This window comes from Hypanus sabinus, chromosome 7, assembly GCF_030144855.1.
Source record: "Hypanus sabinus isolate sHypSab1 chromosome 7, sHypSab1.hap1, whole genome shotgun sequence".
In the NCBI taxonomy this organism is placed as follows: Eukaryota; Metazoa; Chordata; class Chondrichthyes; order Myliobatiformes; family Dasyatidae; genus Hypanus; species Hypanus sabinus.
In genome coordinates this window covers 123,678,906-123,785,527 of record NC_082712.1, presented here as the reverse complement: position 1 = coordinate 123,785,527, position 106,622 = coordinate 123,678,906, and the positions used below count along the sequence as shown (strand labels likewise).

The following is a 106,622-nucleotide window of genomic DNA, read 5'->3' as shown; positions in this document are numbered from 1 at the left end:
TTGCTTTTCCAGTCATCAGAGGACTGTTTTTCAGTTTTCCTCTCAAATTTTCTTTTATCAAAGCTATCAAGTATTTTTGTTCTGCCTGCAATAATGATGACATAATGAACAAAGCACACTGCTACTTGGACACAAGGGGAAAAATATCAAATTGAACTGACAGAGAAATTATGTAAAACATGGCTGTGTATGAACTGCTTGTTGATAGTTAATATTCAGATTCACACTGAAAATTTACTGCCCCGTCAGTTAATTTCAATGTAATATAACAATATTCTATTGTTACCAATGATGGTCTACATGTCTATCAACAAGTAAACTTGTATTGCAGCATAATTACTCACAGAGTACACTGACTTTATAGTCTACTGGCCCAGTCTCAATGACATATGATGCAGATCTCGCTGTGTTGGGTCAAATTCCTAACAACATTTAAAGAGGACTTCAAGAATCAGATTCCATAAAAATATTTATTTTCACATATTGCAGTACTTTAGTACAGATAACTGAGAAAAGAACATGTAAAGGACTTTACGCAACAGAAATTTAAATTCACTATGGAAACAACTCAAACTATGATGCACACAAAATGATTGCAAGGTACTGGAAATGCAGTTCATGTATCTGGATCTTGAGGTTTATACAATGCCATCTTTCTTTCGCCTTGTGGACTCAAAATTGCCAGCACTCTCAGTCCAGAGCTGGAGCAACTTCAACTGTGTTGATTCTGAGAACAGTCTGAGGTTGCACATTTACTGCAAAAAAAAAGCAACAAATGAAAAATTTGACTTAAATGGAACATTATACAGAGAATTGAAAAAAAAAGTTGAAGAAAAAATTGGAAAGATTCTGTGCTACTCAATAGCAACATGAATTACTGTATTGGTATTAATATATTAGTTTAACAAGATAATAACATAAGAAAAATACTTAAATGAAGCAATCACGAAGAATGACACATAGATTTAAAATGGATTAAAAATGATGTTTCGGGTTGTTATACCAGAACATTGCTAAGTGCTGACATGGGCTGCCTCATTTGCTCCTCAGCAAATAGAACAATGTGCAATCATCAGTGAACACCTCCACTTCCAATCCTGTGAGGGGCAAATGTCCTTGATAAAGCAATGATTGGGGCTAAGTTTTAGGACATTGTCTTCGGCCACCTGCAGCTGAGATCTCTGCAAACCAATGATCTTAAATCATCTTCCTTTCTGCCATTTTTACCAAAGCTCCTTGTTGCCACACTTGGCCAAATGCCCAGTTACCATCAGCAACTGTGACCTCACCTACAGATTTCAGGTTGTTTTGACCATGCTTAAACCAAGGTGACAAAGTCTGGAGCTGAGCCGCTAAAATGTATGCATAGGTATATAAAATTATGAGGGGTATAGACAGGCCAAATGAAAGCAGGTCTTTTCTGGTCAGGTTGAACGAGACTAGAGCTAGAGATCATGGGTTAAGGGTGAAAGTTGAATTTTTAAGGGGAACACAGGGGGAACTTCTCTCAGAGGGTGATGAGAATGTGGAATGAAGTGCCAGCGGAAGTGGTGAATGTTGATTTCAACATTTAAGAGAAGCTTGGATAAGTATATGGATGGGAGGGGTATGTTGAGTTATGGTCCAGGTGCAAACCGATGGGATTAGGCAGAATTGTGGCGACCCATTTCCTAGCGTATCCGAACCGACTCACAATTAGATAGCCTACGGGGGTTTGCGAGCACAGAGCTTTGGAGCCTCTGCGCCATGGGGGGCCGGTTGACAGAGGCTTAAAAGTGAGGCTGAAGTTTTCGAATAAAGTTTTTTTCCTTCGACTGCAGTTACCGACTCCGTGTCGTAATTTTAGCGCTGCGTGTAGCACACCGCTACAATTGGTGACCCCGACGGTCCAAACGATTTTTGGACCAGAAATGACCGACGCCGCCTCTGTTCACGCGGTTTCGTTGAAACTGCCAGGTTTCTGGACACAGCGCCCGGACCTATGGTTCCAGCAAGCCGAAGCCCAATTCCACGTTCGCCAGATCACCTCAGAAGACACCCGCTACTACTACGTGGTGAGCTCCCTCGACCAGGACACAGCGGCCCAGGTCGCGGAGTTCGTACAGTCGCCCCCGGCAGACGGCAAGTACACGGAATTCAAAGCCCTGCTCCTCAGGACTTTCGGACTCTCACGGCGCGAGCGGGCTGCCCGTTTACTGCACCTGGATGGCTTGGGCGACAGACCTCCATCGGCTTTAATGAATGAGATGTTGTCTCTCGCCGACGAACACACACCCTGCCTCATGTTTGAGCAGACATTCCTGGAGCAGCTGCCCGAGGACATCCGCCTGCTGCTGTCCGACGCAGATTTCAGTGACCCCCGGAAGGTGGCAGCCGGGGCAGACTTGCTGTGGAACGCCAAAAAGGTGAGCGGGGCGTCCATCGCACGGATCTCCCAGCCCCGCTCCCGGCAGCAAACCAGTCCAGGCCCGGCCGCAGAGCCCGCTAACCCCCGGCCCAATGAACACTGGTGCTTCTACCACCAGCGGTGGGGTGCAGAAGCCCGCCGTTGTCGCCCGCCCTGCAAGTTCCCGGGAAACGCCAGGGCCAGCCGCCACTGATGGCTACGGCGGCTGGCCATCGGGATAGCCTCCTGTATGTGTGGGATAGAAGGTCGGGACGCCGGTTTTTGGTCGATACTGGGGCTGAGATCAGCGTTTTACCTCCGACGAGTTACGACACCCGCAGCAGGGCACCGGGTCCCCCCCTGAGGGCCGTGAATAGCAGCACAGTAAGGACCTATGGCACCCGCCAGGTGCAGCTACAGTTCGGCTCCAGCCAGTTCACGTGGGACTTCACACTGGCCGCCGTAGCCCAACCGCTTCTGGGTGCGGATTTTTTGCGGGCTCACAGCCTGCTGGTCGACCTGCCCAGGAAGAGACTGGTACACGCCAAGACCTTTCAGACGTTCTCCCTGGGTGCAGCCCAGTTGCCGGCCCCTCACCTCGGCTCCATCACGCTGTCCGACAACGACTTCACCAGGGTCCTGGCGGAGTTCCCATCGGTTCTGGCACCGCAGTTCACAGCAGCCATGCCCAGGCATGGCGTACAGCACCACATCCCGACCCAGGGACCATCCCTCCATGCCCGTGCTCGGCGGCTTCCCCCGGACAAGCTCCGACTGGCGAAGGAGGAGTTCCAGAGGATGGAGGAATTGGGGATCATCCGGCGGTCCGACAGCCCATGGGCTTCCCCCCTGCACATGGTGCCCAAAGCGACGGGGGGCTGGAGACCGTGCGGCGACTACCGCAGGCTGAACGAGGCTACCACACCGGACCGCTACCCTGTGCCGCACATTCAGGACTTTGCGGCAAACCTGCACGGCGCACGGATCTTCTCCAAGGTAGATCTCGTCCGGGGATACCATCAAATCCCGATGCATCCTGACGACGTCCCCAAAACGGCTCTCATCACCCCATTCGGCCTTTTCGAGTTCCTCCACATGCCGTTCGGCCTGAAGAATGCCGCACAGACGTTCCAGCGGTTAATGGACGCGGTGGGACGGGACCTGGACTTCGCGTTCATCTATTTGGATGACATCCTCATAGCCAGCGGCAGTCATCAGGAGCATCTGTCCCACCTCCGTCAACTCTGCGCCCGAATGAGTGAGTACGGTCTTACAATCAACCCTGCCAAATGCCAGTTTGGACTCGATACCATTGACTTCCTGGGCCACAGAATTACTAAAGACGGGGCAACCCCTCTGCCCGCTAAGGTAGATGCGGTCCGCCGCTTCCCCCGACCCACCACGATCAAAGGCCTTCAGGAATTCGTAGGTATGGTCAATTTCTACCGCCGCTTCCTCCCTTCAGCTGCCCGGATCATGCGCCCCCTGTTCGCCCTGATGTCGGGTCCGAGCAAGGACATTACCTGGGACGAGGAGTCCGCCGCCGCTTTCGTTCAAACGAAGGAAGCTTTGGCGGACGCCGCAATGCTAGTACATCCCAGAATGGACACCCCTACCGCCCTCACAGTGGACGCATCCAACACGGCAGTCGGTGGGATGCTGGAGCAGCTCATCGCAGGTCGCTGGCAACCCCTGGCGTTTTTCAGCAAACACCTGCGACCACCCGAGCTTAAGTACAGTGCATTCGACCGGGAACTGTTGGCGTTCTACCTGGCAATCCGGCATTTCAGGTACTTCCTAGAAGGTCGGCCCTTCACCGCGTTCACGGACCACAAACCGCTTACCTTTGCGTTTACGAAAGCATCCGACCCCCGGTCATCCCGCCAGCAACGCCACCTGTCCTACATCTCTGAATACACGACGGATGTCCGGCACGTCTCGGGTAAGGACAATGTCGTGGCGGATGCGCTCTCTCGCCCTACCGTTCATGCCCTTTCCCAAGGGGTAGACTTTGAGGCGCTGGCAGAGGCACAGCAGGCGGATGAGGAGATTCCGAGTTACAGGACCGCAGTCTCCGGTCTGCAGCTCCAGGACCTCCCCATGGGCCCGGGTGAGAGGACCCTACTCTGTGACGTCGCCACCGGCCAGCCCCGTCCAGTCGTCCCGACAGCATGTCGGCGCCGCGTTTTCGACTCCATTCATAACTTGGCGCATCCCTCCATCCGGACAACTGTCCGGATGGTTTCCAGCAGGTTCGTTTGGCACGGACTCTGCAAACAGGTCAGTGAATGGGCCAGAACGTGCATGCACTGCCAGACGGCCAAGGTGCAGCGGCACACCAAAGCCCCACCGCAGCAGTTCCATCCCGCCCACCGGCGTTTCGACCACATTCATGTGGATATCGTGGGCCCCCTGCCAGTGTCGCGCGGAGCGCGTTACCTCCTGACTATCGTGGACCGGTTCACAAGATGGCCAGAGGCGGTCCCGCTCACCGACACCACCTCCGAATCTTGCGCCCGAGCCCTGATTGCCACCTGGATATCTCGCTTTGGTGTACCAGCCCACATTACCTCCGACAGAGGCGCCCAGTTCACCTCCAGCCTGTGGTCAGCTATGGCCAGCCTTTTGGGGACTCAGCTGCACCACACAACTGCCTACCACCCACAGTTGAACGGGCTAGTGGAGCGTTTCCACCGTCACCTGAAGTCGGCCCTCATGGCCCGCCTGCGAGGAGCCAACTGGGCCGACGAGCTTCCGTGGGTCCTACTCGGCATCCGCACAGCGCCCAAGGACGACCTGCACGCCTCGTCGGCCGAGTTGGTATACGGCGCGCCCCTGGTCGTCCCCGGGGAGTTCCTACCAGCCCCAAGGGGGCAAGAGGAAGAACCCGCAGCAGTCCTGGGCAGACTTCGTGAGAAGCTCGGTAACCTGGCCCCCATACCCACTTCACAGCATGGGCGGCACCCGACCTGCGTAACCAAAGACCTACAGAACTGTAAGTTTGTGTTTGTACGAAGGGGCAGGCATCGGCCACCGCTGCAGCGGCCATACGAGGGGCCGTTTATGGTGCTCCGGAACAACGGGTCCACGTTCGTGCTGGACGTTGGGGGGAAGGAGGAGGTTTTCACAGTGGACCGCCTCAAACCGGCCCATGTGGACCTGGCGCAACCGGCCGAGTTTCCGGCGCCTCGGCGCAGAGGCCGACCTCCCAAGCAGGTTCTGGCCCAGACTGTGGACATTGGGGGGTGTATCGCCGGTTCTGGGGGGGGGGTTATGTGGCGACCCATTTCCTAGCGTATCCGAACCGACTCACAATTAGATAGCCTACGGGGTTTTGCGAGCACAGAGCTTTGGAGCCTCTGCGCCATGGGGGGCCGGTTGACAGAGGCTTAAAAGTGAGGCTGAAGTTTTCGAATAAAGTTTTTTTCCTTCGACTGCAGTTACCGACTCCGTGTCGTAATTTTAGCGCTGCGTGTAGCACACCGCTACAGAATAATATTTTGGCACAGACTAGATGGGCTGAAGGGCCTGTTTCTGTGCTGTAGTTCTCTATGACTCTATTATCATGCATGAATAACTGCAAAATCAAACTCTGTAGGAAGCTGCTTTGTGAAACACACAGAGCAGGTCAGATAGCCTCTAAGGATACAGATAAACAATTGACATTTTGGCCCGAGACTCTTGTTCAGGACTGTAAAGAAAGGGGGAACACAGAATAAAAGATGGAGGCAAGGGAAGGAAGATTAGCCAGGTGATAGGTGAAGCCACGTGGGTAGGAAAGGTAAAAGGCTGGAGAAGAAGGCATCTGATAGGAGAGAAGAGTGTGAAGGCCTTTGTGGAATTATCAGAGTTTTCATACTTTCAAATGCAGAAGTGATACAAGCAGGAAATCTGAATTGGACATTAACATTTGCTGTTTAACTTAGAACAAATTTAGTTACAATGCATAATTAAATCGCTTGTTCACATCACTAAAACACTGATGATCTAACTTACTTTTTGTCCTCCGGTAACGCTTCCTTCGTTTAAATCTGAAGTGTACTCTCGGCCAAGATTCTGTCTTCTCGATGACTGTTGCTTCCACTCGTACAAGGTCTCGCCTGCGAACAACAACTTGCTTTTATATAATGCCTCCAACATACGAAAACATCATCTAGGCCTTCATAAACTAAGAAATAGACACCCCATTTTGATTCTCAACATGCCATTAAATTTAAAAAAATCACATCATATATTCTATTGTTATGACTTCAATAAATTACTTTTAAAGCAGAGACACTAATTGTCAGCGATCTTGACTCAATGTTTAATTTGAAAGCAACCATGCATAGAAAGCCTCCATCAGTCATACTTGATAATTAAGCATGAAAGTGAGTTAAAATTCAAGACTTCAGATATTTGCTATCCATCATAACTTTATGGGTGCAAATAGATGGAAGAACGGTTGTCAATTTGCCCATTGCCAATGTATAAAAATTCTCCAATGAGTTGTGTTATAAACTGAAAATATTCTCCCGTCATTAAGATAATGGCTAATGCAAACTACTATCTCCCACAAACCAAAAAATCATCTCCACTTCAAAGATTACACAAGCTGCTCTGAAGTAAATCACAAGTTCATGAAAAGATAGTTCTGACTGAAGAACAAGTAATCATCATGTCCATCTGCAAAATAGTACAGACTGACCTCCATAAATTCAGAATGATTGGTACTATGTAGTGCTGGATCAATGGTTTTTGCTGAATCACAGGTGGTTAGGTTAGGATGAAATAAATAAACATTGTAATCCACCCTTCTTTGTTGACACGGCAAATTATTGGAAACTGCTTCGTACCTTTAGAAGCTCTGAGATGTAAACTAACATCTTACACCTGTGGGTTCCTGCAGCATTAGGGCAGCCAACAAGTGATACGATCTTTAGATGCTTTATAACCTGTCAGTGATTCTACATTCTCTGTAGTCAGTGTTCGGCTTCGAGTACAACAGCAACATACGGCTGTTTTGCTCGCTTTGTAGGCCTGCTTGAGACTTAAATGTTCACCAGAAACTAACTTAACAAACTCAACACCTTCTTTGCTGACAATTTTTCATCATACTTCACAAAGTTTTATGCCATGTTGCTGCTTGAAATGCTGACGCCACCCTTCACTGTAATAACACTCATAATCCAGTCCTTATTCTTCATGAAACAATTTTGCTTGTTTCTTCACCATCTCCCGACAGTTCTCCACCTTCATGGAGGTGGAGTTTAAACCACTTTATGAGAACTTCAACTAGCTGTGAACAACTTCCATCTTTCATTGTTTTTTTATGCACATCTGTTTTTTGATTCACTGTCAGCAAAGAACTTGAGCTACTTTTCATTTTGTTTCTTTATATCATAAACTGTGGAAGAGCCAATGTTATACAAGTTGCATATGCTTTTCACAGACACACCACTGTTGAGTTTTTTCAGAACTTCCACCTTATCATGTATAGATAACATATAGTGCTTGCACTTTACACAAGAGGCACTTCCTTTATTTAATGAAGACACAATGAACTTGATAAGCAATGGTTATAAAAATAAATGCAGAATAAACAGAAGAACGACTTGCTTCCTTTAAAGTTCGTGCCAACTGCTGATTCTGTTAATGGCACTACAAAAACACTGGCAATGGTATGGCACTATGATACAAGAAATTTGAAATTAAGCTGGTGAAAATTATGTTTTTTTCTTTTCCAATTTTTTTTATTAGTTTCTACATAGAATACAGAATACAAGAAAGTGTATATAAAATGTCAAAAAAGATTTTAAAAACTACCAATTACATCTGTCCACAATAACAATCTCATTACCCCATATTCATTTAAGTTACTCAAGTTATATTGAAATATACTAATTTATTACAAAAAAAAGAATCTAACCCCTACCAAGACTGAAGCTGATCATTAAGAAAAGAAGGTAAAATACCTTCTCATGTAATAAAAGTTAATAATAGCCAACATCTGAGTTTAAACAATGAATTGAAGGTTTTGAAAATAATTCAGAAAAGGTCCCCACAATGTTTGAAAGGTGGTACATAGAGCTCACATGACTAAAGATAAGCTATCACTTTTATTCAGATATTTCTCCCTACTATGACAGATGTAATAATGGAGAAGCTTCATTAATTCATATGTTTTTGACTTGTCCGAATCTTGAAAAATATTGGAAGGAAGTTCTTCAAACTTTTCCCTTACTTTTTAAAGTCAATTGTAAGCCTAACCCTCTGACGGCCCTATTCGGTATTGTTGCAGGTCAAGGTATTAAACTGAAGATTTACATATTTTGGCCTTTAGTTCTCTTATAGCTAGGAGGGCATTTTTTTTTAAATGGAAAGATGTTTTCCTCCTACTGATGCTCAATGGTTATGCGACATTATGTCGTGTTAATAGATTTAGAGAAGATTCGTTGTTCAATTTCTGAATCTTGTCAAGACTTTCAAATGTTGTGGAAAATTATGTTCAAACCAGCGGTGGAACCAGATAACTGATTGCTGGATTCAAGGTAGTCAAGCTGTGTATCAATTGTGCAATGAGAATAGCAACTACAATTTGATTACTTTTTAAATGCAATTACAATGCAAGTGAAATTGTCACAATAAAGCTGATTTTATAATTCAATCTTCCTGGTAAATTTCAAAAGCTATTGCATATGCAAAGCATAAATAAGATTACCTTTGGATGACTAGGCTATCTCGTTGATTTATAAACTAAACCTTACCCAAGAAGTGGTCTTCCAATGAGTGTGAAATTATCCCCACCAACTAACAGAACCTGTGCAAAGAAAATGATAAATTGGTGTATTATTTTCACATATTAAAAACAACATCTTGCACTTTGCTCATATTCATCAATTCATTATTGCAGTACACTGGGGAAGTACAAGTTAAAAGAATAACAGAACGCAGAATAAAATATTAGAGTTACAGAGAAAGTGCAGTGTGGATAAACGATAAGGTGAAGGTTATAATGAGATAGATTGAGATATCAGGAGTTTATCTCATTGTATAGCGGAACTGTTTAAAAGTGTTACAACTGAAATAGGAGTTGTCATGGAACCTTGGCATGTGCTTTGAGGCTTTTGTGTCTTTGGCCCAGTGGGGGGAGGGGGGAGGAAGAGAGAGAGGGGGGGGGAGTGGGGAAGAAGAGAGGGGGGAGGGGGAGGGGGAGAGAGAGAGAAAGAGAGAGAGAGAGAGAGAGAGAATGTGCAGGGTGGTTGGGGTCTTTAATTATGCTAGCTGATTTACTGAGGCAGTGAGAAGTGAGACATTCCATGCAAGGATGGCTGGATTCCGTGTTTCCACAGCTCTCTGCAGTTTCTTGTGGTCACGGTCAGAGAAGCTGCCGTACCAAGCCACGGTACATCTGAATAGGATGATACATTGATTGAAATTGGTGGGGGGGGGGGGAAGGGGGAGATCAAAGAAGGCATGCTACATTTCTTTAGTCTTCTGAAGAAGTACAGGCCCTGGTGAGGTTTCTTGGTGGTTGTTTGAGTGGTGGTTGGACCAGAACGTGCTATTGGTGACATTGGCTTCTAGGAACTTGAAGTTCTCAACTGTCTTGCTTCAGCAGTCAATGTTAACAGAATGTGTACCGCTCCCATGCCTGGCCCCCTTCCTGAAATCAATGCATAGTTCTTTGGATTTGCTGAGATTAAGGTAAAGGTTGTTGTCATGACACCATGACAACTTGTCCAACAGATCTAAGATTCCTGTGCAAATGAGAGTGGGAGCTGCAGGAAGGATGAGCAATCTAAGATCCAGCATGGCCAACCTTTCCCTACACAGGCCTTCTAATTAACCATGATTGAAAGAAGGAGCAGACCAAATGGGCTGAAAAGGCTAATTCTGCTCCTATGTTTTATAGTCTTATGTGACTAGCTGTCTGTCTCCTTCCTGTAATATGAATCAATGTCACTTTGAGATCTGGCTTGTCACGCAGAATCTGGCCATGCAGTCGTGAATGTATAGGGAGTAGAGCAGAGCAGGGAGCTAAGGACATAGTCATGTGGAACATCATTGTTGAGAATCATCATGGCGGAACTGTCACTGCCTATCCTAACTGACTGTAGTCTGTTGGTCAGGAAGTCAAGGATCCATTTGCTAAAGGAGACATTGAGTGCTAGGTCTAGGAGTTTGGAGATGAGTTTACTTGGAAAGTACTGAAGACAGAACTGTAGTCAATAAACAATAATCTAACATAAGTGCCTTTACTGTCCAGATGTTCCAGAGATGTGTTGGGCCAGTGAGATGATGTGTACCATAGACCTGTTTCAGTTGTAAACAAAGGGTTAATGCGGGGTAGCTGGAGTTAACGTGTGCCATGACTAGTCTCTTGAAGTGCTTCATGATGTTGAATCTCCAAGCCACCATGCAGTAGTCATTTAGGCATATTACCCTGGTTTTCTCAGTTATCAGAATGATAGTCATCTTGTTAAAGTAGGTGGGAACCTCAGATAGAAGCAGGAAGAGAAATACATGTCTGCAAATATCCCCGCTTAGATCTGTGATGGATCAAAGGACACAGACAGAGACACCATCAGGCCATATGTTTTCTGTGGGTCCAATCTCCAAAAAGGAAAAAAAAAATTTCACCAGTGTTATGTCACCATTTCTCATCATGTATTTGTTTCTCACATGTTAAATATCAAAGCCCCTATCTAAAATAGTAATATCTTCTAAGTGATTTGATGGACCACAAACTCCACCATGGATGGCAAGCCCAGCTGTGAGGGGAGGGTTAGACATGAGACTAGCAACTCCATTCTGTAAAAACCAAGTCTACAGAAACACCAACAGGAGCTCCAAAGACCTCATCTCTGGGAGAAGGAGGATACACCAAGCAAATGGGCTCCTACAGACAACGTTAAAGACTGGCCCAGGACAAAGGACTCAGGTGATCTACTGTTGGTGGCCTATGCCCCATTAGGGGTCATGGGCTTACAAAAAGGTCTCTTACCTTTTCTAGTCTGATCCTGTCTCCACAGTCTGCTTCAATGTGATTTTCTATCAGAATTAAGTCTTCATTGGTTACTTTCCATTGTCTACTTGCAAAGTGTACAACTGCAAACAGTCTGCCATATGCTCCTGTGGCAATCAATGCCTTTACATTTTGTATAACCTCTGCAAACAAAATACATCTAATTGACTCAACTGGCACCACAGAGACTGGAAAGGACTTTCAAAGATCTTGATTAACAACAGTCACACCAGATATATAATCGCATAATGGTCAAAATCAGTTTTATTTTTTGTTATTCAATAGGAATACATTTAAAATTTGATAGTTGATAGCATTTGATAGAGTTGAATGGCCATATTTATTTAATACAATGCAGCATTTTAATTTCAGTTCAAAATTTATATCATGGATTAAATTAATATACCATAAACCCTTGGCTTCGGTTTTTACCAATAATCAAAGATCTCTTTTTTTTCAGTTATTCCGTGGTACAAGGCAAGGTTGTCCTTTAAGTCCTTTACTGTTTGACATCGCTCTAGAACCTTTGGCTATAGCTAATCGTAAATCACCTAATATTTTTGGTATTACTCGTGGGGAGGGGACGTATAAGTTATCATTATATGCTGACGATTTGTTACTATACATATCTGACCCTGAAAGATCTATTCCTGCTATTTTGTCTTTGTTTGCTCAGTTTAGTAACTTTTCTGGTTATAAATTGAATTTAACATGAGTGAACTATTTCCATTAAATATGCAAGTTTCAATTTATAAACGTTTACCATTTAAGGTTGTTACAGATTATTTTACTTATTTAGGTATTAAAATTACTAAAAACATAAAGATTTATTTAAAGCTAACTTTTTACCCTTAATTGACCAGATTAAGCAACTTGCTACCAGGTGGTCTCCACTATCTTTGTCATTGGTTGATAGAATTAATGCTATTAAGATGATGGTATTACCCAAATTCTTATATTTACTTCAAGCATTACCAATTTTTATCCCTAAATCTTTTTTTGATATTATTGACTCCAAAATATCTTCTTATCTTTGGCAGAATAAAAATCCTAGACTAGGCAAAAAATATTTACAGAAGCCTAAGAAGGAAGGTGGTTTGGCTGCCAAACTTGAGATTTTATTATTGGGCAGTTAATATACGATATTTAATATTTTGGACACAAGAACTGACTACAGCTGCCTGCCCACAATGGGTAAATTTGGAATGTAAATCTGTACAAAACTTTTTGTTGTTTTCAATCTTAGGATCTTCACTTCCTTTATCTTTATCTAAATTGAATAAACATATAACTAATCCTATAGTCAAATACACATTGCGAATCTGGTTTCAATTTCGTAAATTTTTTGGTTTGAATAAGTTTATTCTATCATGCCCTATAGTATCTAATTATTTTTTTCGGCCTTCCTTTATGGATCAAACATTTTTTTATGATAAACAAAAGGTTTAACATGTTTTCATGATTTGTTTTTAGATGATAGCGTTATGTCCTTTGAACAGTTATCTAATAAATATAATTTACCTAAAACTCATTTTTTTAGATATTTGCAAGTTAGCAATTTTTTGTATAATGAGTTACAGTCTTTTCCGAAACTAGGTCCATTGGACATTACAGAAAGAATTTTAGCTCTGAATCCTTGTCAAAAGGGTTTAGTGGCTGTCATTTATAATATGATTATGAATATACAGCCAGATGTATCAGAAAAAATTAAGAAGGAATGGGAAGAAGAACTTCATTCTCTTATATCCATTGAGCAATGGGAGAAAATGTTACTATTAGTTAATTCGCCCTCTATTTGTGCTAAACATGCTCTAATACAATTTAAGGTTGTACATAGAGCTCATATGTTTAAGGATAAACTTGCTCGATTTTATTCTTATGTTAATTCAACCTGTGACAGATGTCATTCTGATGTTGCCTCATTAACCCATATGTTTTGGTCTTGTCCTTGTTTACAAAATTACTGGAAAGATATTTTCAGTATTATTTCAAGAGTTCTGAATATTAATATCCAACCGCATCCTTCTACTGCAATATTTGGTTTATCAATGGTGGATAATAGTTATCTATCCTCTTTATCTCGACGAATGATTGCATTTGTTACACTAATGGCTAGAAGATTTATTCTATTGAATTGGAAAGAAATTAATCCTCCAACTATATTTCAGTGGTTTTCTCAAACCATTTCTTGTTTGAGCTTAGAAAAAATTAGAAGTGTTGTTTTTGACCCTTCAGTTAAATTTGAAGAAACTTGGAGACCATTTATTCAACATTTTCATATGAGTTGAATTGTCTTTTCCTAAACCTTACTTATATTATCCTTAATTATTTGGATGGAGGTTCGGAGTTATTGGTACTACTGTATATGTACTTAACATTATTCAATGGCCCATGTTGGTTAGTGTTTTTTCTTCTCTTTTTTTTCCTGGGGTCTTTTTTTTTCTTTTTATTTCTTTGTTCATCAATGTTATGAGTTTGGGAGGTTATATATTTTTATTATTATATATCTGAATGTCTATTTAAACTATTAATTATGTACTCTCAAACACTTTGTATTCATGTTTCATTTATGTTTGTTTAAAATTAATAAAAAGATTTAAAAAGGAAAGGAATACATTTAAAATTATAATTTAGTCTAGCTCTGATGAAAAACAGACAGTACAGAATTTAAACCTTAAGTACTTTATGGAAATGATGACCAGATTCCAGAATCGTAGAAATTTGATTTAATGAAATCATGCTGCTAAGATCATTCAGGGTATGAAAGGTTACAGGAAGAAGGCTAGAAGATGGGGTTGAGAGGGAAAATGGATCAGCCATGTTGAAATGCTGGAGCAGACTCTATGAGCCAAATGGTCTAATTCTGATCCTATGTCTTAAGTTCAAGCCAGTGTATGTATTTCAAATCTTACCCAAGTGATGTTTTGCTTCTTCCATGGGATCAGGTAATTTAATCTCAGGCCATGGTGGTTTTGATAACGATGTTACTGCTTCTTTTCTGTCAAATTTGATTCCAAGTGAAATAATATTAAGTCAAACACGAGGAAATCTGCAGATGCTGGAAATTCAAACAACAACACACACAAAATGCTGGTGGAACACAGCAGGCCAGGCAGCACCTATAGGGAGAAGCGCCGTCAACGTTTCAGGCCGAGACCCTTCAATCACATTCTTTGTTATAACCACACATAAAATTGTGGTTGTGTATTGAAACTGTATTCTGAAGCTTTTAAAATGACTTTCAAATTGACAAATACATTCAAAGCTATTTTTCAATTAAAAATAGTGTGCAGTTAAATCCATATGGATAATAATTCAAATTTCACAGCTGACCTCCACAGATTCACTACTTAAATAATGCTGTTCCATAAATTTTATCTTAAAGATGTCTTATTGACGAAAAAAAAGAGAACAGTAGAACACAAGAGCAGGCCCTTTGGTCCACAATGTTGTGCCAAACTAGTTAAATGCCAAACAAAAATAATCCCTTTTATACAATATAAAAAATTCCCCAAAATAAATACTGGAAGTTAGAGTCCAGAAGATTTCTGTCTGACTCTAGTAATACCTCTGCATCCAGATAGATTCTTTCAATCTTGTTCATTCATTCCTCTCTGTTAGTTTTCAGTTACATAAGGAAAATTTATTTCTGCCCTTTGAAAAATGGTACTGGGTTTGAGATTTTTGGATCAGTTACAACCTAACTCCCGTTGTCCTGTGACAAATGTCTGTACATAGGAGAACGGTGAAACTTGTGGCAAATGACAACCATAACCACAGAGGCCATGGCTTTTGAATATGTATGCATTGTATTACTGTCATGTGAGGTCACATCTTGTTCATGTCTAGCAGGGATCAAATAAAGTAATATCTGTCAATCTTAATACTTCTGGAATGCTGGGCAGGAAAACTGAAGATGCCAGTAAGCATGTAAAAATCACTAAAAATTCTAAGTATGTTTTTTGTGCTGCTGCTTTGAAAATGAGAGGACCTATGTTGGTATGTTTCAGAGCAGGAGTTCCCAAATGGGGGATATCGTGCCCCCCCCCCAGGGGATGGTGGATGTTTCTAAGGGGGCGATAAAGGGGACGATGGGAGGTACTTGGTAGCAAGGGGGGCAGCTAAGGTACTGCAGGCTTAACTTAAGAAATGAATTACTTATTCTAAGCATTTGACCCTCAGTATCTTGTAACTGATTACAATGATCATGTAATCACCTCATCTCTTACTAACACACCGTTATTTTAGACTTTGTTCAAAGCATGTTATAGTTGTTGAAAAGCAATGTGACACTTCTGCATTTGGCATATCATGAGAAACCTGGACTGAAGAAATAATGTCATTGCCATGCCTACCCTCTACACATTATTGCCGCTCACTACTGTAGTAGTGTTAGCTGGTACGATTCCTATACTCTAAGCACACAATGACACAATTCCTGTGTGTGAATTAGGCTCCAGGCTACTTGTACATTTGAAGATAACAACAACCTCTCACTCACTGTCAGTAAGACCAAGGAACTGATTACAGACTTCAGGAGAGGGAAACCAGAGCTCCATGAGCCAGTCCTCATTGGAGGATCAGAGGTGGGAGAAATTCTTGCGTGTTGCTTTCTCAGAGTATCTGTCCAGGACCAGCACACAAGTGCAATTACGAAGAAAGCATGACAGCATCTCTGCTTCCTTAGGAGTCTGGAGACTTGGCGTGAAATCTAAAACATTGACAAACTTCTACAGATGTGTAGTAGAGAGTGTAATCACTGGCTACGTCAGGGCCAAGTATGGAAACACTTATGCAATGGTGTTTGGAATGGAAAATCCTTTGAAAGGTAGTGGATTTGACCCAGTCCATCACGGGTAAAGCCCTCCCAACCATTGTCCACATCTACATGAAACGCTGTCATAGGAAAGCAGCATCCATCAGAGATTCCCACCACCCAGGTCACGCTCTCTCCTTGCTGCTGCCATTAGGAAGAAGCTACAAGAGCCTCAGCACTCACACCATCAGTTTCAAGAACAGTCACTACCCCTCTCAACCATCAGGCTCTTGAATAAAACAGGATAACTACACTCACTTGCCCTGTCATTGAAATGTTCCCACAACCAATAACCTTGCTTTTAAAAACTCTTTATCTCATGTTATCATTATTTATTGCTATTTATTTATATTTACATATGCAGTTTGTTGTCTTCTGCACTCTGGTTAATCTCTCATTGATCATGTAATAGTTACTGTTCCATAGATTTGCCCTGTATCCCCACTAGAAAATGAATCTCAGGATTGTATATAATAACATATATGTAGTTTAATAATAAAATTTTTGTTGAACTTTGAACACTCTTGATAAAGTAAAAAAATTGGCTTTATGTTTTGTCACTTTAGGAAAACTCTCAGAAAATATGTTTGCCAAGATTTCACAACAAAACAGAAATGGTTTGCGTGCTTCATACTACTTTTCATTGCTCATTGCTGAATCTGGAAAGCTCACACAATTGGAGAACCGATCCTGCCAGCAGTAAGAAGGTTCAGAGGACTGCTTTGAATAAGTCATGAGACCAAGTAGTTAAATACAAATAGATTCAATATTCAAAGACGAATAGATGCAATGTCTGAGAATGTGGAAGACACCCTGTGCAACATAGGCAGGACAACAGAATTTGATCTGCAGTTGGATAAGTTAACTTTGCCAGGCAATGAATTTTTGCTTCTTGGTCATGTTTGCTTCATAAAAGATGAAAGCATGGTTCAAGAGTTGTAATTTGCAAAGGGGACTAGAAACAGTTACAAAGGGAGAGTTAATATTTCAGGTTGTTAAGCAATTTTTCCAAAGAGAAGGATATTTTGCTTACCAATCCTCTTGTTCGTGCAACAGATGGGAGTACTACCAATGACAAGGTGCCACCATGGGGTTATTACTTTCTTGAAAAAAGCTGTACCAAACATATTTACCATTTACGGTGAAATTCACGGACAACATTTTGTTGCAAAATACTTAAGTAATTGGCTGAACAAATCATTAAATACTGCTAACAATGTAATATATAAAATTAAGCTCCATGCTTTTAATTATTGGCTACTTTGAGAGCTTTGTATTGCGAATGATAAAGTTTGAATGTTTGCTGTTCTGACAGAAATCAGATGGCTAACAAAAGGAAACGGCCTGAGATGGTTTTATGTGCTCTTTGAAACTGTGATAACATTTTTTGAAGACTCCAATCAAGAATCTTAGACATGACATTGCTTATTTGTCAGGATTATTTGTAAAGTTTAATAAGATCAATCTTCAGTTGCAAGGAAATGATGTGAATCTTAGCAAAGTCAAAACAGTCATCTCCACATTTCTGTCCAAGTTAACCCTATTTAAATCTAACATTGACTGTCACAACCTTTTCCAATTTCTGAGTCCCTCTGAGTTGCAAGAGAAAGATACAATGCCAGATGATGATCTTCAAGTATACTGTGCCCTCCTGGGTGAGCTGCATGTCAAAGAGATTTCAGGATCTTCTCTCGATCTATATTCCAGATTGGGTAATAAATCCATTCTTGAACAATTGTAATAAGGATTTAAAAGGAACGATGGAGGAAGGACTGATCTGGCTACAAAATAACTTCTAGCAGAAGCTGAGGCTAAAAAAAATCATATCAAGACTTATGGTGGCATAAAGGAATTTCTGAATGCTATCCTGTGCTGTGGAAAAAGGTCAAGATGTTCTTTATTGCCTTTCTGACATCATATTTAGTGGAACACAGTTTTAGTGCAGTCACCCAACTTCTTTCAAAGCAATGAAAGAGACTGTAAATCACTGGACTTGGGGACTCCTCCTGAGTGGAGAAGCTGATATCCCTGCACCAAACCCATCCATCTCATTAAAAGGAGGAAAAGCAATGAAGTAGTGAATAGTTGGACTACTAATGTACACTCTAAAATTGCTGATGGAAATTGTTCTTCCTGTAATTAAATAAATAAACAATTTATTTATAGCTTTAAATAGAAATAATATTTGCAATTATTTATCACTGCTTTGAATTTACAATTCCTATTTTCTTTCACTGTGAATCGTAGATCAACCTTCCTTAGTTTTAATGTAATGGCCAGAAAGGCGGGTGGGGAGGGGTGGTGGGGATATGGTTTGACAGCCAAGCGGGTGGTAACCCAAAAAAGTTTGGGAACCACTGTTTTAGAGATTATCATTAGGAGACTCTGAGTGGTGCAAATTCTTAAGACATTATGAACTTACAACACCAATACTGCATGTCCCTCAGACTTGAATGCTGGAAAAACACCTCATAGTTCTCTTATCTGAATTTGGGCCTTGCTACATAGTTTTTTTTTTAAATTGAAAAGCAACCTAAAGCTAGTGGAGAAGGTTTCTCCTGCTGTTGCCTGTGTTATATGATTGCATGTGCTTAAGTATTGATGACATTTGACAACTTTATGTTAATTCTCAATTACCTTGGTTGGAGTGCATTATTTTGAGAACTCTGATATCTTGCTGTGAATGCCAGAGAAGACACTATGAAAAGACAGCAGTAGTTATTACATATCACATACATCACAAAAAATAGTTCTTGTAAACATTTTGAATAAACCATGATTATCCCATGTACTTCACAGTCAAAATCTCTGACAAGGCATTGCAATGTCCTAGGTCTTACTTTCTGGAAAAAAATGTAAAAATTTGCTTTGTTCATCTTTCTAATCATTCAATGATAAAGTCAAAAAGATGACCCTCGTTCTACAGGATGGAACAGGTTACTTTACATCAACATATATGAGCTTGGTACTGATACAATTCAAAACAAATCTCAGGGTTATAAATATGTGACATATATGTACTTCAAGAATTCTGTACATTAAAATCCAGGATTGTGTGTATAAGACAAGCTGTTGTACAGTTTGTAAACAACATGGAATCATTGGCTTTCTGGCGAAATAGTACAAAAGGAATTTAAATCACGCCGATTCTTAATAAAACATACATCAGGTCTCAGCTGCACAACTATATTAAAGTATACAAAAACAATTTTTTAAATTTGAGGATAATTCCAATTTTGCTTGGGGAGGGTGATGGAATTGAGCAAACTTTTTAAAAAAATTCAGGTCTAAAACAAATTAGAAGACAATTTTAGTAAATGTATAGAATGGGACACATTTGACAGGTGAGGCTCAATACAAAGAAATGTATGGGAATACATTCTGGTACAAAGACCAAACTCATTCTTGTAAGGTAGTAATCTAGGCTGGGTAGGAAAACAGATTTCAAAGTACAATTATGCAAATTGTCACAGTTTAACAAAGCCAAAAGGGAAAACTACACTCAATATTTATTTCTTTGGATAGACCAAGGCACGCTTCAACACTTTCCCTCACCCCCCTCAGCTCCAATACCCCATTCCACCAACATCCATCATCTGCTAGTTGACAGCTCCACATCTCCACCTAGCACGGCGGCCCTATCACTATCCACAACCGACCATTCATTGCACTTCTGCCCCTCATTCTCCATGCCCGCCAATCCTTCCATCAGTCCCTCCATCCCTGCCCCAGCTGTTGCTTTCTATCCCCTCACTCTCCATGCCCGCTAGTCCTTCCACCCCTGACCCTATCTGCCAGTTCACCTCCCCATCATCCCCTCTCGTCTTTTCATGTCACCATCAACACATCCCACTAACCTTCCCTCATTCTACACCCAATTACCGCCTCTACCTCTCCATTACCTCCTCCCAACCTCTAGACCCTCGGAAACTTTCATCATCTCCCCCCAACCCGCCACCTCTCCATGAACCTGTCCCGACCCCTTCTCAGGACATACTGCCCTTACCAGCAGTCCGGATCCGACACCAATTCCAGTTACCGACTAACCTCGCACAATTCACTGCCGCCATCTCCGCGGCGTAAACGTCACTGGTCCGTATGGAAATAGGTCCCGCGGCTTCGGCGGAACGGTCGTTCAGGAGTGGAGTGGGGACAGGTTATCGGACGGACAGTGGCGAGGGACGGGTGAGTAGGTACTGGACAGTAGGGTGTTGTGGGTTGGTTATAGGTCAGTAGACGAAGTTCTGGATATTACTGTGTGATAATGTGCAAGGTGTAGGATGTTGGTGTTCACTTTATAATCAATTATCCTTCACTCTCTGCCTTCAGCTAGTGGGCTCACGTCTCACGCTAGGGTCTTGACCCTACTCAAGTCGGCTGGTACTTTTGTTACAGGACCTACGGTCTACTGCACTGCACTCCCAGAGACGTTACCTTCGGGAAACTATTCATCAGTCCGCGGGATCAGCGGTGGAATGGGTAGACAACTAGTTCCTGGCTGTCAGCATCTTCAAGAATCTACTCTGGGCCCAACACATTGATGCACACACTAAGAAAGCACGTCCGAGGTTCTACTTCATTGGAAGTTTGAGGAGATTTGGTATGTTACTAAATTTCTGTAGATGTACGCTGGAGAGTATTCTGACTCATTGCATCATAGCCCATATAAAACTTAAGTGTACAGGATCATAAGGGGCTACAATTGGTTGTAGACTCAGCCAGCACAGTCACGAGCAGAATCTTCTCACTATCAAGGACGTTTTCAGAAGTTGCCTTAAAGAAGGCAGTGGATATCATTAAGGACGTTCACGATCTTGACATGCCCTCTTCTTGTTATGACCGTCAGGGAGGAAGTAAAGAAGCCATCAAATTTCTGAATGGTCCATGATCCACAGCATCATTATTCCTTTTTTTTTTGCTCTATTTATCAAATTTATAATAATCTTAAGTTTTCGCACTGTACTCCCCCTGTGGAACAACAAATTTCACATTATATAAGGTAGTCATAATCAAAAATTTTTCTAAATGGAAATCTCCTCTCTTCCTTGTGGATGTTAAAAGCCCCATGGAATGGTATCAAAACACACTGATGAAAGGAGAGCAGTGGATGTAGTGTATATGGATTTCAGTAAGGCATTTGATAAGGTGCCCCATGCGAGGCTCATTCAGAAAGGAATGAGGCATGGGATCCAAGGAGACCTTGCTTTGTGGATCCAGAATTGGCTTTCCCATGGAAAGCAAAAGGTGGTTGTAGATGGTTCGTATTCTGCATAGAGGACAGTGACTTGTGGTGTTCCACAGGGATCTGTTCTGGGACTCCCTCCTCTGTGCTTTTCATAAATGACCTGGATGAGGTAGAAAGGTAAGTTTGCTGATGATACAAAGGTTGGGGGTTTGTGAATATCGTGGAGGAGTGTTGGAGGTTACAGAGTGACATCAATAGGATGCAGAACTGGGCTAAGAAGTGGCAGAATGACTTCAACCCAGATAAGTGTGAAGTGGTTCATTTTGGTAGGTCCTATTTGAAGACAGAATATGATATTAATGGTCAGACTCTTGACAGTGTAGGGGATCAGAGAGATCTTAGGATCTGTGTCCATAGGACACTTAAAGCTGCTGTGCAGGTTGACTGTGTTCTTAAGGTGTATGGTGTGTTAGCATTAATCAACTGTGGGGTTGAGTTCAAGAGATGTGAGGTAATGTTACAGCTATATAAGACCGTATGGAAATAGGTCCTGCAGCTTCAGCCGATCCCACGGAGTACTGTGTTCAGTTCTGGTCATCTCATTATAGGAAGGATATGGATACTATAGAGAGAGGGCAGAGGAGATTTACAAGGATGTTGCCTGGATTGGAGAGCATGCCTTATGAGAATAGGTTGAGTGAACTCAGCCTTTTCTCTTTGGGAAGACGGGGTATGAGAAATGACCTGATAGAGGTATACAAGATGATGAGAGGCATTGATCGTGTGGATAGCCAGAGGCTTTTTCCCAAGGCAGAAATGGCTAACATGAGGGGGTATAGTTTGAAGATGCTTGATAATAGGTGCAAAGGAGATGTCAGTGGTAAGTTTTTCACATAGAGGAGGTGGGTATATGGATTGCACTGTTAGCGAACATGGTAGAGACAGATACAATTGGGTCTTTTAAGAGACTCTTATACAGGCACATGGAGCTTAGAAAAACAGAGGACTGTGCGATAGGGAAATTCTAGACTGTTTCTGGAGTAGGTTACATGGTCAGCACAGCTTTTTGGGCCGAAGGGCCTGTAATGTACTGTAGATTTCTATGTGTCTATGAGATATTTTGAGAGCTGCAAAGTGATCCCTGATGATCTGTCTGATAATTATCACAGAATAGGGGAGGAAAGGCAACAATGTATTTCTGACTGAGTCAACAGCACACGGGTGGGGAGGGAGCAGACTTTGTTGGGGATAAATAACCTGGCATTGCCATATTATGGGATCTTTCTTACAATCTTAATTGCACCACTGTGTGCATTTTGGAAAAAACTTACTTCATTGGCTGGAAATACCTTTCAGGTGTAAAAGATGCTGAACAATCACAAGTCTTTTTCTGACTTGATAGATGTATGGTTGTATCTTTGAGACTTTATTATTTTTTTTTACATGGGTTTGTGATTGCCCTAATAAACCTTGAAATAATGAGTAGGCTATGGTGCATTTGTGGCAGAGTAAGGCAGAATGAATGAGCATTTGAAGCCTTTCATGAGTAAATGATTTGACCAAAAGGCATTGGAGCAGAATTAGGCCATTCAGTCCAGTGAGTCTGCGCTATCATTCTATCATAACTGATTTATTACCCCTGCCTTCTTCCCAAAACCTTTGATACCCTGATGAATCAAGAACTTATCAAGCCTTAAGTATGTCCAAGGATTTGGCCTCTCCAATCATCTGGTAATGACTTCTAAAGATTCACTTCCCTCCAGTGAGAGAAACAAAAATCCTTCTCAACTCTGTTCTAAAGGGATGTCCTTCTATTCTGAGGCTGTGCCCTCATGTCCTAGACTCCCCCACTATTGACAACATCCTTTCCTTGTCTCTTCAATATTTGGTAGGTTTTGTTCTTCTAAACTCCAGCGAGTACAGGCTCACAGCCATCAAATGCTCCTCCTATGTTAACCCTTAAATTTCTGGGATCATTTTTGTATGCCTCTTCTACACTACCTCCATTGCTAGCATATCCTTTCTCAGATAAGGGGCCCAAAACTGCTTGTAGTTCTCCAGATACAGTTTCATAAAGTTTTGGTGTTGAAATGAATGCTAATAATTGTATTTTCTTTCCTTACTACTTAACTCAACCTGCAAGTTAACATTTAGGGAATCCTGCACTGGACTCCCAAGTCCCATTAGTACTTTTGATATCTGAGTTTGCTCCCTGTTTAGAAAATAGTCTACCCTTACTCCTTTTACTTAAATGCACGAAGGTTTACTTCCCTAAAATGTATTCCATCTGCCCATTCTCCTAATCTGTAAATGTGCTTCTGCAGACTTCCTGCTTCTTCAACACTACCAGCTCCTCCATCTGTCTTTGTATTGTATGTGAACTTGACCCCAAAACTATAAATTCTGTCATCTGTACTTATGACTGTGAGGCAAAGTACATCTTCAATACGGTCCTCATTAGGGGATTAGTGGTGGAGAGGGTCAACAACTTTCAGTTTCTTGGTGTTATCATTTCAGTGGATCTGTCCTGGGATCAGCACGTAGGTACCACTACAAAGAAGGCACAGCAGCATCTCCACTTTCTTAGAAGTTTGCGCAGTTTCAGTATATCATCTAAAATCTTGACAGACTTCTATAGATGCACAGTGGAGAGTATCATAGAAACATAGAAAATAGGTGCAGGAGTAGGCCATTCGGCCCTTCGAGCCTGCACCGCCATTCAGTATGATCATGGCTGATCATCCAACTCAGAATCCTGTACCTGCTTTCTCTCCATACCCCCGATCCCTTTAGCCACAAGGGCCGTATCTAACTTCCTCTTAAATATAGCCAATGAACTGGCCTCAACTGTTTCCTGTGGCAGAGAATTCCACAGATTTACCACTCTCTGTGTGAAGAAGGTTTTCTTCATCTTGGTCCTAAAAGGCTTCCCCTTTATCCTTAAACTGTGATCCCTCGTTCTGGACTTCCCCAACATCGGGAACAATTTTCCTGCATCTAGCCTGTCCAATCCCTTTAGAATTTTACACGTTTCAATAAGATCCCCCCTCAATCTTCTAAATTCCAGTGAGTTTAAGCCTAGTCGATCCAGTCTTTCTTTATATGAAAGTCCTGCCATCCCAGGAATCAATCTGGTGAACCTTCTCTGTACTCCCTCTATGGCAAGGATGTCTTTCTTCAGATTAGGGGACCAAAACTGCACACAATATTCTAGGTGCGGTCTCACCAAGGCCTTGTACAACTGCAGTAGAACCTCCCTGCTCCTGTACTCAAATCCTTTTGCTATGAATGCCAACATACCATTTGCCTTTTTCTAATTGGTTTATCCTAATTGGTTGCATCACAGTCTGTTAAGGAAACACGAATCACCAAGAATGAAGATGCCTACAAAAGTGGTAGATATTGCCCAGTCCGTTAGAGGAGAAGCCCTTCACACCATTGAGCACAGTTACAAAGAGCACAGCCAGAAGAAAGCAGCATCCATAATCAACAACCCCCAGGCTGTGCCCTCTTTTCGCTGCTGCCATTGGGAAAGAGCTACAGGCGTCTTGGGTCTCGTACCACCAGGTTCAGGAACAGTTATTACTTTTCAACCATCAGGTTTCTGAACCACCATAGGTAACTTCACTCAACACTGCAGTGATTCCACAACCTATAGACTCACTTTCAAGGACTCCACATCTCATGTTCTCTGTATTATTCATTTACTTCTTTATTTATTGATATCATTACTATTACTGTTTGTTTTATTCGCAGTTTGTCTTCTTTTGTTTGTCAGTCTTTGTATGTAGTTTTTCATTGATTCTGTTGTATTGCTTTGCTCTACTATGAGTGCCTGCAAGAAAATGAATCTTGGTAGTATATGTAATTTGATAATAAATTTACTTTGAACTTTGAATGAAGATATACAGTGAAAAACAGTGGACCCAACACCAACCCTTGCGGGACATCACAAGTCACCGGCAGCCAACTAGAAAAGGCCCCTTTTAGTCCCAATCTTTGCCTTCTGGCAAGTCAGCCAATCTTCTGTCCATGCTAGTATGTGACACCAGTACAACACATTGACTGTAAAATATTTCTGTTGGTCTGCATATTATTGAGTATCTTCAAGATGAAGTTGGACAGATTCTTAAACCTTGGGAAGTCTATGGGAATGCAGAGAGAGCATGACAGTGGGGTTCAGACCAGAATTAGGTCCTCATTGATCTTGTTGATCGACAAAACAAGTTCAAGCAGCCAGTTGCCCTAACTTGATTCTGTTTCTTATGTTCTAAGTTCAAGTTCATCTGTCAAGTGACCATTAACTTTTCCTGTTGCCCAGTGAATAAGTCATTGTATTGCTTCTATGCTATTGTTCTACATTGAGCAACATGTAGAACACTTCAATATGTACTGCTCCTGATTAACTGAAGGGATGGGAAAATTAGTGGTTAGGTGGTGGTGCTGCAAATGGGTACTTTGGTGTAAACAGAATGGGGGAAGTTGGGAGTGCATATCTAGAAAGGCTGAAATACTGGCAGAGTGACCAGACCTTAAACTAGCTTTGGTAATTCTGCACTGCCTTTGAGATTAAGCCTCGTTTATATGCTGATGTTAAACTGCTCCCACTTGATGCCCTAATGCAGCTTACCTAGAAGGACTCTTGAGTTGGTCAACGTTCTTTAAGTACTGGAGATTAAGCCACTAAAAAGCCAAAAATGGAACGTGTGGCACACTTGAAATCAGGATTTGTATATTTACATTGCCTCCCACCACGTTTCACAGAGATGTTATTGTTTGAAATTCTGTTTAGAAATGTGTCCATTCCTGTTAAGAGCAGCAACTAATGTCCATTTATTATTTCCCTTGAGACAGTAATGGTCTTGAATGCTGCAGACAATGTTCCAATGATGCTGAATGATCGTGGGCTTTTCAAGCCGCATTGCAGGCACAAATATGTCATACTTGAAAATGATTCAGCAGATTTTCTTTCTTAAAGCACTTTCTTCAATCAGATGGAGACAGTCTGAATATTGATCAGCTTTCTGTTGGCTATTGCCACTGGTAGCAACCTTTAAACACCAGACATGCCATTAAATAAACTGAAATTCTGCAGATGCTGTGAAGGGGTTTGAACTGGTTTTCTCATGGTTCACAGATCTGGATTACAAGCTTGGTAACTTAGCCACTGTGAGGCCATTTCTCCAATTCCTTTGTGGAGAGATCATGATGACACTGGCCTTTGTGATAACTTTATAGCCTGCTATTATTCTGGGAGTTGGGAGAGGGATATGTAACTTTTGCAACACCCTTCACTAATGTAGTCTTCTATTAATTAATCCATTTTTGTATTTTATCAAGTATCCCTTAAAAGACAATATCCCTTGGGACAGGGAAACCTCTGAAATTCTATTGCTGTATGCATTTAATGATTTTCACTTGTTAGGTGCACAATACCTTGTGGAATTGGTATGCAGAACATCTATAGATGATGTTTCCAAAGCAGGCCGTGATGCCACTAGTCAGTGCATTCTCTACCTCGCATCTTTGACAAACTTCTGTAAGTGTGTCGTGGAAGGTATATTGATTGGCTGCATCACAGTCTAGTATGGAAACACCAATGCCTTTGAATGGAAAACTCACAAAAGGCAGTGGATTCGGCCCAATACATCATGGGTAAAGCCCTCACAACCATTGAGCACGTATACGTGAAGCACTTTCATAGGAAAGCAGCAGCCATCATCACAGATCCCCATCATCCAGTCCATGTTCTTTTCTCATTGCTGCCGTTAGATCAGATAAAAAGTACAAGAGCCTCAGGACTTGCACCACCAGGTTCAATAATAGTTACTGTCTGACAACCATCAAATACACTCAATTGCCCATCCTTTGAGATGTTCCCATAACTAATGATCTCACTTTAACAATTCTTTATCTTGTTATCTCGTTCTTGTTTTATATTGCTATTTATTTATGCTTACATCTGCACAGTTTGTTGTCTTTTGCACTAAGGTGATCTTTCATTTATCCTGTAATATTTACTCTTCTCTTGACTTGCTGAGTATGTCTGCAGGAAAATGAATCTCAGGGTTGTATATGGTGACATGCATGAACTTTTATATTAAAATTTACTTTGAACTTTATAGATGACCTGTTATTCACATTTACTGGGCGTGTTTTATTCACTTTTAGAATAAATTTTGCTACCCCCTTAAACACACACCTTTAATCCATGCATCTTGGCTTTCTGTGCGCTCCTGCCCTGTCATATCATATCTCTTTTCTGTGCATCTCTGATTTGGTTACCATTGATAAAATACTTTAAGACATTGTACTTTTGCATTAAGGATTCTCTATAAGTGCAAACCCTTGCATTAATAGCTCAACACAGATGTGGAGCACTATTTACATTACATTTTTTGTTACTGTTTTTTCTTTGCTTCATTTATAGATGTGGCATGGAATCCTTTGTGTTTAAAAATTTAGAGTTACTGCAAGAAGAAAGAGCAGCTGAAGTTGAAGAAACCAGGTATGCTTTCTCAGAACTCCCCTTTCATCTCTTTAAGCTTCATGAACTTGTGATACTCAGCCACTCTACTTCAATCATTAATAATGCCCAATAAATAAATAAATTATGATTAGCGATTAGTTTCTCTAATACTTATTAACTGATTGCTCCAGGAACCAAAAAAGGGATTCCAAATTAAGGATTTCTGATTCAAGTCAACTTGCAATGTTTAATATTCATGAGTTTATTTATCAAAGATTAGTTATTGCTTATGGCTCCTATTGTCTGTAATTTGTATAGGATTACTAAATGCTGGCAAGTACTCATACACAACTTGACGGATGTAATAAAATATTCATGATCTGTCCCTGGAAAGCTCATGCTTTTAAGTATCCTAGCAAGAGATTTCTGACAGCATTTGTATGTTGAATGGAGCTCACTAGTTATATACATGTAAAGAGACAAAGCACACAATATATTAAGGGCCTGCACCGACAAAAGGCCGCACATGTACATTGGGAACTTGGGTCCTTATTTGGATTGGGGGAAAATGATTGCAACCTTCAAAAGGCTGAAAACCAGTTTAGAATTGAGTTCATTCTCTGCTGCATGTCATTCTGTACATGGTTCTGTGATCTGTGATAGAACTTATAATGTTGCAACTTCAATTTATTCAAACATCTACTGTCCTCATCTGAGCACCTGCCAGTCCCACTTACCTATCACTCTTTACTTGTTGATCTAAGTTAATGTCTGGTTTACCACCACCTCTGATACTGAATTGACTATCATACTTTTAAGTCCCTCTGTAGCTTCACCATTCCCTTGCAGTACTTCTGATACTGAATTGACTATCTCTGTAACTTTATTCATCTCTGCAACTTCTTGAAATATCTGTTCCAACAGTCCTGCTTTCTTGTGCATCTATGATTTTTGAGCTGTGCCACTTATCAGCAGACTAGGCCATAGCTTTGGAATTTCTTCCCTTAATTCTTTCCATCTGCCAGTCTCTTCCTCCTTCCCAAAGCTTGCCTTTTATCAATTTTAAATGTATGCCTCAATGTCATACTTTATCTCAGGTGTAGCATTTTAAGATTTTTTTTCTAAGTTAGGGGGGGCTGTATAAATGCAAGTTCTTGCTGATTATTTTTATTTGTTTTTTTTTTCAGAGAATGGCGGGAAAATGTCTCTGTGAAAAAACTTCAGCAGCGAGGAGTATGTCTGCTGAAGCTTCAGGTGGCAAGCCAGAGAACTGGACTGTATGGACGCTTCATTGTCAGCTTTGAACCTAGAAAGTATGAAGCCAGTGCATCGTTGCCCAGCAATAACTTTGGTCCTGGTGTGTTTCATTTCTTTAATGTTGTTACCTGAGTTGCATCAAAAGTGTACTCCAAAAATTAATTGCTATTCCATTCACCTTTTCATAATAAAGTCCTCAAGAGTGTGAAACAAAATCTGTACAGCACAGAGCAGTCTCTTTGGTCCACCATGTCCATGTAGACAATCAAGTACTCCAGCAATGGGCCAACCAGTGCTTTAGAAAGTTGTACCATAGCCTTCCTTCTCTGATATTCTAGGTCCCTGCTAATAAAGTTAAGTATATATTGGCTTCTTCACCAACATATCTACTATGCTTCCATCTCAAAGATCCTTGGACTTGTATAGTGAGGGTCCTCTGTTCTTTTATATTCTCTAATGCTGTGCCATTCATTTTATATAACCTGCCCTTATTAGTTCTTCCGAAGTGCATAATTTTATACTTACCAGGATTACATTTCATTTTCAATTTGCTCTTCCCATCATATTGACTGATCAACATCATTTTGCAGCCTCCAATTATTCTCCATTTTAATAAATTCTGCACGCTTAACAATCATGCTTCCTATGTTCATATACAATTTTTTAAATTAAGCAACCAGTAAGGATCCCAGCTCTGATCCCTGTAGTACACAACTAGACACAAACTTTCAATAACTTAACGATACAAAATTTCTAGGTAATTTTTTTGATTATTTTTTGAGTTGTACAGTTAGCATTTATTCCCAACTACATTATTTTATGATCTTTGTAAGAAGCTTTTCTTTGCTTTTAAAGAATAAACTGGAATATTCAAAGTTGGTGACAAGCAGTTCCCACATAATTTTTTTTGTTGCTCTATATCTCCAATTAGGTTTCTGTTGTGTTTCATGCTACACTGAGATCAGGTGATCAGTGGTACAGAAATTGTTCTCATTTCCCTTTAAGGCTGCATCCTGACAAGCGGTTAGAAAGTGCAAAGAGCTCTAATGTCCATGATGTGCATTTTTTCTGGATCAATCACTTGTTACTTATGCAAACAGAAATTAGAAATGATCTAGTTTTTTTTTTTCGTTTTGCATAGTGTATTTTGAATTGTAGCATAGAATACAACTTTGTGCCAGGTGGTATAATGCTTCATTTAGCTGAAACTTGAACATTACTCAACTGAAATGAGCATTTCATTAAGTTTTATTTTGTCTTTGTTCAGGGGATATTGTAGGTTTATATGACAATCAAGGCTCCACTTCTTTGGACCAACTTGCATCTGGTGTTGTAACACGCATCACTCAAAAGTCAATCACTGTGGCTTTTGATGAATCCAGTGATCAGCTAAACTTCAACAATGACTCTTCCTATAAACTTTTAAAATTGGCTAATGATGTCACCTATAAAAGGCTGAAAAAGTAAGCATTATATATTTTATCTTAAAGTCTTATGCTTTAATAAGAACCCGATTTGATTTTTGTAGGTGTAGATTTGTTGTTAGATGCATCTGTAATATATGTCAGCTAGATACTACTGGATTTGAACTGCTTGTTGCTATTACTTCTGTCTTAATATATTTAAAAGTTCTGCATCATGAACTATTCTACTCAAGAATGGTGACCTACCACTTAAAAATACCATAAGACTTTGGGGTAGAATTAGGCTGTTTGGCCCATTGAGTCTGCTCCGCCATTCCATCATGGCTGATTAATTATTTCTCTCATTCTACTCTACTGCCTTCTGCTTGTAACCTTTGACACTGATTAATCAAGAACCTATCAACCTCTGCCTAAAATATACCCAGTGACCTGCCTTGCACAGCAATCTGTGGTAAATGAAATCCATAGATTCGCCACCCTCTGGTTAAAGAAATTCTTTCTCATCTCTGTCTAAATAGATGTCCCTCAGTTCTGACTCTGTGTGCTATGTTCCTATACTCTCTCACTATAGGAAACATCCTCCACACCCACTTTCAATATTCAATAAGTCGCAGTAAAATCCCCCTTCTTCTAAACTTAAGTGAGTACAGGCCCAGAGCTATAAAATGCTCCTCATATGTTAACGTTTTTGTTCCTAGGATCATTCTCGTGAGTCTCATCTAGACTCTCTCCAATGCCAGCACATCTTTTCGATAAGGGGCCCAAAATTGCTCACAGTACTCCAATGCCTTAGAAAGCCTCAACATTACAGAACTGTGTAAAAGTCTTAGGCACATGTAAAAAAAATCTAAAGCAAAGATGCTTTGAAAAATGATGAAATGAAAAGTTTCTAAATTTCAAAAACCATAGTATATAGAGCAGTAAACAGATAAAAAAAAACTAAATCAAATTAATATTTAGTGTGACCACCCTTTGCCTCTTAGGTACAGTCATGCAGTTTTATAAGAAAATCGTCTGGTATGTTGTGCTAAGCATCTTGGAGAACTTGCTACAGTTCTGCAAACTTTGGCTGTCTCACTTGCTTCTGTCTCTCTAGGTAATCCCAGACAGCCTCGATGGTGCTGATATCAGGACTTTGTGGAGGCCATTCCATTTGTTGCAAACTCTTTGTTCTTCTTTTCAGTGAAAGTAGTTCTTTATGACCTTGGTTGTGTGTAGGGGTTATTGTCCTGCTGCAGAATGAAGTTGGGTCTGATCAGACACCTCCCTGATGGGATTGTGTGATGGATGAAAATCTGTTTGTACTTTTCGGCATTGAGGAGTCCATTAATTCTATGGAGATCACTATCTCCATTTGCAGAAATGTAGCCCAAACTTGCAGGGAGCCTCTGCTTTGCTTTACTGTTGGCTGCAGAGTTTCAGCCATGTAGTACTCTCCAGCTCCCTTATGGACAAACTGCCTTCTGTTTGAGCCAAAAATCAGTCCAGGGCACTTGCCATAGTTCAGTCCTTGAGTTCGTGTATAGCTGAGTCACTTGGCTTTGTTTCCTCTTTGGAAGAATTGTTTTTTGGCAGGAACTTTTGCATGAAGACCACTTCTGACAAGACTTTGACTGTAGAGGAGTGTACTTGGGTTCCAGTGGTTTCTGTGAGTTCAGAGCTGATATCAGTGGTAGAATTCTTCCAATTTAGAAGGGACATCAGTTTTGTGGATCTTTTGCCTGCTGCACTTAGTTTCTGTGGCTGAACACTGTTTCTGGTCCTCAACCTTTCCTGTTTCTTTGTGCTTCTTCAGAAGAACTTGGACCACATATTTTGTGTGAGTATTGTGTGCAGTTTTGGTCACCTACCTACCAGAAAGATATAAAGAAAGTTGAAAGAGTACAAAGAAAATTTACAAGGATGTTGCTGGGTCTGGAAGAATTGAGTTATAAGAAGAGATTGAATAGGTTAGGACTGTATTCTTTAAAACTTAGAAGATTGAGAGGAGATTTGACAAGTATACAAAATTATGAGGGGTATAGATAGGGTAAATTCAAGCAGGCTTTTTCTATTGAGGTTGGGTGGGCCTACAACCAGATGTTGGGTAAGGGTGAAAGGTGAGAAGTTCAAGGGGAACATGAGGAGAAACCTCTTTGCTCAGAGGGCTGTGAGAGTGTGGAATGAGCTGCCAGTATGAGTGGTGCATGTGAGTTTGATCTCAATATTTAAAAATAGTTTGAATAGGTACATGGATAGTAGGGATGTGGAGGGCTATGGTCCTGGTGCAGATTGATGGGAGTAGGCAATTTTAAATGGATTTGGCATGGACTAGATGGGCCAAAGGTTTTGTTTCTGTGTTGTACTTCTTTATGACTCTATGACTCTGTGGTCTATTACTTAACGTGTTATTCTCTTTAACAAAATACAAATATTTCTCTAATGTTTAATTTTTTTGGAAAATGAATATTTGGAAATCTAAAAATTGCTCTTTCCTATTGTCACACTAATGCAGAAGACAAAAAATAATCATCTAAAGCAAAAGTTATGTGAACAATCAAGGGTGCTTAAGACTTGCTCAAAACTGTACATCCGTGACTTTTACATTTTGGTCATCTTGATGTGAATGCAACATTGCATTTGCTTTCCACACCATTGATTCAACCTGCAAGTTAACTTTTAGGGAATCCTGCACAAGGACTCTGCACCTCTGATTTATGAATTTTCTTCCCATTTAGAAAATAGTCCAAGCCTTTATTCTTTCTGCCAAAGTGCATATCCATGCCTTTCCCTATATTATATTCCACCTACCACTTCTTTGCCTTCCCCCAATCTGTCAAGTCCTTCCGCAGATACCCTGGTTCCTCAACGCTTCCTGCCCCTCTACCTATCTTATTGTCAAAGCCATAAAGCCATCACTTCTGTCGCCTGACACTCTCACATTTCTGGCATTCTGCTAGTGTCTTCCATAGTGAAGACTGATTAAAATGACTTATTAAGTTCCTTTGTCATTTCTTTGCCCCCCATCACTACCTCGGCATCATCATTTTTCAGTGGTCTGATATCCACTCATGTCTCTCTTTTACTCTTTACATATCTATAAAAAACTTTATTTATCCTCTTTTATGTTATTTGCTAGCTTACTTTTATATTTTCTCTTTCTTCTCTTTATAGCTCTTTAGTTGGCTTCTGTTGTTTTTTAAAAGCATCCCAATCCTCTACCTTCCTAATTTTTAAAATATATATTATATTGCTTCTCTTTTGCTTTTATGCTGTCTTTGACTTCCCTTGTCAGCCAGAGCTGCCTCATCCTCTTTTTAAAATACTTCTTTATCTTTGGGATTAATCTTTCTGTGCCTTCCAAATTTCCCCCATAAACACCAGCCATTACTGTTCTGCCATTATCCCTGCTAGTGTTCCTTTCCAGTCAACTTTGGCCAGCTGCTCTCTCATACCTCTGTAATTCCTTTTACCCTGTAATATTGATACATTCAATTTTATCACCTCCTCAACCTGCAAGGTGAATTCTATCATATTATGATCACTGCCTCCCAAGGTTTCCTTTACCTTAAGCTTCCTAATCAAATCAGTGTCATTACATAACACCCATTCTAGAATTGCCATTCCCCTAGTGGGCTCAACTACAAGTTGCTTTAAAAAGACATCTCATGAGCATTCTACAAATTCCCTGTCTTGGGATCCAGCAACAAATGGATTTTCCCAGTCTTCCTGCATATTGAAATTACCCATGATTATTGCAACATTACCCTTTTACATGTCTTATTTATCTCCCTTTGCAATTTGTAGTCCACTTGTCTATTGTTCATAGGCTTGACCCCACCCGGAAGGCAACATAGAAACTGCTTTCTACTTCTCTAATTATAGAATCCCCTATCATTCCTGTATTCCTCTTCTCTCACCCCTTCCCCTTCCCTTCTGAGCTTCAGCCAGATTCAGGGCCAGCAAGCTGCTTGTTGCAGATTCCCCACGGGCAAGTGGAACCACCTCCTCCCCCCACCCCCAAACAATATCTGAAGCGGTATTCGTATTATTGAAGGGAACAGTCACAGTGGTACTCTGCATGAGCTGCCTATTCATTTACTCTCTCCTGAAAGTCAGCCGGGTACCTGCCTCCTGCAACAGAAGGATGGCTACCTCCCTGTAACTCCTACCTATCACCTCCTTTTTCCCATATGAGCTGAAGGTCATCCAGCTGCAGCTCCAGTTCCTGAACACTGTCTGTAAGGAGCTGCGGCTTGATGTTTTGTGCAGAAATAGTTATCAGGGAGACTGGAGGTCACCCAAATTTCCCACGTCTCAAACAAGGAAAATATCACTACCTCTGGATCCATTCTCAGCACACTAGCTCTGTACTAACAGGATAAAAAAACTTAATAGAAATTTGCTTACTTAGAACCTCCACCTGTTCTTGTCCAAGCCTGTTGAGCCAAAGCTGGACCATTCCAACCACGCCCCACTCCAGAAGTGGCCGCCTTGCTTACACCTCATTTTTTTTAATTGGTTCTGTGCTGATTTCAGCTTGACAAAAACTAGAGGCTCCAAACCTTTTTTTAAACTTTGTACTGCGTCACTAATGAAGGACCTCTCATGCTTATTTCAGCCCTACAAAAGAATATAGATAGCTACTCTGTTTCTGGTCTAAAGGACCAATGTTAACATAAAGTGTGATTTTTTTCTCTTGAAACATAAAATCATTTTAGGCAATTGATTTTAATTAATTTCTTTGATGTTTTAGAGTAACGTGTAGAAAATTCTTGTTCTATTAGAGCTTTATTGCATTTGTTAAAAATTATTGTTTAATTTTAGTGCTTTAAACGCCTTAAGTCAATATCATGCTGGACCTGCTTCCAACCTCATTGATGTCCTGTTTGGTGCTTCTGGGCCAAGTTCTCCATCAGAAATTCAAAGTAAGATCAATTTCTTAAACATAATTTCTTCATTGCTTTTAAAGTCTTGGAAGGTGGAGCACTACATAATTTTACTACAAGTGCATTGAGTTTATAAAAGATGTCAAAGCAAAGGCAATACTCGTACAAAAAGAGAAGCAGTTAACATTTCCGATTTGAGACTCTGCATCAGAACTAGGAAGGAGAAAAGATAGTAGTTTCCAGATGCAGAGGTTGGGAGGGAGAACCAAAGAAACATCCCTGATAGGGTAAGACTAAATGAGTTAATACAGCAAATAAAAAAAACTACACTACATTGGTTTTGTTTTGTGATTCTGATGGCAAGGCTCAGAGTGGGAGGTAGTGCCCAGTGGCCTGATTGTACCAATGGTGAGTAAAAAACTGAGCCAAAATCACAAATGGATGACTGACAAATAGATAATTCTCATAAAATCTGAAAGAATTTTTTTTATTTTATTTAAAGATACAGTGTGGAATAGGCCCTTTCTTGAAAGCAAGACAAATATATTCCAAATAAAAAATTTTCGAATGAAAGAAGGACACTGCTGTGGCTCATAAGTGATGTCAGAGCCAAAGTAAAAGCAAAAGAGAGGGCATACAAGGAAGCCAAAGTTAGTGGGAAGATAGAGGATTGGGAAGCTTTTAAAAACTTGCAGAAGGAAACTAAGAAGGTCATTAGGAAAGAAAAGATAAATTATGAAAGGAAGCTGACAACTAATATCAAAGAAGATACTAAAAGCTTTTTTGTGTATATAAAGGATAAAAGAGAGCCGAGGGTATATATATAGGACCAATAGAAAATGATGCTGGAAATACTGTAATGGGAGTTGCAGAGATTGCAGAGGAACTGAATGCATATTTTACATCAGTCTTCACAGTGGAAGACATCTGCGTTATACCAGACATTCAAGAGTGTTAGGGAAGTGAAGTATGTGCAGTGAAAATTACGACTGAGAAGGTGCTCAGGAAGCTTAATGGTCTGAGGGTAGATGAATCTCTTGGACCTGATGGAATGCACCCTTGGGTTCTGAAGGAAGTAGCTGGAGAGATTGTGGAGATATTAGCAATGATCTTTCAAGAATTGATAGATTCTGACTTTGTACAGGATGACTGGAATATTGCAAATGTTATTTCACTATTTAAGAAGGATGTGAGGCAACAGAAAGAGAACTATAGACCTATTAGCCTGACATCAGTGGTTGGGAAGTTGTGGCAATCGATTGTTAGAGATAAGATTACGGAGTACCTGGAGGCATATGGCAAGATAGGCCAAAGCCAGCATGGTTTCCTGAAAGGAGAATCTTGCATGAAAAACCTCCTGCAATTTTTTGATGAAATTTCAGAAGGGTCGACAAAAGGAGATGCAGTAGATGTGGTACTTGGATTTTCAGAAGGCCTTTGACAAGGCACTGCACATGAGGCTGCTTAGCTTAGATAAGAGCACATGGAATTACAGGGAAGTTACTAGCATGGGTGGAGCATTGGCTGATTGGGAGAAAACAGACTGGGAATAAACGGAACCTATTCTGGCTGGCTGCCGGTTACCAGTGGAGTTCCACAGGGGTCGGTGTTGGGACCGCTGCTTTTTACAATATATACCAATGATTTGGACTATGGGATTAATGGATTTGTAGCTAAGTTCACCGATGATACAAAGATATGTGGAAAAGCGGGTAGTGTTGAGGAAACAGAGAGCCTGCAGAGAGACTTAAATAGTTTAGGGGAATGGGCTGTTACGTGGAACCAGCAGTAATAGATGTGGAACGGAGTCAGGGAATTATTGCAAAACAACAGAATTTATTAACACTCAAGCAGAAACATGTAAAAATAAACAAGCGACTAACTTAAAACGAAGCTAACAGCGCTATGCGTCTATAGCTTCCAAACAGTTAAACTTGGGAACAATTCTTAACAGAGTCTTACTGGAGCACAGTCTCAGAATGTCAGTTCAGAAAGTTTCAAGGATTCAAGGGGGAGATTGATAGGAAAGACTTTTAGTTTAGAAGTGTAGCGAAGTGACGATCTTGAAGACGGAGATTCAAAATACAGCAAAGAAGTGGGTCCCGCAGAGATACACCAAAATGGCCACTGTACCTTTCTGAAGGCGATTCGGCAGACATACAGTACCTCTGGAACACTGATCTCACAAAGCAGCCACTGTACCTTTACAGTGGAAGTGAGTTCACGATGCGGTCTGTTTTAGAGTCCACAAAAAATGAGAATTGGACCATGTAACTGACAGGAGAAGTCACTTTTCCAGGACTGGTCACCACACACCTGAGACTTTGCAGGGGTTTACCAAAGTGGGTACCAAAGGTCGACGTTTCGATTACGAAGTGTCAGTCACCTCCGAAATGCACAGCGTTATCGACTACCCACTCCCTTTTGGGTTCGATCAAAGCTTGCCCTCTATGCTCTCACTAACGACTCTGCTGTCCAACACAACGATTCTCCACCAAAGTGGGTCTCTCCCAAAGTGGGTCTCTCAAAGTGTGTCTCTGGAACAATCCGTGCGGCTGCTTTTATACTTTTGGGATAGGTCATCACGTAACACTACAAGAAACAAAGTTACAGATTTCCAGTACTTCATGTACTGTTCCAAGAATTGATACTGTGGTACATAACAGGACAAAGAAGTGGCAGATGAAATACAATGTAGGAAAGTGTATGGTCATGCACTTTGGTGGAAGAAATAAATGAGCAGACTAATGCAGAGATAAAAAGGGACTTGGGAGTCCTTGTGCAGGATACCTCTAAGGTTAACCTCCAGGTTGAGTTGGTGGTGAAAAAGGTGAATGCAATTTTGGTACTTACTTCTAGATGTGTAGAATATAAGAGCAGGGATATGATGTTATGTTGAGGCTGTATTAGGCACTTCTGAGACCACACTTGGTGTATCGTGTGCAGTTTTGGGCTCCTTATTTTAGAAAGGATATACTGACATTCGAGAGGGTTCAGAGAAGATTCATGAGAATGTTTCCAGGAATGAAAAGGTTACCGTTTGAGGAACTCTTGGGCTGTATTCCCTGGAGTTCAGGAGAATTGGGGGGGGGGGGGGGTGTGGAATCTCATAGAAACATTTGCTGGAAAGAAACTTGGATGGTTGTTTGTCTCCCAGGTGCCAGGGTCCGGGTTGTTTCTGATTGTGTCCACGATATCCTGAAGTGGGAAGGAGAACAGCCAGAGGTCGTGGTACATATTGCTAACCAAGGCATAGGTAGGAAAAGGGAGGAGGTCCTGAAAACAGATTACAGGGAGTTAGGAAGGAAGTTGAGAAGCAGGAGTGCAAAGGTAGTACTCTCGAATTACTGCCTGTGCCACGTGACAGTGAGTATAGGAATAGGATGAGGTGGAGGATAAATGTGTAGCTGAGGGATTGGAGCAGGGGGCAGGGATTCAGATTTCTGGATCATTGGGACCTCTTTTGGGGCAGGCGTGCCCTGTACAAAAAGGACGGGTTGCACTTGAATCCCATGGCGACCAATATCCTGGTGGGGAGGTTTGCTAGGGCTATTGAGGAGAGTTTGAACTAGAATGGCTGGGGGGGGTGGGGTGGGAACTGAACTGCAACGACGGAGGAAGAGGTGGTTAGCTCACAAATACAGAAAGCTTGTAGACCATGCGAGAAGGAGGGTAGGCAAGTGATAGAGAAGGGATGCGCTCAGACCAACGGTTTGAGATGTGTGTATTTTAATGCAAAGAGTAATATGAACAAAGTGGATGAGCTTAGAGCATGGATCAGAAATTGGAATTATGATGTTGTGGCCATTACAGAGGCCATGCTCAGGGGCAGGAATGGCTACTTCAAGTGCCAGGCTTTAGATGTTTCAGAAAGGACAGGGAAGGAGGCAAAAGAGGTGGGGGTGTGGCACTGTTGATCAGAGATAGTGTCATGGCTGCAGAAAAGGAGAAAGTCATGGAGGGATTGTCCACTGAGTCTCTGGGTAGAAGTTAGGAACAGGAAGGGGTCAATAACTCTACTTGGTGTTTTTTATAGACCACCCAATAGTAACAGGGACATCGAGGAGCAGATAGGGAGACAGATTCTGGAAAGGTGTAATAATAACAGGGTTGTTGTGATGGGAGATTTTAATTTCCCAAATATTGATTGGCATCTCCCTCGAGAAGGGGTTTAGATGGGGTGGTGTTTGTTAGGTGCGTTCAGGAAGGTTTCTTGACACAATATGTAGATAAGCCTACGAGAGGAGAGGCTGTACTTGATCTGGTATTTGGAAATGAACCTGGTCAGGTGTCAGATCTCTCAGTGGGAAAGCATTTTGGAGATAGTGATTACAATTCTATCTCCTTTACCATAGCATTGGAGAGGGATAGGAACAGACAAGTTAGGAAAGCATTTAATTGGATTAGGGAAAATATGAGGATATCAGGCAAGAATTTGGAAGCATAAATTGGGAACAGATGTTATCTGGGAAATGGACGGCAGAAATGTGGCAAATGTTGCGGGGATATTTGCGTGGAGTTCTGCATAGAATTCCAAGGAGACAGGGAAAGGTTGGTAGGGTATAGGAACCGTGGTGTACAAAGGCTGTTGTAAATCTAGTCAAGAAGAAAAGCAAAGCTTACCAGTGGTTCAAAAAGTTAGGTAATGATAGCGATCTAGAAGATTATAAGGCTTGCAGGAAGGAGCTTAAGAAGGAAATTATGAGAGCCAAAAGGGCCTTGAGAAGCACTTGGCGGACAGGATTCAGGAAAACCCCAAGGCATTCTACAAGTATGTGAAGAGCAAGGGGATAAGACGTGAGAGAATAGGACCAATCAAGTGTGACATTGGAAAAGTGTGTATGGAACCGGAGGAGATGGCAGAGGTACATAATGAGTACTTTGCTTCAGTATTCACAACGGAGAAGGATCATGGTGATTGTAGGGATGACTTACAGCGGACTGAAAAGTTTGAGCATGTAGATATTAGGAAAGAGGATGTGCAGGAGCTTTTGGAAAGCATCAAGTTGGATAAGTCACTGGGACTAGAGGAGATGTACCCCAGGCTACAGTAGGAGGCGAAGGATCTCAGCAAGGCATTTGATAGAAACATAGGAAACCTGCAGCACAATACAGGCCCTTCGGCCCACAAAGTTGTGCCGAACATGTCCCTACCTTAGAAATTACTAGGCTTACCCATAGCCCTCTATTTTTCCAAGCTCCATGTACCTATCCAAAAGTCTCTTAAAAGACCCTATTGTATCTGCCTCTACCACTGTTGCCGACAGCCCATTCCACGCACTCACCACTCTCTGCATAAAAACCCTACCCCTGACATCTTCTCTGTACTTACTCCCAAGCACCTTAAACCTGTGTCGTCTTGTGGCAACCCTTTCAGCCCTGGGAAAAAGCCTCTGACTATTCACACAATCAATGCCTCTCATCATGTTATACACCTCTATTAGGTCACCTCTCATCCTTCGTCGCTCCAAGGAGAAAAAGCCAAGTTCACTCAACCTATTCTCATAAGGCATGTTCCCCGATTCTGGCAACATCCTTGTAAATCTCCCCTGCACCCTTTCTATAGTTTCCACATCCTTCCCGTAGTGAGGCGACCAGAACTGAGCACAGTACTCCATGTGGGGTCTGACCAGGGTCCTATATAGCTGCGACATTAACACTCGGCTCCTAAATTCAATTCCACGATTAATGAAGGCCAATACACCGAATGCCTTCTTAACCACAGAGTCAACTTGTGCAGCTGTTTTGAGCGTCCTGTGGACTCGGATCCCAAGATCCCTCTGATCCTCCACACTGCCAAGAGTCTTACCATTAATACTATATCCTGCCATCATATTTGACCTACCCAAATGAACCACTTCACAATTATCTGGGTTAAACTCCATCTACCACTTCTCAGCCCAGTTTTGCGTCCTATCAATGTCCCCCGTAACCTCTGACAGCTGTCCACACTATCCACAACACCTCCAACCTCTGTGTCATCAGCAAACTTACTAACCCATCCCTCCACTTTTATTAAAATCACGAAGAGTAAGGGTCCCAGAACAGATCACTGAGGCACACCACTGGTCACCGACCCCCATGCTGAATATGACCGGTCTACATCCACTCTTTGTCTTCTGTGGGCAAGCCAGTTCTGGATCCACAAAGCAATGTCCCCTTGGATCTTATCTCCTTACTTTCTCAATAAGCCTTGCATGGGGTACCTTATCAAATGCTTTGCTGAAATCCATATACACTACATCTACTGCTCTTTCTTCCTTCATTATGTTTAGTCAAATCCTCAAAAAATTCATTCAGGTTTGTAAGGCACAACCTGCCCTTGACAAAGCCATGCTGACTATTCCTAATCATATTATATCTCTCCAAAACTTCATAAATCCTGCCTCTCAGGATCTTCTCCATCAACATACCAACCACTGAAGTAAGACTCACTGGTCTATAATTTCCTGGACTCTACTCCCTCTCTTGAATAAAGGAACAACATCTGCAACACTCCAATCCTCCGGAATCTCTCCCGTCCCCATTGATGATGCAAAGATCATCGCCAGAGGCTCAGCAATCTCCTCCCTCGCCTCCCACTGTAGCCTGGGGTACAGCTCATCCGGTCCCGGCAACTTACCCAACTTGATGCTTTCTGTTACATATCCTGTAACTGGATCACTTACCAGCAAAGATAGAGAGGTCCATTGAAGTCTGATGGCACTATTTTCAAACATTTTTATTTATAAAGGGGGCACAAAAGTAAGGTTAATACAAACATTCAGATAATATACGTCGTCAATACTCAATCTAAAGTGCGGGAATAGTAATAATCATCATTAAGAAATAAGCTCTATTGTTGTCTAGGGGATAATATATTGTCCGTTGGAAATATAAAAGTCACTCAGAAGTCTGCAGGCTTCAGCCTTTTGGGAATTGCTGGGTTTCACGTGTTTGAGAGAGATTGGTGAGAAAAGGAAAACTTGCCCGGGTCTTTATGAAGCAACTCCGTTGAATCGGAGCGGTGGTTCCCCGTTGTTAGTTCGAAGTCCTTTTCGGTGTTATCAGCCACCCGTTCCCCAGGCAAAGGTGAACGGAACGCACGTGGCTTTGAATGGCTTCCCGCTAGCACGGGAGCGCTGAGCGATGGTGTGTCCTTCTGGTGCGTCGCTGGGGTACCGCCTCCTGCAGTCCCCTTTTATCTTGACTTGCAGAGTTGTAGATGTCCATTAAAGTAGGGTGATGCAATCCCCACCCCCACATTGCCCGAGGGTGTCCACGTCCCTGGTAGCTGGCACGTAGCAGGGAGTTGCAATTCACACAGGTGTCTTTAAGAACAATGGTCAAAACCGTTGCATTGTCTCCCATTTCCTGGGTCCGAGACCCAAATTAATAGTGGTCTTGCGATTCTCCGGAAGGAGGGGGCTGCTCCCGCCCCTTCGGCCCCTCAGAGCTGTGGTACATTCATAACATTTCCAAAAGCTCCACCACATCCTTTTTCTTAACATCTACATGCTCAAGCTTTTCAGTCCGCTGCAATCACCGAGATCCTTTTCCATAGTGAATACTGAAGCAAAGTATTCATTAAGTACCTCTGCTATTTCCTCCAGTTCCATACACACTTTCCCACTGTCACACTTGATAGGTCCTATTCTTTCACATTTTATCCTCTTGCTCTTCACATACTTATAGAATGCCTTGAGGTTTTCCTCAAGGAAGGCCTGTCAAGGCCTTCTCATGGCCCCTTCTGGCTCTCCTAATTTCTTTTTTAAGCTCCTTCCTGTTAGCCTTATAATCTTTTAGATGTCTAACATTACCTAGCTCTGAACCTTTTGTAAACTTTTCTTTTCTTCTTGACTAGATTTATTACAGCCTTTGTACACCATGTTTCCTGTACCCTACCATAACTTACCTGTCTCATTGGAACGTACCTATGCAGAACTCCACACAAACATCTCCTGAACATTCACCACGTTTCTTCCATACCTTTTCCTGAGAATGTCTGTTCCCAATTTAAGCTTCCAATTTCCTGCCTGATAGCCTCATCATTCCCCTTACTCCAATTAAATGCTTTCCTAACTTGTCTGTTCCTATCCCTCTCCAATGCTATGGTAAAGGAGATAGAATTGTGATCACTATCTCCAAAATCCTTTCCCACTGAGAGATCTGACACCTGACCAGGTTCATTTCCCAATACCAGATCAAGTACAGTCTCTCTTCTTGTAGGCTTATCTGAATATTGTGTCAAGAAACCTTCCTGACCACATCTAACAAACTTCACCCCATCTAAACCCCTTCTCGAGGGAGATGCCAGTCGATATTTGGGAAATTAAAATCTCCCATCTCAACAACTCTGTTGTTATTACACTTTTCCAGGATCTGTTTCCCTATCTTCTCCTTGATATCCCTGTTACTATTGGGCGGCCTATAAAAAAATACCCAGTAAGGTTATTGACCCCTTCCTGTTCCTAACCACCACCCACAGACACTCTGTAGACAATCCCTCCATGACGTCCACCTTTTCTGCAGTCACGACACTGTCTTTAATCAGCAGTGTCACGCCTCCACCTCTTGCCTCCGCCCCTGTCCTTTCTGAAACATCTAAAACACGGTACTTGAAGTAACCATTCCTATCTCTGAGCTGTCTAAGTCTCTGTAATAGCCACCACATCATAGCTCCAAGTACTAATCCATGCTCTAAGCTCATCTACTTTGTTCACGATACTCCTTGCGTTAAAATAGGTGCAACTGAAATCGTTGGTCTGAGTCCCTTCTTGGTCACCTGCCTATCCTCCCTCACACACTGTCTCCAAGCTTTCTCTATTTGTGAGCCAACTACCTCTTCCCTAGTCTCTTCAGTTCGGTTCCCATGCCAAACTAGTTTCTAGTTTAAACTCTCCCCAATATTCTCAGCAAATCTCCTCACCAGGATGTTGATCCCCCGGGATTCAAGTGCATCCCGTCCTTTTTGTACAGGTCACACCTGCCCCAAAAGAGGTCCCAATTATCCAGAAATCTGAATCCCTGCCCCCGCTCCAATCCCTCAGCCACGCATTTATCCTCCACCTCATTGGATAATTTACAATGACCAATTAACCTACTAAACGGTAAGACTTACGATTATGGGAGGAAACCCGAGCACCACCTGTGTTCAATGGGGAAGGCATATGGACTTCTTACAGAGGACACCGGGATTGTACTCTGATGCCCCAAGCTGTAATAGCATTGCACTAATAGCTTTGCTACAGTGACACCCCATGCTATCTTCTACATTGTGGCAGCAGTGAGAAAAGAGCAAGGCCTGGGTGGTGTGGATGTTTAATCATGGATGCTTCTCTCTGATGACAGTGTTTCATGTAGATGTGCTCAATGGTTGGGAGGGTTTTACCCATGACGTACTGGGCCGAATCCATTACCTTTTGAAAGATTTTCCGCTCAAAGACATTGGTGTTCTCATACCAGGCCGTGTCGCAGCCAGTCAGTACACTCTCCACTACACATCTATAGAGGTTTGTCTAAGTTTTTGATGTCATGCCAAATTTTCACAGAATCCCAAGGAAATAGAGAAGCTGTCATGCTTTCTTTGCAATTACATTTACATTTTGGGTCCAGGACAGGTCCTCTGAAATAGTAACATCCATGGATTTAAAGTTACTGACTTTTTCCACCTCTGATCCACTGGTGATGACTGGCTGATGGACCTCTGATTTCCCTCTCCTGAGGTCTATAATTAGTTCTTTGGTCTTACTGACATTGAGTGAGAGGTTATTGTTATGCCACTCAGCCAAATTTTCAATCTCCCTTCTCTGTGCTGATCCATCACCTCTTTTGAAATGGCCCCCAAAAGTGGTGTCCTCAGCAAACTTGAAAATGGGTTTTGGAGCTGACTTAGCCACATAGTCATAGGTGTAAAGTAAGTAGAGCATACTGATGGACATATGGAGGATATGTTTTTGCTAATCCGAACTGACTGGAATCTGCAAGTGAGGAAATCCAGGATCCAATTGTACAAGGAGGTATTGAGGCCCAGTTCTTGGAATTTATTGATTAGATTTGAGGGGATGATGGTATTAAATCTGATCTGCTAAATGTTTTCAGTATTCATTGTTTCCGTGTCAAGTTTCTAGTGGTGGCATTTTTTGTTTCTTTTATTGTCTTTTCTTTTAAAGAATATATTTACTTTGCTGACTGTTTCTATACACTTAAAATTTGATGTTGTAAATATTGTCTGTTGTAAAGTAATATGTGTATTCTCCTTTTGAGCATTGAACTTAGCAAAGTAAACTGAAACAAAGAATTCCATTTATTATCATATTTTATGTTACTTGTAGAATGAAAATCATTCAAAATTGTGCAATTGTTTCAGTTATATTTATCCTTTGTTTTATACTGGAGTATGTGAATGAATTATTTTCTTCTGATATGAAGTGTGGCTTGATGCTTTTCTTCAGAAAGTCAGGAGCTGTACAATCCCTGTCTGGATGACTCTCAGAAAGAAGCTGTAAATTTTGCCCTGGCACAGAAGGAAGTGGCAATTATCCATGGCCCTCCTGGTACTGGGAAGACGACTACAGTTGTAGAAATAATTCTGCAAGCCGTAAAACAAGGTCTAAAGGTGCTAATATTTTATTTGAATTGTTGTATGTGAATAATTCACAAGAGTGGAATACATTTATTAGCCATCCATCACAGGAGCTCTTTTAATTATCAGGAACATGGAAAATGTAATCAGATGAATTTGGATGGTTCCAAAATGTATATATGAAGCTAAGGTACCATTTCTGGTTTCATTGATGAAGGAAGGGAGTCTTCTGCACTAGCAGCTACCTGATTGAAACTATCTGATTGAATGTAGGTTCCTCTGCAAAGAACTCCTGATGGCTATAAAGAAATAGTTTTTAAAAAATCAGCCAATCGCATTTAAAGTTTCTCACTAGCCATATTGAGCGAATGACCAAGTATAAAGCATGAAGTATAAATTAGATGTAAATTAGACTAAATGAAGCAAAGTTTGAGATAAATTATGGGATTATGTGCAAGAGAGGAAAATGGAAAAAAAATCATAGAGTCATAGAGTGCTCCAGCACAGAATCAGGTCCTTTGAAGCATCTAGTGTAAGCTAAACTGTTATTCAGCATAGTTTCATCAACCTTACACCATAGCCCTCCATACTGATCTCATCCATGTACTTATCCAAAGTTCTTTTAAATGTTGCAATCGAACACAAATCCTCTGATTCTGCTGGTGCTAGTTCCACAGTCGCATAACCCTCTGAGTGAAGTTCCCTCTCAGGTTCCCCTTAAATATTTCACCTTTCACTCCTAATCTATGACATCTAATCCTAGTCTCACAAAACCTCAGTGGAAAAAGCCGGCTTGCATTTTGCTGCATCTATAACCCTCATAATTTTGTCTACCTCGAACAGATCTCTCCTCGTTCTCCTGCACCACAGGGAATGAAGTCCTAACCTATTCAACCTTTCACTATAACTCAGATCCTCAAGTCCCCGCAACATTTTTGTAAATTTTGTCTGTACTTTTTCATTCTTATTAATGTCTTTCTTAACAAGAGCTGCACACAAGACTCTAAATTTGTCAGTGTGCCAGAAGTTCTGTTTATGACCCTATTTACCTTTGATGCCACTTTCAAGAAATTATGGATCTATACTCCCAGATCCCTTTATTCTATTGCACTCCTCAGTTCACTGTGCAAGTCCTATCCTGGTTTTTCCTCCCAAAGTGCAACATCTCACATTTGTTTGCATTGCACTCCATCTGCTATTTTTCCAGCTGGTCTAGATCTCTCTGCAAGCTCTGATGGGTTTCCTCTTGTTCTACTCCACCCCCAATCTTGGTGCTATTCACAAATTTTCTGATGCAATTTTCCACTTTATCGTCCAGATCACTGTTAACAACAATGGACCCAGCACCAATCCCTGTGGCACACCAGTCGTCACTTCAGTTCAATTTCAGTTTAGTTTTTGAAATGTCTTCCTGGTTATTAAATTCAGAACAAATGGAGATCTTGTAAAATATAAAGTTTTGTATCCTTTTAAAATTCCACCTGATTGTATTAGCCACACTTTGTGCTTGTGTGGTGGATAAATGAAGCAACTTTGCACTGTTGATTTCAGTGCTTGATCTACTGGTGAATGCTGTCACAAAGTAACCTGTGGCAGTGCAAAGTACCTCAGGCGACAATCTTTGGATTTATGTATGTAACTGAATTTGTACGTGCCAAAAGTCATTAAATTTTCTAAGTAATACTGATAGGCTTCTGCATTGATCTTTAAGGAAAATCCATTCACTAACTAAATGTCTTACTATTTTGCAAAATTAATTGCAATTTTAATTTATTTAGTAGTAGTATTTGATTTGTCAACGTTCACCAGCACAGAGGGCTATGATCAGATGAAAATATAAGGGCACTTTGGCAGAGTGACTTCCAACAGCATTTGAAAAATAGCATACAGAGTTGGATCATTGTATAAGCAATTTTACTGATTTTTAAAAGGTTTCTGAAATTTATCTCATTGTGTTCAAATTCTATACAGAACTGATTCTGAATTTGAAATGCAACAGGTTTGAAGTTATGTTTTTCCTTTGTCCATCTCTCAGTTTGGTCAAGGTTATTTTGGAAAGTAAACAGTCATTAATAGAGCAGGTAAATGCATCTTGTTTTCTGCTTTTTAAACAAGATGTAATGGGTTTAGCAGTGGGTGTTGTGTTTATTTGCTTTCTTGAACGAATATACAAAAGAGAGCCAATGTGATTAACTCTGCATGTCGTATTCACCATTCTACTTATGTAAAGCATATTATAGAAAGGGAAAGCCTAATGGAGCTGGATATCTGTCTGTTTTATTTGATTTCACAATTACAGTTATTTGCAAATGAAATAGAGAAACAAAACAAGAGCCAATGAGACTAGGAGCTTGGTTTATTTATCCAGCTTTCTATTTAATGGAAAAAATCCCACACATTAGCTGAGGACAAGGGAGGTAAAAATTTTTAAGTATCTTTTCTTGAACAGTCTTCATTGTTGAAATTAAGTGCAATAGGGCAACTTGTATTATGGTCTGGGAATAGAGGTTATTGGCTTCTGAGTTTTGGTATGCCTATGGCAAGAAACATATCGTTTGTTTATCTGAAAAAAAATGTTGTTGTTCCTGATAACATTGCACCTCATTTCATCAGTCTTGTTTGCTACTTGGTTATTATATTCTCTTAGATTTTTTTTAAATTTCCCAAGGTACTTTGCTGTGCTCCTTCCAATGTTGCTGTTGACAACCTTGTTGAACGTCTGGTACAAATAAAAGCAAAGGTTTTGCGATTAGGTCACCCTGCACGATTGCTCGAGTCCATACATCGCCACTCTCTGGATGCTGTATTAGCACACAGTGATAACACCCAAATAGTAATGGATATTAGAAAAGAAATTGATCAGGCATTTGTAAGTATCTGCACAAATTGTGTAAGTTTGTTTCAAATCTTTATTGTACAAGAAGGGCATATTTGCATCATTTTCAGGAAAGCTGAAGCATTATCATAGTACTTACATTGTAAAGTTAAAATCTTTGCTCATTTAAAAACATGACTTTACAAATTTATTTTGTTAATATAGTAAATTGTCTATGTGAGTGTGGAGAGAATAATTATCAAATTTTAATTTAAAAGGTAAAAATGAAGAAGGCACAAGACAGAGGCCAGAAAGTCCACTTTCGTGGTGAGATCAAGACTTTGAGAAAGGAGCTGAGAGCAAGGGAAGAGGCGGCTACTGTACAGATACTAAAAAAAGCCAGCGTTGTCTTGGCAACTAATACAGGTAGATTTGTATAAGGCACAAAGAGTGAGTGTGGGTTTAATAAAGGCAGCAAAGAACTATGTTTCCTTAAATAACTTGCTGTTTTCTACTATTACAAACTGGGTTAACATTACCTGTCTTAGTAATGCAGTATACGGATTTCAAAAGCTTCATTGCCTTCATCTAAATTTTCCTTCTAGAATTGCCTTGCATTTTCATTATCTTGTTGCAATTTTAGATAAATACATGCAGAAGAAACTAGGGACCCTAAACTTGGGTTTCTAAATTGAAGTATTTTCCCCCTTTTAAATAAGACAGATCTGAATTATAGCAATTTCTTAGTGTTGTTTTATGCAGCTAATCAATCTCTTTAATTAATGGAATTGTAGTTCCCAAAGTTGCAACAGGCAGGTCCTGAAAACTTGTGTCAGTAGTTTTATTTATATTTTAATGTATATAATTCTGCAAGCACCTGTAATAGACTCTGGCCCATCGAGTCTGCTCCGCCGTTCAATCGTGGGCTGATCCAATTCTTCCAGACATCCCCACTCCCCTGCCTTCTTCCCAAGTAGTTCATATTAATTGGATTTTGGAAGCTTATAGACAGAAAAACTCCCAATAATCCAGCATTTGTCCATTCGGAATGCAGTAGATTCAGATTGTTCGGCCTCTGGCTCACTAGGTGATGTTTGCACTTTTCACTCACCCACATCCTAGACCCTGTGCTCTTTCCATCCACTGGGGTTCAGTTCCTGTGCTTCCTTTCACTCATCATGTCCCACGTTCCTCAGACTTACTAATCATCCATTCACATCCAAGTCTTTAATATATATCACAAACAACAAGGGTCCCAACACCAATCCTTGTGATGCATCACTGATCACAGACTTCCCATTGTAAAAGCCCCCTTTGCCACTGGCCTCTGCTTCTTATTGCAGTTTTGGCTGTAATTAATTGGCTCACTTTGAATTCTATGAGCCCTCCTAGTCTGGTTTACCATGTTGATGTCTAATGCCCTGCCTTCATCAATCAAGTTAATGAGATATAACCTCTCCATGCACAAAACCAGGCTGACCATCTCTGAGCAGTCCCAACTGTACAGACAACTAGTCATTAGGATTTATGCCAACAATTTCACATATACTCTCGAAAGACTCACGAGCCTGTAGTTACCTGGCTTTTTAAATAAAGGAACAACATTAGTTATTTCAGATTCAGATTCAGTTTATTGTCATTTATAAACCACAAAGACAATGCAGTTAAAAAATGAGACAACATTCTCTGGAATGATATCACGAAAAAACACAAAACAGACCGCACAAGAAAAACCACATAACGTTTGGTAATCCCCAATCCAGAGTCCGGAGAGGCTGCTGCGTATCGATATCGCGCTACCGTCTTAGCACGTTCCCCGGAAAGGAACTACAAGCCCATCAGACAAAACTAAAGCTACAAGACCAACACAAAACCACATAGTTACATATAGTTATAGTTAACATATAGTTTCAACAGTGCAGACAATAACATAATTGATAAAAGACTGACAAAGACCACATAATTATAACACATAGTTTCAACAGTGCATCCTTTGTCATCCTTCTGGAACCTCATTTATGACCACGGTGGTAAAGAACAACGAGTCCGTACAGAAGACAGGAGCTAAGGATAGGGGGAATAGAATTTATCCAACAATCTATTTGATGTGGTTATTCTAATATGATAAGTACATTAGTCAGCCTAGGAACAGAGAGTCATGCTATTTACATTCTGATGAAGGTTCATTGACTTGAAACATTGATTTTGTTTACTTCTCTAAAGTGTATCTTGTCCTGCTGAGTATTTCCATTGTTTGCTGTTTTATTTTAACACAATGAATGCATTCCTTCTGGCCCCTCCAACAATTGATAATTCTTCTAAGTGACCCAGGGTTTATCGTGGCTCACACTGAATGTTAATGATGTGTATGTGGATCATTCTCACAGGAGAGGGCTTATTTGAGCATTCCGTGAAAATTAGTCATCTCTGTGCACTCCATGTGCATTGTGCTGTGAAGGAACTGTGTGAAATAAAGCCACGTTACACTCTTAAAGGCTGAAGACCCAGTTTTGCACAAGAATTCAATTGCAACAAGCAAGGACTGAATATCTGGACTCTGTTTGCTTTTTACTGGTTTCCTTTTATGTTCCCAGGTGCTTCTGATGATGGTCCATTGAAACTCTTGCCAGATGATTATTTTGATATTGTGGTGATTGATGAGTGTGCACAGGCGTTGGAAGCGAGTTGCTGGATACCATTAATGAAGGCCCCAAAATGTATCCTGTCTGGAGATCACAAACAACTTCCTCCAACCATTATTTCTAACAAGTAAGTCCATCAAATGTAGTGAGATTTTCTCCACATTTTAACCTTCAGTTTCCCACAAAAGAAACATTCTGCTTGCAGGATACTCCTGAGTATTTTCTGGACTCAGACGTTCAATCATGTATGGTTTCAGGAAAAGTAAAAGGCTTGTATGTAAAAAGATTGAGAGAAGAAGAGCTATTGAAAATTTAGTTCTGGCAAGTACAGATCAGAAATTATCTTGAAGTACAAACAAGCTGGATGAACTCAGCAGGTCGGGCAGCATCCGTTGAAATGCTCCCATTTCAACGGATGCTGGCTGACCTGCTGAGTTCATCCATCTTGTTTATACAGGTTGATTTGACCACAGAATCTGCAGTGTACTTTGTAGAAAATATCTTGAAATGCCTAATTTTGTATTTGGCTCAGAAAAAAAACATGGAATTAAACATCACAGGATATTAAAACAGGCCTAGAAATTGAATGCACAACTTCCCACTTCTCATTTGTAGTTGAAATCAGATGTTAATGGAAGTTGGTATTTTAATCAGCATCCTACACTTATTATACTAATCTCCCCCCTGGCACTTACGCTTGCAAGTTCAAGAAGTGCTACACCTGGGCACCAATGGGAATGGGGATGCCAAACAGTCCTTTCACATGAGTCAATGCTTTACCTGTAAATCTGCTGGGGTCTTATACTTTAGCTGGTGGTTCTGATGCAGTCTCCTCTACGTTGCTGAGACCTGACGTAAACTGGGGGACCACTTTGTTGAGCACTTTCGCTCCATCCATGAAAAGCAAGCGTTTCCGGTGGCGTTTCAACTCCAATCTGCATTCCTATTCCAACATGACAATCCATGGCCTCCTCTTCTGCCATGATGAGGACACTTTCAGGATGGAGGTGCAAAACCTTATATTATGTCTAGCTAGCCTCCAACTCAATGGCATTTACATCAACTTCTCCAAATTTCACTTTTTCCTCTCCCCCAGCTTCCTTTTTCTTTAGTTCCCCACTCTAGCCTCTCTCTCAGCTCTTCTCCTCACCTGCATTTCACCTCTCCCTGGTGCTGCTCCCTCTTGCTTTTCTCCCATGGTCCATTCTCCTCTCATATCAGATCCCTTCTTCTCCAGCCCTTTACCTCTCATCCATTCTCCATCCCCCTCCCATCCACCTAGCTTCACATATCACCTTCAGGCTTGTACTCCTACCACCCCCCCCCCCCCCCCAATCTTCTTATTCTGGCATCTTACCTCTTCCTTTCCAGTCGTAATGAAAGCTCTTGGCCTGAAACATTGACTTCTTATGTTTTTCCATAGAAGCTGCCGGATCTGCTGAGTTCCTCCAGCATTTTGTGTGTGTGCTCTGGATTTCCAGCATCTGCAGAATCTGTTGTGTTCACTATTCATTTACTTATATCTTCTAGTTTGCCAGCATTTTGGTTACTGAATGAAATCCAATGTGGGCTAGTTAAAAGCAATTTGTGTTAACCAACTTGAAAGGTAGTAATGAAGAGACCTAAGAAGCAGAAAGTGTCACTGTATCTATGCACTTTCAAAAGATGTTTCACAAAGCATGAGAGAATTTCGAAGTAAAAAAATCAAAGTAAATCAAATTAAGTTTATTTTACATGCATATTTATATATGTCACCATTTTCTTGCGGGCGTTCACAGTGAATACAAAGAAACACGATATAATCAATGAGAAGCTGTGCACAACAAAAACATAGAAACAACCAATGCATAATACAACAAAAAAACTATGCAAGTACAAAAAGAAGATTTAAAAATAAATAAATAACAATAAATATTGAGAGCATCAGTTGTATAGACCTTGAAGGTGAGTCCATAGATTGTGGAATAGGTTCAGTGCTGGGGTCAGTGGAGTTATCCCCACTGGTTCAAGAGCCTGATAATTGAGAGGTAATAACTGTTCCTGAATCTGGTGGTGTGGGACCTGAGGCTCCTGTACCACCTCCTTGATGGCAGCAGTGAGAACAGAGCATGGCCTGGATTGTGGGGATCCTTGGTGATGGATGCTGCTTTCTTGCAATAGCACTCCTTGTAGATGTGCTCAGTGGTGGGGAAGGCTGTACCTGTGATGGACTGGGCCTTTTCCATTACTTATTGTAGGAATTTCCATTCAAGGGCATTTGCGTTTTCATACTAGGCTGTGATGCAGCTCGTCAATATACACTCCACTACACATCTATAGAAGCTTGTCAAAGTTTAAGATGTTACACCGAATCTTCACAAACTTCTAAGGAAGTAGAGAAGCTGCTATGTTTTCTTTGTAATTGCGCTTAAATCCCTGGCCCAGGACTGATTCTCCAAAATGATAACACCAAGGAATTTAAAGATGTTGACCCTTTCCATCTCAGATCCTCTGGTGAGGACTGGTGCATAAACCCCTGGTTTCCTCCTACTGAAGTCAAAAATCGGCTCCTTGGTCTTGCTGACTGAGAGGTTGTTGTACTCAGCTGGATTTTCAGTCTCCATTCTATATGCTGATTCATCACCACCTTTGATTCAGCCTACGCCAGTAATGTCATCAACAAACTTGAAAAAGTGTACTGGAGCTGTGCTTAGCCACAGAGTCATAATTGTAGAATGAGTAGAGCAGGGGGCTAAGCACACAGCCTTGTGCACCTGTGCTGATGGAGATTGTGGAGTGGATGTTGTTGCCATTCCAAACTGATGAGGGTCTGCCAGAATAAGAAAGTTCGGGGGTGGGGTTGCGTGGGAATGAGCACAAGCTAGAAGATGATAGCTGAAGCCAGCTGAGGGAGAAGTTAGGTGGGTGGGGTAGGAGTGATGAGGTGAGAAGCTGTGAGGCAATAAGTAGAAAATGCAAAGGGCAGAAGAAGAAGGAATCTGATAGAAGAGAAGAATAGACCATGGGAGAAATGGAAGGGGGAAGGGCACATGGGTGAGGTAAAAGATAGGTGAAGAGAAGCGGTATGAGGGGAGGCAGTTAGGAAAAAAGAAGAGGGAAAGGGGAGAGGATAAAATTGCTGGAGGTTAAAGAAATCAATGTTCATGCCATCAGATTGTAAGCTACCCAGATGGAATTTGAGGTGTTCCCACCTGAGATGGAGGCCATGGACTGAAATGTTGAAATGGGGATTTGTATTTAAATGGTTCACCACTGAGAAGCCCTGCTTGTTGCAGATGAAGGGATTCAGATTTGTGGATCATTAGGACCTCTTCTGGGGCAGGTGGCGCTTGTACAAAAGGGACGGGTTGCACTTGGATCAGAAGGGGACCAATATTCTTTCGGGCAGTTGTGAGTGCTTTAACCTAATGTCACAGGAGGATGGGAACCAGGATGATAGAGCTGAGTATGAGCCAATAGGTTTACATGCAGATGATGGGTATAACATGAATCTAAGGAAGGACAAGCCAATGATTGGGTACATCATTGCAAGGGTAGACAGAGCACAGAGTTAAATTGTACCACAGAGGCAAAATTTGAAAGGGTGAAGGATGCAGGACTGAGGTGCTGTATTTAAATGTGCGTAGCATTCGGAATAAGGTAAATGAAGCCGTGGTGCAATTACAGATTGGTCGGTATGATATTATAGGCATCACTGAGTCGTGGCTGAAAGAAGGCCATAGTTACGAGCTTAACATCGAAGGATATAGTTTGTATCAAAAGGGCAGGCAGTGGTGTGGCTCTGTTGTTAAGAGATGGAATTATATCTTTAGGTAGAGGATGACTCGGGGTTAGAGAATATTGAATCTTTGTGGGTGGAGTTAAGAAATTGCAAGAGTAAAAAAACTCATGGGAATCATATATAGGCCTCCAAATAGTAGCCAAGATGTGGGATTGAAATTGCAAAGTGAGCTGGAAAAGGCATGTAATAAGGGTAATGACAACTGTTGTAATGGGAGACTTCATTATGTAAGGGGATTGGGAAAATCAGGTTGGTGTCAGATTGCAAGAGTGAGAATTTTTTGAATGCCTATGAGATGGGTTTTTTAGAGCAGCTTGTGCTTGAACCTACTTGGGGAAAGGCTATCTAAGATTGGGTGTTGTGGAATAACCCAGATCTTGTTAGGGAAATTAATGTAAAGGAGTCTTCTGGAGGCAGTGGTTATAATATGATTGAATTCAGACTGCAATTTGAAAGAGAAGCATAACTTGCATGTATCCATATCACACTGGAATAAAGGGAATTACAGAAGCATGAGAGAGGAGCTTGCCCAGTTGGATTGGAGGGGGATACTGGTGGGGATGATGGCAGAGCAGAGGTGGCTGAAGTTCCTGGGAATAGTTCACAAGGCACAGGATAGTTATGTTCCACAGAGGAAGAAGTTCTCAAATGTCAGGGGTGGGCAACCATGGCTGACAAAGTACTGCATAAAAGCCAAGACAAGGGCATATAAGGTAGTAAAAGTGTTTGGGAAGCTTTTAAAATCCAACAAAAGTAAACTAAAAAGCTATAAGAAGGGAAAAGATGAAATATGAGTGCAGACTAACTAATAATATAAAGCAGGATACCAAAAGTTTTTTCAGTTATACAAAAAGTAAAAGTGAGGTAAGAGTTGATATTGGACCACTGGAAAATGAAGCTGGTGAGGTAGTAATGGGGGACAAGAAATGGCAGATGATCTTATTGAGTACTTTGCATCTTTCTTCACTGAGAAAAACATTAGAAGTGTGCCAAAGGTCTGTAAGTGTCAGGGAGCAGGATTGAGTGCCATTGCTATTTGAAAGGGAAAAAATGCTAGGCAAACTCAAAGGTCTTAAGGTGGATAAGTCATCTCAGCCAGATGGCCTGCTTCCCAGAGTTATGAGAGAGGTTGCTGAAGAAATAATGGATGCATTGGTCATGATCTTTCAAGAATCACTTGATTCTGACATGGTCCCAGATGACTGGAAGATTGCAAATGTTACTCTACTCTTTCAGAAGAGAGGAGGGCAAAAGAAAGGAAGTTATAGGCTAGTCAGCCTAACCTTAGTGGTTGGGAAAGTGTTAGAACCTATTATCAAGGATGAGGTTATTAGGTACATGGAGACAAATAATAAAGTAAGTCAAAGTCATTATGGTTTCTGTGAAGGGAAATCTTGCCTGACAAATCTGTCGGTGTTCTTTGAGGAAGTAACAAGCAGGTTGGACAAACGAGAGGCAGTGGATGTCACTTACTTGGATTTTCAGAAGGCATTTGATAAGGTGGCACACATGAGGCAGCTTAACAAGATAAAATCCTATGGCTTTACAGGAAAGATACTGGCATGGATAGCAGAACAGCTGACAGGCAGGAGGCAGCGAGTGGGAATAAAGGGGGCCTTTTCTGGTTGGCTGCTGCTAACTAGTGGTGTTCCTCAGGGGTCAGTATTGGGATTGCTGCTTCTCACATTGTTTGTCAGTGATTTGGATAATGGAATTGATGGCTTTGTGGCAAAGTTTGCAGATGATATGAAGATAGGTGGAGGGGTAGGTAGTGCTGAGGAAGCAGTGTGATTACAGCTGAACTTAGACAAATTGGAAGAATGGTCAAAAAAGTAGCAAATGGAATACTATTGGGGAATGTAAGATAATGTATTTTGGTAAATGGAACAATAGAGAAGACTATTGTCTAAATGAGGATAAGGTTCAAATATGTGGTGCAGAGGAACTTAGGAGTTCTCGTGCAAGACTCCCAGAAGGTTAATATACAGGTCGAGTCTGTGGTAAAGAAAATCAAATAAAATGTTGGCATTTATTTCAAGGGGAATGGAATATAAAAGCAAGGAGATAATGCTGAGCTTTTATAAGACACTTGTCAGGCCGCACTTAGGGTAAGTATTGTCAACAGTTCTGGGCCCCGTATCTCAGAAAGGATGTATTGTCATTGGAGAGAGTCCAGAGGAGGTTCACGAGGATGATTCCGGGAATGAAGGGGTTAACATATGAGAAGCATTTGGCAGCTTTGGGCTTGTACTCACTGGAATTTAGAATAATGTGGGCGGTGGGGGCGGGGGGGATCTCATTGAAACCTACCAAATGTTGAAAGAAGGGTGGATGTGGAGAGGATGTTTCCACATGGTTATGGTATCCAGAACTAGAAGGCACAGCCTCAAAAGTGAGCACTGACTCTTTAGAACAGAGTAAGGAGAATTTTTTTAGCCAAAGAGTAGCAAATCTGTGGAATGCTATGCCACAGATTGCGGTGGGGTCCAAGTCTGTGCATGTATTTAAGGCAGAAGTTGATCGTTTCCTGATCGGTCCGGGCATCAAAGGATATGGCGAGAAGGTAGGTGTATGGGGTTGAATGGGATCCAGGATTAGCTGTGATGGAATGGCAGATCAGACTCAATGGGCTGAATGGCCTCATTCTGTTCCTACGTCTTATGGTCTAAGTGAATGTGTGCGATGAAGCAGTCCTCCAGTTTGCATTGGGTCTCACTGATGTAGAAGAATCCATACTAGGAGCACTGCATACAGTAGAAGACCCCGACAAACTCGCAAGCGAAATGTTGCCTCACAAGGAAGGACTGTTTGGGGCCCTGAATGGAGGCAAGGGAGGAAGTGAATGGGCAAGTGTAGCACTTCTTCCAGTTGCAGATATAAGTGCCAGGAGGGAGGTTAGTGGGGAGGGATGAATGGACAGGTGAATCACGGAGAGAGTGATCCCTGCAGAAACCGTAGAGTGGGAGGGTGGTAAAGAAGCTTTTGATGATAGGATACCATTGCAGATGACAGAAGCTACAGAGGATGATGCACTGGATGCAAAGCCTCATGGAGTGGTACATAAGAACAAGAGGAATTCTATCCCTATAATTTGAATGCAGCATCCAAGAGATGTTGGAGATTCAATGTAATTTCAAAAATAATTGGAGAAAAGGGAAAGTTGCAGGAGAAAGAGTAGATTCATGTTTATTTGTACTTCTTTGAAGATATGGCGCAGTAAAATTGGGCTAAATCTGTGTCATCTCATTTGCTGACTAATAAATGCAAGGTAACAGTCTTTTTAAAACATTAACATTTAAGATATATCTCTAAAGATACTCTGCTGGAAAGCAGCCTGATATACATGAGCTTTGATTGCCTATAATTGTTAGCTTGTGAGGAATTAAGATCCCTTGGGCTACTCAAAATTGCCTTTTATTTTAGTCAGATAGAGAGTGTAGTCTACAGAGACCTTTTTGAAAGCAATTTCTAGTCTCATCCTGTACTTGCTTAATACAGAAACTTGTATACAGTGCCTTCTGCATTTATTTTCTGATGTTAATACTCTCTAATTAGGCTTCTTTGGCCAATTCTAGACCAGTTTGAGCCATATTAGGTAGGCCAACTTAACATGAACCAAGATCAAATGTGGTGTCTTTCTGATATGCAGGCCTGAGCTTTTAACCACATTAGCTCACTCAGCCACCCAGGAGTACTTTAGAGTAATAACATTTCAGAAGATTTTTAATAGTAATTGATTGACTAAGGTTCTACAGAAGTAATGAAAACATAATGCAATGAGTATATTGTTAGGAGACTATTACGTGGGAGACATATGTATTCAGTCAATGAGCCTTACAGACATAAAGTGTAATTTCAAGTTTATACCAAGTTTTGGGGTAGTTTTGTTATCAACAAGATAGCATTGAATATTTAATTGCAGCAGTGCAAGATGCATTGCTGCATCAGGTCTTTTGCTGTACTAAGCAACACACACAAAAATGCTGGAGGAACTCAGCAGGTCAGGTGGCATCTATGGAAGGGAGTAAACAGTCAACATTGCAGGCCAAGGCCCTTCTTCAGGACTGTACTGTACTTAAGGACTTTGTTGTATTATTTACTCTACCGAGAGACCAGCACTCATAAAGGGTCTAAGGTTATGGCAATGGGCTGCTAACCAAGACAGAAAAAGTCATGCTTGTGTAATGAGGAGAATTTTTTTTTAAGCAGTGTGATGTTACTATAGAATGCCATCAGGCACTGAAAACACTTTGAAAAGCAAGGATGTAATTTTGAAAAGAATGCTGAGACTGTGATTAGATGTTACTGAATGGCAAAGCAGGAATAGTGGGCCAACTGGCCAACTCCTTCTCCTTTTAATAATATTCTGTAACATTATCTCCCAGATTCCTTTCCACTTTGCACATTACTGCACTCTAATTAGTGTAGGCCTCCGTCAGTCTTGATAGACCATGGATTTGCGCCTTGGAAAGTTTCCAGGGCGCAAGCCTGGGCAGGGTTGTATGGGAGACCGGCAGTTGCCCAAGCTGCAGGTCTCCCCTCTCCATGCCACCGATGTTGTCCAAGGGAAGGGCATTAGGACCCATACAGCTTGGCACCGGTGTCGTCGCAGAGCAATGTGTGGTTAAGTGCTTTGCTCAAAGACACACAGCCTCAGCCAGGACCTTCAGATAACTAGACGGATGCCTTAACCACTTGGCCACGTGCTGTGTATTGTACCAGCAGCTGCTATACTTAGGTGATTCACTGACCTCATTTAGAACTCCATACCCATAGCATTGCCGTTAGCAAATGAACTACAGCAATTCAAAGAGGCAGACCACCATAAAGAACATGTAAATGTGGGCATAAATGATAAATGGACATTATTAGGAATTCTATGATTAATTAATTTTGTGAAAAAATACTGCAGTGCTGTTTTTCATTTTGCCGTGTTTATGGATAGCCTTAACAGAGGTTTGCAGAAGTAAATTGCAGGACCCTTCTATGTATTAATACCTATGCCGAGTTTTGAGGGTAGAAAACGTTGCCAAATTTCATTTGTAGGAGCTTTGTGCTGGACACAAAGTTGACTGTATCGATTAGATACCCCAGTAATTTTCTGGGTTTTCTTCTTACAGATTTTCTTTTATAATAAATACAACTGCAGCTTGCTTATCTAATCATGCAGAATGTTTTTAATCCAGTACTGAATAATGATGTTCAGTCCTGCACAACATCAATCTGTTTTCAGATACTTCACAGAAGTACACATTGAATATGCAATTTGGGTGCTGTATTATGTTCAATTTGAAATGCTAATTAGTTTATATTACCTTTTATAAAGTAATAAAAGCCTAGTCAAGTTTAGTGCAGTATAATTAAATTTTGCATATAATCAGTAAGTTTGGTCAGCCAAATAATATCCTTAAAAACTCATGTGGTTAGACCTTAAGTGAATGTATTTGCCTACCATCTTCGGATTTTCTTTATAGCTTAACTATTGTTTACACATTCCCAACAGGGCTGCTGCTAATGGCTTATCACTCAGTTTGATGGAGCGGCTAATCCAGAGATATGGTGAGCGGGTTGTGAAAATGCTGACTGTACAGTATCGAATGAACAATGCTATAATGCAGTGGGCTTCCAAACAGATGTACGACGGACGACTTGTGGCTCACGAGATGGTGGCAGCACACCTGCTAAAGTAAGCACAGTGACACAATAGAAGCTGAAAAGTGCCTGAAACAATCAGTGCATTGGCAACTTTCCAAGAAGGAGAGAGAAAAACAGAGTTAATAATTCAAGGCAATGACCCGAAAGGTGCAAGAAATTTGACAGATTCACCTATTCATTACTTCAGCATTATCACAGATAATGCCTGACTCCTCTTGACTATAAATTGTCATCTTAAATCCTTCTTTGCCTTCACCATTCACTTTTTTTAGCACAGAGCTTGTGGACTTTGTCACCAGAATTGAGCCCAGCCATTCAGTTGCCTTTCTTGGCATCTTTTTTCACCCAGACCATTACACTAAATTTCTGCCCTCTCTTCCTCTCCCCCCCCATTGTAAAATCTCCTTTTCAAAGAGCTATTTTATTTTCCATCATTTCAGTCACACATTGATTGCTGTTCTTTTTAGAGTCATAGTACACTACAGTACAGAAACAGGCCCTTAGGCCCATCTAGTCGTGCCAAACTATTTAAACTGCCTAGTCCCATCCAACTGTACCCAGACCATAGCCCTTCATATACCTATCCAAACTTCTCTTAAGCATTGAAATCAAAATCACATCCACCACTTGCGTTGGCAGCTCGATCCACACCCTCACCACCCTCTGAATGAAGACGTGTCTCCTCATGTTCCCTTTAAGCATTTCACCTTTCACCCTTAACCCATGACTTCTAGTTGTAGTCTCACCCAACCTCAGAGGAAAAAGCTTGCTTGTATTTATCCTCATAATTTTGTATACTTCTATCAAATGACGCCTCGATCTTCTACATTCTAGGAATAAAGTTCTAACCTATTCATTCTTTCCTTATAACTCAGGCCCTGCAGTACTGGCAATATCCTTGCAAATTTTCTCTTTCAGTCTTATTTACATATTTCTTGCAGGTAGGTGACCAAAACTGCACTCCAAAATAGGCTTCTCCAATGTTTTATACAACTCCAACATAACATCCTAACTCCTGGACTCAGTACTTTGATCTATGAAGGCCAATGTATCAAGAGCTTTCTTTACAACCCTGTCAACCTGTGATGCCACTTTCAATGAATTGCCTGTATTCCCAAATCCCTTTGTTCTACCACACTCCTCGGCGCTTTACAGCTCACCGGGTAAGACCTACCCATGTTGATCCTCCCAAAGTACAACACCTTACACTTGTCTGCATTAAATTTCGTCTGCCATTTATAGCCCATTTTTCCAGCTGGTTCTGATCCTGTTGCAAGGTTTGATCGTCTTCCTCACTGTCCACTACGCCCCCAATCTTGGTGTCATCTGGAAATTTTCTGATCCAGTTAATCACATTATCATCCAGATCGTTGAATTAGATGGCTAACGATAACTGGCCTAGCACTGATCCCTGCGGCCTTCAGTCAGAGAGGCAACCATTTACTTACCACTCTTTGGATTCTCCTACAAGCCAATGTCTAATTCAGTTTGTTGTCTTATCTTGAATGTCAAATGACTGAACCTTGTCGACCAACCTCCCATGTGGGACTAAGTCATTTACCTCACTAAAATCCATGTAGACTGTATCCACTGCCTAGCCTTCATTAACTTTCCTGGTAACTTCCTCAAAAAACTGTAAGATTGGTTAGGCATGACTTAACATGTACAAATCCACGCTGACTATTCCTGATTAGCCCTTGTCTATCCAAATACTCATATATCTCTCCCTTAGGCTACCTTCCAATAATTTTTCCACTACTGATATCAGGCCTATAATTTTGTGGTTTATTCTTAGAGCCTTAAACAACAGAACTACATCAGCCAACCTCCAGTCCTCCGGTACCTCACCTGTTGCTAAGGATAATTTAAATGTTTCTGCCAGGGCCCCTTCAGTTTCTGCACTTGCCTCCCACAGGGTCCAATGAAACACCTTGTTGGGCCCTGGGGATTTGTCCACAGTATTTTGCCTTGACAGCAAACACCTCCTCTTCTGTAAACTGTATAGGGTTCGTGAAGTTGGTGCTACTTTGCCTCGCTTCTATAGACTCTGTGCCCATTTCCCGACTAAATACAGATACAGAAATTCCATTCTAGATCTTCCCCATCTCTTTTGGCTCCATGCATAGATTACCATTCTGATCTTCCTGAAGACCAAGTTTGTCCCTTGCAATCCTTTTGCTTTTAACAAAGCCCTTAGGTTTTTCCTTCCCCTTGTCTGCGAGAGCAACCCCATGCCTTCTTTTAGCCCTCCTGATTTCTTTCATATGCATTCTCTTGCATTTCTTATACACCTCATGTACCTCATTTGTTAATACCTGCCTATATCTGCTTTGTACCTCCTTTGTTTCTTATCCAGACCCTCTTGAAAACTAAACTCGTTATTCTTGCCTTTTATTTTGACAGGTACATACAAGCTTTGTTCTCTCAAGTTTTCACTTTTGAAGGCCTCCCACTTACCAAATACACCTTTGCAAGAAAGCAGCCTGTCCCAATCCACACTTGCCAGATCCTTTCTGATTCCATCAAAATTGGTCTTTTACCAATTTAGAATCTCAACCTGAGAACTAGATCTATCCTTTTCCATAATTACTGTGAAACTAACAGCATTATGATCACTAGTTGCAAAGCGTTCCCCTACACAAACTAATGTCACCTGCCCTGTCTCATTCCCTCCAATGAAGTGTGTTCCGTTAAGAAGAATCAGAACCAGGTTTATTATCACCGGCCTGTGACGTGAAACTTGTTAACTTAGCAACTGCAGTTCAATTCCATACATAATCTAGCAGAGAAAAAAAATGTAAATCAATTACATATATTGAATAGATTAAAAACATGCAAAAACAGAAATACTGTATATTTAAAAAAATGTGAGGTAGTGTCTAAAGATTCAATGTCCATTTAGGAATCGGGTGGCAGAGAGGAAGAAGCTGTTCCTGAATCACTGAGTGTGTGCCTTCAGGCTTCTGTACCTCCTACCTGATGGTAACAGTGAGAAAATGGCATGCCCTGGGTGCTGGAGATCCTAAATAATGGACGTTGGCTTTCTGAGATATCTCTCTCTAAAGATGTCCTGGGTACTTTGTAGGCTAGTACCCAAGATGGAGCTGACTAGATTTACAACCTTCTGCAGTTTCTTTCGGTCCTGTGAAGTAGCATCTCCATACCAGACAGTGATATTGTCTGTGAGAATGTTCTCCACGGTAAAACTATAGAAGTTTTTGAGTGTATTTGTTGACATACCAAATCTCTTCAAACTCCTATTAAACTATAGCTGCTGTCTTGCCTTCTTTAAAACTACATCGACATGTTGGGACCAGGTTAAATCCTCAGAGATCTTGATATCCAGGAACTGCTCCCAAGCTGCTCACTCTGTCCACTTCTGATCCTTTCCTGAAGTCCAAAATCAGCTCTTTCATCTTACTGACGTTGAGTGCCAGGTTGTTGCTGCAGCACCACTCCACTAGTTGGCATATCCCACTCCTGTACGCCCTCTTGACACTACCTGAGATTCTGCCGACAATGGTTGTATTGTCAGCAAATTTATAGATGGTATTTGAGCTATGCCTAGCCACACAGTCATGTGTATACAGAGAGTAGAGCAGTAGGCTAAGCACACACCCCTGAGATGCGCCAGTGTTGATCGTCAGTGAGGAGGAGATGTTTTCACCAAACCACACAGATAGTGGTCCTCGGGTTAGGAAGTGGAGGATTCAATTGTAGAGGGAGTTACAGAGGCCCAGGTTCTGCAACTTCTTAATCAAGATTGTGGGAATGATGGTATAAAATGCTGAGCTATAGTTGATGAACAGCACTCTGACATAGGTGTTTGTGTTGTCCAGGTGGTCTAAAGCCATGTGGAGAGCCATTGAAATTGCGACTGCCATTGACCTATTGTGGCGGTAGGCGAATTGCATTGGGTCCCAGTCTTTGCTGAGGCAGGAGTTCAGTCTAGTCATGACCAACCTCTCAAAGTATTTCATCACAGTCGATGTAAGTGCTACCAGGCGATAGTTATTAAGGCAGCCCACATTATTCTTCTTAGGCACTGGTATAGTTGTTGCCTTTTTGAAGCAAGTGGGAGCTTCTGACAGTTGCAGCGAGAGGTTGAAAATGTCCTTGAATACTCCTGCTAGATGGTTGGCACAGGTTTTCAGAGCCTTACTGGGTATTCCATCAGGTCCTTCTGCTTAGTGAGGGTTCACTGTCTTTAAAAACAGCCTAACGTGGGCCTCTGAGACGGAAATCACAGGGTCATCAGGTGCAGCAGGGACCTTCACAGCTGTAGCTGTGTTCTCCCTTTCAAAGCGTGCATAGAAGTCATTGAGTTCATCTGGTAGTGAAGCATCACTGACATTCATGATATTGGGTTTCGCTTTGTAGGATGTAATGTCAGACTGGCCTGGTTAAAATCTGCCAAAACAATGGGGAAGGTGTTAGGGTGCCTTTGTGCATGTTGATCCTATTACTCAGATCATCTAAAGCAGTGGTTCCCAACGTGGGGGGTAATTTGATTTTTAGGTGGGGGCAATTCGAGAATGAGTTATTAACAGTGATTTTTTTCTGGTAAGTCTGTGTGAGTATGAGTTTGTGTGTGAGTTAATACATATGTGTATATACAGTATGCATACATAAAAATACTTGTGTGTATGTACATGTGTAATTGCGTATGTACTGTATATATAGTGTATCACCATCATTACAACCATCAAATGGCTTTCATAATTAAGATAATGAATTGACTGATGTAAGAAGGAATGAATGAACAACTCCAAACGCGTAAGAAACTTGTACGAGGTCGCACCAATGCTGCTTTTTGCAGTAGCTTTCGGTTCTTGGTAGTGTGAAGGTGTGTACATTGCGTCATCTCTTTTAAACGGTGTATCTGTCTTTGTATGCTGTAGAAACGAATCGGCATTGTTTTATTTATTTATTATTATTATTATTATTATTTTAATATCACTTAATGTTCTTTTTTTTTACAATTTCTTAGTAATTTCTTCCTCAGAACTTTAACAGTCCTTTGGTTCTTTTATTTTTCTCTTTCATGAATGCCATGTTCTTTGGAAGCTTGTTTAAACCAAGTTAATGGTCTTTTAGGCTTCCTCCAGGTGAATAGGAGTTCACTTTTTGAATAATAAGAATTATATATCACCACAGGGGGCATCAGGATTTTAGAAGTGATTAGGTGGGGCATGGCCAAAAAAAGGGTTGGGAACCACTGATCTAGAGCCAGCTTGACATTGACCTGAGGTGGAATGTAAACTGCTACCAAAATGACCCTGGAGAACTCCCGTGGTAGGTAAAAAGGATGGCACTTTACTGCTAGATATTTCAGGTCTAGTGAACAGAATTGGGACAGTATTGATATATTTATGCACCAAGAAGTGTTGATCATGAGGCATACTCCTCCACCTCTGCTTTTGAGAGACTCTATAGATCTATCCTGACGGTGTATAGTAAACCTGTTGATCTGGATCATTGCATCTGCTACAGAAGGGGTTAACCAGGATTTCATGAAACAAAGGGCGCACGCAGTCCTAATGTTCCTCTGATTCAGCACCCTGGCTCTGAGAGTCAACGTTCGTCAGCAAGATAGTCAGTAATATTAATAACATTTTATATTTAAACCTGCAGGTAAAAGATGAGAACAGTGTCAAGTGGGGTAGAAAAATAACTAATGAAGAATAGTTCCTTAAGGCAAAAGAATATGGCATTAAGGCCCTTAGATAAAAAAAAATGGATTGATAACTATAAATAGTAAAAGAGGATGAATAGCAAGTGATTTGTTATCAGTGTTCAGTGAACCCACATTTGATGCTAGAAAGCTGGGAATATAATGTAAGTTATGCAAGTACTTGCGGCTAGGTCAGGCAGTTATGATGTTTCAAGGTAAATAATCCAAAAGTGCAAGGAAAAAAATAAGCTTCTTGGGCCTTTTGACCAGAGTATTAGCACTGTCTTAAGACTATTTTGTAGTAAGAACAATATTTTGTGTACTCAAAGCAATGATCGTAAAGTTTTACATGGCATATTTTATGTTAATAGTGTCTTTGAATGATAAAGCACAAAGTCGTAGCACAGAAGCCTATTTGGCTCATCGTGTATGTGAGATATTGAAATATCCCACTGTCCTGCTTATTTACCAATTACTTTGAAACATGCTTTTCAATTTTCTTTTGAAAATTACTTTTGAATCTGCTTCCTCATCCCTTTCGTGGAGTGCATTCCCGGTCACAGATACTCCCTTTGAATTAAGAAGAAAAGGTTTTCCTTGGTTCTTCAGCTGGTCAATTTTTATCTTTAGCCTCAAACCACAACTTTTTTCCTTCGTTTCCAGTCCTGAAAAAAAGTCTCAGCCCAAAACCTCAACTACTTATTCAATTCCATAGATGCTACCTGACCTGCTGGGTTCCTCCAGCATTTGGTGTTTATTGCTGTGGACTTCAAGCACCTGCAGAATTTCTCATATCAAAATAATTCATTGATTTGAAATAATTTATCAGATCTGTCTCTTTTTCTCTACCAGTTTAAAAAAAATCTGCCTACTTCCATTACTACAGATGACAAAAATCCCATTTTTAAAAAAATATACAGCACCAATAGAATCCCACCACTCCACTCTCCACCCAAACCTGTGATTTTTGTAGTACTATTCCCAGATGAGTGTTTATATGTATTTTCATGCTTAACATCATTTCATTGCCTTTTTAAGCCATGTATCTTATTTTTTCTCTTCAAACACTTTTTTCAACTTGTACTCTCCCCATTCATCTCTCTTCCAGCTTTCACCCTTTCAATAAAGATCCTTTTGCTTCTATACTCTTTTTACAAATGCATTACAGTTTATATTGCTGTCCTCTTCTATGAAATTGTAGCATCTCCTACTTTGATCTCAAATACAAGGTCTGCCATATCAAACGGTAATGCTGCAGGTTCTATTGGAGGATGACACTGGGTTTTCAGGTCAGTGGGTAAGGGTCAGTGCTAAAGTGGAAGGCACCAGACAGTTGCACAGTCACCCATATATGAGCAATATTCACCCAGGCTTGCTGCCTTTTGCCTTTCACTGCATGCTAACAGACTGTACATTATTTTTTATTGTGGAAGATTTAGGATTGAAGTTTTGTAGTATAGAAACAACTTGATGTCTACAAGGATTATTAGAGATCCCTTATGGTCATGTATTTCCAGATCTGGCCCTTTAAGCCCACCTTACAAGCAGCTTCAATTGTGAGAAGAAAGACGAGAAAATGCTTGATGCACTTAACAGCTTGAGGGACATCTGCAGAGAGAGGAAAAAAAATTAACGTTTCAAAATAATGACTTTCACCAGAATTGTAAAGTGCTTGAGATAAAGCTTTAATAATCTGAGAAAAGGAGGAAAAATAAAAATGGCAATCTCCTGCAGCAGGATTTCCCAACCTTTTTATGCCATGAACCAATACCATTAAGCGAGGGTTCCTGGACTGCTGCAACCCCTGTCCTAGGATGATAAATATAATACCTGAAATGCACACAAAAAGATGAACAGAACGTGAATGGTATTGGGATTTCCTTCAGGTATTCTGGTCTACTCGCCTTTCTCAAAGACTTATTGGCTAGTAGATTAATTTGCTATTGTAAATGGCAAGTTACCTACAGTAACAATAGTGAATCTGCAGATGCTGGAAATAAATAAAAAACACAAAATGCTGGCAGAATCAGGATGAAGGGTTTCGGCCCGAAACGTCATTATTACCTCCTCCCATAGATGCTGTCTGACCTGCTGAGTTCTGCCAGCATTTTGTGTTTGTTACCGACAATAAGTTGCCTGTAGCATAGGTGTGAGAGGGTTGCAAGCAGATAAAGGGGATTTCTCGTGGAGCAAGTATAGCCTCTTAAGTAGAATGGCCTCTTACATTGTGTGCAGATATGAATTCTAGATGACAGAAATTGTTTTGGTATTCTATGAGATAGGAACAATGAGGGCTTATTGTCACAAGTAATCATTTTGGAGGTTTAAGAAGAAGACGATGATGAGGATAGAGAAAAGTACAATGTTAGAATTGTGAAATGTAGAACAGCAGTTATTGAGATTTTAAAATAAAAGAGAATGATAGACATACTCATCAGGTAAGATAGCATCTCTGGAGAACAAAATTGAGTTAACATCACAGGGTATTGTTGTTCCATTGGAACTGGTCTGTTCTGACACAAACTGGAAAGTCTGATTGTCCAAAATGGCTGAATTCAGTGTTGAGTTCCCAGGGCTGCAGGATGTCTGGATGAAGGATGAAGTGTTGTTCTGGGTAGTGCTGTGTTTCTTCTTTTGAGACTGAATGTGATGGAAAATTAAGTGACAGGCAATCGAAAGCTCAAAGTCACACTCGTAGATGGTGCAGTGAACTAACTTAGGAGAAGTGTAAGTGAATTCACCTAGAAAGATTATGCAAAGGGAAGAAATGAAAGAATACATGGAATGCTGTGCTAGCTTTTGCATTTGATAAGGTGTTCACAGGGTTCTAATTAAGAGGACTAGGGGGAATTGTTTGGCTTTATTTAAAGTAGATTGGAATTTATTATTTACAAAACTGATGTTTCAGTATTTGAATCTTAGTTAGAGCAATCAGAGGTACCATACCACTTCAGTGGTACCATATAAGTCAATGGCATGAACATTGTCTTCTCTAACTTCTGTTAATGTCCCTCCTTCCCTTCTTACCCCATCCCTGACATATTTAGTTGTTTGCCTGTTCTCCATCTCCCTCTGGAGTCCCCCCCCCCCACCCTTTCTTTCTCCCGAGGCCTCCCAACCCATGATCCTTTCCCTTCTCCAGCTCTGTATCACTTTCGCCAATCACCTTTCCAGCTCTTAGCTTCATCCCACCCCCTCCAGTCTTCTATCATTTCTCATTTCCCCCTCCCCCCACTACTTTCAAATCTCTTATTGTCTTTCCTTTCGGTTAGTCCTGACGAAGGGTCTCGGTCCAAAACGTCAACAGTGCTTCTCCCTATAGATGCTGCCTGGCCTGCTGTGTTCCACCAGCATTTTGTATGTGTTGTTGTTTGAATTTCCAGCATCTGCAGACTTCTTTGTGTTTACCATATTTGTTTTTAGCACTGGAAAGACTTACTGATTTTGGAAAGTATAGAAGATCAAATTACAGAAAATATCCAAGGTCTGGATGTTTAACCCAATTTGTGTTCTAAGTTAGGAGATTGAATTTATATCCGTGTTTAAAATGATAAAGGGATTAGATTGGCTAGTAATTGGATTAGGAGCACTAGAATTCTGGTAGGGTAAACCAGGACAGCACAATCTTAGAAATAGAACTAGACCACTTAGCTGTGAAGCTGGAAATCATCTTGACATGCCAAGAGTACTTGAAATTAATGACTTGTTTGATCGATTGTATATGCTATTTAAATAGAAAATGTAAGAGTCATTTCTGTGCTGTATGGGATATAGGACAAAGATGGATAAATGGAGTTGTGAATAGCAACTCTGATTTAATCATGACGGAACAAGCATAAAAGGGCTGAATAATGCTCTTGTGAACACACAAATTAAATTCCACTAGAGCCATATCTGTTCTGTTTTAGGCTTAAAATCAAAGCTTGGTTTAGTTGGTTTCTGGTTTGTGAGTATTGTGCCATTTATTTTTCTAATACCCGGAACAATGGGTATTGACTGTACTTGGATTATCCTTTACAACTGATGTACTTAGAATGGATGTAACCTGCTATCTGCAATCCTGTCTTTAAAGAAAAACAGAATCCAAATCCCAATTCTACCCTAATTCAAATGAAAAAAAAACCACATTATTTGAAGTTCATTGCTGTACTATATTTTTTTCTGTGTATCTCTGCACATAGGAAAAAGTGTACGAGGTTTGTAAATTGGTTTTCATTAATGCATAACTATTAAATACTGAATTCGATCCCATGAAAATAATTATGTGACCAGGCAAGGTGAAGACCCAAGGAGGAGGAGGAAGGTGGGATAAAATGGTATTTATTTTTTCCAAGCGTCAAAGGCTAATAAAGACATAAAGTTTCACAGAAATTAATTGTGTCCTGGCAAAATGTTGCAATAGTAATTATTATAAAGGAGATCCCATCCACTCAGATGTGCACTCCAATTAATCATGTTTATTGACTTTGCTGTGTGGGCTGATTTCTCTGTTACAGCAATGCAAGTTTTTTGATGGATTGTTCTTTATTTATACACAGCAGTAGCTTTACTTTTCCATTAACTGCTGTTTTTATAATTCTCAGGGATCTGCCAGGGGTTGTTTCCACGGAAGAAACAGTGATTCCATTGCTTCTAGTTGATACCTCAGGATGTGGTCTGCCTGAAATTGATGAAGAAGATGAACAATCTAAAGGAAATAAGGGTACTGTATGATTAATTGGGATGAAGTTAGGTATACTCACAGACTTTTTTGCAATAAATGGAGATAATTTTCTTGGAACAGAAATTGCTTCACACTGCAATTTTGTTAATGCGCTCAAGCTAGAATCTCTTGTGTGCCATTTTGACTTTGAATTTGTAATTGCCCACATACTAAGTTCCTGAACTCTATTTATTACAGCACAGAACACAAGTACTTGGCCTATTAAGTCCACACTAGTTTGTTCAATGAGAAATCCATTTAATCTCACCTCCTTTCAATGGTTTTATTTTTCCCCTATTATGCTGTGATCAGTTATCTAGTTTGGAAATACTTTTCATTGGCATTGGGGTCAAGAAATATGGGACCCAGAGCAGAGGTAGTTGGCACAGTGATCGGTTGCATTCTGCAGAGCACAGCTATGGATAGTGGTGGAGGAAAATTCATTTTCAGTGGTCTTGGGGAATCTCTGCATCATTAATGGAGATGGGAGAGGTTCTGGAGAATTGGAGGGTTGAGGGTGTTGTTCCTTTATTCAAGAAAGGGAGTAGAGATAGCCCAAGAAATTATAAACCAGTGTGTCTTACTTCAGTGGTTGGTAATTTGATGGAGAAGATCCTGAGAGGCAGGATTTCTCAACATTTGGAGAGATATAATATGATTAGGAATAGTCAGCATGGCTTTGTCAAGGGCAGGTCGTTCCTTACGAGCCTGATTGAAATTTTTGAGGATGTGACTAAGCACATTGATGAAGGAAGAGCAGTAGATGTAGTGTATATAGATTTCAGCAAGGCATTTGATAAAGTACCCCATGCAAGGCTTATTGAGAAAGTAAGGAGGCATAGGAAGGCATACGGTGTATTGGTCTTCATCAATCGTGGAATTGAATTTAGGAGCCAAGAGGAAACGTTGCAGCTATATAGGACCCTGGTCAGACCCCACTTGGAGTACTGTGCTCAATTCTGGTCGCGTTAATACAGGAAGGATGTCAAAGCCATAGAAAGGGTGCAGAGGAGATTTACAAGGATGTTGCCTAGAGTAGGTTACATGGTTGGCACAACATTGTGGGCTGAAGGGCTTGTAATGTATTGTAGATTTCTACGTTCTACGCTCTATTAGGGACCATGCCTTGGATCAACAGAGGATAAGAGGTGACCTGATAGAGACGTATAAGATGATGAGAGGCATTGATCATGTGGATAGTCAGTGGCTTTTTCCCCAGGGCTGAAATGGCCAACACAAGAGGGCACAGATTTAAGGTGCTGGGGAGTAGGTACAGAGGAGACGTCAGGGATAAGTTTTTTACTCAGAGAGTGGTGAGTGCGTGGAATGGGCTGCCGGCAATGGTGGTGGAAGTGGATACGATAGGGTCTTTTAAGAAACTTTTAGATAGGTACATGGAGCTTAGAAAAGTAGAGGGGTATGGGTAACCCTAGTAATTTCTAATGTAGGAACATGTTCGGCACAACTTTATGGGCTGAAGGGCCTGTATTGTGCTGTAGGTTTTCTATGTTTCTATGATAGAGCTGACTAATGTTATGAATTTCTGCAACTTATTTCAATCTTGTGCAGAAGCAACCAGTTAGAATGCTCTCTGTGGTATATTTATAGAGGTTTTTGGGTGATTTAGTTGACAAACAAAATCTCCTCAAACTCCTAATGAAGTATAGCTGCTGCCTTGCCTTCTTTATAACTGCATCAATATGTTCTGTCCAGATGAGGTCCTTGGAGATATTGACACCCAGGAAATTGTTCACTCTCACTACTTCTGAACCCTCTTTGAGGGTTGGTTTGTGTTCCCTCATCCACCCTTCAGCTTTTTGGTCTTGCTGACGGTGAGTGCAAGCAAGGTTGTTGCTGCGACACCACTCTACTAACTCGTATGATATAGGCCTCCGTTAGTCTCGATAGACCATGGATTTGCGCCTTGGAAAGTTTCCAGGACGCAAGCCCCAGCAAGATTTTTTTATTGGAAGACCAGCAGTTGCTCAAGCTGCAAGTCTCCCCTCTCCATGCCACCGATGTTGCCCAAGGGAAGGGCATTAGAACTAACTGGTTTATCTCACTCCTGTACACCCTTCCGTCACCATCTGAAATTCTGCCAACAATGGCTGTATCATCAGCAAATTTATAGATGGCATTTGAGCTATGCCTAGCTTACACTGTCATGGGTGTAGAGAGAGTAGAGCAATCGGTTTTGATTGAGCCATTGAGTTTGTCTGCTAGAGACCTATTGTGGTAATGGGCAAATTATAGTGAATCCAGGTCCTTCCTGAGACAGGTGTTGATGTTAGCCATGGTCAACCTCTCAAAAGCATTGCATCACCGTAGGTATGAGTGCTACTGGATGATAGCTGTTGAGGCAGCTCATGCTGCTCCTCTTGGGTGCTGATATAATTGTTGCCCTTTTAAAGCGGGTGGAAACTTCCAAATGTAGCAGTGAGAGACTGAAAATGTCTTTGATCACCCCTGCCAGTTGGTTGGCACAAGTTTTCAGAGCCTTACCAGGTACTGCATCAGGTGGTGCCATCTTGTAAGGATTCGCCCTCTTGAAATACAGCCTGATAACTTCAGCCTCTGAGACTGAGATCACTGAGTCGTTGGATGCTGCAGGGATCCACATAGCTGTGGTCTTATTATCCCTTTGAAAGTGAACATAAAAGGCATTGAGCTCATCTGGTAGTGAAGCATCACTGCCATTCATGATGTTGGATTTTGCTTTGTGGGAAGTAATGACATGCAAACCCTGCCAGAGTTGACGTGCACCTCCCAGAATTGTTTCTTGGCACAAATCATACCTGGTTTTCTTATACAGACTTGGATTGCCAGACTTAAATGCCACAGATCTAGCTCTCATCAGACTATAAACCGTCTGGTTCATCCACGGCTTTTGGTTTGGGAATGTATACAGGTGGCCCCCATTTTCAAATGTTCGCTTTATGACAGCTCGCTGTTACAAAAGATCTACATTAGTACCTGTTTTCACTAACCAAAGAGGATTTTCGCTTTTACAAGAAAAAGACACCTGCTTTATATGTGTGTTTACCCCAAGAAAGACTACCATGACCATGAAGCCTTGTATGGGCAGTTGTATACGCATGTGTGTACATGCGTAAGTGTGTACGTGCGTATGTGTGTACGTGCACATGCGTGTACATGCAAACTTTTTTCCCCCTCCAAATCGATTTTGGCTCACTGTCTTCCCGATTTTGATAAGTGAAACTACACCATACATACAATATTTCTACTTTATATAGGCTTGTATATTTATCATATCATTTCTGGTTTTACTATATGTTAGTATTATTTTGGGTTTTATGTGTTATTTGGTATGATTTGGTAGGTTTTTTTTGGGTCTGGAAACGCTCAAAAAGTTTTCCCATATAAATTAATGGTAATTGTTTCTTCACTTTACAACATTCCAGCTTACAAACGGTTTCATAGGAACACTCTACCTTCGGATAGCGGGAGAAACCTGTAATAAGTTTACGTCTGCACATACTCATCCACATAGGTTTTAATTATGTCAGTGACAACTGTGGCATACTCATCCAGGCTTGAGATGACTCCCTGAACACAGCTTAGTCCACTGATTCAAAGTAGTCCTGTAAGAACTCCTGTGCTTCCCTTGACCATACCTTTGATCCTCACTACTGGAGCTGCAGTCCTTAGTCTGTGCCTGTACTTAAGGAGTAAGCCAGGTGATCAGATTTTTTGAAGTGTGGCCGTGCAATAGCACGGTATGCATTCTTGATCTTAGTGTAACAATGGTCCAGTGTTACTTCCTATGGTACTAGAGGTGATTTGTTGATAACAATTTTAGTTACTTTATCAAAATCTCCTGATTAAAATCTCCCAAAGTTATAGGGAAAGCATCATGAAATGTTGTTTAATGCCTGTTGACTACATCGTTCAGTTCATCTAGAGCCTGTTTGACATTACCTTGAAGTGAAATGTACACTACTACTAAAATGATCACTGAAATCTCCTGGAGCAAGTAAAATGGCTGGCACTTAATTACGAGGTGTTTGAATCTGGTGAGCAACATTGGAATAATGTCACTGACACAATAGTACACCACAAGGAGTTGATCGTGAACCATATACCTCCACCTTTGCCTTTGAGGGACTTGACTGGCCTATCTTGACGATGTATTGTGAACCTGTCAATTTGAATCACTGCATCTGGCACGGAAGGGGTTAACCAAGATTGCATAAAATAAAGGACACATGCGGTTCTAACATCCTTTTGATACAGCACCTTAGCGCTGAGATCGCCAATTTTATTTTCCAGAGACTCTACGTTTGCCAACAAGATAGTTGGTTTTGGGAGTTGAAAACATCATTTGTTTTAAATGCACCATTGGGCCAGCGCACCAACCCCTTTCGCTGGTGGCCACAAACTGGCCGATTTCCATCTGTTTTAAGCAGCGATAGACCGTTTGTTCGCATTAAAACTTCATCACTGACTGTACACATCATGGATGCAGTTGTGGTTCTCAGCCGTAGCAGGCTAAAATGAGAATATTTGATGATTTAATAAAAAACACAAAATGCTGGCAGAACTCAGCAGGCCAGACAGCATCTATGGGAGGAGGTAGTGACGACGTTTTGGGCCAAAACCCTTCATCAGGAGTGAAGTAACATGGGATGGTCGAGGAGGGATAAGAAGTGGGGGGAAGGGATGAAGTAGAGAGCTGGGAAGTGATAGGCTGGAGGGAAATGGGCTGGGGGAAGGTGGAGAATTATGGGAAATAAAAGAAAGAAAGGTAGGACTGGGGGGAGATTATAGTGAGGGGGGGAAGAGATAATACTATAATAACACTATATAATACTAATAACACTAGATAACACTATAATCTCACTCCAGCCCTACCTTTCTTTCTCTTTTATTTCCCATAATTCTCCACCTTCCCCCTAGCCCATTTCCCTCCAGCCTATCACTTCCCAGCTCTCTACTTCATTCCCCTCCCCTTCTTATTCCCCCTCGACCATCCCATGTTATTTCACTCCTGATGAAGGGTTTCGGCCCGAAACATCGTCACTACCTCCTCCCATAGATGCTGTCTGGCCTGCTGAGTTCTGCCAGCATTTTGTGTTTATTTATTTCCAGCATCTGCAGATTCACTCGTGTTGCTGTTATATTTGATGATTTCTATCCTATTCGATGAAAGCTGCCATTGTCCATGGCATTGGCAACCTGGAAGCATATAAGGGAGAACAGTTTACTTTGTCCTGGCTCTGAACAATTTTACTTTCTTCAAAAAGGTTTCTTCTTAATTATGTCTGTTCTGAAAAATAGCCTATCTAATCTTTCCTCATTTCTAAAATTTTATCCTGCTAATATCCTCATTGCATCTTCTGCACGCTGTCCAACACAGTCTCATCTTTCCAGCAATGTGATGACCAGAATTGTATGCAGTCCTCAGGTTCTAACTAGCTAGGTCTACTCTTCTATCAAAACTTTCCTGCTTCTGTATCCCATGTCTCAGATATTAAAACACACCAATGTCCTTTTAACCATCTTATCGACCTGTCCTGCTAGTTTTAAGCTTCTGAGGACACATTTTTCAAGGTTTCTTGTTCCTCCCAGTATCCTCACTTTTATTGTACATTCCCTTGCCTTATAGCACCTCCATAAATGCATTTCAACTCACTCTTTTAAGTTGAATTCCATTTTTCTGCTAAACTGATTAGATCATAAATACTTTCCTGCAGTCTAATGCTTCCCTCTTTAGCTTCAAGGATGCTAATACTGTAATGCTTATTGCTATTATATTTTTTCACAGCCTTATTTCTTATCAGCAACAATGACATCACAACCCCTTTGATAAGGGAGGTACAAGGTCCTTTACTCAGCAACTATTTTGTTTTTTAAAAAGTCCTTCCAAATTCAGTTTAGGAACTTTATACCTTTAAACCTGTGCCTTCTACTTCAGTTTGCACATTTAATTATCCTAATATTCCTACTTATGTGGATTCTGTCCTATCTTCCTTGGACTGCAGAGATCCACAATACCTCAGAGAGCTGTGGAGATGTATAATACCATCTAGTTATTTGCTCAGTAATCTGTAATACACTATCAATATTATGGTTGCCATTTTCTTGTTCTTCAGCACATAAGCCTTCATTCCTGACATCTAAGATTGTTTCTTAAACTATGAATGTATGCCTATTTTTTTTTTAAATCTCGCACTCTCGATTTAATCTGAGAAACCTGTAACCAGAGTCATTGACCAGTGCTTCCTAAGTAACACACATAAAATGATGGAGACCCTTCCTCGGCCAGAAACATCAACTGTTTATTCATCTCTATAAGTGCTACCTGACCTGCTGAGCTTCCCCAGCATTTTATGTGTTTTGCTTTGTATTTCCAGCATCTCCCAGAATTTCTCATTCTGTGTTTCCTGCTTCTCTTCAAACTATATTTCACACTGTATAGATGGAAAGATAATATTGTGGTGAGCTACTTTCCAGTGCACTCGAACCGGCTCACAAAATGGCGCGCGCCAGCATTGAGGACGGCCCCAAAAAGGGCACCAGGCCTTCTTCACCAGCAAGGGGAAAAGCTCGTGCGCAGGAAGAGACTGTGAATATGTGCCCCCTACAGCATTCCTGCTCGGTGGGGGGGGGGCGGAAACGGGAAGGCTCAAAAAGCGAGGCCGCGAAGTTTCAATAAATCTTTTACGCAACTGCAACTCACCCTCTGCGTGTCGTTATTCCAGCGCTGTGTGTAGCACACCGCTACAATTGGTGACCCTGATGACCCAAAAGGTACTTGGATTGAAGATGAATGACGCTGCATCTGTTCATGCAGTTTTGTTGAAACTGCCAAGCTTCTGGACGCTGCGACCTCACCTATGGTTCCAACAAGCAGAAGCCCAATTCCACATTTGGCAGATAACCTCCGATTCCACACATTACTACTACATGGTGAGCTCCTATGTAGGAAACAACCACCCAGGTTGAGGAGTTCATACAGTCGCCCCCGGAGGACGGCAAATACACAACATTCAAAGCCTTGCTCATAAGGACTTTTGGACTCTCACGGCGCGAGCGAGCTGCCCGCTTACTGCACTTGGATGGTTTGGGAGACAGGCCGCTGTTGGCATTAATGAATGAGATGCTGGCCCTGGCTGAAGGACACAAACCCTGCCTCATGTTTGAGCAAGCATTCCTAGAGCAGCTGCCCAAGGACGTCCGCCTGCTGCTGTCCGACGCGGGTATCAGTGACCCCAGGAAGGTGGCGGCCCAGGCAGATGTGCTGTGGAAAGCCAAGAAGGAGAGTGGGGTGTCCATCGCACAGATCACCAAGCCACACGCCCAACAGCAGACCAGACCATGCCCGGCAGCAGTGCCCACAAAATCCAGAGGCAGGAGTGCGAAGGCCAATGAACAATGGTGCTTCTACCACCAGCGGTGGGGCACAGAAGCCCGCCGCTGTAGCCCGCTCTGCAACTTCCCGGGAAACACCAGGGCCAGCCGCCACTGATAGCTACGGCGGCTGGCCATCAGGATAGACTCCTGTATGTCTGGGACAAATAGTCGGGACACCGTTTTTTGGTCGACACTGGAGCTGAGATCAGCATCTTACCTCTGACGAGTTACAACACCTGCAACAGAGAACAGGGACCCACCCTGAGGGCAGCAAATGACAGCAGAATATGGACCTACGGCACCTGTACGGTGCGGCTACAGTTCGGCTCCAGCCGGTTCACGTGGGACTTCACACTGGTCGCTGTGGCCCAACCACTCCTGGGGGCGGATTTTTTGAGAGCTCACAGCCTGCTGATCGACCTGCAAAGGAAGAGACTAGTCCACACCAAGACTTTTCAAACGATCTCCCTGGGTGAAGCCAAGTTGCCAGCCTGGACTCCATCACGCTGTCCGACAGTGAATTCACCTAAGTCCTGGTGGACTCCCATCAGTTCTGGTACCGCAGTTCACGGCAGCCATGCCCAGACAAGGAGTACAGCACCACATCCCGACCCAGGGACCACCCCTCCACGCCTGTGCTTGAAGGCTTTCCCTGGACGAGCTCCGACTGGCAAAGGAGGAGTTCAAGAGGATGGAGGAATTGGGGATCATACAGCAGTCCGACAGCCCATGGGCCTTCCCCCTGCACATGATGCCCAAAGAGACAGGGCTGGAGACCATGAGGCGACTACCGCAGACTGATTGAGGCTACAACACCGGATCGCTACCCTGTGCTGCACATTCAGGACTTTGCAGCAAACCTGCACAGCGCACGGATCTTCTCCAAGGTAGACCTCGTCCGGGGATACCATCAAATCCTGATGCATCCAGACGCCATTCCCTAAACAGCACTCATCACTCCGTTTAGCCTTTTCGAATTCCTCCGAATGCCATTCGGCCTAAAGAATGCTGCACAGATGTTCCAGCGGTTAATGGACGCGGTGGGACGCAACCTGGACTTCACTTTCATCTATTTGGACAACATTCTCATAGCCAGCAGAAGTCGTCAGGAGCATCTGTCCCACCTCCGTCAACTCTACGCCCGACTGAGTGAATACGGCCTGACAATTAACCCGGCCAAATGCCAGTTCAGACTTGACACCATTGACTTCCTGGGCTACAGGATTACTAAAGACGGGGTAACCCCTCTGCCTGCCAAGGTAGACACGGTCCGCCACTTCCCCCGACCCAACACACTCAAAGGCCTGCAGGAATTCATGGGTATGGTGAATTTCTACCACCGCTTCCTCCCCTCAGCAGCCCAAATCATGCGCCCCCTGTTCACCCTGATGTTGGGTAAGGGCAATGACATTACCTGGGATGAAGAGGCCGCAGCCGCTTTCGTTAAAACCTAAGAAGCCTTGGCAAATGCCCCGATGCTAGTGCACCCCAGAACAGATGTCCCTGCCGCCCTCACAGTGGACGCATCCAACACAGCAGTCGGAGGGGTGCTGGAACAACTCATCGAGGGTCGCTGGCAACCCCGGCGTTCTTCAGCAAACACCTACGACCACCCGAACTCAAATACAGTGCTTTCGACCGGGAGCTGTTGGCACTATACCTGGCAATCCGGCACTTCAGGTACTTCTTAGAAGGTAGGCCCTTCACCGCGTTCACGGACCACAAACTGCTTACCTTTGCATTCATGAAGGCGTCCGATCTCTGGTCGTCCCGCCAGCAGCGACATCTGTCCTACCTCTCCGAATACACGACGGACATCCAGCATGTCTTGGAAAAGGACAACGTCGTGGCGGATGCACTATCCAGACCTACCATCCAGGCCCTGTCCCAGGGGATGGACTATGCAGCGGAGGCGCAGCAGGCAGATGTTGAGATCCCTAGTCACAGAACTGCAGTCTCCAGTTTGCAGCTTCAAGACTTCCCCGTAGGCCCAGGTGAAAGGACCCTACTGTGTGATGTAGCTACTGGCCAACCTTGCCCCATCATCCCGGCCGCCTGGCGGTGGTGAGGTTTCGACTCCATTCACAACTTAGCGCAACCCTCCATCAGGTTCGTTTGGTACGGACTCCGCAAGCAGGTCAGTGAATGGGCCAAAACGTGCATGCAGTGCCAAACAGCCAAGGTGCAGTGGCACACCAAAGCCCCGTCTCAGCAGTTCCACTCCACCCGCCAGCGTTTCGCTCACATTCATGTGGATATTGTGGGGCCCCTGCCAGTGTTACGAGGAGTGCAGCACCTCCTGACTATCGTAGACCGGTTCACAAGATGGCCAGAGGCGGTCCCGCTCACCGACACCACCTCCGAATCTTGCGCCCGAGCACTGATTACCACCTGGGTATCTCGCTTTGGTGTGCCGGCCCACATTACCTCCAACAGAGGCGCCCAGTTCACCTCCAGCCTGTGGTCAGCTATGGCCAGCCTTTTAGGGACACAGCTACACCACACAACTGCCTACCACCCACAGTCGAACGGGCTAGTGGAGCGTTTCCACCGTCACCTGAAGTCGGCTCTCATAGCCTGCCTGAAAGGACCTAACTTGGTGGATGAACTTCCCTGAGTCCTGTTTAGAATCCGCGCAGCGCCCATAGAGGATCTGCACACCTCGTCAGCCAAGTTGGTGTACGGCGCACCCCTGGTTGTCCCAGGAGAGTTCATACCAGCCCCAAGGGGGCAAGAGGAAGAACCCGCAGCAGTCCTGGACAGACTACGCAAGAGGCTCGGTAACCTGGCCCCCATACCCACTTCGCAGCATGGACAGAGCCTGACCTGCAGCACTGTAAGTTTGTTTTTGTACGACGGGGCGGACATCGGGCACCACTACAGCGGCCCTACGAGGGGCTGTTTAAGGTGATCAGGAGCAACGGGTCCACGTTCGTGCTGGACATTGGGGGGGAACAGGAGGTTTTCACAGCGGACTGACTCAAACCGGCCCACGTGGACTTGGCGCAGCCGGTTGGAGCTCAGGCACCGCGGCGCAGAGGCAGACCTCCCAAACAGAGGCCGACTCAGACTGTGAACATTGGGGGATGTATCACCAGTTCTGGGGGTGGGGGGGGGGTTATGTGGTGACCCTCTTTCCAGCGCACTCGAACCGGCTTACAAAATGGCGCACACCGGCAGAGTGGCCGGCTCCAAAAAGGGCACCAGGTCTTCTTCACCAGCAAGGGGAAAAGCCCTTGCGCGTGAAGGGACTGTTAATATGCGCCCCCTACAGCATTCCTGCCGGGGGAGGGCGGAAATGGGAAGGCTTAAAAGCGAGGCCACGAAGTTTGAATAAATCTTTTATGCAACTGCAGCCCACCATCTGCGTGTCATTATTCCAGCACTGTGTGTAGCACACTGCTACAATATTTAACTTTCCTTTGGCTTTAAATTATTTGCCTTATTCATACTATTGCTTACATTCAGGTGGATTCCCAAGTCTACTTTACAAACTTGAGTTGCCCTGAATTCCATATCTAGCTCTTTTCTAACTTCTGGATCTTTGCTTTGATTCCCAAACTGTTGCAAGTCAGTTTAAGCAGACTTCGATGGCAGCAGGAAACAGCAGTGAAGAATCTGGTTATGATTGTGTTAAGGTGTCTAAGTCAGATTTCAATGCATTTATTTATCACTTGTACATCGAAACACGGAGTAAAATGCGTTGTTTGTGATTGGATGTGCTGGGGCAGCCCACAAGTATTGCCACGTATTCGATGCCAACAGAGCACACCCACGGTGTTCAGTAGAACAACAAAAACAAAACAAAACAAATCAGCAACAGCAAAGCAAGCCTAATTCCCACGCACTATCTAACTATAAAACACACTCACACGCACACACACAAACCCTCCAAGCTTCTAATCACTAGTCTTTGGCTTCAGCCTTCGGGTCTTGACATCTGGACTTGCTGACTTTGGTTTTTAACCATCAGGCAGCAGATCCTTTGCAAATTACAGCTTCTGTACTCTTTCCTTTCTAGCAAGTGTCCTTTCCAAGGCTGAAATTGCATTTCTTAAGCGTGATGACCTTTTCATATTAATCTGTTGACCAATTAGCTTTTCCTTGCTCTTGTATTGTTTAATATTGTTTGTTCACTTTAGGTATTAATCTTTTCAAATTTGCCATCATTATTTTTCTGCTAAACAGACCAGCCCTATGTACTTTACAGACTTGAAACTCCTCTTCCTAGCAGCAAATGATTATCTTAGACATTTCCCTTGTGATAGTAAGACCCAGTTGAACATTGATAATACAAAACGCTGCAAGTCCATTTTCCTTGCTATTTGGTGAGATAGAAGGCGGGGAAGCTGCATGGCCTTGGTCATAGCAAGGACTAGGCCTCAAGCTGAAGGCTTGCCTGTTGCAGCAGTTCTGGAGTGAAGATACTGGAGGTGGGGTACTGTGGCATCTATGCTGGGTTGGGACTTGCCCCTTCTGTCGGTGCTGCTTTTCAGTGTTTAAATGGTAGAATGACAGTCTGGATTGTGTCCATGGACGCCACATTACACCGCCTCCGGTCATCTGAGGACTGCTGAGAACTGCATGTTTTTGTCGATAACACCAATACACCATCAATTTACAAGCATGGCACTCAGGAACTTGGGCTATATATATATGTTTTTTTGTGTTACTGTATGTTATCTTTTATATGTGCCTTGTGTTATGTATTGACTGTCGGTACTGGTGGACTGGAGGACTGGTGTTTTGTGAATGATAATTAAGCTTAAACTTGAGCTTTCCATTCCTTGAAGATGCTCTTCCAATATTTGAATCTATCCAATCAAGCATGCACAAATATTGTAGTAGCAATATCCCTCTTACCACTGTGATATAGCTAATCCATCCATTCTCATCAACTTTGACTTCTCTGCAATCTTCGCTGATCTCCATTGCCTCCCTGTTAAACAGGCCCTCAGTCTTCTATTTTCTCATTTTTTCTAAACTTTCCATCGTTAAGCTCTTTCACATCTCAATTGTTTTCTCCAGCCTGCAAGATATTTATGCCACTTCATATTTAATTGTGGGCATTCCATATTTAATTATTCCAGCATTGACGGCTGGGCATTCAGCAGTAGCACCTAAGTTCTTGAATCTCCTGCCAAAGTCAACCTCTCTTTCTACATTTTGACTTTAATTCTATCCTTTTGCAGACATTTTCTCGGTTTACCTATGAAAAACTTGGAGAAGCATGGGAAAATGAACATAATGTCCGTTTTTGTTTGCAAGATTGTTCCATTAAGCTAAAATATTGGTGGATATGGGATTGTATGAATCTGTTTTGACACATGAAGAACTTCAGGTCCAATCAAGTAAAGCCATAAATATAATAAGATGAATTCTTTGATTTTAATTGTGATATCATGATTTGTGCTGCTTCTATTTTAGGTGAGGTTCAAATTGTGGTAAAGCATATTCAAGCTCTGACTGAAGCTGGCGTCTGTCCGAAGGATATTGCTGTGATAACGCCATACAATTTGCAGGTACTGTGCCTGATTTTTTCCCCTGAAGTTCTATATAGGCAATACAGGTATTTGGTACTTAATTTTTAATACTGAAATACTATTAAAGCAATCAAATTTTAAAAGTTCAGATGTTCTGATAGAGATGATAATTCCAAAGTGTAGGTATGAATTTACTGGCAGATACTACTTTGTTTATTGACTGCTGGAATGTAATTTATATCATTTGAAGATGTTGCATGTGGGGATGATGGTGCTTTGTTGGCCACTGCACATCACTTTCCTTCTGGCCACATCCCAAATGTTCCATCATGCATTGCAGATGTTGTTTGCATTTAACATCAAGTCTGCACAAAGTGATTTAGCCAGTTTTTATGTAATGTTTTTTGGTTTACAAGGAAAGTTCATGATGCCGCTGATAGAGCAGCCGCCTCATGTCTCCAGTGACCTGGGTTCTGTCTTGACCGACTAACTCTGTAGAGGTTGTAGATCCTCCTCATGGGTTTCCTCTTAATGTTCTGGTTTCTAGGAGAAGGTGCAAGGTTCAAAGTACATTTATTATCAAAGTACATATACATTAAAGAACTTTTGAGATTTGTTTCCTAACAGGCAGCCATGAAACAAAGAAGCCTAGAAAAACATTTAATAAAAACGACTGTCAAACATCCAAGTGTAGAGAAAAAAACACACAAGTCAAACAAACAAACAAACAATAAACGCAAGCAAATAGCATTCTGAATTGAAGTCCGCAAAGAGAGTCCTCAGATCAGTGCAGTGCGGAGGAGCGAGCTAAACCAGTCCATTCCTCACCTTGGGTCCCAACGTCCTGACGTTTTCAATCTGGCCCGGCACCCAAATCCAAACATCGGGATCAGTCGCTTTGATGTGCTCTGGGGCCTGGACCCCACCAACTCGATTCGGCCCAGCACTTAAATTGATCAAACCACAGATCTTCCTTGCTCAAGGTAAAGGATCCTGCTGTCTCACCTCGCCTCAATTCTGCCCCATTGAAATGCCTCCATGGCCAAACTGAAGTTACAGACTTAGTTGTTAGTTGTTTTCCTTGTTTCATTAGATGGTAGCCAGAAGTTGCTGAGATTAAGCAGCACCATCTTAAACTGGAAGATCAGGTTTCCAGAATGCTTTCTGCTTTGAAAGCTCTAGTAACCTCATTCCAAGTTGGCATTTCTGACTCTTCGTAGTTCTGGAAAAAGTACATTTAAGAGTCTGTGCACCAGTTTATTCAGGTGAATTTTAAGGGCTTTCCTTTGTCTAAGCCAATCTTCCTAGTTCCGTGTATAAGAGTATAAGAATTCCGTGTATACTGCATAGATTGCATGATTTCCTTTAAGTATCATGCAAGTGCTCAGTTTAGCAGAATTTGTTTACATTTCTGGTAAGTTGAGAATGTTGTAGCAGAGATATAACTTGAGAAGGGGATAGTGGGATAGAAGTAAGATAAATTAGGATGAATCTTGGCACAAGGTATAGAAGCTGTAGTTTAATTTAGTTGTGTTTATTGTTTGTTGAAAATTAAATTTCTTGTTAAACAGGTACAACTCCTGAGAAAAGAACTCTCCAGCAAGTACCCAGAGCTGGAAATTAAGTCTGTAGATGGGTTTCAAGGAAGAGAAAAAGAGGCTGTTGTTTTATCCCTCGTGAGATCCAACAGAAGAGGTATGTACTGAGGCTCGTGTAGTATGAGGCATGTGTCTCTCGTTCAGTAAGTCAGGTAATGTTTTGAATCAGTGACCTTTGAGCACATTGAAATGTTGCTTGAATTCATTTATTGACATTTGAGTTTTTTTTGTTTGGAATCGTAAATACAATGTGTGTACCTCCCTATGCGAAATAAGATTTTTAAAACCTATATTTTGGAGCCTTTTGTGACCGCATGTCATAAATACTTTCTAATTAATTGCTCTTGTAGTTATTCTGTAAAGTATTAACAGTGCCCACCAATAAATATTACTATTGTTGAGAGAGGAAAATGGGAGGAGCATAGAATAGCACCCACACACCATGGCCACATATGACTTCCAACTCACTGCTTTAGTACTGGATGTTTATCCTCAACCAAAGATAGTCAGAGACATTGCTCATTTAGTCATTATTTGCAAAATAACAAAATGTCCTCATGTTATTGAGATCCAATCTCACTTGTGAGGTTGAAAGAGAGAGATGTATAGTACATCCTGTTGAAAGATTGCAAAGGTGAACAAATAATGTAGTTTGAGAACTAGGTGGTAGAGTATTCAGGAGAAAAAGTATAAGTATTCATAGCAAGAAGTGAGCTGCCTTGTATCCTTGTGCAGTGGGAGGAGATGCTTGCAGGAGTGACGAAAGACCTAGCAATTACACATAAAGTGAGATTTGGAGAGGAATCTCAGTCCTGCTGAGGTAATTAAATTGAACAGATTTATTTGCTGAACCAAATGCACACCTCCAGGTTCTTTGCATGAATTCCATGTGACTTCCTATTACCATGACCAGTTTGTTGATGACCTCCTGCACTCAACAGCTTTTATCCTGTCAAGCTCCAGTAATTATTGCATTATAGGCAACCCTCTTAATGTGCTCCTAAATTTGTCCAGGTGTTGACATATGCCACAAGAACCTAGGACTGGGGTTGTTGGATTTTGTCATGCCCTGTTGTTAAATGTGCTTTGCATAGCTGTTCTTAATGTTAGTTTCCCAAATAATGTCTATTTATTTTGTTAAATCCCTATTCACTGCCTTTCTAAATGACAATGTATGCTGGCCTCTGGAACTTCTTCCAATATCTTGCCCATCACTGGGATTGGAGTGACTAACCTTTAATTACTTTGAAGCAATAATAGCATTTTAGCATCCAAACAAAATGGAAGATGGACATCAGATCCACCAGTTTGTCTCTTGTTACTTCTAATAGCCTGAAATTGTTCAATTTAGGTATTGGTTTACTTTCTCTGCTAACCTTTGTAATATTTTCCCACAGTATGTTTATCTCATCCATTATGTCATACGCCTCCTACTGATGTGAGAGCAATATTGGCTCCGCGCACTGGTTACTTATTTTGTATTTTCCAACTCTATGTATTTATAAATCCTTCTGTAGTGTTTTTTTTCCAAGACCTATTATTTTCCTTTATTTTGTTCATCCTTTTATTGGAATTGGTTTATTATTGTTACAAGTAGAGTGAAAAGCTTGTGTTGCATATTGTTCGTACAGATGAAATCATAACACAGTGCATTGAGGTAGAACAAGGTAAAACAATAACAATAAAGATCAAAGTGTAAAAGCTTCAGAGAAAGTGCATTGCAGGTAAACAACAACGTGCAAGATCATTACAAGGTTGATAGTGATGTTCATTTTATCGTAAAAGAAACCTATTTAGGAGTGTGATAACTGGGATTAAAAGTAGTATTTGAGCTTAGTGGTACATGCTTTTAGGCTATTGTATAATTGGCCCGATCGGAGAGGGGAGATGACAGAATGTTCAGAGTGTGTCTGTTCTCTTTGATAATTGCTTACTGCAGTACTTAGCTCTTGACATAAAACAAATTTTTCATTTTCTGTTGCATGCGTGCCTCCACATCTGAGGTCTTGTACTTTATGTGTAAACATGTTTCCATTTTTGCCTGCTGAAGAAAACTGATTTGGTAGCTTTGTGACTGAAATGGCCACCTGATTTAACCATGAGAACAGAAGTATTAGCTTTTGTGTGGATAGATGCAAAGAAAAGATAAAGTACTTGAAGACTGCTGTTAATAACTTCATTTCATTATTTAGCATGTTTCCCGCTATACAGTAATAACTGTTGAAGAATTTATATTAAATCAAAATATTGGCAGTCATTGAATAGCTCAAAAAGTACATTTACAGTGTTGAGATCTGTAATGGTGAAATAAATGTCTCATGGCAATTCATAATCTTGCCATATTGGTGAATATTGATGCCAGTAGCTTCCTTAAAGTTGTTATAGTCGGGGTGGGGGGGAGGGTGTAATTGGGTATAAGCTTCCATTACCCATTAAATGCACCCAATGGTGTGCATCCCAAATAACCTCTGACAACCAAGTCCAGCTCCTGGCCTTCACAGGTAGCTTAGGTACTAAGCCCAGCGGAAACATTTCTACTGACGGAAGAGCAAAGGTGGGTTAACTGGCTCCTTAAAGCTAGTTGCTTCAGGCAGATGGGGTTCATCAGACGTGGTTGGCAACTCATCTAGGATAAGGGTACCCACTCACAGCCAAGACATCAGGAGTTAACACCAAGGAAATATTCGGAACTGGAGTCCATAAGGTAGTGCTACGTTGAGTTCAATGTTGAAGTCCTGAGACACTGCTGGTGCCACAATGTATTGGTCTCTGCTGTTCCTTTGGGTTATCAGCTGTGTAGAGAGGAGGAGCCTGCTACATGGGCAACAGCTTGCTCTCCACATTGTACTGCCTTAGCTTGCATACTGGCCGGCATATCATGTAGAGAGCTAGAATGCATCATCCATGGTCCAATATTTTCTATTTTTGTGATAGACAGGCAAGCCTGCCCCATGCATCTGTGGTGTACTTTGTATCACGATACCCATGCTGTTTGTCTTGTCTGAAAGCCATTTCATAACAGATGAAAATAATAAGGGAATTTTGGAGAAATGATCTGGAACATCCCTTCCACTTCCTTGACCCTTTAGGTCACAGTAGTTTGGGAGAACATCCTGCTTCTATGCACACCGTGCACGAAGAAGATTGCACATGATATATCTGGAAGAGATGGGACATGAACAATAATGTCAGAAAGTTCATAAATCCTACTCTTACATGTGTTTACTACTTCCGGCATAATGGTCTTTGTCTTGTTACCAAAAGATCAGCTGAATTCCTGTGCCTCAGAATGAATCTAATGCACGATGAACCTTCAGTTAGTTTGCTACAAACTTATATTTTGATAATAATGGTAAATTCCAGTGTATTATTTCCAGCCCCCAGCACGGGGTAGTAAATCAGGATTATTCATTTCTCCAGAGATCAGCTCTCATTACACAGTATTGATTATTATAGATTCACTGGCAAAACTGAATAGTAAGCAAGCAAGACCCAGGGCTGCTAGCCAGAGGAAAAATAGCTTGTGGGAAGAAATAAAAGTTTTTATAAAATGGTTTGTATTGGAATTGTGAATGAAATTTTTGAAAATATTTTGTAGTTTTGTTAAATGTATTTGTTGTAAATGATATGCATTGTGTACTTAAAATTGCAGATAGCAATGCTTTTTGAATGTCAAATATCATACAGCAAATATCCAGCCATCATCTTGACAAAGTTCCAGTGATTATTTTCTTTTTAGTTGCTCATCTTCACTTTTTCAATGCAGGTTGTTCTGTGAATTTACTGGCAACTGTTCAGATACACATCAACTTTGACAATGTGTTCTAAATCGTCTTAGATGCTGCCTGACTTAGTAAAACTTAGCATAATGTCTCATACTTGGCTTATGTGGGCAGTGAGCAATATTTTGAAGTGGCATAAATACTTCCTCTGAAAATGATTGAGATGGAGTCTTTAAGTAAACTGGAGTTGATATAATAAATGTAATATATAAATTGTAAGTAACTGATAATAAATAAAGAGCAAATTGTTTCCTTAGGTAAGTAAGTTGTTAATCAGAAGACTTAAATGGTAAGATTTAATTTTACGTGTTGTGGTATACAAGAATGTATGGTCAAAAAACCAGAGGCAGATTCTGGCATAATTTTCACGGGGTCCTGGAGATATTCTAGTGAAGGAAATATTTGCAGAGCTATCAATTATTAGAGAGCAGGTACAGACAAGATGGGTTTAATGGCCAACCCTTGGAATCTATTATTTTATTATAATATTTGGACTTCGCTGAGATGGTAAAACTTATTGCTTTGACATGCAATTTGTAGGTAATGAGAACAGGGGCCTATTAAATTGATTTGAAGTTGTCCATTGCCGGTGTTTCAGGTGTCGCCCTTTTTCTCTTCTCCCCGTTGTGTTTGACCGTGAGATCTTTGCAGTCAAAGAATAATACAGCATGGTAACAAACTCTGTATCCTAACTTGTCCATGCCAGCTGAGGTGTCCTCCTGTCCAAATGTCTTCTGAATGATACTTCTCCTGCCTAAACTCCTTTCTGGAAACTCATTCCATATATGCATCTGCCTCTGCATGAAGAAGTTGCCCATAATGTCTCTTTAAAAATTTTCTCCTCATCTTAAACTTATGCAGTCTAATTGTTGGTGCCCTTTCCTAGGAAGGAAGACTAACATTCACACTGTTTGCAGTATTTCTTTATGGTCATCCTAGTCTTCTACATTCCAAGGAATGAATTCTAGCCTACCAAACCTCTCCCTTTAACTCAGGCCCTCGAGTCTTGGCAGTATTCTTATAAATCGACTTTGGACTCTTACCAGCTTAATGATATTTTGGAATTGAAGTTAATCTGAGTTGCAAAGTTGAAGAGCCATAAAATGGGTAATATTCTATCAATTACATATTACAAATTCAGACCATAATTCACTTCCACTGCCTTCAATAGAATTGACTATTAGGTAAGAATTGTACTCAACTGTTCCAGAGAAGTTGTCCATTCTTAGTAACCAATGTCAGTTTCTACTCTGTTTTGTTATGGTTGCATCACTCCCTTCAGAGTACTAGCACTTTGATCCATTTTTCAGGTGAAGTGGGCTTTCTGGCTGAAGACCGAAGAACAAATGTAGCAGTAACTCGTGCGCGACGCCACTTGACGGTGGTTTGTGATGTAGTCACGGTCAGCACTCACCCATTTTTGAAATCCCTAGTCGACCACATCACAGAACATGGGGAAGTACGGACTGCTTTTGAATACTGTGATGACATTGTGTCAGAACACTACTCACATCCAGTCCTTCCAGCTGAACAAAAGAAAACAAAAGATCATTTAGTGCAAAAAAGCGACAAGGGCTCAAATAGTGACAAAAGTGTGATGGTCTCAAAAGTAAATAAAGATTCAGCAAACCATAGTAGTCAAAAAGCGGAAATTAGTAAGAAGAATGCAGATCTAGAAAGCTGCAAAATACAAAAAGAGAATGTCATTTCAGAAACAAAAGAGAAAAGTACCGAGACTATAAATGTAAAAGATAACTCTGGGAAGCTTAAGGATCAAATAATGCGATTTATAGAGGATAATGCAACAAATAAATTTGAATTTCCTCCATCACTCAATTCTCATGACCGTTTGTTAGTGCATCAGATCGCAGAAGAGCTTGGTCTTGAACACTTTAGTGTGGGTGAAAACAGAGACAGGTTTATTGTCGTGGCTAAATCAGGTTTCATGGAAAGGCAAAAACAACTCCACTGTCAGGTAGACCAAAAGTGGGTGGGTGTGCCTCTCAAACAGAGTGATTGTGACCCTCAAATTTCTGTGGAAAATGAAAAAGAACAGATTCTTGTTGAGAAGGAAGGACCACAGGACATTAGTTCTTGTGCTTCTCAATCTAAGCTGGATCTAAAGACTCTGCATATTGAAAGGATGCAGCGGGAACAAGCCAAGAGAGAGGAGCAAGCAAGGCAGAAGCAGAATTCTACTAACACTGCTTCTCTGAAATCAAAAAATAAAAAACATGGTATGTATTTGTGTTGCTTCTTAAAGAAAAATCAAGCTGCTGATCTTGTTTTAAAACCTAGAGGAGTAGAGTTTATAGAGTGCAAGCCTTACCTCTGATAAATAGGGTTGAATATTTAGATCTATCAAAATTCCTACCATATATTTTTGATATTTATTTCTGCTTTGTTCTTGTCAAATTAAGTATTTCTTTCATAACTTGGTCCTGTTCTTGAAATGCTGTCCTTAATATTATTTTTAAATTGATTTAAAGGTATCTTATTAATCTATGAACAGATTTAGCAGGACAGTGAATGAATTTGTATTAACCATTGCAGGCTTATAAAACCTAGTACTTCGCAAACCCTCGGTCTTCTCTGCTCAGTGTTAATATATAACAAATCACTGCTCTTGCATAAGCCGGAACTTATCCAATATAGAATCTGTTAGTATAGAACTATTCTTTAAAGTAATTTTAAATATTGAAGAAAATAGTTCATTACAGTAACATTAAAGAATTTTCATTTGCAAAATTAGCTGCCTGATAGTGTGATATAATGTTAAAACCATGTTTTATTCTATTAATTAGCGGCTGCTTTAGTTACTTTCTATTGTCTTGTCTGCAGTTAAATTTGATGAGCAGTACATTAACCTCATTGAAAAATACCTACAATATTTTAAGTGACTGTGTTATGGGAATGCTTAACTTTTTTTTATGACCGAACTATCTGAAATATGAAATGTCATTTAAGTTTAGCAGTGAAACTTGGCATTGTAACTGCAACAATTTGGGTATGTTTTTTCACTATTTTACTGTAGATCAAACAAAAAGGTACCTTTCATCCCTAACTGTTTGTTTCATAGGGAAAACCAAAGATGGCCTTGCAAGTGGCACAGAAGAGGACTTCGATGCGCTCATTGCTGCAACAATAAAAGCAGACAGTATTTGTGCTTATTTGAAGTGCAGTGGGAGTGTTCGTACCATTGGACAACATTGCATCCACTGTAACAAACACTACTGTCTCAGCCATCACATCCCTGAGGTATGAGCTTATCATTAAAAGCAAATATTAACTCTTTCACCAGTCTATAGAATTAAATTATTAGTCAGATAGTTTAACTGGATATTTCTGTATAATATCAAAATGACTCACGCCTATTCATTCTTAGTTATTTCAGTACTTCAAAATTTAATATTTATGAACATTTGCATCAATGTCAATCTGACGTTTGTCATTCAGTCCAGCTGATCCTTGAGAAAGAGGTGATGAACAAAATAAACAAGTGTACAGTTGACCATGAGCTTTCTTTACCCTGGCTGATCTGATAATGTTCTTTGCTCCATTTTTTTGCCTGTTTCCTATTGCCCATGGTTCCCTTGCGGATAGATCAAAGGTCTATGGTGATCTTTACTTCAGCCCCCCACTGTTCTGAAGATTCACCACTCTCCAAGGGAAGGAATTCTTTGCCAATTTTGTATTAAATTGATGATTCTTTATTCTGAAACTATGCCTCCTAATTTTATATTCCCTCAAAAGGGAAGACATCTCAGCATCTATCTTGCTATATACCTCCTCAGAAATCCATATATGCTTTAATAAGATCTTCTCTCTCTTGCATAAACATCAATGATTATAGCAGATTGTGCTTAAATTTTCCTCCAAAGTATCTCCTTTCATCTCAGGAATAAATCTACTAAATCTTCTCTGAATTGCCTCCTGTGCAAGTCAATTCCCTTCTTAAAAACCTGTGGCAAAGACACACTTGTGGAGAAAGTGGGAGGAACCAACATTCTGCCTAAGGCTTCAGAATGTCAGAGAAATGTATATACTATACATCCTGAAATTCTTTTTCTTCACAAACATCCACAAAAACAGAGGAGGGGCCCAAAGAATGAATGACAGTTAAAACATTAGAACCCCAAAGCCCCCCACCCCCTCCCATACACAAGCAGCAGAAAGGCAATGACCTCCACCCCCACCAGCCAAAAAGCATCACCACCCTCCACCAAGCACTTGACCGTGCAAAGCATCAATAAAGACACAGATTTGCAGTACGCCATAAACTACTCATTTACCCGAGAATTCGTCATACCACAGGCTGTGTCTCTGCCTGATAAGGGAAAAAGAGGTATCCCCATTTCACAGCGAGAGAGGAGATATAACAAACAACTCGGTGATTTACGGTGTTAAAAGCCTGTGGCGTCGCTTTTTCCGAGCTTTGTGCCCAGAGGGTCAGCCCTAAAAAGGATCAGCTCTCCAGACACACAACCCACAGCAGCAAATCCGCTGCTCCCGATGTTCCATATTTTCTCGCAACACTTTGGTCAGGGGCACCAGCCTAGAATCAGCATCTCCTCCAGAGCCACGAAAATCTGGCACCCTGAAGGCACACTAATCTTCCAGGCTGCATCTTTGCGATATCAAAAAGCAGCCAGTCGTGAGGCCCTGTGAGTGGGTCCCATTCCCACAAAGTACCAAAGTCAGAGAATAACTCCAGGTCAGGGTCTTCAAAAGAAACTTGTAAAGGAGAGAAAAAAGAGATATCAAAGATAGGAATAGAGCTGTTTCTGAAGATGCAAGCAAAGGAGTCACTGCTTAGCACCATCATAACTTAGCTCCACCCCTGCACATGCACGCACCTTTTGCTACTCGTGCACAGAGGAATTTAAACTGCGTACAAAATGTTGTCCTCTACCTCGTTGGCATGTTAAATATATTTCACGATCATACACAATTACATTTCATTTTCCAGTTTCTGATGCGGATGGTGTTTGCAACACAGAGTTTACAGTGATTTGCTTGCAGATTTTAGAAATGGCTTTTTTATACTGTTTTATTGAAGAAGTTATTGATTCACTATTTTGAATTCCAAAGAAGCAAAGAGCATGAAGCACAAAAGGTCTGCTAGTTCACTTAAAGAGGAATGGCTTAATGAAAGAGTAGAAATGGCTACACTATAAGCTCATGAGGTCAGGAACATGCAGCTATGAGAAATATTTATATACAATACAGAAACTGGTATTACGTGTGTATTGTCACGGTGCAGAAGTTGCAGGAGAATTTGCAAGTGAGAAGAAGTGGAGTGATATTTGCAAACTTGACTTTTTAAAGTATCATTTAGCAAGCAAATCACATATGGATAGTGGTCAAAAGGTCTAGTGAGAAAATTCTTCATTACCCACTACAGGCTTGCTACATATGTTTTGTGAGAGTGCAGATGAACAAGAGCGAAATCAATCAAACTGAAAGTAGATCGAAGTTCTTATTGACAGCATTTTGTTAGCTATTAAAATGAATACCTCTATATGTAAAATTCAGTGCATACATGTTGTTGTCACCTGGCAAAAAAATTGCACAGCACAAGATTTTTGCACACAGTGGTAATTGCTTCTGGTCAAATTAGAGGGAGCATTGGGAGGAACTGAAGGAAAAATTGTCGAGGATGAGGACCAATTCTGCCAGATGGAGGAGGGTAGTGATGGAGAGAACTGGTTGGTTCTTTTATTGATGAAAAAAAGGGAGAGCTTTAAAGCCTTTGTGATAGGGGATAGAGGTATATAGGGACTGAACATCCATGGTGAAAATAAGGTGGTCAAGATCAGGGAATTGAAAGATACTAAGGAGATTGAGAGCGTGAGAAGTATTGTGGATGTAGTTGGGAAGGGACTGAACCAAAGAGGTTAGAGTGGAGTCGAGGTATGAGGACACGAGTTCAGTGGAACAGGAACAGGCAAAGTCAATGGGCCCACCCAGACAGTCAGGTTTGTAGATATAGGTAGGAGGTAGAAGCAAACTATGAGTTTGGCAGTGGATAGGAGTTCTCCAGAATTGATGAGGTCAGTGATGGTGTTGGAGGCAGTTTTCTGATGGATTGGAGTGAGATCTTCTTCAAGGGGTCTGAGAGTTGCTACCTAGCCTCTAGGGGTCAGTCTGCCACACTACAACAGCACCCCCTTTATCTGCAGGACAATGTATATTGTCTTCTTGCAGGCAGCCACAAAACAAAGAAACACAATAGTATTCACGAAAAACCCCATACCGAAAAGACAGTCAAACATACAGCGTGCGGAATAGATAGACAAGTCATGCAAACAATAAAAAACGAGCAAACAAGCAATCCACAGAATATGAGCAGCAGCGTCCCGGACAGGAAGTCCACAGATACTTGGCATCACTGGTCCAGGAGCCCGATGACTGCAGGCCACGGCCATGGAGCTAGGCTCAGCGCTGAGGCAAGTAAAGCCTCACAGAGTAGTCCTTTGCCCTCAGCCTCGAAACCTTAATCTTTTTAAGCTGGCTTGGCGCTTAAATTGGCCAAAGATGGGTTCATTACCTGCTCTCGGGTTTGGGCCCCAGCCTTCAATCAACCCCAAATCAGTCTGGCCCCAAAATCCACTCCAGCAATGGCCGCCCCGGCTGTACCTATATTCTCAAGAGTCCAGTTCGCCAAATTTAGTATTTGCCAAATACCACAACAACACCAGGTCATGCAGACTGTTCAAAAGCAAATGAAAGGCTGCGGATTGCAGTGGTCGTAGCCCTGAAAAAGTATATTAGTAGAATTGTTAGTAGTTTTGTTAACTATCTGCAAAGCATTGGTGTGTCTCGCCAGCACCATCTTCGCCAGGAAAATCCAGTGGTGCAGTGGACAAGAAATAGTGATGATGTACTGATTCAAATCACAGTAATTTGAACCAGTGTGTTATTGGTGGAATTCCTATGCAATCACTGCCCTTTTCCCTCTTGGTGACAGTGCTTAGGTTTGAAAAAATAGATAACAAATTGTCATACTACATGTTGTGGATAGAAGGAAGTATTGAAATTTAAGATTATGGAAATGTTTGGAACTCTTTTATCTCCTTCCTTTCCAACAATCTACAATGTAGTTGTATGGAACAAGCCCCAAAATGTCCATCCAAACTGGTCCTATTTACCTTCACGAGGAAATCTGCAGATGCTGGAAATTCAAGCAACACACACACAAAATGCTGGTGAACACAGCAGGCCAGGCAGCATCTATAAGGAGAAGCACTGTCAACGTTTCAGGCTGAGACCCTTTGTCAGGACACAATATTTACCTTCATATTAGCACATAATTTCTTAATCCTTCCTCATTCATGTACCTATTCAGTTGTTGAGGCCTCCATTGGTCAGAGTTGACCGTGGATATTGCGTCCTAGCTGTCGAGATGTGCAAACCTGGGCAGTACGATATGGAGAGCAAGCTGTTGCCTATTTAGGAAGCCTCCCAAATCCACACACTTGATGAACCCAAAGGAACGACAGAGACTGATACAGTTTGGTACTAGTAGTATCAGAGGAGTTGGCAATCAGCTTTGAACTCAACGTAGGACTCCCTTGCGGACTCCAGCTCCAGATTTTTCCTCATTGTCCCCATTACCATAGCCTACCTGGCTATGTATGTAGGCCTCTGTTAGTCTCGTGACACCATGGATTTGCGCCTTTGAAAGTTTCCAGGGCGCGAGCCTGGACAAGGTTGTATGGAAGACCGGCAGTTGCCCAAACTGCAAGTCTCCCCTCTCCACACAGGGGAAGGGCATTAGGACCCATACAGCTTGTCATCGCAGAGCAATGTGTGGTTAAGTGGCTTGCTCAATGACATACGCAGCCTCAGCCAACTAGCGATCTTCAGATCACTAGATGAATGCCTTAACCACTTGGCCACGTGCCAACACCTGGCTGTGACAACCTAAGGAACCTGTTCAACTCTTTTCCAAAGGCTGTTACTTTACCAGCCTCATCCACTTCTGGCAGGTTATTCCACATAAATACCATGCTTTGTGGGGAAAAAAAAGTTGCCCTTCAAGTTCATATTAAATATTTCCCCTCTTACCTTAAACTTATGCCCCCCTGTAGTTCTTGATTTGCCAAAGCTGTATGCCCCTCATAATTTTATACATCTCAATAAGATCGCTTCACAGTCTTTTACGCTCCAAGGAATAAAACCCTAGCCTGATCAACATCTCCCTGTAACTCAATCCCTCAAATCCTGAGAACACCCTTGTAAACTTTTCTGCAATCTTTCCACTGCTACGTAATTTTTTTTGTCATCACCTACCCTAGTATCGTTGCAGAATTATGAGGTGCAGCATTTGTTTTTTACTAAATTTTTCTTACTTTATTAAACAAACACATAGCTACAAACAAGCATCGGCTATCAGTTCACAGTTCTGCATTTGATAATATTACTTTCTTTTCCTCTTGTGAGTGATGCCTGATCAGTGTTTTTATATTCCCATCACTCATATTGTTTTTAGTGAAGATTTTCATTTGAGAAATTTGGATGGACACTTAGAATTTGATCTTGTCAATACTTCTCAAGCAAGATTCTTAGGCTTGTATGGCTTCCGTTGTTTTCTTTTGCTTGATTTTGCAGCCATTTCTATCCTCAATGTTATGAGTAGTGTAAAATTGTCTCCTCTTTGTTGTCCTAGGTTCATGGATGTAGTGCACATGCCAAAGCACACGCCCGAAAACTCATCAGTAGAGAAGGTGTTCTATACGCAGGCAGCAGCTCTAAAGACAAAACATTAGATCCAGTGAAGAGGGCTCATCTGCAGAGAAAACTGGGAAAGAAAATTGATCAGTTAGCTAGCCAACGAAGTGCCAAAAAGGAAAGTAAAAATTGAAGTACGATGCTGTACCATAAATTTATTTAAGAACCTATTTATTTCACATTTTCTATTATCAACATAACTTCTAGAAAACAGTAATAAATATTTTTGATTACACTAAAATAATTATGGAAAGTAACTTTGGCTCTTCTGTGAATGTTATGGATTGTATAGTAATGGGTATTGTTGAGGCACAGTTTCCCATTCTTTTAGTGGCAACTGATGTTGGAAAAGCCAGCAAAAACTACAAGTCATAATCCAGGCACCAATTCCACTGTGATGGATAGCAATCATCTGTAGCAATCAGGTGGTCATTATTGATCATTTAACTGTGTTTGAAAACATCTGTAACATAATGGAAATTGACAGATTGGGACTACTTATTTCCAAATGTCTTACTGATCAGTAAAAGTATTATAAATATTTGTCGATATCTACAGAACTATTTTCTATTTCCCCATTTAAGAAATAAACTTAATTAATTTCTGACTGAGCTCCCCTAACTGTGCAAGCTATTAATACACCTCCAGACTTGCATGCTTCCACAGTTGTTCTAAGAGATAACATTGACTATGAGGAGAACTTGAACAGGGGTCTTAAAGGATAGGTACCCAAGTTCAGGTATTTCAAACTTCTAAGGAAGTAGAGGCGCTTTCCTCATAATTGCACTTATGTGCTTGGCCCAGGACAGATTCTCTGAAATGATTAACACTGAGGAATTTAAAGTGGCTGATCCTCTTCACCTTTCTGATTCTCCAGTGAGGACTGGCTCACTGGCTCCGATTTACTCCTTGTGAAGTCAATCTTCAGCTCTTTGGTTTTGCTGACATCGACTGAGAGGTTGTTATTATGACACCATTCAGCCAGATTTTCAATCTCCCTCCTGTAAGCCGATTTTTGATTCGGCCAATGACAGTGATGGCTTTAGCAAACTTAAATATGGCATTGGAGCAGTGCTTAGCCTCACAGTCAAAATATATATCGAGTATAGCAGGAAGCTAAGCACACAGCCTTGTGGTGCACCTGTTCTGATTGAGATTGCGGAGGAGATGCTGTTGCAAATCCAAACTGACTGCGTCTGCAAGTGAGGAAATCCAGGATCCAATTGCACAAGGTGGCAATAAGGCTAAGGTTCTGAAGCTTATTGATTAGTTTTATGGAGGAAATAGTATTGAATACCGAGCTTTGTCGATAAAGAGCATCCTGATGTATGCATCTTTGCCATCAGTCCAGGGTTGAGTGAAGAGCCAATGAAATGGCAACTGCTTTGCAAATATAAAATATATAAAGTTTACTTAAAATGATCCATTTTTGCTGACCAATGCTTCAATGAAATGTATGGATTTTGAAACAAAGGCATGGATGTCATAGTTGAAATGGTAATTAAAGTCCAGTTGCATGGTCTTTACACTGTTAGAAGGATAGAAACTTCTGAAGTACTGCATGAACATGTGGAATGAAAGCTGTAAGTTATTGCCCATGATTTTCTGATTCCCCTCCCTCTCAAAGTGTGTTGTTTTACAAAAATTTCAGAAATTCTAATTTTACTTGAGAATTGTAATTCCCTCATTTCAAATATTCCAGTAAAATTATTTTTTGTTGAATTGATATCTCAACTATCTTAGTTATATTTATTTTGAATATTATATACTGTTTAAAAAACTGACTCAAATTGCCCTTTCTCAAATTGTGCTGGTTGCAGTCTGTGTGTGTTTAATCAGATTGCTGATAGCAACTTTTATCATGGAAGAGAAATGCTTTTTATTGAAGTTAACACCATCACTTCAGTCATGACTGCAAAATTTGGACTTGAATCTCTTGCTCTAGGAACAAAATGCTGGCTTGTCTATTATTCTAGACATTGATTAATGAAAATAAATGCAGAACAAATTATTCTTTCTGGTGACTCAGTGTCAATATGGCTTAATGCCCAATAATTTATAAGTGAAAAAAGGTATCATCAGTCTTTTTCGATAGTAAGCAGTTAAGGAAGCTTAAATCATTTGTGCAAACCAGAGCCTAGAATTGACCAATGTAAAATTATTCAAGAAGACTTCCTGTGATGTTTTGAATTATTCCCATGCTCTTCCTTCATGAGCAGCTAACAGGAGAAATGACAGGGGTTTGAGTTTAGACAACACACAATATACCTTTTCCCTGAATTCTTGGCTTGATTACTGATATCCTGGGTGATGCATATGAAGTTTAATGGAACTTTTGCAAGTTTAATGACTTGCAAGACACTCCAATGGTATGCACTGAAGTGGTTAAATTTTCCTACATAATAACAAGAAAATGATTGTATAATTTCACAGCAAAGCGCTTTTTTTATGTACACCCAGCTGCACTATCCCATGTTAGATATAAAGTACAGATTACACTTTGGTCTGACAGTCCACATATTTTATTGCTCCCGTGAAATGTATTCAACCTGAAACTCAACTAGATTAAATGTTAAGCATCTTAAATCAATGGTTGTAACATAAAGGGAAAGGGATAAATCATGCTTGAGAAAATCAACAGCTTTCCAAATAGGTCATGCCACATTTTTATATGGAAAACACAAGGAGAATGACCAGGGCCCATTGACAGTTCACTAACCCACTGTTCTGAATCAGCAAATTTATATCATGGGCTTGGGCAGGATTTTGAAAGACTGCTGGTGAATTTCCATATGTTGTATATGGAACCATAAAGTTGTCACCACTACAGAGATTTGGCTGTTGCAAGGCCAGGAATGGGTGCTGGATATTCAGGGGTTTTGATGTTCTGTAAGTGACAGAAAGGGAAGTAAAAGTGGCAGGGGTGGCATTTCTAATCAAGGATGGTATCACAGCTGCAGAAAGGAACAACATCATGGAAGGATTGTCTACTGTGGGTGGAAGTCATAAAGAGGAAGGGAGCAATCACTGTATTGGAAATATTCTATAGACCACCCAATATCATTAGACATTGAAGACGGATCAGGAGGCATATTTTGGAAAGCTACAAAACTAACAGGGTTTAGATCATGGGTAATTTCATCTTCCCTAAAATTGATTGGCACTTCCTTAGTGCAAAAGGTTAGATTGGCAGAATTTGTCAGGTGCGTCCAGGAAGGATTTCTGACACAATATGTAGATAGGCCGACTAAAGGAGAGGCCATACTGGAATTAGTACTAGGCAATGAACCAGGTCAGGTGTCCTATCTCTCAGTGGGTCACCATTTTGGAAACAGTGACCACAACTCCCTGACCTTTTATCATAGTATTGGACAAGGATAGGAACAGATGGTATAGGAAAGTACCATGATGCTATTAGGCAGACATTTGGGAGTGTAAATTAGGAATTAATGTACTCAGGGAAATGCAAAAGAGAAATGTAGAGATTGTTTAGTGAACACTTGCATAGGGTTTTGGTTAGGTTGTCCCATTGAAGCAGGGAAAGCATGGTGGGGTGAAGGAACTATGGTTGACAAGATATGGAACATCTAGTCAAGAGGAAGAAATAAGCTTATTTAAGGTTTAGGAAGCAATGATCAGACAGGGCTTCTAGCAAGTTACAAGGTAGCCAGGAAGGAGCTGAAGAATGGAATTAGGAGAGCTAGAAGGGGACGTGAGAGGGCCTTGGCAAATAGCATTAAGGAAAACACTAAGGTGTTCCACACATAAGTGAAGAATGGGAGGGTGGCTAGGGTGAGGGTAGGACTGATCAGAGATGTAAGAGGAAACTTGTGCCTCAAGTAAAAGGATGTAGATAAGGTCCTTAACAAATACTTAAATACTCACCAGTAAGAGAGACCTTGACATTTGTAAGGATGGTGTAAAACAGGCTGATATGCTTGAACATGTCAACTTTAAGAAAAAGGATGTGCTGGAAATTCTGAAAATCATTAGGATAGATAATTCACCAAGGTTGGATGGGACATACCACAGGTTACTATGGGAAGCGAGGAAAGAGATTTGATGAAGATCTTTGCATCTGTGATGGGGTCCTGAATTACCCCTATGAACTGTGTTTTTGAAAAGAGAGTGGGAGTTGTTCAACACTGGACACCTTGTTATTGAGAGAGAGAGAGAGAGAGAGAGAAAGACTGCTTGGAGATGGTGTTACGGTTTCTCTGCAAGCATGTTTACACTTTTACAAGGACACTGTCAGCTTCTGTATTCTCACAGAGAGAGAAGAGAGGAGTTGTTTGAAGGACAGCTGGCTGTTCAGCATGGTGAGATAAATAGGAAGTCTGCTGATGGATCTACAGACACATGGTTTTGGACACTGAATGAGCTTTGCTGTGCCCACAGAAAAGGTGGGTTTTGGAGGATCGATCAGTGGCTCTCGCAGTGTGAAAAGGGTGTGACCGGAGGGGAATTATTCGTGTGTCCAACCCTCGCCTGGGTTAATAATTCCACCACAGAAGAGTGGTCCCCTTTGTTGTGGTCACAGTCGGTGATTTTCATAGGATTTCGGAGGACAACGGGACGATCAACAGCGTCAGCTTAGATGAAGACTCAAAACTCTCTCTCTCTCTCCATCACTACTCGATGCAATACCACAAACTGAACTGAACTTTAGTCATCATCGTAAGACTGTATCCATTTACCCCTAGGCTTGAAGAAGCTTGCTTTTCCTATTTCCACATTTATATATAATCATTATTAACCTGTTTGATATATCTGCATTTATATTACTGTATTGTGTAGTTATTAATAATTAGCATTTGTTTATAGCAATACCAGACTCCACGGTGTTTTCTATTTCTGCTGGTTCTTTAACCCGTCACGGGGTACGTGGCACATCTCACTAGCCTCCAGATGACTGGAGGGTAGCAAGTTTGGGCTTTTCTCTCTGAAGCGAAGGAGGATGAGAGGTGACTTGATAGAGGTGTACAAGATGATAAGCTTAGACTGGGGGGGTAGCTGGAGACTTACCCCAGGGCAGAAATAGTTAATACGATGGTCGTAATTTTAAATGAATTTGAGGAAAGTTTGTGGGGACTTCAGAGGTTAAGTTTTTTTTAACACGGAGAATGGTAAGTGTGTGAAATGCACTGCCCAGGGTGGTGGTAGAGGTGCATACATCAGGGGCGTTAAGAAACTCTTAGGCATATCAATGGAGGACTGCATAGGAGGGAAGGGTTAGATTGATCTTAGTGTAGCTTAAAAGGTCAGCAACATTGTGGGCCTCAGAGCCTGTACTGTTCTGTGATGTTCAATGCAACGCATTTATATATTTTTTTAGATTAAAGTAATTAAGCAGATTCTAGAAATATTCTTGCTTACTCATTACCAAATTTAATGACGTATGTCAGTGATAATAAACTTGATTCTGATTATCTTAATTATTATTTATGGTTAAATGCTAGTTTGCATATACAACTCAATCATCTGCCTTTTGATGAGTTCCGCAGCCACCATGTTACTGTGTCTGCTTTTTTTTAAATCATCCTGCTTGAGGAGACCTTTGAAACATAGAAAAAGGTCTACCCTTAGTGCTTCTCCCTACAGATGCTGCCTGGCCTGCTGTGTTCCACCAGCATTTTGTGTGTGTTGCTACCCTTTAACACTGTTTCTTTTCAGGGGATGACAATTAACAGCTACGATTTTGTATTTGCGTATGTATTTTACATTACATTGGCCATGGGGAAGAAGCCACTTTAATATTACTGCATGAAGTATTCCTTACAGTGGCAAAGAAATATTGCTTCTATACTATTGGAGTAATAGGATTAGAAATGTGTGTTTTAAATGAAGTCTCTAAGAGTGATATAAAAATTAAACAGAAATGTAGTTTTCAAGCTTCTAGAAGCTATTTTCATTGGAACACCAAAATCAAGAAAGCCTTCAGCAACTTTTCTTTCATTTCTATTGAATTTGCTTATTATATTAGAGCCATGTTGGGGAAAATAAAGCTGTGTGTTCAGGATCATTGCATGTCCAAAGTTCTAGCAGCCTTTTGGAAGAAATGAAGCTTTGAATAAAATGCAACATGGCCAAGGCTTGATTGCATTTAGAACAAGAGTTTCAAACAAAAATATTGAGAATGAAAGTTTTTTTTCAAACGTCACCCCTCTCCTCCAAAATGAGCTCAAATTAGGAACACCCCATGAATCCCTAAGAAATTGACATTCATAAAATTTACATTGATGAACCACTGAGTATATGGAGACAATAAAGATAAGAATGATTCCATTAGTTTTCAATCTGCAGTGGGGAGAGAGGTATGTGTGGCCAATTTCACTTGGGTCCATTTCCTCCATGTTCTCAATACAATTTTGATCAAAAACTTAAGGGCATCACAATTTCTGGTTGGATGTCTTGTGTTTATGCTGCCTTCTCTTTGTAAAAGAATGTTGAAACATATAAATATCAGGAACTCATTTTGTAGCACAAAGCAGGATTCTGTAGATTGTGCAGAAAGTTTTCAAAACAATGTTTTTACATGCCAACACTTTCAAAGATAACTTGCCACCTGAATCTATATCCTACAACACCAAGCTTGGCAAGGGTTCAACAAGTTGAAGTCTAAGGCATTTTATGGGATTGGACTACAGCAATGGTTCCCAAACCACTTTGGGTTAATGTGTACTTGGCTCCCAAACCACATCCTCAGCTCTCTTTCTGGCCATTACATAAAATCTTTAAAGAATTTTGGTTTGAGATACACTGCAAAAGAAAATCGGAACTGCAAATGCAAATCAGTGTCAAAGAGTTGCAAAACCTACTCAAAGCTATTTAAAACTATAAAATTACTACTTTTTAATTACAACAAAAACAATTTTTATCAACAATTTTAGAGTGTACATGAGTCCAACTATTCACTACTTTCAATGAGATGAATGGTCTTGGTGCAGTGATATCAGCGTCTCATCATCAGGATGAATGGATTTATTGTGAGGCTGATATTTATTGTGACTTCACTGATCGAGGTCAGCTGTGGATTTTGCATTCCAGCTGTGATACACAAGCCTGTACGCAAACAAGGGCAGTATGATATGCAGAGCAAGCTGCTGCCCTTGCAGCAGTCTCCTCCCTCCACATAGCTGATGAACCCAAAGGAATGGCAGAGACCAATACAGTTTTGCACCAGCTGCATCACAGGAGTGGCCTGTTAGCGTTGAACTCAGTACTATCTGAGGGACTTCAGCTCTAGATTTTCCCTCAGGGTTTACTCCTAAGGCCTTTCTCAAAAGTGGGTATAGCTGAAAGGCAATCAAAGATTTGAGATCAGAGTTTTCTCCTGGGTGAGCTGCCAGTCAAGTCAAACGAGCCCCATCTGCCTAAAGGAACTGGTGTTAAGGTGACAGTAATCCACATTTATCCCTTCTCCTGTCGGTAGAAATGGTTCTGTCAGGTTTAGGAACCAAGCCACACATAAAGGAGCTGGATTTGATTATGAGAAGCTACTTGTGATGCACACTGTTGGGAGGATTTAATAGATAGTCGGTGCTTATCATATAAATGTCTCTTCCCCTACCCCATTTTAGTAGTAAGGATTTCTCCAGATTTGTCCTAGATTTTCAGATATTGACCTAGCCTAGATGTTGCTGTAAACCAAGAGAAACAAATGATATGAATAATAAGAAGCCATTTTTCATTTTCCCATTACATTTCTTTCTAATTGTGCAAGTAATGGGAGCAGAAGGAAGAGACTGGTTGTTTGTGATAGATAGGTATCTTGATGGGCAGGTGTTGCTGCTATCTCACAATTTTAGTTCAATCGCTTCCTTTGATGTCTGTATATAGTTTGCATGTATTAGTTCCCTTCTCCCACATCTTAAAGGTATGCTGGTATGTTAATTGGTGGTGGGAGGCACAAGGTGGAGAACATGACCACTTGAGATACTGTAAGCTAAAGGAAAATTGCTCTGAGAACCAGCATCAACGGTGAGTTGAATGATCTCCTAACAACTCCTAAAAACTAACCGAACACTGCAGTGCTTATTTTTGAAGATAGCCACATATTTGGAAGATATAATTGTAACTTACAAACACAACTTGAAGATAAATCAGTGTATCTCATGCAAATAAAAATAATTCTAATTTGCAAAATGTAATTTAGGGGAAAACTTTTTATGACCATGTCTTCAGGACTGGCTGAAGCACTCGAATATCATTCAAAGCAAGTTCCAAAGTGCACACATTTGAATTTCAAACACTGGAAATCCACTGTACTCATCTGCCTTGTTCCATGCAAGGGTACTGCTGGTGAAGTCTCGATGTGCTAATCCCATGCTACATGAATCCCATATCTTCAGCAGGAAATTTGATTTTGTTAGTCATGGCAGTTTTTTGGTGAGATTTTTAAAAAACC

The 106,622-nt window shown here is 41.3% G+C and overlaps 2 protein-coding genes across 5 annotated transcripts; one reads left to right on the top strand and one right to left on the bottom strand.

Annotated features, from left to right (window-relative positions):
• Nucleotides 1-451: 451 nt before the first annotated feature.
• On the bottom strand, nucleotides 452-20,295 carry mrpl21 (mitochondrial ribosomal protein L21). The gene is made up of 7 exons (XM_059975510.1): nucleotides 20,216-20,295; nucleotides 18,847-18,907; nucleotides 14,306-14,391; nucleotides 11,373-11,536; nucleotides 9,133-9,185; nucleotides 6,383-6,486; nucleotides 452-755 (listed from the first exon to the last, which is right to left on the bottom strand). Exons 1-7 carry the CDS (start codon nucleotides 20,277-20,279, stop codon nucleotides 691-693), a joined length of 597 nt encoding a protein of 198 aa, XP_059831493.1. The 5' UTR covers nucleotides 20,280-20,295; the 3' UTR covers nucleotides 452-690.
• A 69-nt stretch (nucleotides 20,296-20,364) lies between these two features.
• Nucleotides 20,365-100,232, top strand: ighmbp2 (immunoglobulin mu DNA binding protein 2). 4 transcript variants are annotated; one of them, XM_059975508.1, is made up of 17 exons: nucleotides 20,365-20,394; nucleotides 20,605-20,809; nucleotides 27,825-27,902; nucleotides 29,051-29,220; nucleotides 30,388-30,583; nucleotides 35,351-35,451; nucleotides 45,846-46,009; nucleotides 48,645-48,845; nucleotides 49,070-49,217; nucleotides 51,386-51,560; nucleotides 60,718-60,900; nucleotides 71,127-71,245; nucleotides 84,047-84,141; nucleotides 85,674-85,797; nucleotides 90,793-91,719; nucleotides 92,562-92,740; nucleotides 98,154-100,232. In XM_059975508.1, exons 3-17 carry the CDS (start codon nucleotides 27,832-27,834, stop codon nucleotides 98,346-98,348), a joined length of 3,048 nt encoding a protein of 1,015 aa, XP_059831491.1. In that variant the 5' UTR covers nucleotides 20,365-20,394; nucleotides 20,605-20,809; nucleotides 27,825-27,831; the 3' UTR covers nucleotides 98,349-100,232. The 4 variants fall into 4 exon arrangements, with proteins under 4 accessions (XP_059831491.1, XP_059831489.1, XP_059831490.1 ...); XM_059975506.1 differs by having other exon boundaries at nucleotides 20,369-20,394; nucleotides 20,539-20,809; XM_059975507.1 differs by lacking the exon at nucleotides 20,365-20,394 and adding an exon at nucleotides 20,411-20,437 and having other exon boundaries at nucleotides 20,539-20,809.
• Nucleotides 100,233-106,622: the final 6,390 nt, after the last annotated feature.

What these genes read in the sequence shown, in the direction of transcription:
- mrpl21 (XM_059975510.1), bottom strand. Translation starts at nt 20,279, where the DNA reads ATGGCGGCAGTGAATTGTGCGAGGTTAGTCGGTAACTGGAATTGGTGT. An exon ending in ATTGGAAGACCACTTCTTGG is followed by an intron (nt 6,487 to 9,132) that starts GTAAGGTTTAGT and finishes TGTTGTTCGCAG; the next exon opens with GCGAGACCTTGTACGAGTGG. An exon ending in GCGTTACCGGAGGACAAAAA is followed by an intron (nt 756 to 6,382) that starts GTAAGTTAGATC and finishes TTTTTTTTGCAG; the next exon opens with TAAATGTGCAACCTCAGACT.
- ighmbp2 (XM_059975508.1), top strand. Translation starts at nt 27,832, where the DNA reads ATGGAATCCTTTGTGTTTAAAAATTTAGAGTTACTGCAAGAAGAAAGA. An exon ending in CCAACCATTATTTCTAACAA is followed by an intron (nt 51,561 to 60,717) that starts GTAAGTCCATCA and finishes CATTCCCAACAG; the next exon opens with GGCTGCTGCTAATGGCTTAT. An exon ending in TCAGCCATCACATCCCTGAG is followed by an intron (nt 92,741 to 98,153) that starts GTATGAGCTTAT and finishes TTGTTGTCCTAG; the next exon opens with GTTCATGGATGTAGTGCACA.